Source organism: Osmerus eperlanus, chromosome 2, assembly GCF_963692335.1.
Source record: "Osmerus eperlanus chromosome 2, fOsmEpe2.1, whole genome shotgun sequence".
In the NCBI taxonomy this organism is placed as follows: domain Eukaryota; kingdom Metazoa; phylum Chordata; class Actinopteri; order Osmeriformes; family Osmeridae; genus Osmerus; species Osmerus eperlanus.
The window spans coordinates 16,698,111-16,842,289 of record NC_085019.1 but is presented as its reverse complement, the minus strand read 5'-3'; the positions used below and the strand labels follow the sequence as shown (position 1 = coordinate 16,842,289).

Genomic DNA, 144,179 nt, shown 5'->3' with positions numbered 1-144,179 from the left:
AAGGGGTAGATCAGGACAGTCCAATTGTCTTTCAAATCTACAGTAGAACTCGTTCAGGTCGTTGGCCAGGCGGGAGTCGTTAGTGGAGTGGGGGGCTCTGGGCTTGTAGTTGGTAATCTGCCTGAGCCCTCTCCAGACAGAAGCAGAGTCGTTAGCAGAGAACTGGCGCTTCAGTCTCTCTGAGTACAGTCGTTTAGCCTCTCTCACCTCCTTGCTAAACCTGTTCTTCAACTCCTTGAATCTGTCTCTATCCCCACTCCTAAATGCTTCCTCCTTCTCTGAACTCAACCTTCTGAGCTCTGCTGAGAACCAGGGCTTGTCGTTGTTGAAGTTCACCCTGGTGCGTGTTGGAATACAGCAGTCCTCACAGAAGCTGATGTATGATGTCACAGCCTCTGAGCTCATCCAGACTATTGGTAGCAGTCGTGAACATATCCCAGTCAGTACAGTCCAAGCACGCCTGCAGATCCTCCATAGCCTCACTGGTCCACTGTTTTGATGTCCTCACAACAGGTTTACAGAGCTTTAATATCTGCCTGTATGCAGGAATCGGATGGACCATATGGCATGGTCAGAGTGACCCAGTGCTGCACGAGGGACGGCGTGGTAGGCTCTACTGACTGTAGTGTAGCAGTGATCCAGAGTGTTCTCTTCTCTGGTTGGGCATTTGATGAATTGTCTGTATTTAGGGAGTTCGTGGCTGAGATTACCTTTTGTTAAAGTCACAGAGTACGATAACAAGGGAATCCGGGTTTGCTCGCTCCACACTCAGAATCTGGTCGGCGAGCATGCGTTGGGCCTCTTTAACCTGTGGACCCGGCGCCATGTAGACTCTGACCAAAATGAGTGACGCAAATTCTCTTGGCGAGTAAAAAGGTTTACAGTTTATAAAAAATGATTCCAGATCCGGAGAACAATGTTGCAGAATCACTGTCACATCTACACACCAGCCACAATTGATGTAGAAACAAATACCACCCCCTTTGGTTTTGCCGGAGAGTGCAGTGTCCCGGTCAGCTCTCACGAGTTGAAAGCCTGCCAGATGTAATGCGGTGTCCGGGATCAAATCGCACAGCCATGTCTCCGTGAAGCACAAAACCGAAGATGAAAGTCTCTGTTTTTCACCATCAGTAGCTGAAGTTCGTCCATTTTATTGCACAGTGAACGTACGTTGGAGAGGAAAAAACTTGGAAGCACTGTTCGGATACCACGTCTGCGTAGCCGAATTAGCGCTCCCGCTCGCTTTCCCCTTCTTCGGCGTTTCACTGCATGGGCAAAGCCTAGTGCTGCACTGGCTAGAATTCCCACTAAATCTGCCGCTGGAAGCAGAAAAGTGGGAAATAAATCCACAGGAGTTGTAGTCCTGATGTTTAGAAGTACTTCTCTTGTTAGGGAACCACGGAAATCTTGGCAGAACACTGAATTAACAGACAAAACAAGACAGTACAGAGCGCACCTAGCAACCGAGGCAGCCATCATCGGCGCCATCTTGGGACTCATACCTGCAAATTAAAAAGATAACTGATATTAGTTCAGAAGTTTCTGCATGCTGCATCCTGCACAATCTTTGTTTAGAGCCCAATGACCAAGTAGATATGCCGCATGAAGGTTTGGATGGTGAACCACAGCCCCCGCAACTCCACAACGCTGATGCATGTCTCTATAGAGACATGATTTGTCACAGCATGTTATCTAGCCAAAATGTGAAGACATTTGAACAATGGCCATTAGCCCATTTTTGACCCTTAGTTAATTAAAAATGTCCTTATTTGAATCAAGACCTGTATGAAACTTCACTGGCTGAACACAGTTAAGCACAGGGACAGAGAATTTCAGATGGATTTAGTCAACACAGCATTAGGATATATTCATTTATAAAGGGAAATGGTGAGAGAACTTAAATATGAATTAAATGGTAAAATGATGTGTTCTAAACATGGAAATAGTTCTATGGTGTAAATGTGGCATATTTACATTTAGCAACTTCCAAAAGAGAGCTTTACAAAAGTGCATAGGTCACTGATCATAACAAGATAGCCCCAAACATTGCGGATAGCCAAAAAATGAAGCATACATTGTGAAAACTAAATAAGTCCCAAAGGGAAGAACAATGAGCGCATGTAGTTAAACAAGTTACAATTAAACATGAACCTCAAAAGTGCAAGGGTGTACCTGTGGAAAAAAGCAAGCAACAAAAATATATTACACAGCAAGCACATCCAAATGTATTTATCGGAAATGTTCACAACTCTACTGTATCAACCTGGACTGTCAGTTTTCCCATTTCATCTTACATTTGCTTTGAAATGTAAGACTGAATGTTGCATTATTCCATCCTTGTAATTTAGAATGGCTATAATATAAGTCCCATTTATGCTAAACTACCAGTTAAAGTGAAGGTTTAAGATGACAGGCTATATCTGCTTGCATTGTTGAGAGCAAAGTTAAAAGGCCACCAGAATGTTTAACAGTTTCACATCTTAACATGAGAACGTCCACCTTGTAATTGATGAGTCGGTGTTGACATTTTTTGGTTATCAATAATTAGCAACACAAAGATCTGAAATATGAAAGCTTTATTGAGATCTGTTTTCAGTAGCTCGATTATCTGCCCTTGTTGTCGACCTATTTCTTGGAGTTGCTCCCCTATATTTCCGAGGCTGGCCAAGAGCTTCCTTTCAAAGGTATGCCTGCGCCTCTCCTTTAGACGCCGCCATCCAGGTCCGGCCTGACCAGGGACTCCAGCACAGCAGTCCTCCTCTCCGCATGTGCCTCATAAGTGTCGACGAAGGACTGTCCGGGTCTTTGCCTGCTGGTGCTGGTGCTAGGGTGCTCCACTCCTCTGGGTCTGGAAGACACACCCTCATCTGCTGGGTTCGCTTGTGGTGGCTGTGAGATTGTGGGTGTATTTTCCAGACCCAGAGGAGTGGAAAAAACAGTGCCTGGTGGTGCAGTACCGATCCCAGAGGTCCCAAATAAGTCATCTATTTGCTGGAGGGGAAAAAACATGTCAATGTACCTTGCAAATAAATCATTAATATTTTGTCAGACATGAAAATTGCATTTCAGATATGCAGGCATATACTTAGCTACAGTATAATCAGGGGCGGTTTTAGGCACGGGCGGACCGGGTAGCCGCCCGGGGCGGCATTTTTTCATGTCACGTGGGGGGCGCACGAGCATAAAATAAATAAATAAAAATCTCTGCGCCGCGAAGCGGTTTTCTCTTTTCTATCATTTCACTGTGTGGGGAATTGGCAAATTGGCGCCCCCTTCAGGCAGCTGCAGGCACCCCTGCTTGCTGAGAAGGTGCCGTGCACAGAAGCTGTGTGAAAAAAGGGGAGAGGGACAGACAGCTCATCTGACTGGGTCTCCCAAATGGAACGGACAATTCATAATATTATAAATATAGGCCTAAAGTTCCTGCACATTTTAGTTTTTTTTTTATTGTGTGAAATGGCTAATTTGCCTTTTTGCTATGATGCTTGCTATGCAACAACAATATTTCGGTTTTAACTCAACAAACACGAGATAACATTTCACCATAATAGTGTGCTTTGCAACAAAACTGTAACAAGTTCAGTTATTATTTATTTTCATTATTTAGGTTAGGCCCTGTAATTAGCCAACGGAATTTTCAAATCTGTAGGTAGTTTCAAAGACGAACATTTGCTATTTGCTACAACTATATTTCGTGACAAAGTATAGTTTAACGTCATAACTAAAAGTGTTCCTCCCTAAAAGTTATATTAATATAGCATGTAATAACAGACATTTAGCGTGTAAGGGCATGTTTATGTAACCCTCCTATTATGTTTGGTATCAATTTGGGGGGGGGGGGGGGGGGGCGCGAAGGGCGTCTCGCCCTGGGTGTAATTCAATGTAGAACCGCCACTGTGTATAATACTCCCAGGTTTGTGTCCCCTCCCCAGTTACACGGCGTCTGTCCTTTATTCTTTTGTAGGTGGTGAGCATGTTGGCCAGTTTTTTCCGGATTTTGTCTGTTGACCAGTTGTAACCAGTTTTTTGAGAAAGCTTGTTTGAATGGTTTTATAGAAAATAATTTTGTTTCGGAAATAGAGTGGCTGATGGGTTCTTGTCAGGTCCAAAAGTAGCAGGGTGATTTGATGTGTTATTCCTGCCTGACTGCAGCAATGCCCACATTGTTGCAGTCTCCCAGTCATGTAGATTCACCCTCTACAACATCCGGAAGATCAGGAGATACCTGTCTGAGCACTCCACCCAGCTGCTAGTCCAAGCGCACTTGTCCTCTCCAGGTTGGACTATTGCAACTCGCTGCTCGCTGGTCTCCCAGCATGTGCAACCCGCCCTCTTCAGAGGATTCAGAACGCAGCGGCCCGCCTGGTCTACAATCTACCCAGACGCTCCCATGTTACCCCGCTCCTCATCTCTCTCCACTGGCTACCTATCATGGCCCGTATCAGATTCAAGACCCTGGTACTGACCTTCCGAGCAGTGAACGGGACTGCACCCGTCTACATCAAGTCTCTCCTGCAGCCTTACACCCCCACCCGTCACCTACGGTCTTCTTCAGACAACCGCCTGGTGGTCCCACCGCTCAAGACCGCCCGGTCCCAACACAAGCTCTTCTCCTGTCTGGCCCCCCAGTGGTGGAATCAACTCCCCACCTCCATCAGAGACACTGACTGTCACTCCACCTTCAAGAAAAGGCTCAGGACGCACTTGTTCCGGGAGTACAACGGTACTTAGGAATGGTTCGCTTGACCCGATGTTAGTTTCCTCAAGGATCACAATGACTCTTGCTTAGAGACTTGTTGCTCTTGTGGTTAGTGGTAACTGATTTAAACATTTTGTACTCGCTGTGATATATTGTTTTTATTATTGTTGCTTGTTTTTTCCACAGGTACACTTGCACTTATAGCGGTTCATGTTGTTTAATTGTAACTTGTTTAACTACATGCTCTTATGGTTCTTCCCTTTGGCACTTACTTTGGTTGTTCACAATGTGTGCTTCATGTTTTGGCTACTCGCAATGTTTTTGTGGCTATCTTGTTGTTATGATCAGTGACCTATGCACTTTGTAAAGCTCTCTCTTGGAAGTCGCTTTGGATAAAAGCGTCTGCTAAATGAATAAATGTAAATGTAAATTCCTGTGGATGAGGGGGGAAATCATATACATCACATTTACCACAGACATTTCTCTTCCTTCAACTTTTAGATGCAATACCTTGTTGTGACTCGTGACTGCCCGACTAGATGGAGGGAGACAAAGGTTGGAGGTTCTCTGGCTGATCTAGAACTGCAGAAGGTTGAATGGAGGTGGAGGTGGAGGATGGAGGTGGTGGGAGTTTAGCAACACTGAGATTTAGGGGTGCAGGGGACCCAGGGTTCAAAATTGGTGACTGGTTGGTGGCTGTTGAGGGATAAGATTGCAGAAGTGGTAAGTATAAAATATTAACACCATGTGCCTGTTAATTAGGTGGACAGTGTGTACCTGGCTTTGTCTACATTGTTTATTTGTTCCAGGATTCTGGAGAGGAACTTTTGATCTGGAAAAATAAATAAAATAATTCAAAAATCTTTGGTCATTTGTAATCATTTCATAGTTTTGATTTTTACTTACCATTCTTCATCCTTTCTGCAACATCTTTGGAAGCTTTAAGAATGACAGTGGTGCCTCTGCTGTCCTTTACGTGGACTGTAACATGGTCCATTTTGCTTGGTTATGCACAGGGGGCTGAAGGTGCTTTTTATATCCAAAAGAATCATGGGGAATAGCTACCACCTGTCCCATTCATTATTACTAGTATTTACTAAGTGCATCCAATGTCCTTTTCAGTTACCTTTAAATTACCAATGATTGAAATGGTGTTTTAATGATGGAATGATAAATTATTTAACCAACCCATGTGTAGTCTATAGCTTTGGGTATTGTGTGGAAAAACTTTCTGTGCTTTATTATTATCACTCAATTATGATATTCACATGTTCTGTCTTAATCATTCATATATACGTGTTCAAATTGTTAGCCAATGTGTTCTAAAGACATTTGCAGGTTTAGGATGAAGTATGAGCCTACCTAAAAAAAAGAACACTTATTGGCTGTATGTTTTTTTTTATATTTCTTTATTCAGTTTAAACACTGTCCTCTGATCTTCATGCCTCAAAGAGACTTTGCTAGTACCACTGTGTATGAATTGATCATTTTATGTCTTGGGCCAAGTTTAAACTCACTCTCCAATTTGCAGGTCAACTATAATTTCTCTACACGACTTTCTTCAACAATTACTGCAGTCAGTCAATTAGGGCAAATATGTAATTCAATTGTAGGGCTTACTCTTTGGTTCGGATTTGAGCGTTGGCGAAACTAAAGGTGTCAGAATAATTACAAAACACGCGTCAAAGTTGTAGTGTGTGAGTCTCGCCAATCATGAAATAGCTGTGTCGTCATTTGAACCCGTGCAGTTGCTCTTGAGAAAATGCGCTCGGCTACACAGCCGGCAGTTCTCGAATCGATTTCACGGTACTTTGATGGCTACGTCACAGTGACCTAGCCTCGGCGCCGTCTCAAGTCGGACAAAAAGTCAAACCAGAATTCACTGTTTCAAGTCAGCTGCCTGCAGCCAGCTGCAGCGCTGCATGAAGTCAGGTCATGTCGAACGCACCTAAAGACTTGGAATTGCTGACCGGGTCTACGGCGTACCCGTGTGGCCACTCTTTGGGTCTCGAAATGTCAGTTGAAACCAGTCTCATACTTCTGCGTATCTATGACACAGGTTTACACTTGTATTTCGTGTGCCATACATACGCCAAAGTCATATTTTGCGTGCAGTTTATACGCGAAATCCTCACATTAATTTCTATCAACAGAAAATGCGTAGATATTACACGTCAACCCAGTCTCATACTTCTGCGTACTGGGTTGGTTGAAACAGTGTAAGGGCTTATGAAAAATGCAGGACCCACTGTCCTGCCAATTCAATAATTAAAACTAAGAAGTAGAGCTACACTTAATGGATCTCTGGGGGATATGCACGGTTAAAGTTTCAGAGGTAAAAAAAATGTTTTACCTCAGAATTCTGATTAAAGATAGATAGTGCAGTGCCCGTGATGTAGCTTTGATGACAGTTCTTCTCTGTGGTTTTTGGGGACAACCGGGGCAGTTGTCCAGGGGCCTCCGGCCACCAGGGGGCCCGGACGACAGTCATGTAATGTGCATTTATGCCACTGAAATAAAGTAAAATGAGCATTTTACGGCTTTTTTTTCTCTTTTTGTTGGACCCTAGGAAGATTAGCTGGTCCCATTTTTATGACAGCTAATGGGGATCCTTTTAACAATAAACAATAAGATGCCGGCTATCTGGTGGTTCCCAAAATTAATTACAAAAACTGCTTGAGGCAGGGCATTCTCAGATAGAGTACCTCATCTCTGGAACAAATTACCTGCCTCAATTAAGGAGGCTGATACCGTTTCGACATTCAAAGTAGGTTAAAAACATTTTTCGTTTCGTCAGTTCTCTGACTGCTAAAGTGTTTGTATGTCATTTTAATGTAAACCTGAAATGTGTGTTTGTATATGTCATATATAACTTTTAAATTACAACTAAAGTTTCCATATGTCCATGGCCTCCATGTATGGATTATACAAGTAAAGTAACCCTGTTACTCTGTATTGTGTCTGTTATTGTTTCTGTTACTAGTTGGAGACGACGAGGGACAGGGCATTCTTATTCGTATAAGAATAACGTATTTTAGAGTTTCTCTTCCCTGGAACAGATTTCATGTTCCAACCGAGGGGGGCTGGCGCTATCTTCGTGTCTAGGGCTGCATCAAATACCCTTTTTGCTCTGCTAAATTGCTGCACTAGTCCACACTTGACCGGTGGGGATCTTGTTCTTAATATTACTGTAAATGTTAGTTGCTCCTTGCATTCTCTAATCGCTGCTCTCCTCTCTCTGTCCCCCTTCCACACATCCCCTGTGGTGTGGGGGGTTTGAGCTGTCAGCACCTGCCTGGTCGTCGGTCTGCCAACGCTGGACATGGTCGCCAGTGGACATCGATCTGTGACGGTCTGCCAAAGCTAGATCTTGTCGCCAACTGGATACCAGTCTCCCTGATGGACAACAGCGAGTTCCCGGTCCCTTTCCTCATCCCCCTGCCTGTGATGCTGCGCTGATCACAGTCCCCAGCCCTGTGGCTACCTCTGCTTAAATTGACATTTACCAACTCTGACCCAAGTTTAACACTGGATTTTGATGTTTCAACACCCATTGACACTTCGCTGTTGTATGATTATGTTTAGCCTGTGTTCTGCAGCTCTCTTTCACTAACCGTCTCTGGAGGAGGGCATCCCTCACTGAATTGCTCCCCCCAAGGTTTCTTCAATTTTTTCTCCTCCAGTGAGTTTTTCTGGGAGTTTTTCCTTGTCTTCCTTGAGGGTTTAGGTTGGTTGAGGGGCAGTTCTATGGGCATATGTGAAGCCCTCTGTGACATTGCTTGTAAAAAGGGCTATACAAATACATTTTGATTTGATTTGAGCAGGGGATCAAATATTTTTTTCCCTCACTGTAAGTACATAATTTAATTATTTTTTAATTGTGTTCACCAATCCTGTCACCACCCCTTGCGGTCCAACAACCAGCCCGGAATCTCCCATTTTTGCCAATTAGCCACTCCGGGCTTGACCGAGTCAGTGGGATAGTCTATGTGTAGACAGTGGTTTCCCAGCCTTTGATCCATCATAGCACACCAGTAACTGGGGTAAATACCTGATATGTTCTGTGCATTCCAAGTATCGCGACAGAGCGCATACTGGACTTAACTTCTGCAACCGTTATTCAGGGAAAGAGCACTCTCAGCCCGCAGCTCTGTCATACGGCTGATGACTTCGGGCATGAACACTGGTTTAGGGCGCAACATGATCAGACAATCCGTGAGTGTGGACAAGGCACACATGTCACTCACTTGCTTAGCCATAGTCAGAGCAAAGAGTAAGCTTGCCTTGTGTTTTGATTGATGATAGGTCATATAGGCTAACATGTGGGGATGTCCAGTAGTAGGGAAGAAGGCCGAGGTCTGGGCTGCACTATCTGTCCAGCTGTATCGTGACTTGACTAGTCTCAGAGAAAGGCGTCATAAGTAAGAAACAACACATTCCTGAGTTATAGAATAGTGGGGACACTAGGGATATTAGTTCAGAATAAGTTCAGAAGGAAAAACCCATAGAACGGAAGCCACAAAAAGAAACTAGTCCTCTTTTTTTGAGTATCTGTGTAGACTGTGTAGCAGTGTCATTTTTTCAGTGTTCTCACTGAGTAGCAGTCTCTCAGAAGTAAAGAAGGGCAGAGGTTTACCAATCAACGAAAAAAATTGACATATTGTGGAACCCCTTCACAATAATGTTCCTCAACCTACATTTACATTTAGTCATTTAGCAGACGCTCCTATCCAGAGCGACTTACAGTAAGTACAGGGAGGCAAGTAGGGTGAAGTGCCTTGCCCAAGTGCATTGCCCAAGGACACAACGTCATTTGGAACAATGACGTCACAATTCCCTAACCGCTCATCCATCTATATATCTCTCTCTATATATAGAATATCTCATCATGTACAGTACACAATACAACCAAATAATTCTGAGAATCTGTAGAAATATATGTGTCAGGGACAAGGGGGGGAATAAATACTGCATGCCTGTAATCTTCAGGCACTCAGGCAGCACTGCATACAAAACTGGCATGATTCTGTAATGGAAATCATTGCAGGGGCTCAGAAACATGTCCAGAACTGATTGTCTGTGAACACAGTTTGCCGTGCCATCCACAAATGCAGGTTAAAGCTCTATCATGCAAAGAAGAAGCCGTATGTGAACATGATCCAGAAACACTGCCTTCTCCTCTGGGCTAAAGCTAATTTCAAATGGACTGAGGCAAAGTGGGAAAACTGTTCTGTGGTAAGACTAATTGACAAATTGGCATCGGATGTCACATGGTATGAAGCACCGCATGCAAGCCAGTAAACAAACATAAACACTTCCATCTCGTGGCTCCAACCATGCCTTTTCTTTCTCGGTAGGACCTGGGCCAGCTGTTGGATGGTGGCCCTGGCAAGCCTGAAGGCTGCTTTGGTGTCTTCATCCATGAAGACTATCTTGATGATGGGCACTTGGTCATTTACTTGAGCATAGTTCTGTGGAGTTCCATCCTATATACAAAAAAAATGAGAGATAAAAGGTTACAATTTTGTTGAATAAAAGATTTTAGACTATTATCCCACATTGTGTTGTTTATAAATGTTCATAACTGATAATACTACTGATAATATTAAACACCTGAACTCATTGTGAAGTGGTTGATTGTCATTGCTATTTCTGTGTAATATTTGGTCCAAGATAATTCAAACCTTTACAACTTCATGAATTTGCCTGTGGAATTGCCAATTGGGAACCAGTAAGGCATTTACTTAATTATATTGTTGGAGTTTCCATTAAGGTTTTTAACTTAAGTAAATGGTTTTGTTACTATTCGACCACTTACATTGAGAAAGATAAGTGATAGCATTTGACATAGCCTCACCAACCTCCTCCGTCTCATTCTGGCCCTCCTCCTCTGGATCAGGTTCTTCAGCTCAGCTGCCTCCTCCTCAGGTTTCAAGTAAAGTGACCCTATAGCCACTGCTACCAGTGCCCTTCTGTTTGTTTCCATAATTGTCTGACTCTCGTCATATATATATTTAGTTTGTCTGTACTATACCCGTCAAATCGTTTGTGTTGACTATCTTTTACCTCAGCCTTTTCCCGCTGGTAGCTCGTGAATGTCCTTGTGACATTCACAAGATTAGATAGATAAGCTAGATAGGAGGTACACAAACAGATTTATACTGTATATAGAGAGAGTGAGAGGTACAGACAAGGCATTTCACACAGGGGCATCATAACACTTTTAATGTTAATACAATTTTAGCATAATCCTATCAAATGAGTGAAATGACCAACACAAATTTTGAGTTTGTTTTGAACTTTATTAAAGATGCTGTGAAGCAAATTCCATGATTTGATGTCAGATCACAGCCGGTTTATATAACCTGCATTCTGTTACTCAGCTGGTACGATGCAAAGACAAAGTAATTAACTGCCTTCAGAGCACCTTTTGAGCGCCCTTTGAGCGCCTTTTCAGAAAAGCGCTGGGTGACGTCAAGCGCCTTTCTGATGAGAATTCTGTAACCTGAACGGGAATCATACATTCTAGCGATACATTATTATCCGTTATTTTCCGTTGGTTACTTATTGACAGCTAGCTACTATGGCAAATAAAATGCAATTACTTGCTTTAGCTTTGGCGTTTGAGGAGCCATATCCTGGTAACTAAGGTAGAAGGTTACTAGGGAAGGTACACTCGTACCTACTCTCCTCGTCCTGATTGGTCAGCTGTCAGAAAGGCGCTTGACGTCACCCAGCGCTATTCTAAAAAGTTGAGAAAATGTAACTCAAAAAGGCGTTGGGTGCTGCGCTGTTTTAGAAGTTCTTAAAAGGCGGCCGCTTTTTAAAAAGGCGTCCGCTTTTTTCCTTTTCCTATAGGGTTGCATGTAAAAAGGCGCTGAAGGCAGCGCTTTTTTCTGAAAAAATAAGTCAAGTGTGAACACGGTCTTAGAGTATAGACGTGATTTTGCAACTGTAGGGCCTACTCTACGTTATTGAAAATGAATGACTCCGGACCGGACTTCAGACGTTCTCAAAATCTGTCAGATACTTCAGTGGAGAAAATAAAAATAAAAGAGTTTGGCCCAGATCAACCTGACATCAAAATTACACAACAGGCGAGCGAAAAGGGTAGAGCTAAATCATACACAAGAGGTTTCTCCCACAACTGGTAAGCTACAACAGACAGGCCTGGCTAACTGGATGCAGTCATGTCAATGCCTTATTTTGCTTCCCGTGCTTGCTTTTTATAACATTCTGAACAGATACAGCATGGACTGTTACAGGGCCGGATCCAGGGGGGGGCTGGGGTGGGCTGCGCCCCCCCAGATTTCTGCTGTGCCCCCCCCAAGCTCCTTATGACTTTAGCCAAACTGGTTACATGTTGAAGCTATGAAAAAGTCTGTTAGTGCTTTCAGTAATATGCTTTTTTTTTCAACCAATCTTTTTAAAAGATTCCCCAGTGATTGTCTGGTTGATAATGGGCAACGTAGGTTAGAGCTCCGCATCCACGTTTACCGATAAAAGTGAAATCAACCTTGAATCTCTTGCCACTCACTCACTTGTTCTCGAAGTTATTGTATATCGGACTTTTGTGGAGGGCTTTTGACAAATACTAAAGTGTAGCATTGGTGTTTAATGTTAGACCCTGGAATTTCATACTTCTGTTTCAGTTGTAATTAGGGGCACCTATTGTTTTTGTTAGTTTTATTATTATTATTATTATTATTATTATGCATAGCGATTGGTGAAAAGTTTTGAAATTTGGCACACTGATTTGGAACGGTCTCCTGACTATTTATCACCAAGTTTCATGTCGATCCATGAAGCACTACAGCGACACCAAGGTGTCAAAGTTGGAGGTGCGTTTACGCCCATAACTTTTGAACCACAAATGAGGTTTTATCGGATTCCTTAGACGCAGACAATTCGACTGAACCCTATGGCGTCACTGTCGTCTCGAAGGTTTTTCCGTGATTTGCATTTTAAGAAATGCTAACTTTTTCAAACTCCTCCTAGGCCGTTGCTCCGATTTTCATGAAAATTGCAGAGAGAATAGCTCACTGGGATAAGACGTGCTCCTTTGAAACGCAAGGTCGTAGGATAGAATCCAGCCACAGTCATCAAGCATGTCGTAATACAGGATTATCTGTTTAGCGAAGCCAGGTACGCCACAGTAGCTGTCTGGCAGTATAATCACAATGGTAACGAGAAAGTTTAATCATCTTCCTACCACAATCACCTTGATATGTCAAAAGATGACGGAATTACAGCTGTTTATACTTGGGTCAAATCTGACAAAGCTCGCCACGGGAGAAACGGCTTTCTTTTCTTTATAAAGTAACCGAACACAATGTTTCCCAGCAGCGAGAATAACTCACTGGGATAAGACGGGCTCCTTTGAAACGCAAGGTAGTAGGATCGAATCCAGCCACAGTCATCAAGCAAGTCTTGATACCGGATCATCTGTTTAGCGAAGCCAGGTACACCACACAGTAGCTGTCTAGCAGTATAATCACAATGGTAACGATAACGTTTCATTGTCAGGGGATTTATAGTCAAGAAGAAGCGGATTCATTGTGCTTTGTAGATATAACGCTGCTACATCTAGCCAGCGCATTTTGTCTCAAAATGACATATTTACCAAATGCTTATCGTTACAAAACTCGGTGTACATCTTTTGTGCAACACCGTGAAGGTAATCGAAAGTTTCGGGGTAGCGCCACTGCGTTGCCGAAAAGTATAATGCGATTTAAAAAAAGCGAATGTTTTTTATTAAAAGTTTTGCTTTGCTTCTTTAGCTACTGAATTTCCATATTGAATGCTGCTTGGCCCCTTCATTGCTGCTTGCAGCTATATTCTTTATTTGTTTTCATAGAAGATACACGGGTTCAAGACGTTAACAGTAGTCTTTTAGCTTCGTTAGCCATCGATTGTTCTTTGCGTGCGTGTTTGTAACTTCAAAGAAAAACCTTTTATCATGCATCGATTTCTGATCCCCAAACCATCTACTACTGCCCCTGCGACAAGGGATATTAAAGATACTGTAAAGTGGAATTAAAAACGAGTTTCAAGTTCACCACACCACAGAATAATATGTTATTAACTACCCATCCAAATTAAAATGAAAAAAAACACTGACAAGTATGTTAAATTAGGCTTTGAAATCGTAAGAAAATCAGCAGTCTTCTCTGTTCGAGACTGGGGGGGCGTGTCGCCTGAAGGAGCTGAAGCTCGGCCCCCTCGCTGGAAGGCGCCGCCTCTCTCAAGTAAGCTACCTACGACCCAGATAATGGACGCTACGTCAAGCCGAACAAAACAGTATAGAATTAGAGTGTATTTGTTCAATAAGTGAAACATACAGATGCATTGAAATATTCCCCTGAGCTGTAACACAGGAGTTGTAACATTTACAGCAGAGACAGCAGACAGTGAGCTCTCCAACTACTTCTATCACATTAGCTACCATTTCACCAAAATACCATCATTCTACACCGAGTAGCCTAATATCAAGTTAACGTTTTGCATTTTAGTAATTATAGCAGAGATACCTCTGGAAATGTTATCTAGTATAATTATAACAAGCACACAGAACTGAGTGATGAACTGCTGGCGGTGGTGGATGGTCCAGGTGCGACTGGAGGATGAACGGCCCGGGCGGCGATGCACGGTACAGCTCTGCGCTGCAAGAGAAGCCGTATGTTGGTGGACCCCGTCTGTCTCTTGTCCATGTTAAAACTGTCCGCCGTGAAATGGTCAGTGGCGCAGAGGCGGCTGTTGGAGTTTATCCGAAGCTTTCCATGAGCGTGGCTCTTCACAAAATCTATCCACCTATTTTTCCTTTTATTAGGCCTATCAACAGGGAACTTAAATGGCGTTGCAGCGCAGCTGGAGTTCTTGCATCCAGGGAAGATGCAGTTGCGGGTGGTGGGAGACATCCTGAAGCTAGCTAGCTAGCTGATGTAAGCTACAATAACAGTACAGCAGGAGGAGCCATTCAGTGATCAGACGTAGATGGGGTGAAATGACGTAGATAGGGCATTTTTTGGCTCCGCCCATTAAAACCTGATCTGAAAACGGAAGAGAAACTGTTCTTCGGTTTAACTCCACATTTCAGTGCGACAAAGTTTCAGCGCTTTGCACATGCTTTCAGGAACTCATTTCACACGTATATAATGTACTTAGAAGCAAAACATGGAATTTACTTTACAGGATCTTTAAACTCATGCTCCAGAGCAGGCAGAGCGTGCTGGTCCTAGTGGAAGCACTTCCCTGTCTCTCGGTACCAACATTACCGCTGCTGCCTGTGGGTGAAGGCGAGCATGGTTTGAATGACAGCAATCCAATGCAGCCTGTTCTGCAAACGTACCCCATGCACATTTTCAGCCAAGGTCCTAGGGCATCGCTCTCAAACTTGGTTAGAGAACTCAGCCAAGCTACATGCATGTTTCTGCTTCCCCTGTCGTCAATTTGGAGCCAGAAATGATAAAGACATCACCTTCACTAGACAAGGTTTTTACCAATTGGAAAACGGCGGCGGTTTATTTTACATAGAGCTCAAAAAAACTATTCTGCGCTCAAATGAATGCCCAAAAATTTCGCTGCGTGCGCGAGCACTGTGGAAGATCCTATCCAGCAGCACATCAAACCCAGGATATGTCATGAGTTTGGGGTAAGCCCCGAATGTGTATAATGTCTGGCTCCGTGCCTGATTAACACTCGGATCGTTAAGCAGACTCAAAAATTATAACATAATAGTTATATAAAAAATTATACGACCCCCTTCCGTAATCATGATGCCCCCCCAGAAATGTTCACTGCCCCCCCAGTCAAAGCAGGCTGCATCCAGCCCTGGACTGTTACAGGAGTTAAGGACATTAAACATTTATCTGAGAAAACAAAACAAGTGCACAAAGGAACACATGGAGAATACAATCAAGCTAGCCAATGCTAGGCAGAGACAATATTGCTATGCAACTGGACGAAGGTCACCGGATTGGGGTGAGGACACACAATGAAGAAGTGGATAAGAACAGGCACGTTCTATCAAAGATAATTGATTGTGTTAATTTCATCCATAAATCCTTAATATTTAGTTTTACAGTAATAGTTGTGTTGTGTTTCCTCATAATACCAGGGAGAGTGGCTCAAGTGTCCAGATGTCCGTGGTTTTCAATATTTCTGAACTGAGTGTAATGATATTTATAGTCCACAAATGGACGTTTGCCTATAGCTGTGTGCATTAATTAAATAATTACTATTTCACAGAGAACTTGTATCATGCAGTTTGTGTTCAATTGTATTTGGATGGTTACTGAATTGACTTATTATTTCACAGCCCCACCTAGAATAATTTTCACTAGCCGCCACTGGGTGCAACCCTTTTTAATTGGCAAGATCAAAACTTTACTCATCAGTTGATGTGTGGCTTAATCGACAGAGTGTGCTGATGGCAACCACATGGTTGTTGGTTTGATCCCCGTTCAGGCTGTGTTTCTTGGGTTGCAAAATGTGATTTATTTTCTCTCTCTCGTTGTCTAAGTTGATTGTGAAGATTGAATATCTATCAAATATTTAGCATTTCTTTGTTCTCGCGTTTTACATTGATCTCTGCTGCACTCCAGATCAGTGACACAAACTTTTGGAATGCATATGTAACAATGTGAATATGTTGTTAAATTGCTGCATAATATTGGAAGTTCACACCATCTCCTGGCCTTTCATTGTAATTACCTGAGTAATGCAGCCGGCAGCAAAACTGTGGAAGATTTCTCCCGACAGGGTACACCACTGTCGGGAGATGATTCTGTTCCTGTGAAAATGATCAACCCCACTGACAAAACTATTACCTTAAGGAGAAACACAAAAATTGCAAATGTGTCTCCCTGCATAGCAATAGAGGACTTACCGGAGGCTGACACTATTCGGTCTAATGTGCAGTATGGGCAGAGAAGGTTCAGAGTATCAACAATGTACAGATCTGATGTAGTCAGACCAAATTACACCGTGTAAGAAGAAGATTTGTTAATTCTTGGGAATGGTCCTGTATTATGGGCACTTCATAGAGAACTGTTCAGTTAAAACCAAGCCGCTGTTCAAGCTCACAGCCGGGCTAACCAAGCAACGCGTGGCAAAGAGAGGACGCAGATCAAGAAAAAAAGGCAGTATGTGTCACACTGACCCCTTCTGATTGGAAAAGGGAATGTCAGGAAGCATTTGAAATGCTAAAACACGATCTAGTGACAAGTGTGACCCTGGCCCACCCTGATTTTAGTGAGCCATTTATCCTTGCTGTTGATGCTTCATTCGATGGAATCGGGGCTGTGCTTTCACAGATCTCAAAAGGCGAGAAGACGGCCAGGCCTGTTGCATTTGCTAGTAAAACGCTCTCCCATTCCCAGATGAATTATACAGCACACAGATTGGAATTACTTGCGTTGAAGTTGGCAGTATGCGACAAGTTTAGCCATTGGCTAAGGGGACGACACTTTTTTTAATTGTATATTTTATTTAACTCTAATTCCACTTAGTACTGCTAGTTTATGTACCCTTAGTATGGATAGTCCACATATTTTAATTTTAGGTCCCTATATGTTTATTGTATGCACCTTCCTGCCAAAGCAAATTCCTTGTCTGTGCAAACTTTCATGGCGAATAAATCCCATTCTGATTCTGACTCTTCTGATTCACAGCCTGGGCGGACAATAACCCACTGACCTACATACTGACGAAGCCCAGACTTGATGCGTGTGAACAGCGCTGGGTGGCCAGGCTTGCTTCGGACAGTTTTGACCTCAAATATGTTCCCAGCAGTAGAAATGTGGTAGCCGATGCTTTGAACAGAGAGCCCTACCTATCTCTCCTGGATCGAGTAAACAGAGTGACAACTCTGTACAATCCTGTACAATACAACTGTACAGGATGCTTTCAGAGCCAGCAACAATAACATGCAGTGGCGAGCTCGCCTGGTGGGAGTTCATCTGGAGAGGTTATTCTCACTGCCTCTTCGCCTAGGGCAGGTGGTTCCATTTCTTCTGATGAAGTTTCTGCTGTTTTGGATGCACACTGCTCAGGTGGTTTGAGTGAAGTATTGGGTATAGGCGCATCTGTGCTTAGGCTTCCACAAGAAGACCAACCCACTGCCCTTCCCCAGAGTGAGCTTCTGAGCCCTCAAGAGCGAGATAATACTCTGTGCAGAGTTTTATACTACGTCCGGAAATGTCATAGGCCTACTAGATGTGAACGTGCTTCAGAACCTCGCGGCGTGATCAGATTGCTGAAGCACCTGAACAAGCTCACCATCCGTGATGGGATATTGTACAAAGAGCGGAGGGCGCAGAATATGAACAAGAAGCTCTTCCAGTATGTTGTACCTGACTCTCTGAAACTGCAAGTACTTGTCGGTCTCCATGATTCAGCAGGCCACCAAGGGCGTTCTCGAACATTATCGCTAGCAAGACAGCAATTCTTTTGGACAGGGAAGGAGCGGGACATCGTTAACCATGTGAAGAACTGCCATCGATGCATTGTGGGGAAGACCCCTGAATCGCATGCTCGTGCTCCACTTGCCAACATCCATACTTCAGAGCCGATGGAACTAGTTTGCATCGACTTTTGGACAGCAGAACAGGACGACAACAAGTCTATTGATGTCCTAGTCATGACCGATCTTTTCTCAAAAATGGCCCATGCGTTCCCTTACAAGAACCAGTCTGCAAAGCAAGTTGCCCGTCGCCTTCTGCATTTATGGGTTCCCGAAGCGCATTCACTCTGACCAAGCGGCTTATTTTGAGAGTAGATTGATTAAAGAACTTTTGGAAATGGCTGGAGTGAAGAAGTCACACACTATGCCATACGATCCGATGGGGAACGGGATCGCGGAGCGCTTCAATAGAACGCTTGGTGGTATGATAAGGTCTCTGCCGTCGAAGTCCAAAGCCAAATGGCTGCAGATGCTTTAAACGTTAACCTTCTGCTACAATTGCACTGAACATGAGACGACTGGCTTTGCGCCATTTAATCTCATATTTGGGAGAGTCCCATGTCTTCCAGTCAATGTCATGTTTCAGAATGTTCTTGCAGACACCAGTGTAGTGGACCGGTTGAGCTTTGTGTCCCAGTTGAAAAAATACCTGAGTGAGGCAGCCCGGATTTCTCGAAAACACAGCCTCAGAGAACAGACCCGTCATGCCAATCTCTACAACAGCAAGGTTAGAGGATCACCGTTAGCAGTAGGGGACACGGTTTTACTGGCCAACAGAGGTGAACGAGGAAAGAGGAAGGTTGCAGATAAATGGGACTCAACCATCTACGAAATGATATCAGTGACACCGGACATCAACGTGTACAGGATCAAGGACCTGGAAAACGCCAGGGAGAATATTGTTCACAGGAATCTCCTACTTGCCATAAATATCCTCCCTATAGACGGTGAGCCTGACCAAAACACGAGGCAAGGTGAATCAGAATGTGAAGATACTCCTGAGGTCCCTGAGGAAGAAACCACAATGCACGGACGTTGGACTGGCACAGACAAGTAGCTGAGTCTGATGGGAACTGTTCTGTAGACTTACCTGATGCAGTTGACAATTGCTCACAAGATGACCTAGCTAGTGACCTGAGTAACATAATGATCTACCAGGATAGCGGACAGGATAGCGTACTGTCTCCAGTGACGACAGTACCCACTGTTCAATAGGCAGTGTACTTGACTCCCCTGTTTGTGAAGCTGACCCAGTAGGCACTGACAGGACAGGTTCCGCAGTTTGCACTCAGCCACGTAGCACTATGATTGAGTTCACCAGAACGAGAGTTGGTAGATTTACTAGACCTCCAAAGAGGCTTATTTGTGAAGTGAATGACCAAATTGTAACTGATTCAGTACCATCGGTGGCATCCTTGTTTTCTTTTGTCAGGAGTATTTTTGCAGTGTACATCGGTTACAGATTTATTAGAGGGATAAGCAGAAGCTGTTGCACAGCAAGTGTTTACAGGTTAGAATGTATGGGCCGCGTAATAGTATGAGAGGTGTATACGGCATTTCTTTCTTCTATGTTTAGTTAGTGTCCTCACACACTCCCTAGGGGAGTTTTCATTGACTGACATGTACGTTAGTGATCTACGTGGTTCAAATTGTTTATCTGATTGTTCTGTATGTTTTTATATATATATTTATTTTTCTGTCTCTTTTCTTTATTCGTTTTTTTGGTGCTGCCCAAGTTTTGCAGAATTTAAGGGGGGTGTATGTAACGATGTGAATATGTTGTTAAATTGCTGCATAATATTGGGAGTTCACGCCATCTCCTGGCCTTCTATTGTAATTACATGAGTAATGCAGCCGGCAGCAAAACTGTGGGATTCTGGGACAGTTACCACTAGGGGTGGGTGATACTGCAAAATTTGGTATTGATCCGATACAGGTACAAGTAAATACAGGGCCAGTATTGCCAATACCAATACCAATACTTTTTACTTAGAAAAGCAGCTTATCTACTTTCCTGTATGGGAAAGCAATGCCTCATAATTTATGAAGTGAATGCATCATCAATATGCAAATGTAAATTTTCATGATCATTTAATGATTTTGTGATTTTTCCTTAATAAGTTGATCATAAATATTAGCATAATAAAACACAGGACAAAGAGTTTTGTCAAAAATACTGTTTGTAATGGATACCTGTCGGAAAGATCCTACCAGGTCTCCTGTGGAGGCAAAGTGTCAGCCCTCCGCCAGCTCTCCACTGGTTTCCCACAGGGCTCTGTCCTTGGACCCCTCCTCTTCTCCCTGTACATCACCTCACTTGGACCAATCATCACCTCCCATGGCTTCTCCTACCACTGCTACGCTGACGACACACAGCTGTACCTGTCGTTCCCCCCGACTGATCCGGGGACCTCAGCCAGAATCAAGGCCTGCCTTACAGACATCTCCACCTGGATGAACAAGCACCACTTCCAGCTGAACCTCGCCAAAACAGAACTTCTCATCATCCCAGCCAAACCCTCCATCTCCTACGATCTCTCAATCACCTCTCAATTGGGATCTGCGACGGTGATCCCTTCATCCTCTGTCAGGAACCTCGGGGTTACCATGGATGACAAGCTCTCCCTCACATTGCTGCAGTCTCCCGGTCAGGTAGATTCACCATCTACAACATCTGGAAGATCAGGAGATACCTGTCTGAGCATTACACCCAGCTGCTAGCCCAAGCACTTGTCCTCTTGATCTTTTGGGTTTCTACCTTTTCTTATTGGGTGTGCTTGCCCTTGGCAAGGCTCAACATACATTCTCTCTCCTATGTCTTTATATTTATTATTTATTTTCTCACCCCTAAAATGTTTTGCACTACATAGACAATGTTGGTGTCAAAATGTTCATCTTGGTCACGATTGCGTTGCTTCTATCAGCTGGAATGTATCAGCTTGTATCAGCTTTGTTTTCCCTGTATTTGTGCTGTTGAGCTAGTATTATGGTGGGACTGATAGATTATGAAAGCAATTAACCTATCAAGAGGGCTATCAAATGATGATCATAAGTCCTGTAGAGCAATCGATGTCATTCAATATCCGAACGATTGGAGTGGAGAAGTGCGAGGCGATTTTCCCTACTTACAGTGCGGATAGCCTGTCACATGACCCCCTAGTCTTCATACAGGGACGTTGTTACTGACACATAATTATCACTTCTAGTAAACTTGTTATATTAGCCAGTTTTCCAGAAATACATTTCAAGCTTATTTATGTTTTCAGTTTGCAGATGGTACTTGTTTGAATCGGAATTCCAGCTAAGATACCAAGCCCGTAGCCATGGAGTTAACATTGGGGGGGATGAAATCTGCTGGGGAGATTTCCTTTCCTTCCTTTTTTTACGTTTAGCCAAGTAATTACATTTTTTATGATAATTTGGGGGGACATTTTGACCAGATTTGAATGTTGGGGGGGATGTTTCCCCCCCAATATATATTATGATTACGGCCCTGTAAGATACTACCAGTGACAACTTTGTTAGAATCGTCTTGTTTCAAAGGGGTTCTTTGTTAATGAAATGCAATATGAATAAATGCTTAAAAATATCACGATAAGGAAAAAACTTTAGGAGAAGTTTAAGTCATAGTATAGGTTCGGACCATTTTTACACAGGATCGCCCAATTTCTTCGTTTTGATGCAACTGTTTCAACTATGTGAGGCTGCCACATAGCCTATCACCCTTTCCTCTTGCAAAAAGGGGAAATGAGAAGAGAACCCTGTTTCATTCTACACTTCACTATTAGTATTTTGAAGTGTAAATGAGCAGCAACAAATGTATGCCTTTTAATTTATGCAATCTTCAAAAATACTAAGTATGTGTACTTATTTAAAATATACAGAAATATCAGTTGTAAAATGTAAGTTAAAAAAATGACCCATCTGCAGCCGACACAAGCACACCTTACAATTTCCCCAGAAATTGTACCCAATCTAGTTTGGGTAGTTATCCCTAACACAAGTTATCCCTTAGCCTACTTCTCAGCATGAGAAATGGTGGAAATGCGTCAGACATATAAGGTGTTGCGTGAGAGCATGACAAATGGTTGAAATGCATGAACCCAACAGTGGTGGGCCGTCAGGGCCAGCAAGGCCTTCTTTGCTGGCCTAAACATACTCCGAAAAGTCAAAACATTTTATGTATTTATTTTTTCGTAAATATGTAAATACAATTATTATTCATAATTTCCCTCCATCTTAATGTAATTCAATACATACACTGACATAAATAATAAAATAAATATCCAGTCTGTTCTCCATGTCATATTATATCCACTTGGTTTAGCTGCTGACAGTGTTGTATATTATGGTAGAGTTTTTATCCAATCATATTTCAGCTAGCTTGTGTTGTCAGGTTCTATGAAATCTGCCTGATGCCTTCAGAATCAACAGAGCAGGCTACCGTGCGCTGTAAGTGAACGGAGACAGTCAGTTGCGATAGCCAATCAGATCTCGAGTCTGTGACACCAAGGCCAGCTACGACTGCTTTTGACTAATTCAAGATGGCAGCACCTAGTGCGGATTCAGGGAAAGAAATATTGCATGCTACAGTGGTCGAAATGTAGCTGAAGAGAAGGAGACAACTGCCAATTCACATTTTTTACATAATTGTTTTTACATATTGAGAGCTTCGCTGAAATTATAGCAATGATATCGGCCCTGACTGACACAGACGTCAATGAAAATGTGTTCACGATCCTCAGCGACATGGTAGCCTGACAGCCATATAGGGGTGGGCGAATCGATCTCAAGTAGGCTATCGATAGTATCGATACCAACGTTGGTATCAGTAGCCTATTGATTGATACTGGCGTGATAACATCGATACTTAAGTTTCAATTTCTGTTCTCTACATTCAGTACACAACTCCCTTTACATCATAGTGGTTGTGCTAACACCGCTCCTCTAACTTCGCTCAAGCTCACTTTTCCCGTCCCCTGCTAGGCTGTGAGTCATGGAACGCCGAGTTAGTCAAAATTAAATAAATAATTAGGTAAATAAATAGATAAATACATACATAAATAAGGCTATGAAATAAATTCTGAAATTAAAAAAAGATGGCAATAAATATATAAATATAGCATTATATAATTATATAGCTGAATCCATTTACCAACATCAATAAATAAATACATTTATTTATTTCAAAATGACGTTTTTGTAAAGACAACATTTATTTATTTCAAAATGACGTTTTTGTAAAGACAACATTTATTTATTTTTCATGGGAGTTTTATTTCCTAATGCCACATTTATTTATTTTTTGAGACTTTTACACGCCACATTTATTTCCACATATATTTCCACACCACATTTATTTCTGTGCTGTATTTCCGATCTCACATGCAAACGAGAGGGGCGTGGTTATCTTCAGACCAACCCAGCTGCACACAAGATCTAAGGCAGATAGGGACACCTAGATTCGGTAGATGATGGAAGACATTAGTCGTGTCAGAGATCGCATGCTGGCCTTATACAGGGTTTTTCCTGGGTCAAAATGGGTCTTCGGTGCTCCAAAAAAAGAAAAAGGGTATATATATATTCTTTTTTTTCTTCTTCTTTCTAATCAATGTATTTATTCCCAGGTGTTTCGCATCCCCCCCCCCCCCCGCCGAAACTACACCTATATTTCGGAACAGGTTAATGTAATAGTCTAATGTAATATTGCACATATTTTCGTTTGCACCTATTTCCCCTAAAGCAATACAGTTTGGCTACTTAAAGACACCTTACACTCATGAAGTATGTTCTAAATGGCATAAATGCTGCCAATTAATATTTGACGTAACAACTTATTGTAAATGGTCAGTAGCCTAGCGATTAAGGTAGGCCACTCTGAAGCATGTACACTGCCTGCTTCATTTGATCTTGATAGGCTAAGTATTCTGTAGCAAATAATAACAATAAACCCACTTTTTATTAATTAAAACTACTTCAGCATAATAATGCACCTAAAATATAAACCTGAGCAAGGGCATCAATCGCTATCGAATCAACAGACAATTTAGCTAGCAGGGGAAGAATACAAACAACGAAAATCACCAGTTAACTTGATTTACATTTGCAAGAACTATAGACTTATACAATAACAGGCTTAAATGAACTGACAACATAAGTTATACGACTTACAGTTCTCAAGGACGCACACACGCAATCTCAAATGCGGTGTGAAGCGCGTGTCCGTGCAATTCTCCGACATGCACTCTAACAATCACTGCTGATAGACGGCCTAAAATTTTGTACAGCCTGAATTCTGATACCGTGGCGGCAGAAAAGTAGCCATAGAGGAAACACTGCACTATATATTATCATTCCAGGTTAAGAATACCAATGGAGGCTGCGTTGTAAATCGTAAATCAAACTTTTGTCAGCATTTTGAGTGGAAATTTCATTTGCATTTTTACAGGTGTATTCGTGCACGTCGGGCTGCCCTCGCAGCGGAACAACAGCTTACTGGCTGCTCTGTCGATTTGAGCACCTCACAGTTGCGTATTGATCAAACAAGAAGACACGCTTATCAACTCAATTACTATTTATCAAAACAGAACGAGGGTTTGGCTGTAGCCTACTTGAAACATACTATTGAGAACATTCGCTGACATGCATTGCACGCGTGATGAACACAGCTTTGTTTTTTCTTTTTCATCGCAGACTTTTTTTTGCCTTTAGTGCTCGGGATTTGTCATTGGCGCTCGGGAAAACGGTTTTGGCGCGCGCCAACATTTTCTCTATGCAGGAAAAACCCTGCTTATAGATCAAATTGATCAGCATAGCTTGTCAGGATGTATTATTTTGGCACACATTGTAGATTTTGTAGAGGTACTTGGGCGGATAAGTGCTCTACAAAACATATATATTTAAGTCTTAAATTGTTTGAGACTTATCGAGCACTGTTCGTGTGCAAAATGTACAGGTAGTGGGGGGTGATTAGTGGCAGGTAATGTTAGCTAACACAGCTAGGAACCGTCGCTACGCCTAACAAAGAAGACAATCACTGCCACCGCTACATCGCTCTGCTATTATGTGGATAGCTAGGTCGATAAGGCACCTAGCTATAACTATCTAGCCTCACCATTATGCCATGCCGGTATTTTAACCTTCAGATTAATTGTCCGATTCCCTAACCGCTGAGCCACCTGACTCCAGTAAATAAATACATGTAAATAAATGTGAACGTAAATCTATATATATACACACAAGTACCATTTATTTAAATGTAACATTTATATATTTAGTGTCTCATTTAATTTGTAATGTATATATTTTGTATGTCAATTAGGCATTCAATTATGTAATGAGTCATTTTTTTAAGCTTTGTGTTACATAATTATTTATTTATCCAAGTATTTAACCATTCAATTATTTATGTATTTTTTTTAGTTTTGGCCCCTATAATCCTCCATAGTTTTCCAGATAGCAAAAAAGGTGTGAGGCGGAATCACTGGGAGAGAGATATTTGGGTCGTGTGCTTTAAGTTTGAGGAATAGACGGATGTTACAATATGAAAGGCAGGGAATCGGGCGCAGATGACCAGCCACAACACCCCGGATCACATCAGAAAACAACTAGCAAGAGCTATCGAGCTATACTAGTAACAGTAGTATAATGTCATAGCGGGTATTCTGAGTTGGCTAATTATTTGTAGGATATATCATTTTCGTCGCATCTAGTCTCGTGAACTAAAACTGACAATGGAATTTACTTTGATTTGAACCCGAGAACATAGTCTCATCTCCGTGTTAGTTACGAGACCACTGCAAGGTTTTTTCGTGGCTAGGCAAGGATCACAACAAAGCCGCGGTAAGTTACGCTAACTAGCACCTACGTCAGCTAGCTACAAAGTTTATTTAACTATACGTACATTAACTAGATCCCTACCGACCATGTCTTCAATGTGGCCGCCGTGGCTATTCAGGAGCTAGGCTACCTTTAGCGAGACAATGTTGGACACAAGAGACATGAAGCTAGCTAGTGTGTAGCGGGCGTGCTGTTTTGGCGGCCTTGGCTACTGACTAGCTAGACTCAGCTAGCACATTACTAGGCCTTTTTCGTGTTGTAACCACTTATGATTTGATTTCATATTTTACAGCTAGCTAGCTCCAAGTTAGGTTTAGCAAATAACGCTAGTCCTTTCTTACTCAGTGGTTGTCAGTATACCGTAGACTCTGGAGTACTATATGTGCAAGTTAGCTAGCCTAGCACAAGCAGATTAGCGCACACATTTTTTGATTGTGGACAAACCAAAAATTTCCTATCAGTTTTTTTGTTTTCTTTCCAATCCGTATGTAACCTAACGCAATTTAAACTAATCCCTAGTCAGATTTCGGTTACCTCTATTAGTTTTCTCACAATTCCAGTTTTTGGGTGTGATTTTAGGTAACGTTTGAAACATTCCACCGCTTTAAGGTATTGAGACCATGGCACCAAAATTATTTTTGGAATGATATGCTAAGGCTATTGTTCTACGTTATAAACGCTTACCTACAGCATAGGTTTTACTTCAGTTTTCTAGTAATAACTAGCAAGAAATGTCAGTCGACTATAATGTCATCAAGTTGCTGATTTTTAGCCGTAGTAGGTTTGATGACAATGTTAGCTAACTACGTATACAGTCAGAAGTCCTGTAGCTAGCTACTAGTGATGGTCATCTAGCTCTTGAAACTCCGACCGATTACTTCCGTAAGCTGTGTTTGATAACCAATAATATCCCTTCATTTATATGACAGGTCAATTATATTAGGATAAATACCCACAATTTAAAAGTTTGTATTTTGAAGAAAAAAAAACTAACACCACAACTGGGAATGGTGTCTGTATTGATGTGTACCCTGTATTGCCATGGGTTGAGCAGAGATCAATTTGTTTGACGAGGTATCAGAAGCCCAATGGTTATGTACTTAAGCCCATTGGGCTTATGATATTTGGTATTTAAGCTCATGCAGTTGCGTTGCTTAGAACGCCCATTCACCCTAACAGTGCGTTCACACTGCAGCGGAGCGGGCGGCGCGTGGCGTCGGCTTCCAATTCATTTTCAATGAAACCAGGCGTTGACGCTCGCGTAGGGCATTGTGGGAAGGCGAGCGGAGCGGAGCGGAGCGTTGCAAGTTGGATTTTCTCAACTTTATGTAAATGAGGAGCGTGAAAACGCTAGCGTTGGCCAATCGGACTGGTTTCTTGTTTCTTGTAACTTAGCAACTGTTCGTCATGGTAAACATTTCTAGGTTTGACAATTTCAAGATGGAGGAGCAACTCATCGTATGTGTGTCTGCATACCCAGTATTGTATGATACGTCTGTTTGATTACAGAGACGTTAACAAAAAAAATGATGCCTGGCGCAGGGTTGCCGAGGTTGTCGGCGTCCCTGGTGTGTATTTTGTACTTTTGTAATTCAGTTTCGTCACATTACGTAACTTTCGTCTGTGCTAGCTGCATAGTCTAGCTAGCTCACGGCACACGATTGACATCCAACGTTGAAATGCTGGCTGGCAGCCACTCGCTAGCCATAAATGTGTAGTGGCAAGTCATGATCTAGCAATTGATTTGCAGAGATTTCAAGTAATATAATAAAAGGTTAGTAAACATGTCAACGTGTATGTCTGATACATCTTTCTTTCTAGTCGATGTATGCAAAAAGAAATGGAAGACTTTGAGGGACGGATACAAAAAAGAAAAAAATAGGGAGAAAGAGCGGTGCAGGAGTGGAGCAGGTCTAGGGAGTGGTAGACCGTGGAGGTACGCTGCGGTCATGAGCTTCCTAGCTCCATTCCTGGAGTTCAGGGAGACAAGTGGCAACTTCCCCAGCGAGCCAGAGCCCCCAGCCAGCCAGCCAGAGCCCCCAGCCAGCCAGCCAGAGCCCCCAGCCAGCCAGCCAGAGCCCCCAGCCAGCCAGCCAGAGCCCCCAGCCAGCCAGCCAGAGCCCCCAGCCACCCAAGATGGGCAAGACACCCAGGCCAGCGATCAGCCTGCCAGCGAGGCTGGAATTTCCCCTGTAATTTGGGGCCAGCCTCCAGCATCCTCTCACAGTCAGGCTAGGAAGAGGGTGCGGAAGGAGAGGTTCACAAGTTTTGAGGAGAGGGTGCTTGATGCTCTTCAAGCACCCTCTCCTCAACCTCAACCACCACCACTACAGGAAGACGAAGATGAGCTTTTTTTTAAAAGCCTCCTCCCTTCATTAAAAAGAATGCCACCAGCCAAGCGTTCAGAGCTTAAATTTAATGTACATCGATTGTTTTTTGAGGCAGAGGCTGAGATGAGGGCCACAGAGTGACAGGCCTACTAAATAAAAGAAATTGTCACTGACAGAACCTTGTGTCCATATTATGTAATTGGTACTATGAATGGTTGGTATAATTGTAGTTTAAACATACACAAAGGATCTGTAATGATTGGACTTGAGGGTGTTCAGTATTGTTGTTCAGTATTTCACTATTTAGGAGCACATGTTTGCTACTGCTTTTGTAACTGACTTTAGAAGTGTTTTAGAAGTGCAAATTAGATAAGAAACTACACAACCATACACTGATTTTATGAAAATAACATGTAGGAACTGATTGCTTTTTTGGTGATTAGTATGTGTGGCTCTTAAAAGAACCTTTGGTTTTCAATGCCACAGGCTATATGACATGTTGCTGCCAGGACACTGCACCCTCTGCATTGAAGTATGCAGTGAATGCGTCCCTCACACGAATGGCTGCACGTGCAGCATTGTTGCTGCCGATTCGTGGAGCCTCCTGGAGACCTGCCGACTCCTCCTGGTCAGGACTGGCTGCTGGAGATCCCCTGGCACTTCTCCTGGACCTCCGGATGTAGTTGTGGAGGATGCAGGTGGCCTTCACACAAACCTCCGCCTTTGCTGGGTTGATACCAATGACACGCCGATACATTCTCCACTGGCTGGAGAGAATTCCAAACGCACACTCGACTATCAACCTGGCACGGCTGAGGCGGTAGTTGAACATCCTCTTCTCCCTGGAGAGGTTCGTCCCAGGGAAGGGGCGCATGAGGTCGCTCCGCAGAGGAAAGGCCTCATCACCCACAAAGACGTGCGGCAGTGGTCCACGTGGCTCTGCTCCAGGGAGGATGCAGTTCTCTGGGAGGTCCAGGGTTCCATCCTTCAGGGCCAAACCAAACGCAGAGTTGCCCAGGGTCCCACCGTCACTGTTGCGACCGTAACCCCCCACATCAATGACCCGGAACATGTAGTCGGCGTCCACAACCGCAAGGAGAACGATGGAGAATGTTCCCTTATAGTTGTGGTACAGTGACCCTGAGTTGTGAGGGGCCTGGATGACAACATGCTTGCCATCGATGGAACCCAGGCAGTTTGGGAAGTTCCACTTCTGAAGGAAGCCTTCAGCAATGGTCCTCCAGTCCTGCTTGGTTGGCACAGGCATGAACTCCTCCACCAGGCAGTCCCAAATGGCCTGAGACACAGCCCCAACAATACCTGCCACAGTGCTTGAGCCCACACGATAGCTGAAACTGATCGTCATGAACGAATCCCCCGTGGCAAGGTATCTACAAAGAAATACCATACATTTAAAATAATGCATAGAAAATAACTGCACTATATTTTAGTCTGAGAATACTGAAATATAACAGTTTACTGTAAAGGCTATTAAAGCTTACCGTAGACAAATAGCGAGGCGTTCAGCTGGGCTGATCGCCTCGCGGAAAGAGGTGTTTAGCCTCGCTATCCGGGGTCCCACTCTGGTCAGCAGGTCATCGAACTCGGCCCGGTTCAGCCCGTAAGTACCGCTGGAACAAGTCGTCGTCCGGTCGCAGCTCCTGAACCAGCCGGTGATGAGCTCCGGTGTCTACCCGCAAACGGCAAATGGGATGAACCCAAAAGCGGCGGCGGCGTCTTCTCCGGCAGAGCAGGGCGATGACAGCAATCCTCTGACGGTTATTCATGATGAATGATAGGATATTGATGGAGAGCATCTATATTTATACCAATGTATTCCCTCCAAAAATATATAAATAGCGGGAGGGAATTTAATTTGTTGGTTCTGAATACAGGGTGTGGTTATCAAAATCCAGCTATGCATACAACTATGTTCAATGTTACTGGAAAAAGTGCTAGCTAGCTTGCAGAAATTGTAACTATTACAATACATTAATAATAAAAATGAGCGTAAACACTATAAATACAAATACAACATGGACCATAGACAACTCTGTATTACAGCCGGCACAAGACCGGTTACATAGAGTGCGGGTGGCATTTAATCTTTCACTCAGTGTGGAAAGAGATGACCTATTGCGTGCAGTAGATAAGATCATGTCAAATCTAGAAAGCGTATAGGATTTTTGCTTAATGTGTGCAAAAGTTGTATTTTGTCTGCACACTTTGCCATGACATTATACGAACTACAACAGCGACTTAAGAGAACTACAGCTCTGCATTCATCTGTCTGACACGCCCCCGAGCGTGGTGTACTGTGGGAAGGCAAGCGGTGCTGAGCTTTAAAAAACGCTGCAGTGTGAACGCACTGTAACAGTGCGTTCACACTGCAGCGGAGCGGGCGGCGCGTGGCGTCGGCTTCCAATTCATTTTCAATGAAACCAGGCGTTGACGCTCGCGTAGGGCATTGTGGGAAGGCGAGCGGAGCGTTGCAAGTTGGATTTTCTCAACTTTATGTAAATGAGGAGCGTGAAAACGCTAGCCTTGGCCAATCGGATTGTTTTCTTGTTTCTTGTAACGTAGCAACCTTTGGTCATGATAAACATTTCTAGGTTTCACAATTTCAAGATGGAGGAGAAACTTTTCGTATGTGTCTGCACACCCAGTTCTGTTCAGAACAAAGTTACTAATGTGACGAGCCTGAATTTAAAGATTACATTAAACTAATAATGCATGGTGCATGGTTGCCGATGTCGTCATTGTTCCTAGTGTGTATTTATAGCCTACTTTTAAATTCAGTCTCGTCACATTACGTGACTGTTCTGTGCCACTGCTAGCCCAGCCTACAAACGACTGGTTGAGTGACCGGTGGCGTAACATGTATTCTACTGTAATCTTGCACTAGTAAAATCATGCACTTACATAAATGTTGTGTAAAAGTGGTATTTTGATTGATATTGTGAGTACATGAACCCAAATCTGCACGCTTGGCCATGACTACAACAGTGACCTTAGGGAACTACAACTCTGTATTAACTTGTCTAACACGCCCCCGAGCGTGTTAGACAAGTTAACTCTGCGTTCACACTGCAGCGTTTTTTAACGCTGCAGTCTCTGACGTTTATTACTCAGTCTCTGCTAATCTGTTGATACGATAGGGAGTTCCAGCCGGGCTAGCTAGCTAGCTACAGTAGTTACCACAGAACGAAGTTACGTAATGTGACTGGACTGAATTTGAAAGTACAAGCACCAACAACTTCGGCAACCTTGTGCCATGCATCGTTTAAAAAAAATTAACATCTCTGTACGAATACAGCTATGTATCGTACAGGACTGGGTAAGCAGCCACACAAACGATTAGTTTCTCCAAGCGTTAAAAAATGCTGTAGTGGACATGCACCGTTACGGTGCGTTCACACTGCAGCGTTTTTTAACGCTCTGCACCGCTTGCCTTCCCACAGTGCACCACGCTCGGGGGCGTGTTAGAAAAGTTAATACAGAGTTGTAGTTCTCTAAGGTCACTGTTGTAGTTTGTGTAAAACGGTGTCATGGACAAGTGTGCAGACTTGGGTTCATGTACTTACAATATCGATTATTATTGATATAAATATAGGTGCTCTAGTCTCGATCAAAATACAGCTTTTACACGGCATGATGCAAGGAATCAGATACGCTGACTAGATGTTGCATGATCTTGTCAACTAGGCTATACAGCACTTCATACATTTTTCCAGTAACATTCGCCAGATTATGGCCACTACACATTTACTGTATGGCTAGCGAGAGACTGCCAACCAGCATTTCAACGTTGAATGTCAATTGTGTGCCGGGTGAACTAGACTAGCTAGACTCCATTACGTGTGTACAAGTCTGCTTTACATTAGTCACACCATTACACTATATGCATATGTATGGTGAGCTAGTAGTGAGACATCAAAAGTATGGTTTGGAGTCTGTTAGCATGAACAGGTTGACTTATATTTAAAAAATAAAAGTTTATAGCCTGTTCTCCTATTCTAAAATGGCCGTGGGGCAGTTCCACGACAGTAAACAAAAGCTGCAAGACACCCAATGCAACTGCCACGCGACACTTGCGTACCACTATCAACAGAACAGTAACTGTCGTGTGCAAGTGGAGGCTCTGGCACGTTAGCCTGGTCCTAACCAGACTTTCGTACATTTCATTTGTACAGAGAGTCTGGCCTCGCCTGCCATAACCAATCGCCAGCGTTTGCCTTAGCCAATTCCTTCACCACTACTGTAACAGAGATAGCTGCCGTAGCTGGATAATCAAACTTTTCCCGAACCCCGTGGGGAGGAGGGCCACAACATCATGGCCACCAGAAAAACTTGTTCTTGCTCCGGCTTTAGTTTATAGATATTCGGCAGCGTTGCCACAACGGACCGAATGGCTTCACTCGCATCTTTCTCCGCCGCCATTACGGAACTACAACAAAAACTAGCGTACGACATCGTCATCGTTCTCAGCCACTCCCCTCTGTTCGCTGATTGGCCGGTTAAAAATCAACCTGAAGAAATCTGACTTACGTACCGAATGGCCAGACCTAGTACAGAAGCAAAATCAAAATTGAGCGGAAGTACGTAGGAGGGCAGAGCCAGGCTACTGGCACGTACCACTAACCACTGTCACTGTCACCACTCGCTACAGTACAGTTTTGGTTCTAACCGCTACTGATAAAAAAACAAAAACATTTCACTGATGACGTCTGGTCACCTAACCTAGCTTTTCAGGAAGTGTCCATGTAGTGCCGACATGCTGAAAAAAGTTACAAGGGAAAAAACAACTTTTTTTCTCAATAGAATGTTCAGATTCCAATGCATTCCTATGGGATTTTCATAAACATGACTTCAACTAGATTTTTCTCAAAATGTTTTAAAATGGACTAAACATACCTTATTTTGAAGAAAACAACCTTTGTTTAAGATATGTCTCCCGGTATTGCCGACCTTCTATGAAAGGTAGCCAAAGCAACAAAAACTATAAACAGTATTTTCATACACTTTCTCAATGTTTATTGCAACCAACATTTGATAACATGTAGACACTTACACCTTAATGCTAACTGGCATATTTGTTTTTAATTTGTTGCTAGTAGTCGCTCGTTATTGAGCTAAGAAAAGGACGTGGACCTGAAAATTCCGGTGCCATATTTTCAGGCGACGTTCTTAGCTACATTCAGGCTAATTCATGCTTTCTGAACGTTCGATTCAGTGCGTTTGCTACCTGCGTTCCAGAATAATTTGACAGTTGGTTAGCCTTGGCCAAAAATTAAGCATTCTTGAGCTCCAGTGAGCTTCTCTTGAACCAAAGTGCCATTGTGTTGACATACTGCTTGTAAGTGGATAGGGAGTTGTCATCAGTGAGGTTGGCCACCAAGGCCATGTCATCTGCATACTTAAATAGGTTGAGTCCATTTCTGCTGCAGGTGATCTCATTTGTATAGATGGAGACTAGGACAGGTAACAACACACAGCACTGAGGCACTCCGGTGTTTAAAATAGTGTTGGTGGACTTAAAACCCATTTACCCTCACATGCTGTGGTCTGTCCTTTAAAAACTCCATCTAGTGTCCGAGTTGGGTTAACTTGCTTGTTAAATAAGATCCTGACAAAGGAGTTGGGAGAGTCAAGGTGTCTTGTTACAGTGTCCAGAAGACTCAGGCTGGCATCCTCTACACATCGCTTTGATTTTTAAGCAAACTGTAGTGGGTCCAAGCTCTCTCTGACCATGGTGATGAGTTAATCTGCAACAACTCTCTCCATGCATTTGCAGAGGCTGGAACTAAGCGCCAAAGGTCTGAAGTCGTTCATCGCTTTGACATTGGGTCGTTTGGGAACAGGTATGATGGTAGTTTCCTTCCACGCCCTGGGTACAGAGCTGGCATCAAGGAACAGCTGGAAAAGTTGTCATCACACCAGCTAGCTGAAGTGCACACTCCTTTTAAGATGCGTCCCTTCAGTCCATCCGGGTCAGGAGCTTTGGTAGAATGGAGATGGGTAAACCTGGAGGCAACCCTCTTCTCCTCCACACAGATGGATTCAGAGCAGGGATGGAAATTAGCACCCACCACCAGCCAAATGCGGGTGATTTTGTGTTGTGGCGGGTAAACTCATTTCACCTACCGGCCACCGTGGAGGGTAAATAAAATTATTACACGGCTGTTATTAATGCTGTAGAATCCAACGTTCTGCAGTCAATTATTTTTCGATAACAGACCGTTGCTATGTATAACTGACTGCTGTCAAGAGAAGTGGCCTTTTTGCCTCGGATTCACGTCTTTCGTAGCACTCCGTAAGTAGTCCGGTAACTTTTCAACTCCAGCGTACTCCGTTGCTTAGTGACGTCAGCTGATTTGAAGCCTAAAGAATGTTCAACATCTATGAAGTTCAACGTCTTTGGCGAACTATTTCTCTGCTGATCAACACTACGAATGGTAACATATAAATTGTAATAAGACACACTGTGTTAAGTTTTTTTTTTGGCAAGTAGCCGTGTAATAAGCGGATAATGTATAGAACGCCGTTGTCATTATCGGGAAAATAAGCCCCTTCAGAGCGAAGCTACACCCCTCCGCTTCGCGTCGGGGTGCTGTTCGCCCTGTCGTGGAAGAAGAACGCTCAGGAAAGCACCTCTGAAACTTCAGAATCTGATTCTGATGAGCAGGAGTAAACTGTACTGGGATTGGGGAGGATGGGTGGAGGAATGTTAGTTTGTTGTTTAATCTGCCCTACTCATTTAATGAAATGTATATCAGTTCATGGTTTGTGTATGTATAAAAGAGAAAGTGTCAGTGTTTCATTGAGACTGAGATTAAATAAACTGCTTAAGTATTGTAGATCTTGTAGTATTAATTTTCACATGCAGTTACACATTGTTGGTTAAAAACAAGAAAGTGGCTGGTAAAAACATTGAGTGGCTGGTAGATTTTGAAATCCACCAGCCACAGTGGCCGGTGGACAAAAAATTTAATTTCCATCCCTGATTCAGAGCAAAGGCTTATGTTGTGTGGGATCCAACCCTCAGCAGGATCTGCATTGTTGAACCTGGAATATAAAGTATTCAGTTCCTCTGCAAAGGCAGCAGGATCTGGGCATTGGATCGTACCAGAATTCTGAGTCCTGCCCATCATGGTGTTAAGACACTTCCAGGCATCCCTCACATCTCCCCAGGTGAAGCTCTCCTCCATTTTGTTGTTGTAATTAAGCTTGGCAAGCTTGATCTTACGCTTTAGCTCTTTTCTGAGATCTTTGACACGTTGTTTGTCTCCTTGAACAAACGCTAATTTCTTCAAATTTAGACAGTGTTTGAGTTATTTTGTAATCCAAGGCTTGTTATTACCAAAGAGCTTGACTTGTTTAGATGGAATGACACTGTCTGCACAGAATGATACATAAGAGAAGATGGACTCTTAAGTGTGTTCAAGTCATCATTGCAGGCCTCAAAGAACATTTCCCAGTCTGTGAACTCAAAGCATCCCCTCAGCCTTTCTACAGATTCAGTATTCCAGACTTGGATGGTTTTTGTCTGAATCTTCTGTGTTTTGAATTTCTGTCTTTATTTAGGCAGTAGTAATATCAAATTATGATCTGACAGACCAAGGGCAGGATGGGGCTTGGATACATATGCACCTGGAATGTTTCCAAAACATAAATTCAGCGTCCTATCCAATCGCGTTGCTGATGTGGTGTCAGGTGGCTGAGCGGTGAGGGAATCGGGCTAGTAATCCGAAGGTTGCCAGTTCGATTCCCGGTCATGCCAACTGACGTTGTGTCCTTGGGCAAGGCACTTCACCCTACTTGCCTCGGGGGAATGTCCCTGTACTTACTGTAAGTCGCTCTGGATAAGAGCGTCTGCTAAATGACTAAATGTAAATGTAATGTGACATACTGCTCTAATTGGGGGAGTGATGGGGTGACGTCACAGATGTTGAAATCCCCAAGCGAAAACACGGGCTGATCAGATGTCCTGGAGACGGCATTGTTGTAGCACTCTGAAATGCACTCTGATGCAAGTTCGTTGTCAGGGCCAGGTACATAAACAAGTATCACAGTTATTTGTTGGAATTCACGGGGTAGATAGTGTGGACGAAACGACACCACCATAATGTCATAGTGGCGAGAGCAGTGCCTCTCACGAACAGTGTAGTTTGTTGCCCACCTGTCATTAACAGTAGTGCTGTCAAACGATTAAAATATTTAATCGCGATTAATCGCATCAATGGCATAGTTAACTCGCGATTAATCGCACATTTTTATCTCTTCTAAATGTCCCTTGATTTCTTTTTGTCCAATTATTTTTTTCTCATTTTAATGCTCTTATCAACATGGAAAAGTGGCTCGGATTGCTTGGTGCAAATGTTTTTTTAAATTGAAAACAACATAAATCGCCTGGCTTTGACGAGGGGGCGAAGAATTTGCTTCAGCTGTGTGCTTGGCCATCAAGTGGTATTTAAGACTGGACGTGCTGCGATGATAGCTCAGTTCACAACGACAAAACACACAGATCTTTGGTCTTGCCAATGGAACCATTTGGCAACTTTTGAAAAGTAAACTTTCCATTCAGAATCTTATTGGCATCCATTTCGGCGTCTCGCGCTCGCCATCCACTCAAAACGTAACGTTAGCCTACTACTCTTTAGCCTGCTCGCAAGCCCAAACAAGTGAGTGTGGCGTGCCTGTTGTTTTGTTTCCGGTCTAGCTAGATCCGGTGTGGTGTTGTAGTTTTTCTAACGTCAGTAGTTTTTGCAACAGCATGTGAAAAAAAACTACAACGTTTGCTAGGCCAAAAAGAACGTTAATCGCGCGTTAAAAAAATTGACGTCGTTAAAATGGGTTTGCTTTAACGCCGTTAATAACGCTTTAAACTGACAGCACTAACAGCCATGCAAAGACCGCCCCCGACTGATTTCTCTGTTCTCTCCATGTCCCGATCATAGCGAATTAATGTGAACTTTGTCTAATGCTGATGGCTAGCGGCTCTGAGAATGGCAAAGAGGAATGGTGACAGGGGGCAGCCCTGTCGGGTTCCCCTATAAATTTGGAGAGGTGGGGAAGCTGTTTGGTTGGTTATGACAGAGGCTGTGGGTTGAGCATATATTATCTTCACCCATTGCCTGAACGTAGACCCAAACCCAAATTGTTCTAGTGCCTCCTACATGTAAGGCCACTCAACCTGGTCAAATAAACGCTGTGCATCCAAGAAAATAATAACTGCCTCTGTAGAGTGTTTACTATACAAGATAATGAAAAGGCGGTGCAAATTAAAATGCAGTTGTCTCCCTGGCATAAATCCAGTCTGATCTGGGTGCACGACACTACATATATATTTCTTGTGATAACGAGAGCCAGAGACAGTTGAGAGTAAGCTGGAATCTAAAAGAAAACAATCTATCCTTGAATAAGATTTGTGTATTGATGAGAAAAAAAGATAAGTCATTTTTTGAGGGATTAAGGAATCGCCAGACATCTACAAGGTTGTAGCCCTGCATTAAGCTGTTGAGAATCAAGCTACTTTTGGATTTATATAACTGTGGTCGTTGCCTGTCTGTCAATGGGTCCATTACACAGTTAAAACCACCCATATAATCACCTTAGACCCAGAGAGATTGGGTATAACCCTAAAAAGGGCTAAGAAGAATCCAGGGTCATCAAAGTTAGGGCCATATGTTGCCTCATGTTGAAATGTAGCTTTTTTTATGTATAAGGATAGCAATAGACTGAAATATCTGTGATGCCCATCGTAGCCTTAGAACCTTTGCTGCACTTTTTTTATATGCGTTTGCTGGAGAAAGCATATATCTGCTTTAAGTGTTGTGTGCAAAAACCTTTTCCCTTTTAATGGGACTGTTCATTAGGGATGGAACCAGGGCATGACATTAGCACCCGCCCACCCGCCAAATGCGGGTAGAATTCGGCTGTGGCGGGTAAAGCAGTCACTCTTACTAGCCACTTTGGCAGGTGGAATTCTACATATCTCTCGCTATATGATTTTTTTATTGTAGTCTTCTCAAAACACATAATAAATACACTTCTCAAAATAATAAACTCATTGCAGGGTTCTCAAGCCTCACGCATTGACCGTGAGACACGCATTTCAACCAGCACGTATCGTTTCCCCCTTTGTTAAACAGTCTCGGTCACCATACGTTCGTTGCTAAGCAAAATAGACGCGTGAACACATGCGAAAGCTCGTCTCATGGGGCTTTTGATAAAACTTGAGGACCCTGCTCAGTGCAAGGCAAAGATGTGTCGGTAACATAACAGGTGTGTAGGAAAACCCGGAGGGCAGACAAAAAAGAGAAAAACTGGTGATGAAAGTGAAACCGAAAATAAAGAGACTAAAATAATTGTGTTGTTTATAAATATTTAACTGGACAAAAAAAAATCAGCTTAGTTCATATATTTTCAATACATCTTTACACCCTGTTACATACTCTTTTTGTCTTTGTCTTAATCGGTTGCATATTTTCATACAGAAGGAGCTTTACACACTTATAAGAGCTGAAGATTTGGTGACAGTGACACATACATTTTATGTGGTCTTGATTTTGGGTGTTTACAATGGTCATTTACATTTGAAAGGATTGTAAATCTAGTTCTTCAAGTAAATTGTAGCAAACCGTAGTCAACTTTAATCAAATAAAACTTAATTTCACAACAACAAAATTGTGGCTAGTGAAATTGCTGAGTGGCTAGTAACTTTGGAAAACCACTAGCCACAGTGGCTGGTGAGCAATAATGTTAATGTCAAGCACTGGATGGAACGGTACACTGAAGTCACAATTCGGTTCATACCGCGGTTCAGACATCAGTCATTTTGAGAAATGGTTCAAACCTAATAGGCTTTAATGTGACACCCCCCTGAAGTACTATGCACAGTTTCACCTTGATATGTTAAAATATGACTGAATTACAGCTGTTTGAGCTTGGACCAAATCTGACAGTGCTTGCCATAGGAGAAAAAGTGCTTTTTGGAGACTCCAAAATGACCCTTGGTAACCATGGCAAAATACTATATCCATACTACAGTGTCCTAGTATCGGTTAGATCAACCCAAAGCTATGTCCTAGTATCGGTTAGATATGAGAATAGATAAGGACTTGAAGTCCCTATCTAGTCCCTATCTAGTCCCTATCTAGTCCCTAGCAACTAGTCCCTAGCAACTAGTCCCTAGCAACTAGTCCCTAGCAACTAGTCCCTAGCAACTAGTCCCTAGCAACTAGTCCCTAGCAACTATCTAATACGAGCATGCGTCGTGCGTGAATCTTTTTTGGCATTAATTTGAGCGCAAGATAGTTTTTGGAGCTTTATGTTAGGTTGGACTCATTGTTATATTTGCTGAATGTATTTAGCTATGAATATTATTATATTTATCTTGGACATATTTGTGTAGAGAATTGATACTTTTTATTTTTTACTGTTTAACATGGCAAAAAAATATAATTGTAGATTTATGCGCAGCGCATTGATTCTCAGCCCCTTCTTGTCCCGCTCGCGTTCTCTCTCTCTCACTCACTCTCGCGCTCTGAATCAATGTGCGGGATGACCGGCTTTTTCCCTCCCAAAAGACGGACGGGAAACAATCCGGAGTATACGAACAGTTAGGCCCAATCCCAATGTCCACCCTCACAGACTTTGGGGCGCGTACTCGCTAAGTCTGTAAGGGCTTGGGACTGTCAAATCGTCAAGTGTGCGAGGGCTTTTTCGACATTTTGAGCCCTTTATGCACCCTTTTAATAAGTCTGCATTTTTGAGGACTTGAGGGCAGGGGTGGGGAACTTTTTTCTGCCAAGGGCCATTTGGATATTTATAAAATCATTCGGGGGCCGTACGGAATTATCAACTTAAAAATGTGCCTGCTATATTTGGTCAAACATTTAATTAACTCACCCCTAATGTGATGGCTGGAACTGCTTCTCCTTGTTGAGGTTTGTGATGTTAGCTGGCAGGGCCGGATGCAGCCTGCTTTGACTGGGGGTGCAGGGAAAATTTCTGGGGGGGTACATGATTACGGAAAGGGATCGTATTGTTTTTTATATTGCTACCATTTTTGAGACTGCTTATCGATCCGAGTGTTAATCAGGCGCGGAGCCAGACATTCGGGGCTTATCCCAAACCAACAACGTATTCTGGGTTCGATTTGCTAGAAAGGAATTCCACAGCTAATGCCAGCGCGCAGAGCAAATTTTTTTGGTACATTGGTACGCGATGCTGCGCGCCTCCACGGTCCTCTTCCACATATTAAAATAGTGCTGCTGCCAACAAATAATGCACCTAAAAAAATATGGTCCTTGCAGTGCCATGGCGGGCCGGACCAAATGATTTCCGGGCCGGATGTTCCCCACACCTGCTTTAGGGTCCATGAAAAATAAGGTTTCTAAAAAAGCATTTTTATAAAGTATTTTCCTAAATGGATTTAATGCATATTTTTACATTTGGAAAAGTGTGTTTAAGCAACTTCCGTTATTTAAATAACATTTCAAAGTGCTTAAATTACTTTTTTTACTGTATTTTTAACTTCACCACCAAAAATGTCAGGTGGCGCAACCAAATATTTGTCAATATTTATTTTAAGTAAAGCATCATAAAATGTATTCCTAGATTATTTTATTTTTTTAATTCATGGCAACTGGAATGCAATACTATGCCATAACTACATACAAATGTTTTTAAATTGTGATTTAACAACAATGGGCCTCATTCACCAAATGTTCTTAATAACTAATTTGTTCTTAAATCCCACTTACGCAGTTTTCACGAAGATTCTGGCATTCACCAATGTTTTCTTATTTGGGATTTGTTCTTGGGTAAGAACAGAATTTACGCACACCCAAGAGCACTCTTACACACAATTGAGAGCTGACATGTTTGCGCAAAATAAGTAGTTATATATCCGTTCTATTATTATATGTTTGTTTGTTTTAATAAGTACACTTACACTTTGGCTCATTTGTAAAGCACCTTGAATTGCCATTGTGTATGAATTGTGCTAGGCCTATATAAATAAACTAGCCTTGCTTTGCCTTCAATTCACATCAATTATGTTAACGGGAACCTTGCCATCGAATAATAAATGACTCATAACGGTATTTATATGCCCAAAGTAGGCTTATTCCGCACACTAGGACAACGTCACACAATGGCGTATTTATTGCTGCTGCAAAATGTTGCTGATCGTGCCCTGAGGAGGGAACGCATCTTCCGTGACCATACCGATTTATTTGCAGAGAGTGACGAATACCTGTTGGGACGCTTTAAGCTACCAAGAGCAGTCCTCATGGATATTTGTAACAGTCAACTGTCTTCTAGGCTATGTTTTGAAACATGTTTTTTTGCCTCAGAATTCAGATTAAAGTTAAAGATCCTGTAAAGTAAATTCCATGTTTTGCTTCTAAGTACATTATATACGTGTGAAATTAGTTCCTGAAAGCATGTGCAAAGCGCTAAAACTTTGTCGCACTGAAATGTGGAGTTAGACTGAAGAATAGTCTCTCCCGTTTTCAGATCAGGTTTTAATGGGCGGAGCCAAAAAATGCCCTATCTACGTAATTTCGCCCCATCTATGTCAGATCACTGAATGGTTCCTCCTGCTGTACTGTTATTGTAGCTTACATCAGCTAGCTAGCTAGCTTCAGGATGTCTCCCACCACCCGCAACTGCATCTTCCCTGGATGCAAGAACTCCAGCTGCGCTGCAACGCCATTTAAGTTCCCTGTTGATAATGAAAGGAAAAATAGGTTGATAGATTTTGTGAAGAGCCACGCTCATGGAAAGCTTCGGATAAACTCCAACAGCTGCCTCTGCGCCACTGACCATTTCACGGTGGACAGTTTTAACATGGACCAGAGACAGACGGGGTTCACCAACACACGGCTTCTCTTGCAGCGCGGAGCCGTACCGAGCATCGCCCCCCCGGCCGTTCATCCTCCGGTCGCACCTGGACCATCCACCGCCGCCAGCAGTTCATCACTCAGTTCTGTGTGCTTGTTATAATTATACTAGATAACTTTTCCAGAGGTATCTTTGCTATAATTAGTGCAAACCGCTAACTTGATATTAGGCTACTCGGTGTAGAATGATGGTATTTTGGTGAAATGGTAGCTAATGTGCTAGAAGTAGTTGGAGAGCTCACTGTCTGCTGTCTGCTGTAAATGTTTACTCCTGTGTTACAGCTCAGGGGAATATTTCATTTATATGCATCTGTATCAGGGATGGAAATTAATTTTTTTGTCCACCGGCCACTGTGGCTGGTGGATTTCAAAATCTACCAGCCACTCTGTTTTTACCAGCCACTTTCTTGTTTTTAACCGACAATGTGTAACTGCATGTGAAAATTAATACTACAAGATCTACAATACTTAAGCAGTTTATTTAATCTCAGTCTCAATGAAACACTGACACTTTCTCTTTTATACATGCACAAACCACGAACTGATACATTTCATTAAATGAGTAGGGCAGATTAAACAACAAACTAACATTCCTCCACCCATCCTCCCCAATCCCAGTACAGTTCACTCCTGCTCATCAGAATCAGATTCTGAAGTTTCAGAGGTGCTTTCCTGAGCGTTCTTCCACGACAGGGCGAACAGCACCCCGACGCAAAGCGGAGGGTTGTAGCTTCGCTCTGAAGGGGCTTATTTTCCCGATAATGACAACGGTGTTCTATACATTATCCCGCTTATTACACGGCTACTTGCCCAAAAAAAACTTAACACAGTGTGTCTTATTACAATTTATATGTTACCATTCGTAGTGTTGATCAGCAGAGAAATAGTTCGCCAAAGACGTTGAACTTCATAGACGTTGAACATTCTTTAGGCTTCAAATCAGCTGACGTCGCTAAGCAACGGAGTACGCTGGAGTTGAAAAGTTACCGGACTACTTGCGGAGTGCTACGAAAGACGTGAATCCGAGGCAAAAAGGCCACTTCTCTTGACAGCGGTCAGTTATACATAGCAACGGTCTGTTATCGAAAAATAATTGACTGCAGAACGTTGGGAAGCCCCATTCAAGTGAATGGGGCATTCTACAGCATTAAGAACAGCCGTGTAATAATTTTATTTACCCGCCACGGTGGCCGGTAGGTGAAACGAGTTTACCCGCCACAACACAAAATCACCCGCATTTGGCTGGTGGCGGGTGCTAATTTCCATCCCTGATCTGTATGTTTCAATCATTGAACAAATACATTCTAATTCTATACCGTTTTGTTCGGCTTGACGTAGCGTCCATTATCTGGGTCGTAGGTAGCTTACTTGAGGCGGCGCTTTTCAGCGAGGGGGGCCGAGCTTCAGCTCCTTCAGGCGACACGCCCCCCCAGTCTCCAACAGAGAAGACTGCTGATTTTCTTACGATTTCAAAGCCTAATTGAACATACTTGTCGGTGTTTTTTTTTCATTTGAATTTGGATGGGTAGTTAATAACACATTATTCTGTGGTGTGGGGAACTTGAAACTCGTTTTTAATTCCACTTTACAGGATCTTTAAACCATTTCTTTTTCACTTCTTCCGTTAAGTGCCCTTCTCCAGATACAGCGTTCACTGCATGAGTAATTGCATTCCATGCATCGGTTTTATTTACTGCTTTGTATCCACCGCTGACGCTATTAAATATGATGTGTTGTTTGTCGCTAACTTCTTGCAGCTGTACCTCCACTTCAGAATTACTAACGTTTTTCTGTCTTTTGTCGAGGCCTCCACCGTCTTTACCACGTCTTTTTGACATTTCTCTGAGTGTGCACATGGCCCTGCCATCTCATGCCCTTTTATGGGAATTAACGGGGCGTTTACCTATGCTAAATAGGAGCAACGAGGCACAAGCTTTCAACTTAACCCTCGTGCTGCCTTCGGGTCACATGACCCAAAGGTTCATAACGAACCATCGTTGTGTTTACCCAATTTTACCCAATACAAAAACAAATAAAAATAATTTTCTTTTAACCTTCGCAATGTGGGGGGTCTGAGACAGCCCAACGGTTAAAAGAAAATGCTTCACTTTGTTTTTGTATGCGGTAAAGTTGTCGCAATACGACGGTGGGTCACAATGACTGATGGGTCAGAACGACCCGAAGATAACACAAGGGTTAAGACATATTGGGATTCATCATTCTAAGACCACACCTGCGAACAATTCTGCTGTTAGGGAAAACATCATGAATCTCACACAGACTTTTCTTAGGAACTTTCTTAAGAACAAATGTAAGAAAACTTACGAGGCCCAATGAAGTCATGTTTGACTACTCATTTCTAAACATTTTGAACTATTTGTTAAACACTGGTAGAGGGCTAATATCCCTTTTCAGGTGTGCTTACAAAAGTCCCAGCCTGCATGAGTTAGTGTGACGTGCCTCATTAAGAGGCTCTGGCTCAGATATCACTTTGAGCAAAGTTGTGTAGTAAAAAAGTATGTCAGCAGGATGGGGCCAAGTGCAACTTATTAAAAAAACTTCCATCCCCAGACTGCTTTCATGCCCAGGCCTCTAGAGTGCGACCAAAATTTGTATTTGTACAATTTTTCCTAGGTCGCACCGGTGCACCTAACCTCCTCGCATCCGCTGCCTCTCCACGAAAGAAGCGTTTGTTCTCCTTTGACGGAACTCACACTCATGGTTGGATCATATCGTGGTCTAAACCAATCAGAGACAGAGATGGGGTGGGTCTTTGCCTCTGATTGGCTGTGGTCCAGATATTCCTGTAGGCCTACAATGCTCCGTGCTGTTTGATTGAAATTACGACCTGAGCGCCAGAGAATCAGTTACGGCAGACCTGGGCTTTGTACGGCCCGCGGGCCACAACCGGCCCACGGGCTGTCCCAATCCGGCCCACGTGAGGTAAATCTAAAATTAAAAATAAAGAAATGTGTTGAGTGGTAGTAAATATGTAGTCCTGAAAGACTACAGTGATCAGGCGATTTATATATGTGCGCTTGCGCAACCTCATCGACAGGAGAATTAGCTGTTGGTTAGCCCTCGAAAAGCTACCTCAAAATACCGTATTTCTTCAAATAAACGCTGCAGCGTTTATTTAATAACGTTCATTTTTGGTGTGGCGTTTAATTAGTAAGAGAGATTTTGTGAATTGTAGCTGCAGTGCAGCCATAGACAACTTCGTTGCTGGCATTGTGACAAGTGAATCATGCTGCTAAAAACGCAGGTTTCCTTTACTACCGCTGACCTCCTTGTTTATTCTTTGTTTGACTGAGTGCGGCAAGTCCCTTTCTCATTGGCTATCAATTTGGTGTGCGTTGGTAGTACAACTGTCTCATACAAGTGTTCTACATTGTGTAGAAATCTGAAGCAGCATGCCAAAACGTTCATACACGTTAGCTTTCAAACAGAAAGCTGTGCAGAAAGTTATGTACATTTGTAATAAATACTGGGGTTGAATTTAACCAATTAAATAACCGTTTTCAGATTTTTTTGGTGCGGCGTTTATTCGAGGGTGGCGTTTTGTACACAACGTTCATTTTTGGTGCGGCGTTTATTCGAGGGCGGCGTTTATTCGAGGGAGGCATTAATTTGAAGAAATACGGTATATACTTTACTGCTTTTTACAATTGGAGAAAATGATTAATTGCCCACCCCTGAGTTACGGAGCTGAGCCATGGAGCTAACCCATGGAGCTAGGATTTTGGTGCTAGGGAGAGGTGTGGCAAGCTGGTTTAGCCACAGGGCAAGAAGGCCAAATTAAAGTTGTTGGCCATCTGAAGGGCATGCGACAGCAAGGGGGGACCCGCTATAAGACTTTGAGCCATAAAATGTTAGGTCTCAGTTCAGGGAAGCACTTTTAAACAGTAGCACTTTCTATTTTTAAATGTTTTATTTTGCTTAAAGTGTTTTAGTTTGGCAGCTCAGTGAAGCACTTAAAATATTTTTTAAATATATATATATACAGTATAATTATGCTTCAAATAAAAAAATATTTACCTAAACCTTTGTTCTTGTTTAAGATCATTTACATAATATATATGAATGTATATGGAGCGTGATAAAAAGGTGACCTTGAAATTCTGGCGACGCAAGGAAAAATTGGGGTGCACCTAAATTTTGTGCTGGTGCACCTAAATAAAAAAGTTAGGCCCTGATGCTTAGTGCATTCATCCACCACTTCTTTGAGCGAATATTTTGTTTTGTGTTCCAAGGACATTGATTGTACCTGCTGTTGTAATTGTATCTTGAAATCATTTACATCAATAGAATCACACAAATCTTACCTTTCCAATGATATATGGCATGTGTACCAATATACAGTAAACAAAGCAAGTTCATGCACCACATAGTTTAGTACTTAACAATCTGCCTTTCAGTTTCGCCACCTGACGCTAGTTGTGCCACATGACTTTTGCAACTAATTTCTAATCAAACAGGCTTCTACCTAAATTCCTGTTTTAGCTTTTGCCATTGCTAGCAAATGAGTATTTTATTCAGATTTTTTAAAAACATTTTATAGTTGTCTTAGACTGCTTATTTGCACGGCACGTTGTGCCGCTTGACATTTTGGAGGTTTGAGACGCCAAAGCATAAAATTATATTTATTATTTGAATGTATTGAAAATGTATTAAAACTGATTAGGCTTTATAGAATAAATTGATACATGTCATGAATTGATTACATTAAAAAAAGGAAATAATGCACTTGGACAGAATATGCATGTCATGTCATTGACCCTTTAGTTAAGGGAATTGCCCACGATTCACAGCGTTGTGACGTGAAACACAAGGGGTACCAGGGGAAGCCCGGAAGCGGAAAAAAAATCACTGCAAACAAGCCTCTTAAAACAAGAATAAGAACCGTAAACAAGCATGCATGGAAGGAGCAACCAACCCTGACGTAAACATAGTTAGAAATAAAAGTTAACATGTAAGTTCTAAAAAATACAAAGCTCACGGATGGTTAATACAGCCAGAACTGTGTGTAGGTTGTGTTTTGATGATAAATTATAAATATGCTTTATCAGATTTGATCCAAATATATTACTATTTTGCCGATAATGCAGCAAAGTGCTGTCCCTTTCCAATTCATAACATTTTTAGCCCTCGCAGCCTCTTGCACTCAATCACTTACATCGGTAAGACTTGGCTAGCCTGGCCAACATGGGATATCTGTCATTGTTAGCTTTCCACCACAGTAATGGGTTTTCTTCCTTGGCAAGGCTCTTTTCGCCAAAGTATGTGAGGACTTTGTTCCTCACTTGGGTGTGGACATCCTGAGCTTCACCTGCTCTATCCTCTGTGTGGCTTGAGGTGTTGATTCAGTAGATGTAGTATCGGTGGAGGTAACACTGCAACTGCCATGCTGCCGCACATCCATCTTCCTTCTCTCTTCAAATGCTTTTGTTTGCACTTTAGTTTGAACATGTAGGACTTCATCAGGTGAAAGAAACTTCAGTTTCCTAAACCTTGGGTCAAGGACCATTGCAAGAATCACTGTTTGGTGCTGGGCTGACTAATAGCCAGCACTATGGGTGGACTTCAAAAGCCCCTTCACAAGTGGAGGTATTGCAGATATTGTTGCATATTTCTGTACACTCATGAACACAGTGACACATTCAAAAGGCTTTAAGACTGTTGAAAGATCTTCCAGCAGGCTCTACTGGTCTGGTTTCAGATCCAGGTACCTTTTGCCTATGTGTGACAGAGCTGTCGGACAGTGTTGCTGTTACAGGCCACCTTTGCTCAAGCAGTCGGCTTATCATATAGAATGTGCTATTCCACCTTGTGCTTATGTCTTGAACAAGCCTGTGCTCAGGTGAGGGCATTTGTTGTTGTTTCTCTCTGAGCTTACTGCTGGCTAGCTAGTTTTTCTTAAAAATGTTCTACCACACATCTTGCAGCCCCGACAGCTTTTTCAGTGCTTGGATGCTTCAACGCAGCATTGATCACAAGTTGCAAGGTATAGCCAGTGCAACAGACAGAGGACCACCCATGCTTCTCCTCCAGGATATTTGCTGCAGCCACAATATTGGCACCATTGTCATGGACGATGGCAATGATTTTGCAAGGAGGAATTTCAAATCTGACCACTACCTGCTCCAACCACTCTGCAGTGTAGATGCAGTATGTCTGTCCTGCAGTGGCGTGGTGGTGAGGCAGATTGACTGCATGTTCCAGTCATCTGTGATGTAGTGGCATGTAACGCCAAGGTAGGCTTCAGTTGCTACACTTGTCCATACATCAGTGGTGAGAGCAAGTTTGCTGTTGCTGGTGTTTATTGCAGTCTTCACTTCCTTGAATGTCTCTTCATATTTTCTCTCCATAAGCTTTGTGAAGTGGGTCCTGGACCTGAGGCCTCATATCAGTGACAAGCATGTTGAGGTTGAGCTTGCTGTGGTGTACATGATGCATTTCCCATCAAGAAGCCTCATGGTTTAGTTTTTTTCTGGAATCAAAAAGATAGTATGTGTAATGGCACAATTTACATCAACTCAATACATACTTATATACAAACTTGTTGTTTTAGTTAGGCTACTAGTTGTGTAAAGGTAAGTAACCCAAAGAGCATACAGACAACACACACACACCCAAGTTCACTTGAAGCTTATTCATTAAATTATGACCATCATTGTAGTAAGTGCAAGTTAAGTTCATTTATACTCCACAAGGGCTGAATGATTAATTGCATTTGTGATTAATATCGCAATGGGACAGAACGTGATTTTGTAATCGCAATGGCTGCGATTTTACTTTGGTCATGTGACACGCGAGAGTAACGCAGTTTGCAGGCGAAGGATCAACTTTGCACGCTACACTGTACCTTGACCTGTACGATCATGGCCTCAGGCTCGACAGAACCTGAGACAACAGTCACTTTGCCAATTTTGCCTTTTAAAAAAAAGATGCTGCGCAGTGTCAAGTACTGTGCGAAGCCTGGCTAACGTTGCTACCTAACGGGGCAACACCACCAACCTAATTCGGCCCCATAAAACACCACAAGCCATGTACGATGCATAGCTGAAATTCTGAACACCAGTGTGTCAAATAAGCCAAATAACACCCGACAGGATCACTGATCGAAATGTTTCAAAGCCTAACTCAATGTAGCCTACTACAAAATTACTCAAGCAGTAAGCGTTCATCACAAAATATATGATACCCCCCGGCTAACACAGTTACGTTGCCGCAACGTAACTCGATGACCAAACATACGTTGCCGCAACGTCTTGGGCGACGTTGCCGCAACGTCTTGGGCGACGTTGCGGGACCGTGCATCTGTGGGACGCCAGAAGGTAACCGCAACGTAATCTTGTGACGTTGCCAGTCTGTAACCGCGGCCTCCTAGCAACGTAATTTTGTGACGTTGCCAGTCCGTAACTGCAACGTTAATTAAGTAACCTATATTTCTCAATTCTACTGCTTATATTGGGGCGGTTCATATGCAAACCTCATTTGCCCCAAATGCTACTTGTTCTTGTATAATAGGCTACATGGTAGCCTACTTTAGGAGGACTATGTTTGTGTGATGTGTAGCCTAACTCAAGCTAATCATAAACGAGGCAGCATTACCATGTAACATTCAGTCATTTTATTTCAAACAAAGTGCCAAACAGTGAATTAAAATCTTCTGCCAGTCCCCGCTACAGGTCCTGTCTGTTGGCCCTGAAAATGAATCACAAAATAAGTTAGTGTCCTATCAACATAATTGCATGTGTGAAAGGGGCTATACAAGTCATAAAAAATCACATCTAAAATAATATACATCATCAAAAAAATATTATGGGATTCTAGTTTTTTGTCACATAGCCATGTGAAAGGTTGGATATGGAAGCTGCAATCATGATTCAGTCACCTTGCTTGTTTTGAATGGGCTGCCGGGGCGTGTTTGAGTGTCTCCGCTATGACGAGCTCCACAGCCTTCTCTCCCAGTCCCGTCTTCCACTTCATCACAGCGTCTGCAATTAGAAGTCATTAACTTATTGTCAGCACCAATTTGAAAGCTGCGTATACGCCATAGTTTATGGCATCTCCAAACACCTACCCCTCTCTTTTGGAACTCCAGCACCTTAAGGCGCTCCTCAAGTTCTTGGAGTTCAGCCTGTGTTTGGGCCACCTGTAGGTCCATCACTGGCACCTCTTCAGTGTGTCTGCCCTGTAGTCGCCTGAATAGGAGAGCCTCTCGCTGGTTCTCCTCCAATGTCTCCATCTTCCGGAGGATAACCTGTAATGTGTCTGTAATTACGGACAAGTAAAACGAGTTTACAAGAGTTTGCATGATTGGCATACACTGTGGTTCTTCTAGATTAGCTGTAACATTGATGTAAATAACAAATGTTACCTTGAATGGTCTTTGCCCAAGATGGTACATCTGAATGGGGTATACAAAGCATTAGTATGACAACATTTGTTGTTTTGACAAATATGTTTCCCCCACGATCAGAACAACTTAGGTACGCCTTACAATGAGTTGGCAATGGTTTGAGTATTTTTTTGAGTGTCTTATATTTGCACTTGCCTGGCTGCCAGCTGTTTTCCTGGACCCCCAATGGGTTCTCCTCCACCAGATCAGAGTTGACACCTAGGGGTATGGCATTTGGTGATGCAAAAGTTTTAAGTCATGCTTTTGCTTCAAAACATAGCCTTTAGGGTTGCCATGGCTCATACAATTATTGTAACTGTTATAAACGGTCATTCATCACTTTACCATAATTTCCCAGGGACACGGTGCTAGGCCGTGTGACGGTGGTAGGATAATCTGTACAGAAATGAAAGTGGAATGTATAAGGTCATATAAGGTCCTTACTAAGGAGTGACAACGCAGTTTTTTATAACGCCATATTGCTGTGCATGCCATGACCGACTGTGATCAAAACTTGATCAGCCATGCGCTAGCTCCACAGTCTTTGAAAATTCAGGGCCAAATAAACTAATTTGGAACAAGGTTTTCTAACAGTTTTGAATGTTTATTTTCACTGATTCTTTTGTGGGTGATTTGTGAGACATACACTACTGTTCAAAAGTTTGGGGTCACTTAGAAATTTCCTTATTTTTCAAAGAAAATCACTTTTTTTCAATGAAGGTAACATTAAATTAATCAGAAAAACACGATACATTGTTAATGTGGTAAATGACTATTCTAGGTGGAAACGTCTGTTTTTTTATGAAATATCTACATAGGTGTATAGAGGCCCATTTCAAGCAACTCTCACTACAGTGTTCAAATGGTACATTGTGTTTGCTAATTACCTTAGAAAACTAATGGATGATTAGAAGAATTAGAATGCCAAAGGTCTCCAATGCTGTAATTGCTACAAATGGAGCATTTTTTGACGAAAGCAAAGTTTGAAGAACAAAATTAATATTTCAAATAAAAATAATTATTTCTTACCTTGTAAATGTATTTTCTATTCATTTTGCAACTTATTTGATAAATAAAAGTGTGAGTTTTCATGGAAAACTGTCTGAATTGTCTGGGTGACCCCAAACTTTTGAACGGTAGTGTATATGCATTTTCACTATTTCAACATAACTTTTTGGATTCTCTATTAGCCTACCTCTAGCTAGCGAAATCCTAACGTAAACAACGTGAATCTGATAGCAGATAAACAGGCTAAATAGCCTACATTTCAAACCTATACGTAATAGCATGCCCCATTTCAATTTCTGCAAATACATTTATACATTTAAAACTATTGGAAATGAAACTCTTAAGAGTCGCTTACCTTTTGGTCTCATTTAACAACTTTGTATTACAAAATTATTGGAGCACAAATTTGCATTGTGTGTCATACAGCTTTGGTGTGCTATACAAAGAATGTTTGCTTAATCATGTTACACATCACAATTGTTTGCTTTTGTACATGTTTATAGTAAAGAATGAAAGACTAAATTATATCAGTGAAGTATTTTATTTATTAAAGCTATGTTTCTGCATATGAGAAAATTGATGACCAATGACATGCTGGGGCTGAGCTGCACATGAATTACATGCATTGTCTACATTTATACGTGCTGGGATGCAACATTTAATATTGTGTGTGATTGAAATTCATGTAGACTATGGCTACATTACAAAAGTGTCAGAACTGAGAGCAGTCCAGTGTGATCTCTCCATCTCTGGATAAACCACTTATAATGCACTCGAGATCCGTTGTCCTACGACCAAAGAGCGACGTAACAGCAATGTTACCCATGGTACCAAAATTAACGTATCCAGCCGACCAAGGTACGACGTTGCGGCAACGTTGTCTACGGGACCAAAAATAACGTAACCAGCCGACCAAGGTACAACGTTGCGGCAACGTTGTCCATGGGACTAAAAATAATGTAACCAGCCGACCAAGGTACGACGTTGCAGCAACGTTGTCCATGGGACCAACTTGGCAACATTCCCTTTATAACGTTGCTACGACGTTGCCACGATTGGCACGTTGCCAGAAGGTAACGTCGCGGGTTATCATCTGAGCACTTACTGGCAACGTTGCCGCAACGTCATGTGTTAGCTGGGTTACGTAGAAGCCGAGTGGGGAACGGTGCAACAGAGAAAGATTTTGTTGTCTCAGCCGGAGAAGATAATGTCATTCGATTTGGATGTGATTCTTATAATACGCATATTCATTTTTCAACCCAGCACGTTAGCATGAGCGAAGTAGGCCAACTCGCGGTTTTCAGGTGGTAGGCTACATCATATTTTGACTAATAACACCGACAAAGTAGGCAATGGCAGAGTTTGTAGTTTGTCAGCCAATTGTGCTTGTGCAAAAAAACAAAACAAAGCGCAGATTAACGAAAGGGAAAACAATAACACCTTTTCTTTTAAATTATATATTTTTTGAGTTGCTTTATTTGTCTTAAATAATATAATCTACAATTTCAGCAATGGTGACACAAGCGGGAATCAGATCTCACACTGCCATACGGCACCCCGACAAAAAAAATCTTAGTTGACCAAGAGCATATCGACCAGAAAATCGACAAGTCGACTGAATGAGGACAGCCCTACGACATTCGTCTGTCTTTCGACTCACATTTACTTGCGGCCATATTTTGATTTTTGTGTTCCGGCAACAAAGATGAACTTTGATGTACCACTTGATGTCTCACTTTTCGTGAGAAGAGTGGGTTATCTCGTTGACCCTTTGACACCCACAATGCATTGAGTACTGATCAAAACAAAAAACATGGCAGCCCACATGATCGGTTATAGCCAAGTTAGCTTGTCGACAGCTACACTACGATCCTATACCATATCCGATCACTGTGGATTCACATGTGAATATTTGAAATTGGGAACAGTAATGACAGTAATAAGTTACACCCCTAATTCGCAACAATCTATAAAAACATGTTTCATAATTTTTACCACAGTATCCTTGAATTCGTTTCAGGTACATGTCCAGGAAAGGGTACAAATCACTTCACTCTCACGTTACATATCAAGGAATATCATTAGCACAAATATTGAGCCATAAAACATAACACATCAAAATAATTTACAACTTTGATGCTGTGTAGGGGTAGGCAAGGCTTCCATCAATATTCCAGCAAAGATGTACAGCATGTTCGAGTTGTGTGATGTACTGGCCATATTTAAGACATGATCCTTTACACAGGATCCACTATGGACATCCAGGATCATGATGGGCTTGGGATATCTGTGTCTGTTGTCTTGACAAGTCAACTGGCATTTATTGTCATCATATACTTACATTACACAATGAAACGAAACAACATTCTTCCAGGACCAGACATAACCTAGACAACTACAACAACTAAGTAGAATTAGGTAAATAAAATTGGTCCAACAAGACGAGATGAAATTTGTGACACATGCCCCAAGACACAGAGGTTGGGATAGTTCAAGTCTTTATTGTCAGATGCACAGAACACCACAAGGTCAGACTGGGCACTGAAATTCTTGAGACAAGACAACGCAAGGCAACCTGGCATAACATAACATATAAGTACACAGAACATAGATTACATCCATGATAAGGTCAAATATAGGGAACCTCCTAAATATAAAGATAATACACAATACGTGAATGTAAGCATAATACCATATGTGGACATCAGTTTTTGAAGTAGCAGCCATATGCAAAAATATTGAGTGGAGTCTGATGATGTACAGGTGTGTGTGGGGTGCATGGGTTTGCCCACAATGCGTGTGGCTTTGCGGAGGCAGCGTTGGGTATAGATGTTTGTAAGGGAGGGAAGAGAGACCCCGATTATCTTCTCGGCTGTCCTCACTATCCTCTGCAGAGTTGCGTTTCGAAGCGGTGCAGTTCCCAAACCAGGCCGTGATGCAGCTCCTCGGGATGCTCTCTATAGTCCCTCTATGCAATGTGGTGAAGATGTGGTATGGGAGATGGGCTTTCAGCCAGTGCTGGTATCAGAGACACTGACTGTCTCCCCACCTTCAAGAAAAGGCTTAAGACGGCTTTGTTCCGGGACTACAACGGTACTTAGGAATGCTTGGCTGGACCTGATGCTAGTTTCCTCCAGGATCACAATGACTCTTATTGAGAGACTTGTTGCTCTTGTTGGTTAGTTGTAACAGATTTAAATTCTTGTACTCGCTGTGAAATATTTTACTGTTGATTGCTTTTCTACAGGTACACTCTTGCACTTTTTGAGGTTCATGTTGTTTAATTGTAACTTGTTTAACCTGTTTACGCTCCTGTTTCGCCCGCGAGACAAAAATGCTGCCTCCCCCTTCCTCAGTTACGACGCACTAAATTCTAAAAAATATATTTTTTAGACGCTACACATGTTATACATCGTTGGAAAGCTACGATTCTTGTGCTTCCATTGAAATAAACCAATTCAAGATCAAGTCGCAATAGCAAGCAAAGTCAACGTCTTTTTCCGGTGAACATTCCTTCAACAATGCCAAAGAAAAAAGTTGTACTCACCCTAAGTTGTTCAAATAGGTCCAGGTGTGCAAATCATGCCATCAAAACTTGATCTGCGTAAGTCCCAAGGGTTCAAAGTATCTAACCATGTAAAGTAATTCGTCCAAATACAATGTTTTACGTTCATGAATAGCCATTATCCTTTGTTTCATTATGCAAGTTAGCCGACGGAAGAAACAACTTGTTCACATAAAAGTGTTATTTTCTCCGATTTATCAACGGAGTATTTACAAAATGAAGGTCTCAAAATGTCCGTTGAACCCTCCCCTTTTGATTGACACCTTGTTCGACCCAATAGGAGCTTCCATGCCCCGTTGACAGCCCTCTAAAGCCAACTAGGTCTGTGCGTCCTGCCCCCCGCCCCCCCCCCCCCCCACACTGGTTCTAAACAAATTTCTCGAACTGGCTTCGACTGGCTCTGAAATTAGCTCGTTAGCCTTGTAGCTGACAGCTAGCTGAAAATGCCAATACCTCATTTGTATGCGTCTGTGGAGCCTTCAAAATAACAGTCGATTGCGCAATATGGTTGACAGAATCAGTGTTCTTTGTGCGCCAATCCTTGGAATCAGATAAAGCACTCCAATGTGTTCATGCTTCAGTTTTTGTGTTTCAGTATTACTAATTAGGGATTTAGCTATTATATATGATATTTCTAAGTACCAGAGATGGGCCAGAGATAACAATTATGAAAAATAATACCTTTTTATTTGACCTTGACCTTGGTTACAAAGGGTCATTTTGGAGTCTCCAAAAGACCCTTTTAGAAAATTCCTGGATGTACTCTTATAAAAACATGTGTCAAATATGAATATATTGTGGTATTATGTTTGACTTTTGATTTGAATTGGGTAAGGCTTCAACCTGTGGTCCAATTTAGTCTTCCAGATAATACCTACCACCTCTAGGCCTATTCAGGCCTCTGTTTTCAAAACAAAATCTAGGCGGAAATAGAAATTTTCACTTTCCTTGTGTTCAAGCTTCTATTACTCAACACTAGAAGGACTGACAGGGGTCCTGACAACAGGGGACATAACTTCAGAGTGTCAGCTTTCAAAAGAGATCATTTACATGCATGTACTCCAAATGGTTCAAGAACAGCTTCCAATTTACTTTGGGTATGCTGTTTAGGCGTTTTCAGGCAAATTTAACAGGAACATGAAAAGGTTAACTACATGCTCTTATGGTTCTTCCCTTTGGCACTTATTTGGGTTTTCACAATGTATGCTTCATGTTTTGGCTGCCCGCAATGTTTGGGGCTATCTCGTTGTTATGATCAGTGACCTATGCACTTTTGTAAAGCTTGCTTTGGATAAAAGCGTCTGCTAAATGAATAAATGTGAATGTACACCAAGGAATTAGGTGCTCGACGGTTTAGTTGATGTTCAGCAGGGATGAGTCGCTTTGTGCTAACCTTACTTGCTCTGCACACCTGAGAGAAGGCCATGTAGTACTATACATGGACAATTTGCAGTGCAACCCTCTTTCAACATTTTCTGTCTCTTGGAACGGGGCCTGTGCGGGCCAACATTCACATTCACCTGTAAAATTAGAAAGGGAGATGTTCAATATATAGAAAACAGTCAACAGCAGGCGGTCAAATGGTATGACAAGAGGTGTGTTCATTACCCTATGAAACATTAGTCTTACATTACCGTCTTGTCATTTCAATAGGTTGTTATATTGAATAAGCATAAAGTCTGGTTTATTCTACATGTCGTCCATCAAGTAGCCCTAGCCTAGATTTTCCAAACGAATTACACTTGCCTCATTTTTGCAATACTTGAACTGTGTCCTGACAATAAATGTTCCATCAACACGGAAATGAATGGCAGTAGGTGGTAGCAAGAGATCACAAAACATAGCCATCAATTTAGAATGGATGCCTGCATTATTGTTTGCTCTAATTACACTAAACATAGCAAGTTACTACGCACTAGCTAGCAAAAACACCACATCGTGGAAATCAACAATAGGTCATGCTTTCATCTCAATATCATGCCACAGGTATATGTGTATAACTTGTGTGTATAAATAATCTACTCACCAGAAAGGTTTTCCCAGAAGACTAAAAGCCAACCAAAAATGTTTGGAAGTTTCCAGGCAGTATGAGCCTGCTTGATCGCCTTTGGTCGAGAGTCATTTTCCAGTCTTGCCTATGGCTCAACTTGGTTGACAATCAACAGTTGTTGATGATTTACGAGGCTATGTTACGTTGTTTGTGTGGACAGATTAAAACGAGTACAAAATAATGCAGGTGCATCTAGTCAGACTAACTTGCTAGGATTGTAATGCATCGTTTTATTTTCCTTACTTATTTTGTGAACACGGGCTGTGTTGCCAACTCAGTAGGTTTACGAGATGGAAGCCTGATAGAGAAAACAAAACGATGCATAGCAATCAAGTTAGACTGACTGTATGTATCTGAATTGTGTATTCGTTAAAGTCCGACCACACAAACAACGTAACATAGCCTAACAAATTAGCAACAGCTAACTTGTTGATTAACACTTTACTACACTACGAGCTAGCTAGTTTGGCAAAAACCGAATGAGAAATACATCACAAGAAGGTGGGATAAACAAAATAACCAATGAATTGAGTAGTCGTCACTAATACACGGTGCAAACTAGGTCAATTTCAAATGCGAACCGAGAAGTGCTGAAATTGTCTGGAAATTCACACCAAAAGAACTCACGCTGTGGGGGAAGTCAGGAAATATAGAACTTGCGTTTCAAAGGGTTAAACTTCTCTGCAGTCAGGTCGAGACCCCAACCTGATAAGGACGACCCGATGAGGATGACGAGCATGCAGATGAGCTTCCCTGAGACGGTTTCTGACAGTTTGTGCAGAAATGGGGAGTCAGGTGGCTAAGCGGTGAGGGAGTCGGACTAGTAATCCGAAGGTTGCCAGTTCGATTCCCGGTCATGCCAACTGACGTTGTGTCCTTGGTCCTTGGGTTCCTCCTATCCACAAGGTGATACCACTTCTCCACTTGGATTTGACTGTGCAGCTCAAAATACTTTCTCAAGCGTGAAGCAAATACTGCTCCACACATCTCTGCTTTAACGACCCCCTTTGTGGTCCAACAGAGTTAACTTGTCAGACTTGTAGAGTCTAAAGCCAAGTGGGCCTTTGTTTGACTCCCACCTTAGGTACATCACTGCCCCATAGGTATCCTCACTTCCGTCAGAAAAGGTAACTACCAAGGGTTTAGTTGTCGAGCCAGAGGGGGTCAGTGCCCTTCTAAACTTGACTTTGCCCAGTTGTTCATACTCTTCGAAGAGCTTATTCCATCATACTCTTCGAAGAGCTTATTCCATCCTCCCTAAGTCCATCTGAGAGCGCTGTGTTCCACGTGTCTCTGGCCGGACAGCTTCCTACTTTTGATTCTTGGAAAGCTCTGCATACCAAAATCGCTCCCTTTTGCTTTACAGGAGCCACCAGGCCGATGGGATCATACAGCCCTGATACTTGGCTGAGAAGCTCTCTTCTTGTTAGGGGAATCGGCGTCTGGGTTCTGATTTGCCCCTGCAGAAGGTCTTGACCGAGCTGCATCTTTTTCCTCCTTTTGGAGAAATTGATTCCCACCATGACGTGGAGCTTGTCTTCTTCCACAATGTAGCCCAGACCAAGTGCCTTGTTATCATCATCACACATTTGGTTTGGTAGGATCAATGTCTTTCCCCTACTCTCCTCTACTTCACCACTGTCCTCCTTCCTCCCACTTTGGCCCGACCGGACCCAAGGCTTGAGCTCAAATCCACCAGCTTTCAGGATTCTTTCCATTCTTTGCGGTGATGATTTCCAGCTGGTCGAGGCTGTTGGGGGATGTGAGAATGTCATCCACATAGCTATCTTCCTGGAGTACCCGCCTCTCTTCCTTGAGGTGGGTAAAGGGAGGAAGATTACATTTACATTTAGTCATTTAGCAGACGCTCTTATCCAGAGCGACTTACAGTATGTACAGGGACATTCCCCCGAGGCAAGTAGGGTGAAGTGCCTTGCCCAAGGACACAACGTCAGTTGGCATGACCGGGAATCGAACTGGCAACCTTCGGATTACTAGCCCGATTCCCTCACCGCTCAGCCAACAGACTCCCACATAAGTAATACTAATTAATTAACTAACTAATACTAATACTAATAAGATTAGCAGTCTCACGCATTGCTACCTGTGCAATGCACCCAGCAGGCTTGTCACCGATATTCACTCTGGTAATAGCATTCTCTCCCAGCTCCTCATCCTCGGAGTCTCGCCAGAGGAATCTGTGTAAGTGCACTTCGCGGTCCTCCAGCCAGACTGAGTTATACATCTTTTTTATATCTCCCAGAGCAGCATAGACTCCCATCTCTGAATCTGAGGAGAACAAGTCCACACAAGTCTCACTGGGGTTGTGACAGAGTGGGGGTTTGGAGCAATAAGGTGACTCACATACCACGCTGGTCCCTTCCAGTTGAGAATGTCGTCTTCAGACAATTTCATTGCATCTTTCCGGTTTACCATGTCACGCACCTGAGCCGTATAGGCGCTTTTCCATTCAAGTTCTCTCGATAGCTGTCTCTCTGTCCTGAAAAACGCGGCTTCAACCGTCCTCCTGTTATTTGGTAGAGATGCGGGGTCTTCCAACCATGGATAGCTTGCATGCCAATGTGGGTCTTTGCTGTGGCTGTCTCCTGTGACATAGTAGGTCCTTCCCCCTCCGCCCACTTCAATGATTGTCTCCACTCCAGTTTGACTTGACACTAACCCTAACTGACTGGTTTTCGGACCCCCCCAATACAGTAAAACTGCACTTTTTAGAGTTGCCTTTTATTGTGGCCAGCCTAAGGCACACCTGTGCAATAATCATGCTGTCTAAAAAGCATCTTGATATGCCACAACTGTGAGGTGGAAGGATTTTCTCAGCAAAGGAGAAGTGCTCACTAACACAGATTTAGACAGATTTGTGAACAATATTTGAGAGAAATAGGCCTTTTGTGTACGTAGAAAAAGTCTTAGATCTTTGAGTTCAGCTCATGTATATGTATATTTAATTCTATTCTAATCCCACTTAGTACTGCTAGTTTATGTACCCTTAGTATAGATAGTCCACATATTAAAATTTTAGGTCCCTATATGTTTATTGTATGCACCTTCCTGCCAAAGCAAATTCCTTGTCTGTGCAAACTTTCATGGCGAATAAATCCCATTCTGATTCTGATGAAAAATGGGAGCAAAACAAAAGTGTCGCGTTTATAATTTTGTTCAGTGTATTTGTGGAAAACTGGCTCACATAAGTTTACTAGAAGTCAGTAACAACGTCTTTGAAGACTCGGGGATCATGTGACCGGCTATCCACGCTTTATGTAGGGAAAACCACCTTGCTTATACACTCTAATCGTTCGGATATTGAATTGCATTGATTGCTTTACAGGACTTATGATCATCATTTGATAGCCCTCTCATGGTTCATTGCTTTAATCCATCAGTCCCACCACAATACTAGTTCAACAGCAAAAATACAAGGAAAATATAGCTGCAAGCAGCAATGGCGGATTCCTCCTAAAATAAACACTCATTGCTATGTTTTACAACCAGAGGATTGACCAGAAGACTAAAAACTGTTCTATCAGAATAAGAAATTAAAACAAAAACATGCCTCTGACTGGTTTTGAACCTACAACCCTTTTCTTACCAGCACAACATCTCAGCCAATTGAGCCATTCCCAGACCTGGACTTTGCTATGTTCAGTAACTGCATAATAAAATAAGACGTTTCTCCAATGGCATTTCCAGATTTGGTCCAACCTCAAACAGCTGTAATTCAGTCATATTTTCACATATCAAGGTGAGACTTTGCACGGTACTTCAGGGGGGGTGTCACCTTAAAGCCTATTAGGTTTGAAAAACCATCATTCAAAATGACATTTGATTTAGTGACACAAACATATTGAGGCAATGTGGACATTTACATAAATACACCCCTTTCAGCCATGTTGTATTTGATTCATTTTTCCCAAGTAAAGTTTTTAAATTCTACACATCTGTACACAATTTCAAGTTAATTGGACCTTTGATTCAAGACAAGAATCATTTTGAAGGTTTCCACTGTACAGGAGGGGTGGGCGGGTATACCGGTATGAACACGAATACCGGTATGGCGTTGTGCCATGATATGGATTTAGCCCAGCTCTGCTGTACAGCAAAATCTATCATGGCGGACCTTATGGGTCACCACTGTATGGTTTCCCATGATAAATAAGCATGTTAATCAGGTTTTAGACATTTTAGACTGATGGGGTGGAAATACCATCACTTTGAAAATTGACAACTGGGGAGTGGCCTGTAGCGCCACCTATGGGCAGTGGTGGGCCATTTGTGGTGTGGTAGTTACTCATGGCTTATACTTTCAATGTTTCAGAATTTGGACAACTTTTTACCATTGTATACAAAATTGGAAATGCAATAACACTAATATCCACAAGGGCCTTCGGTAAAAATCAAGGTGAGGGTGGGGACAGGGTCAGCCCACCCTTTTCCGAAAAACTTGGATGTGTGTGCGTCTCCCCAAGCTCGCGTGTGTGTCAAGGGCCAGGATGTGTCAAGGGCCAGGATCAGAGCCATAGAAAAAGAGAGTTGCGACACGCTTTGATCTCGCTGACACGTGATCACGTGGTTCATGTAGCTCGCTGTAGTTCCAAAAAACCCACTGCTGTCAACCGGTTTGAATGGTTTTAAATGAAGCTGGCCAACGGAAGTCGCTTTCTCAGGCAAATGATGAATGAAACAGGCTTGGTTAAAGAAATCCGATATTCTAGCTATCTTCAGCAGACTCGTATCTACAAAAGGTAGTCCTCCCTGACGTGTTTGGTGTAGAATGGAGTGAAATACAACATTGTGAACACTCACTGCCAGTGAAACACAGGAAAAAAGCTAGAGCTTTTTTGTCACGTGGTTCCGGTAGCTCGCTGTAGTTAAACAAAACCCCCACTGCTCAACCTGTTTGAATGGTTTTCGGGGGGACAGACAGCAGCACCATCTCGATTCACGGACATTTTCGGTATATTAACACATAATGTCAATTGGTTACTGGTGTGTTGTATCATGTATGTCTGATACTTTATTAACATGTATGTATTACATGAACTTATACATAACGCAGTATTGTGAAGCAGAGCTAGAAATGGCTATGCTAGCTACCATACTGTAAACTGTACTGTACCGTACTGTACATACCAAACAGTAGCCTAATGAGGACTATATTGTTCCACTTAACGTTTAACCTTAGACGGTTGAAGTAAATGGGTCTTGTTAAACGTTTTTTTATTCATCAGCCCACTTACAATTTAGCCTACCACATTAACAACACTTATATTTGTAGTACTTGATGCAAGTTGAATCTAACCATTATCACCAGCAACTGCTCAATTTAAGACAAGAAAGGAGTTTGGTAAATAGAACAGAATAAACAAGGCAACCAACTGCATTCAATAAAACATTTTATTGTACAATATGTCCTGTGTTCTTCCACTCCTTGTGTTTGTAGTGATCCGGTGATCTTCTGGCTATGATACATGTACAGCTAGCTAGAGTAAAAGTGTTGCTTACGTAGACCTACAGTCTAGCTCCAACTGCATTTAGAATCTAACAAGCTTACGATAAACTTTAACTAAAGCTTGCTATATAAAATACTACTAATAACAATTGATATGTGGTTGTCGAAATATGAAAAAATGCAGGATTTTCGTGAATTTACCAGCTAACTTGCTTCGGACCCCTTAATCTGCAATTCATTGTTGCTAGCTCTACTAACTAGGCTAATAAGAGCTATATATAGAAGACTTACTTTGTATGCCAACAAACACCAATAATTAGAACTAATTTGACAGACTATAAGCCAACTGACTTCTGGTTATGATACACGTGCTCTCTAGCTAGCTTCAGTAAAAGTGTTGCTTATGTTAGATGCTAGACCTACAGTCTAGCTCTAACGCTAACTGCGTTTCGAATCAAACAAGCTATAATCTTACGATAAACTTTATCTAAAGCTAGCTATATGAAATAATACTAATAACAATTGATATGTGGTGGTAAAAATATGAAAAAATGAAGGATTTTCATCAATTTACCAGCTAACTTGCTTCGGAGACACTGAAAATGAATGGGGTTGAACGGTGGAAAATGCAATGTTTGGAACTACAGGTCGCATGTGACACGCTTTACTTCCGCATTCCTCGATAACAATGGGAGTCTATGGAAGTGTCGCAACTCTCTTTTTCTATGGCTCTAGCCAGGATGTGTCTGTGAGAATTTGGCGCGCGCGCTGTGGAGCAAGGGAGACAGTATTTTGGAGGAAGCCATAGCAATTAGCCATGCATGCACATTTCAAATATTCACAATAATCTACTTTTCATCTTACATTCAATTATTTTTCAGATTTGTGTACAAAACATTGTCAAGTGTCATGGAAGTTTTTGAGAGAATCAATCGTTTAAGCTGAAGTCAGGTGAAGTACAGAGTTAATGTTTATTTGACGTAGATTTAAACATAATAACGTTATCAACATAACATCATCGACACACAAACATAAGACAATAACACAAAGACAATTCCATACAGCTCCATCTAGCATTCTAGAATGGAACTGGGAGAATCCAGCCCACCAGCACTACCCAGCTGTGATGGCCCTGAACCCCCCAGAACATTCTTCAACAGACCATTTTATAGATACGACAGTTCTCAAAAGTCATTGGTCCATCCTACAGACATGCAGCTATACCAAATCTCTTCTGTCATTGGTTAAATCCTTAGAACAATACAGTTGAATCCACATTGTCTTCAGACCAACTGTCTCTTCCCCCCAGGTGACAAGAACTCTCTCAGGTCACCCAGACTTCCCGTCTCTTAGACTTCACGTCTCCTAGTTAGGTGTCATAAAACTGCAAATGGCATCTCTACCAAATGGAGTTGAATCAACATTCATTGTATCAAGCTTCTTAACCAACTGTAAACTTCTCCTAAAACACATTCATTGTACATAGGCCCCAAATTTCTTTCACACAAGAGTCTTCATATGAACTTTTGATTGAATCAGTATCAGTTTTTGACCGTTGGACGTGTAAAGCATTATTTTAGCGTTAGCGATAAATTATATTTCATTTAATTTAATCATTTTTTTTTTGATATTAAGTTGCCTTTGCACATGGTAACATGTTGTAGTGTCTTCCTCGTGTGTGGAACAGATCAAGTCCCTAGGTCAATGTGGCACTTATTTATGGACACATGAAATATGTGCCACAGGTGCAAATTCACCTTTATGTTAATAATTTGGCAATTTTGTAATATATTACTCATAGCTTATCACCCTATACAAAGACGTATGTCTTACACATCAGTTTCGTATTTCAAGTCAATCGGAGCTACGGTTCCTGATTCTTCTCTGGGAAGAATTTTGTCATTTTGGACAAATCTTTATTGTACAGAACAATGCCAAATTTCACAACTTTTTACATAACTGGTCTAGGGGCTGCCATTGACTTCCATGGAACAACCGGAGGAACCCTTATAATACCAACAATTCCAATAGGTTTCCTCCTGACGGAGGAATCCTAATGAATCTGACTTAAGTATTGGCTAACAAGTTGGTAGCTAGTAACAACCATCTTTGATACACAAACAAGACAATAACACAAATAATAGACAATAACATTTTCCCAAAGACAATTCAAGACATTCTATTCCAACATTAAAAATCAAATATCAATATTTCTAAGTTTTTTTCCCCTTCTCACTACATTCAGGGCATGTAATTGTCAGTGGTCAGGCCATGTATTAAGTGCTTTGTACTGCATGAAACAAGTAACTTGTGGGTGTTGTAACCACACTTGGCGTGGTCAGCTACTCATTTAAAGATGCTGTAAAGCAAATTCCATGATTTGCTACTAAGTACATTACATACGTGTGAAAGTTCCTGAAAGCATGTGCAAAACGTGAAAACTTTGCTCAGGTTTTGTACAGCCTGGGCATCGCAATGTGGGGGGTCTGAGACAGCCCAATGGTTAAAAGAAAATGCTTCACTTTGTTTTTGTATGCAGTGAAGTTGTCGCAATACGACGGTGGGTCACAATGACCCGAAGATAACACAAGGGTTAACATACTTGTCTTTTTTTTCATTCGAATTTGTATGGGAAGTTAACAACACATTCTTCTGTGGTGTGATGAACTTAAAACTCATTTTCAATTCCACTTTACAGCATCTTTAAACAAAATTGTCTCAGCCACTGCACGAATCGCTTTGTATTGCACACAGGATACTTTACTTTTGGGCCATACCAGTGAATTGACCTATCGCTAAGTCCCGCCCCTCTTAGTTGGGTGTGCTCAAGCCTTCGGCGAGAGCACAACCTTTGTTCTCTCACATATATATTATTATTATTATTTTTCTTTTCTTTTTTTTCTTTTTGCCCCCCTAAAACTCAGTCAATATTTGGCCTACATAGACAACGTAGGTGTCAAAAGTTTCGTCTTGGTAGCGATTGAGTTGCTTCTATTGGAATTTACGTTCCGTTGCATGGTTTAGGCTCAAGTTAAGTTTTTGTGGCGAAAAGTGAAGCTAACGGTGGCTAATTTGCTAGCCACAGTCACTGACGTTACTAACGTCACTACGTCACTAACGTCACGAAAACACGCGTGACTACCTTTGGCAGAACATTCGTTTCGCATCTGTTAACTTGGGGGATAGCTAGGCTAACTATAGCTTTACTGCAAGGCAGCTGCAGAAACGCCACAAGCAAAGAGGCCAGGGTGATAACTATTTACTCATTTTACTTTGTGTAATGTACAGTATAAGCTGATATTATTAAGGAAGTACATCTACTTTCGGAAACAGTAGTCTACTATTTCACTGAAGTATTAGCATCATGACATTAGCCTGTGTTGCCCGGGCAACACATACTACAGTGGTCTATGATGTAGCGTTATCTGTTTTCAATCGTTAAAATAAACATTCCTCACATATACATTTTCGTTGTAGGATTTATTCTGACATTAGTAAACAATTTGTTGGTGAAATTACCATTACCGGTGGTTTCAAACCAGTGTAGCTCACTGCAACGCTGTAGCTTACGCGAGACACACGACAAAAACATCTACTTACACAGCTGTTTAGGAAGTCAAACGGCGACAGAACATGTTCGGCACTCCCCTTACTTAAATCAAAAGTCTATCTAACTACTAACCTGAACTTCATTGCCACAGCCTAAACGTTGTCAATCTGTTCATGAAAATTAATTTCAGCCTAAACCGTACAACGTAACGTTACATCCAATTCAACCAACGCAATCGCTACAGTACCAAGACGAACACAGCAGTAGTCTAGTACTGTACCGTAGTAGAATTTACCGGGACAGCTTCTCCACACAGGGCTATATCGCATTTTGCGTTGTTACTGACAATGATCGCTACCAGTGAGCTTTTTATCAATGAGCGATTTTCCACTAAATAAATGTCAAGCTTATTTACGTTTTTGGGGGCATATTTTCAGTTAGCAGATGGTATTGTTTGAATCGCGATTCCATCTTCTACTGCCGGTAACGTCGTAGAATAATCTTCAAAGGGGGTTCTTTATTAATGAATGAATGCAATGAGTAGGCTAAATGCCTGAAAATATCACGAGAAGGGAAAACTTAAAAGGACGTTTAAATCATAGAGATTAGGTCAATTTTTACACCGCTCTGCCAAATGTATTCGTTTTGATTCAGCTATGAGGCTGCCTCTTGCAGGGGAAATGAGAAGACATCTATTTCATTCTACACTTCACTCGTACTGTATTTTGAGTTGTAAATGAGCAGCAACAAATATATGCTTTTAAATCTATGTAATCTTTATAAATAATAAGTATGCATTTTTATATAATATATACAGAAATACGGACCCCTGTGCAACCGATGCAAGCAAGCACACCCTACAATTTCCCCAGAAATTGTACCCTCTCTAGTTAATGTTGCTATGTCTGACAAGCATTCACGGACACTGTAATGGCAGAAATACAAATTTCTGAATTGCCACAGCAAGTAGTAGACCTGTTTTAAAGATAACAAATATATATCCTTAAGAAGCAGGCAGAAAGGTTTACAGTATGCCAAGGAGCATTATGTTCATGGTGTAAAATTATTTTAAAAAGGCCAATGTCTATCACTCGCAATGCAAAAATGAGGAACCCCACAAGCTCAGCATCAATGTTACTGATGACAATACCATCAAAGACCAGTGTTGTTCATGCACTGCAGGATAAATCATTATTCTGCTACATTATAACATTAAATCTCCCAAAACATTGATTCTAATTGATAAGATGTCCAAACGCCATCCTTGAACTAGCCGACTGAGTAGCTAACTAGCTGCTAGCTAGAATTGACTTGGTTGAACTAGGATAGGATCACATCCGATATGTCATATATATGAAGATAATCAATTGTAGCGATTTTAACGTAACAGCTACCTAACTAGTAGAAGTAGAGTAGAAAGTTGTTGTTTCAAACAGTAATGTTTGCCCTGTCTCATTGCTGCTGAAACTATAGAGCACCAGGTTACCATTCCCACAACATTGGGCTCATGACATGTAGCCTACAGTTTGGACATTTTGCGTGGCCAACTTGAAGATGTTTCCTATACAAGTCAGCCACAGCAGTGGCATAGACCTTGACCAAAGAGCCTTTTCCATTTTCATCCTTATATTGATATAGTTTAGTTTTCGGCTTTGGAAAAGGAACAAAAAGGACTCCTCCATCCAAATTTTCAGGGTATCTGGTGTCTGTATTACAGGTACCCCACGATAGGGCTGGGCAATATTTTTTTTAATCGATTTATCGAAGTAATGACTTCCCTCAATAAAGATATCGTAACATTAATTCATTTTCAATAATATCGACAGAGAATAATTAGGAACAGCAGTCCATTTAATGTCTGTGATGCAGCAGGAAGTTGCGGAGAAATGGAACCCTACGCTCACTAAAATATACTGAGCACCTCAAGTGGAGTAGCTAATGTTAACCGCGGAAAATTAGTCTTATTGCCGAAAACAGTGACAGCGATAGCCATGGCGAGGAAGCAACTTCCATGAAGAAATTATTGATAAAAAGGCTTTGTCTTCTTCAGTTATTTGGAAGTGGTTTGGCTTTTTGAAATCCGACAAAGAGTAAAGCAATGTTCGGTTCAAATTGTGTAGTAAACAAACAGGTGGCTACCAAGTCTGGTAATACGACAAACCTTTTTTACCACTTGAAGCAAAATCACTCGTTGGAACATGCAGAAAGTGTGAGTTTGAAGAGACTTATTTTGCTACTACTACAGATCTGTGATCTATCGTCTTAATTATCGTTATTGAATGGAAATATAAATATCTATATCGATATTTTTTTACCCATATCGCCCAGCCCTACCCCACGCACAGTGTTTCACCATCCTGTATTACTAATTGTTTTACTTTTATAAAGATTTGAACTTATCTCCTGCGCCTGACGATATGGCTTGTCCGAGGTCTCTGCTCTTAGTAATGGTTACGGTAGTTATGGTATGATTTGACCATTTATACATTAGGGAGTGCCTTAGCGATAGGTCAATTAAATTATGATGGTATTTCTTTTCTCCATTAAGTCCATGAAACCTTCTTCTCCTTCTGCCAGGCCCTGGCCATGCCAGCGAGTGCTCGGGGCAATGTCAAGGACCCGGAGGTGGCAGACCTGTTTTATCGAGATGACCCAGAAAAGCTGTTTGCAGACCTCCGTGAGATCGGCCATGGCAGTTTTGGGGCAGTGTACTTTGTAAGGACCGTTTCTGTGCATCCTTTTTGTGCCTGTTTAATATGATGGGTGAGAAGTGAGGTACACTTGAAGTAGCTATAATTCGGTGGATCTGACGGAGGGAAGTATGGAGAAGATAATTATCAACGGTAGAGGACCTGCCCGAAAGGACTTCTGGGCTTGTGCGGACGTAGTCCTACTGTTCATGTATATGTGTCACTGAACCTCTACATGGTGTCCAACAGGCCAGAGATGTGCGTAACAATGAGGTGGTCGCCATCAAAAAGATGTCCTACAATGGCAAGCAGTCCAATGAGGTAAGTGAATACATCCATACATGCACAGAGCCAAGAGAGACTTAACAAAAATCTCTGTCTGCTGCGGGGGGTGTTCTGGTCATTTCAGGTGAACACTACATTATGCCACACTACAAATGATTGTTGTTAACAAGCAGTTTAAGTATGTGTAACCAGTGTTTCCCCTAGGTTTCCAGTTTTTTTGGGGGGGCGCTATTATTTTATTTTGTCTGATAATAGTTAAGTAATAAAAGCTAGCTGATGCCATTGCTGCTTTGCCGTGCTGATCTGAAAGAAAATGGTTGCACAAATTAAAATGCTATCGTATTATGAAGTCCATGAGTTTGATCCCCACAGAAATGGCAGGACATCATCAAAGAAGTGAAGTTTCTCCAGAAGCTTCGCCACCCCAACACCATTGAGTACAGAGGATGCTACCTTAGAGAGCACACAGCATGGGTCAGTGTGATACATTACAAGTGTGATACATGTTTCTGCTGGAATGTTTACGCTTTATATTGGGGGCGAAGCTGCATAGGCAACCTACTGTGGTTCTCGTTTTTATTATTAGGGGCCAAGCAGCAAAGCTGCGAAGGCTCCTATTGTGTTTCTACCTTTTCTTATTATTGATGGCCAAACAGCGAAGCCACCTATTGTGTTTCTCACTTATATTATTATTATTTATTAGTAGTAGTACGCATCATATTCTCCCATTGCAGTCTATGGCAGCCCCTAGAACTGTATAGTAAAAAGTTGTGAAATGTGGAAATTGTGGAGGAAGAATAAATTAAATAATGTCATGAAAATAATTTCAGTGAAATGTTACCATAAATAATTAATTGTAGAACACAATTTTGTCCTTATTTAATTATTTATTCCTGTATTTAATTTTCAGTATATATTGATTAGATTTAGTATTTAAATATTTCAGTAATTAATTACTTATTTTAATATGTATTCATTTATATCAGTATATTTATTTCAGCCTTTAATTATTTGTCAAATCTATTCATTTAGTGTCACATTTTAATTATTTCATGACACATTTCATGACCAACCATGTTGGTTCTGTGCACTGTTAAATAATTGTCTGTGAACTTCCAGCCATCAATTGCAGTGGGTGGGATCTAATACCCTAATGGGTGGATTTTGTAAAACTCAATCAGTAATAGCCTCGATAGCCTTCTTGGTAGACAGGACAAACTTGTTTGAGTGATTTTTCTGATATACGCTTAATAGTTATTGCTGGGGAAATGAAGGAATAATAGATTAACTATAATACAACACGTATATGTTATAAAATCAACAATATTATAGATGCATTTTATTTTTATTTACACAGGCACGTACTGTGTAGTAGGCTAATTAATGAGCGTATTATAAGAAATTAAAACAGGTCGCACTGTAACGATTATTTGCACAAATACTCTCAAATATGTTTTTAGGTCGCACAGACACAATTTCGGGAGCATATGCAACCAAAATTGTCCTAATTTCAAACCATGTGAAATGATGGTAAGCGACAGCTACAGTATGCTACTGTAAGGCAAATGCAAGCATCTTATTGACAGTGTTCATGCATTAGCCAAGTACAAAAGAACACTAGGCTACTTAATTGTTGTGCTTTCCTATCAGTGTCTCGTTCTGATGGCCATACCAAAACTGTACTTGTTTTAAAAGTATCAAACCCTCCAGTCTGCTTTTTTGTTTGCCATAATTCAGTAAAAGCTGTATTCTAATTAATACAAAATGCTTGTCATCAAGTTCTGATGTAGAAAACCAACATCAAATCATTACACAACTGCCACTGAGGTTTCCAGTAAGTATCTCTATAGTGACCTGGGTCCTGTTCCATAAAGGCCGCTCAAAAAAAGCTGGGATTAAAGTCCCAAACCTGACTTGAATTAACAAAACAAGTCAGTTGGAGCTAAAAGGCTTCCATAAAGGCCAATTCTAGTTCACGCAATCTTGGCTAATTTGAGTCAAATTCAAGTACTCAAGATAATTGCAGGTGCACCATATTCGTAAGCAGCCTGAGAAGTAGAACATGGATCATATCAATCCACCATGGCAAAGCGCAATGTCCATGTGCCTTCTCCCCGAAAGATTGTTCTCTTAAGGCTGCGTACTATGACAGTTCCCTCATCCACCACCTCATCTAAATAAAATGACACACCATTGACATGAACGATACGTAGGTTGATGTCCTTTTTTATAGATCTTTACTTCATTTATTACAAAACCATAGGCCCACTAAACACATATACGTTGACATTTTTGACATTGTTTTAAATAAATAGCCTACAATTAACCAATAATAACTTTTTAACATGCATTTTGTATTGGCGAAGTGGAGGATAGAGGCATGGATTTTGGTTTGTTTTTGCAGTTGTACATGATTTATGTAATTATGATAATTCTGTTGGGGGTAATGTAGATCAATACATATTTTATGTAGTTTCAGCCTAAACGTTGATTTCACAACCTACCATATAAGTAAAACGTAGGCTATAGTTTGTATCATTCTGAAATCATTGTCCGTTAGTGTTTAATGCATTAGCCTACCGTATTATATAATAAAATTATATATATTTTGATACATAAGTATGACTAACCTGACTAAGTCGCAGGACCAGCCAAACTATAAAAAAAAGTGCAATTTATAGTCCGGAAAATACGGTAAATGTTTTATTTATTGAAGTTGATCTTCTATAAATGTAAATATTTGACTGATATTGGTAAAAAGTAAAATGTGGCATCACGCTAGGAAAGTCTGTGGTGGACCATCAAATTCCCGTTGGGTCATTGTTACAGGAACGTTTGTTTAAGCAATAACACGGGCTAAGCCTGACAGTTAGGCTGCCCCGGACCAGGTAATTTTCGCTGCATAAGTTGCCATAGTAACTTGAGTTTGAACTACATTATACTGGCTTTATGGAACAGAATCAACTGGAAATGAGTCAGACTGACATTAGCCTGGCTTATTTAGTAAACTCGCTTATTGGAGCAGATGCCTGATCAGTTATTTACTCTGGATTTGCTAAATCCCTATTGATTGCATGAGAAACATCCACTTTCATTGTTTTGAAGCCAATCCATAACTTTCAAAATACAACAAGAGCAGGCAAAAGCAATCCACATACATTGACTGACCCGGGGTTGTGCGATATGACAAATCTCATAGGTCCTTTCATATCCCAATAACAATACATTTACATTTAGAAGACGCTCCTTTCCAGAGCGACTTACAGTTAGTACAGGGAAATTCCCCCCTAGGCAAGTAGGGTGAAGTGCCTTGCCCAAGGACACAACGTTATTGAACCGGCAACCTTCTGATTAATAGCCCGATTCCCAAACCGCTCAGCCATCTGACCCCCCAGTACAATACATATCACAACATAGCACATTGTCTGTAAATTCAATGAATAAATAGTTTCTATAAAAGTACCGCACATAGGCTAATTTCTTATTACATTTTGACTTGTTTAGGATACTCAACAAATAGAAGGTCAAAATTAGTACATTTACTAATATTAGATTTTTCTCCCTTTATCAAGGCTTTATCAATTGCGACCAATCACATTTGACAAATGTATTCTATGCCATCTCAATATATTGTACTTGGCAGCATTAGTGTAAATAATTGTTGTCGTGTGACCTGTCTTCATTTCTCTACAAAATGCTCGCTAATCAATGCAGAGTATGTGCCTGCTTTGAGCTGATACAGTGACCGGTCCACCATTCTATCCAATGTTACATAACCTTAACTAAAACATAAACTTATTCTTTACATTCTCAGGGTTTTTCCTGGGTCAAAATTGGTCTTCGGTGCTCCATTAAAAAAAAAAAAAAATATATATATATATATATATATATATATATATACAGTTAGGTCCATAAATATTTGGACATTGACACAATTTTCATCATTTTGGCTCTGTATACCACCACAATGGATTTGAAATGAAACAATCAATATGTGCTTTAAGTGCAGACTTTCAGCTTTAATTTCAGGGTATTTACATCCAAATCAGGTGAACGGTGTAGGAATTACAACACATTTTATATGTGGCCCCCCCCTTTTTAAGGGACCAAAAATAATTGGACAAACTAACATAATCATAAATCTAATTGTCACTTTTAATACTTGGTTTCAAATCCTTTGCAGTCAATGACAGCCTGAAGTCTGGAACCCATAGACATCACCAGACGCTGGGTTTCGTCCCTGGTGATGCTCTGCCAGGCCTCTACTGCAACTGTCTTCAGTTCCTGCTTGTTCTTGGGGCATTTTCCCTTCAGTTTTGTCTTTAGCAAGTGAAATGCATGCTCAATTGGATTTAGGTCAGGTGATTGACTTGGCCATTGCAGAACATTTCACTTCTTTGCCTTAAAAAACTCTTTGGTTGCTTTCGCAGTATGCTTCGGGTCATTGTCCATCTGCACTGTGAAGCGCCGTCCTATGAGTTCTGAAGCATTTTGCTGAATCTGAGCAGATAATATTGCCAGAAACACTTCAGAATTCATCCTACTGCTTTTGTCAGCAGTCACATCATCGATAAATACAAGGGAACCAGTTCCATTGGCAGCCATACATGCCCACGCCATAACACTACCTCCACCATGCTTCACTGATGAGTTAGTATGCTTTGGATCATGAGCAGTTCCTTCCCTTCTCCATACTCTTCTCTTCCCATCATTCAGGTACAAGTTGATCTTGGTCTCATCTGTCCATAGGATGTTGTTCCAGAACTGTACAGGGTCTTTTAGATGTTTTTTGGCAAACTCTAATCTGGTCTTCCTGTTTTTGAGACTCACCAATGGTTTACATCTTGTGGTGAACCCTCTGTATTTACTCTGGTGAAGTCTTCTCTTAATTGTTGACTTTGACACAGATACGCCTACCTCCTGGAGAGTGTTCTTGATCTGGACAACTGTTGTGAAGGGGTTTTTCTTCACCAGGGAAAGAATTCTTCTGTCATCCACCACAGTTGTTTTCCGTGGTCTTCCGGGTCTTTTGGTGTTGCTGAGCTCACCAGTGCGTTCTTTCTTTTTAAGAATGTACCAAACAGTTGATTTGGCCACACCTAATGTTTTTGCTATCTCTCTGATAGGTTTGTTTTGATTTTTCAGCCTAACGATGGCTTGCTTCACTGATGGTGACAGCTCTTTGGACTTCATATTGAGAGTTGACAGCAACAGATTCCAAACACAAATACCATACTTGAAATGAACTCTAGACCTTTTATCTGCTCCTTGTCAATGAAATAACGAACTCCCATGAGGGAATAACATACACCTGGCCATGGAACAGCTGAGCAGCCAATTGTCCAATTACTTTTGGTTCCTTAAAAAGGGGGGGGCCACATATAAAATGTATTGTAATTCCTACACCGTTCACCTGATTTGGATGTAAATACCCTGAAATTAAAGCTGAAAGTCTGCACTTAAAGCACATCTTGATTGTTTCATTTCAAATCCATTGTGGTGGTATACAGAGCCAAAATGATGAAAATTGTGTCAATGTCCAAATATTTATGGACCTAACTGTATATATATATATTTTTTTTCTAATCAATGTATTTATTCCCAGGTGTTTTACATCCCCCCCCGCCGAAACTAAACCTATATTTTAGAACAAGTTAATGTAATAGTCTAATAGCTAATGTAATATTGCACATATTTTCATCCTATTTCCCCTAAAGCAATAAAGTTAAGCTACTTAAAGACACCTTACACTCAAAGTATGTTTTGAATGGCATAAATGCTGCCAATTAATAATTGACGTAACAACTTATTATAAATGGTCAGTAGCGTTCTGTAGCAAATAATAACAATAAACCCACTTTTTATTAATTAAAACTACTTCAGCATAATAATGCACCTAAAATACAAACCTGAGCAAGGGCAGCAATCGCTATCGAATCAACAGACGTGCAATTTAGCTAGCAGGGGAAGAATACAAACAACGAAAATCACCAGTTAACTTGATTTAAATTTGCAAGAACTATACACTTATACAATAACAGGCTTAAATGAACTGACAACATAAGTTATACGACTTACGGTTCTCAAGGACGCACACACGCAATCTCAACTGCGGTGTGAAGCGCGTGTCCGTGCAATTCTCTGACATGCACTCTAACAATCACTGCTGATAGACGGCCAAAAATTTTGTGCAGCCTGATTTCTGATACCGTGGCGGCAGAAATGTAGCCATAGAGGAAACACTGCACTATATATTATCATTCCAGGTTAAGAATACCAATGGAGGCTGCGTTGTAAATCGTAAATCAAACTTTTGTCAGCATTTTGAGTGGAAATTTCATTTGCATTTGTACAGGTGTATAAGTGCACGTCGGGCTGGCCCTTGCAGCGGAACGACAGTTTAGTGGCCACTCTGTCCATTCGCGCACCTCATAGTTGCGTATTGATCAGACAAGAAGACACGCCTATCAAATCGATTACTATTGATCAAAACAGAACGAGGGTTCGGCTGTAGCCTACTTGAAACATACTATTGAGAACATATTCGCTGACATGCATTGCACGCGTGATGAACACAGCTTTTTTTTTTTGGCAGACTTTTTTTGCCTTTGGCACTCAGGATTTGTCATTGCCGCTCGGGAAAACGGCTTGGCGCGCGCCAACATTTTCTCTATGCAGGAAAAACCCTGCATTCTTAACCTTAATGCAGATTTTACATGGGTTAATATTAGCTGTCAATTACTCCCTTCCTTTCACTGCGCTTCGTTGTCACGTGACATGGAGCTAACTAGTGCTCAAAATGTAAAGGGCTGAAGAGAGAAGATGAATATAACAGAGATTTATTTTGTAAGCTGTCTACATATAATTTAACTCTTGGAGTTGATGATGGCGATCACGTGGCAAACTTTCCCACCTGTGGGAAAAAAAGGCTTACACCAGGGTTTTTCCTGGCTCAAAATTAGGCCTTGGTGTTAACTGTGCTGAGCCGAAACATTTTGTGTTTTTCTCTCTTTGAGAAATCGACACCAAACTTGGTAACCCTTTTCTGAGGATGTCCAAAATATATAGTTTCATGTGGCCACTGGGGGGGACACCGCACAAAACAATAATGCGTTATAGCTAATAACTGTTAATGTGGTTGCCCTGATAAAGTAAATCCTTTGTGACGTGATATCTTTTAACTTTTCATGTCACCTGAATTGATGCGGCCGCCATACTGGATTTTATTGAAAGGCCTAAAAACTATATTTATTAATATTATTACTAGTGGTGGGCATAGATTAAAAAAAAATCTATATTAATCTTACTGTAATCTTGGCGTTAATCTAGATTAATCTAGATTAAAATGGCTCATTTGAATTCCGCCGAAGGTATTCAGAATATGTGTGCTACCCAAATAATGACTAAAAGTAAGTCTTTGAGAACAGGTTTCTCAAGCCAGGTGGCGCATTAGACCAGGAGCTCATCTCCTGTTTCCAAAATGCATCACAAACTGCTTGAGAAAGCTGTTCTACTATGATAATTGGTGATGAAAATAAATTATGTTCAATAAGATGTACTTGTGTTTATTAACTGTTTATTAGATTAGTTAGCTTGGCTGATAGAGCTGTGCTGACGGGCTTGCCTTGGTTGCACTCAAACATCGTAGTTTGACGACGACTCTTCCCCTGCGCAACATCAGACAAACAACCTTAGTCTTGTCGAGGTTTCCATTGGGAAGCTTCTTAAAAATACATTTTCCCTGAAGCAAACCAGGCGGCTTCATAGCTGCATCCATGTTAGCACGTCACGTTTGATGTGATAATTTCATACACAAGGCATACACACAGGTTCGAAGACTCGTTCTCGCCCCCTACAGTGCAATTCGGCTAGGTATACATCCGCGCAAAAATATCAAGGTGAAAGTCATCATAGCTTGCGTAGTATAGACCCAGCTCCCAACCCAACTTTGAGAATAGATTAACAGCGATATATTTTTTATTGACGATAAGAGTCGCAGCGCGTTAACGCACGTTAACGCCGATAACGGCCCACCACTAATTATTACACAGTTTCCCACAGGATTTTATGAGACTATGGTGGGGTGAAGGTTTCTTCCATTTTTTTCTCCTTTAGTGAGTTTTTCCTGGGAGTTTTTCCCTGTCTTCCTTGAGGGTTGAGGTTGGCTGAGGGGCAGTTCTATGGGCGTATGTGAAGCCATTTGTGACATTGCTTGTACAAAGGGCTATATAAATAAATTTAATTTGGTATGTGAACCTCGGCCCCTCTAGGGGGGTCCGGGGGCGCGCTTTTGGTGATTTAGTGCATTTTAAAGTTGAATCCAAAAATCTGGTGCACTTTGAGAGCAAAATTGAGAGGCTATCTATGAAGAATTTTGAGCACACTATTACTCTTCTTTTAGTTAGATTATGTTTGACATGTAAATGAAATGGGTTAAAGATTTGGCACACATCTCGGTGACCTCAGTCATAATGCTATTCAGGATTCCACCTTTAGTGCACTGCACCTAGATGGCATTAAAAAAATTATTATTTCCCACATACACCAAGTTCTGAAACTACTCTACGACCTTCTGTCAAACACACTTGCTGTCCTGTGCAAACTGCCTGCCATCAAACTATCCTAGCCAAACTAGCTAGCTACTTCTGTGGCCGTTTATTACTCAACTGGTGGCACTGCTGGATTTTATTCTCTTTAAAATAGCCTACGTAGTATGCTCATGATCTCAAAATCAAGGATGGAAGCATTAAGCGTGCTACGTAGCGTTAGCTACTTCAACTTCATTCATAGCCTATGGTTACATGAAGAGCCAACTTAATCCTAAAATGCTGAAAATGTACGCTGTCAGATCCGCTTGTAATTACGACGTTAACATTTATAATTAGCGAACACTAGTTAGCTAGATGTAAGTGAGGAGACTGACTAACCTTTGTTAGCAGTCATAAGATGTTTCAGCGAAAAAATGTATTGGACGCAGGCAGCCAGGAACGTTCCAGTGCTCCCGTGTAAGTGAAGAGTGTGCACACTTACAGCGGCGGACAGAGGGGGTGACTGAATGGGAGTGAGAAATGCTTTGATAAAGCAATGGTGCAAAACACAACGTTAGAGATATTTTATGTAATGAGAATTGTACTTTATGAAACTATGGCTGGACAATTTAGACCATGGAGGGCTGCTCCAGTCTAGCCAATGAATGGGAAACACTGATTATAATCATAATCTAGTTACCAGTTGAGACTCATTTTTATAATCTAAATGGTTTGATAATGATTTATCTGTGGCAAATTTAAAAAAGTAAGTTAGTGGTCCTCTGGTTGATTATAAACCATCACACCTATTTGTTTCTTTCTCAGCTGGTGATGGAGTACTGCCTAGGCTCAGCCTCCGATCTCCTAGAAGGTCTGGATAACATTTTAAAACTATGTTGAAATTTTGTCTCCCCCTCCCCTTATATCTTATTTGTAAAAAAAAAAAAAATCTTTCCTTTGAAGTTCACAAGAAGCCACTCCAGGAAGTAGAAATAGCTGCTATTACCCATGGTGCATTGTTGGGTTTGGCATATCTTCATTCCCACAATATGATCCACAGGTAAGCAACAACATCTTGAGTAGACACGTGTTTTGTTCTCACACGCACTTGACTTGAAGTACGTGCCATACTGTAGTCACCATTTTAACAAAACATGTGGCCAGGTTTGTTTTGTATGTATCTCTGAAAAGTGTCTTCTGTAGTTTTTTATTAATTTTTATGTATGAGGTAACTGCTTTTGTTTGGCCCCAGAAACATTAAGGAAGACATATGGAGACTGTAGAGGAGCTGTATCAAATCAATTGGCACATCAAGCCAAGCTCTCAGCCCTCTTGGAATAATTTTTTTCTTTACTTTTACTCACCACAACGTCTGTCTTTAAACAACCCTTTTTTGCCTTGCCTTGGTATTTTCTTCTGTTGAATTTTGACATGGGTGTACCTTTTTCTCTGTCAGGGATGTAAAAGCAGGGAACATCCTCTTGACAGAACCTGGTCAGGTGAAGCTGGGTGACTTTGGCTCTGCATCCATTGTTGCACCTGCCAACTCGTTTGTGGGGACCCCTTACTGGTTAGACACAAGTATTTAATTGAAAACCCCTTGCAAATAACCTTGACTTTAAGTGTTAATGTCTAAATATCCTATTTATCTTTATTCTGCTAGTATCCTTACCTGTTGTCGATGGCTGGGTAATCATTATTTGACAGCATACAGTATACCGTTCCCCTGGATTGACTAGGATAAGTAGCTCAAAATACATTTCTGTAATTAAAACTAGCTGGGGCCATATACTGACATTTTGATACTTGGGTGAGAATAGTTTCATATTGTCATCCACAAGCTTAATATCCTAACATAGCAGAACATATTTACTTTTATGGTGTTTAATTTTGATCAGATACATCCCAATCCCCTTTGACAGGATGGCCCCTGAAGTTATCCTGGCCATGGATGAAGGCCAGTATGACGGCAAGGTGGACGTCTGGTCTCTGGGCATTACATGCATAGAGCTAGGTAAGCCATTTCCAGCCATTTCAAAATCAGATGACCATCTTCTGCCCAGACCAGAAAAGTGAAGAATGTGTTTTGCCTCCAAGGGGTGATGGGGCTCCTAAAAGTGTTGGGCGACAGCCTTCTGCCTTGCTCCAATACTGCTCACACTGGAAACTCTTGGTTTGATCAAGGACTTTACATTCTGTTGTAAATGTGTGAGGATTGCTGACTTGGTTTTGGATTTTGTTGCGTGAGCAACTATACCAATTAATTGGAACGTGATTTTTATGCCATTTGGCTGTACGTACAAATGTACATACATTTACAAGAGCAAGTTAAACAGAATGGAGCAATAGTTTAACATTGTTAATTATCTAGTATTACTTCTACTTTAATACCCATCTTAATACCCTTTTACTTCCTCACTTTTCCCCCATATTTGTATTCCTTTCTATTATATTCCAAACTATATTTTTATTTTTTGTATTATCCACATCTCTCAACTTCTGTCATTCTAGCTGAAAGAAAGCCTCCTCTTTTCAACATGAATGCTATGAGTGCCTTATATCACATCGCCCAGAACGAGAGTCCCATCCTACAGTCCAATCACTGGTGAGAATAATTTCAGTCTTTCCTGATTTCGCTGCTCATTCTTATTGTTATTTCTATATATATGTTATTTTATATTTAAATTGTTGTATTCTTAGATTGTTTAGTTCTTAGAAATAGTTAAACTTTTGTACTTTTACTTAATTTAAGATTCGTATATGTTTAGTGTTTTGCACCAGTAGATTATTATACCAGTAGATTATTATACCACACAAATATATATATATTACACATGGTTTTCTAAGGGTACATCCATGCGTTTTCTAAAAGTGCTCTTTGGAGACTCCTAGAGGATCCTTGGTTGACCCATGGTCGATTACTTTTCATAATTGTTGGCTCTAATAAAAGACTGGTATGAGAGAGCTGTCGAAGGCTATGGACAGGACATGGAAGCTCCAATCTAAAGGTCAGAGTGCAGTGGCCATTTTGAGACTGAGATTATAGGAATCTTTACATCTGCAGTTAGAACAGAGTTTATGTGAATGACTGGAGCGCAATTGGCGATCACTTAAGATTGATGCAACCAGAGTCCATGGGTATTTATCAATGTAATACTGTGTTTTGGACTAAATATTTAACTTGATTGGATTATTTGGACCTTTGACAATGTACCCAGTCAATTTTTGTTGGGATGTTATGTATAAGTGGACAACTGTGAGGTTCAATAGATGAGTCGTCTCTGTTCAGTTTCGATTTGTTAACATGTTGGTGGTCAGACAAAGACGTTGATTGTAACTTCTGTTGCGACTCAATCTTGAAATGGTTTACATCAATAGAATCACAAGAATCATAGCTTTCCAAGATATATGGTATTTGTACATATATAAATCGAGTAAATTTGTGTGTAGCATAGTTTTAGTACTGAACAATCCTAGGGGCCGCCGGCAGGCCGTGGACCGCCAAGATGTTAATGAAACCTTATTCTCGATCTCTCCCACTGACATTCTTAACTCGCCACCTCTCCCATTATGAATGAACCCTTATTCTGATCTCTCCTACTATGAATGACTACGTTCTCTCCGTTCATTGCAGGTCAGACTTCTTTTGCAACTTTGTGGACTCCTGTCTACAGAAGATTCCCCAGGACAGACCTACTTCTGATGTGTTACTGAATGTGAGACTATACACACTTTTTCTCATCTGCTTAACTACTGTTTGCGTCCCTCCTCATGACAGAAATTTCACTTTGGGTTTAAATGAATAATTAGCTTAATTATACTTTTCCACAGAAATCTATTAATTTGTCCAGACACTGTAACTCCATGCAGGCATGCACACACACAATATCCACATGGTTTCAGCAGAGTAAAGGTCAGGGCAGACAAGGGAATGACTTTTGTTAAACTCTACTGCCTCCTCATCTTTCTCTCACTCCATCCCCCCTCGTCCCAGCATCGGTTTCTTTGCCATGAGCGGCCGCTCACAGTGGTGATGGACCTGATTGCGAGGACCAAGGACGCGGTGCGGGAACTTGACAACCTACAGTATAGAAAGATGAAGAAGATCCTCTTCCAGGAGACTCAGCACAATGGGCCCACACCTGAGGGAGAGGAGGAGGAGGTAATGAATGACAACACAGAGATGTGAGGAGGGAAAGAGTTTCTGACTAAAGATAAGGAGATAGACTGTTACAAGTAAAGCCACTAGTTGTGAATGAAACGAGGAAGATCTGTAACTGAATGGCCTACACTGAGGTCATTATGGAGTGTTCATGAGTTGTGGGTGAAGAGGTAAAAAATTATGAAATTACATATGTGCATATTAGGAGGTGGAGCAGTACCTTTTGCGGACAGGCACAGTAAACAGCATGGAAAGCTCCCAGTCTGTCCCGTCCATGTCCATCAGCGCTAGCTCCCAGAGCAGCTCTGTCAACAGCCTGGCTGACGGCTCAGATGACAGCAACGAGATTGCCATGATGCAGGAGGGGGAGCACACGGTCACCTCCAACTCCTCTATCTTGCATCGCCCATCTGTAAGTGTGTCTGTGCTTGTGTGAATGTATTTTCTTTTGTTTAGGGCAGTAATTCTATATGAATTTTACATTTAACTCATACATTTTAGTGATGTTTCATTGAACCCAAATAGCCCAGTCTCACTGCTGACATTTTACCACATGCACCATTTATTTTTCAGTGTAATGTCCAATATAGGTAGTCAAATTTTTCACATCCAATCCTATTAATGATTTGTCCGTTGTTGGAATTTCACTCGTTACTAAGCTTACATGCTGATATGTTTGCATTAAAAAAAATAAATAAAATCAAAACACTTGACACTCATCATAAAATTACAAAACTCAAATAAGCTGGTACTACACCATCTTACCATTACTATACCTTCTGATGATTGGAATGAGAATATGCTGTTTGTTTGTCATAGGGCCAGGACAACATCTATGATGACCCCTACCAGCCTGAGTTAGAACAGCAGCAGGCTTCATCTGCTGGACGCCGCCGGGCCTGCTACCGAAATCGAGACCACTTTGCTACTATCCGCACCGCATCTCTGGTGAGCAAAACTCTAACCTCAAACCACCTCCATCCAAACATATACCTGGTCCTTAATTGTCTATCAGAGCCCTGCGGTTTAGCTCCGAGCCTAAAGGCAAGGTTATTAGAGGGGGGGGGCGGGGCGGGGGGGTCAAAATAATTCCTTTGTTAATAATGTTACACAGAACTTTATTATATTGAATATTAATAAAAAATGATTCACACCTTCACAAAATCCCCACGCCCAACCCAAAATCCACACATTTAACACCCTATACAAATTTCACACCCCATTCAAGTCCTGTCTGCCAAAAACCAAAGAATAGAAATGAGTTCCCTTGTCCTGAGACCTGCTTTCTTACCTGCCTGTTTCTACATATGTTTGTCCATGCTGCAAGTCAATCTTTACGGAAATATAAAGCAAATCTATAAAAACAATAATATAACTAATAAAAGTAGTAAAACCCTTATGTTCGTTCAGGGACTCTAACCCTTTTTTACCGGAGAGGACTTTAACCGGTCCTTGACAGGACTCAAACCTCTCACTTCTTTTGAAACACAAAAAAATCGTTCAGGGACTCTAACCCTTCTGTACCAGAGAGGACTTTAACCTATCCTTCTTTTGAAACACAAAAACTTGTTCAGGGACTCTAACCCTTTTATACCGGAGAGGACTTTAACCTCTCCTTCTTTTGAAACACACACCAAAAATAATAATAATAAATATAGCTGCAAGCAGCGATGCGGGTTCCTCCGCAAAATGGAAAAATATTATAAACATGTACACTGTAGAAGATCGAGACTTGGACAACAAGAGAGCAAAACTACTTCATGTTTGGCCAACAATAATAGGCTGAACGGGGATTTGAACTCATGAGCATAAGGTTACAAGTCAATCTCTCTAGCCTCTCTGCTACACACCAACTGATGAGATTTTATGAATAGTAAGGGCTGAGTATTAACTTTTTATAGGATATTGAAACTCTTCTTGGGTTGATCTCTTTCCAGACTCTCAGTCAATGCACAACTAACAATAGTCGTGGGCAACAGTGCTAGGGCAGAGCTCATGTTCAGCTCCTTGCGAAAATAGCCTGTGACAGTACAGCAGCCGACTCTCTGGTCCCATTAAACTACACAACATGCACAATCAGGGTGACCAACAAGATTATATTAAGTAACAAACAATAACATTACAAACATCTAACTGAACGAACACAACAATTGAAATCCCTCGCACGGCTGTTGTAACCAAACTATTTTCCACGTTTTTTGACATGCCGCACTGCATGCTGGGTACCCAACCTTTGTCAGCTTTGGGACAAAGGTTAAGAAACGGTTGACATTTCAAGGTGAAATGAAATTGCGCATGGTATTTCAGAATGATGTCTGCCTGTTTAACTAAACAAGTAATAAAAATTATGACAGGCCAAAAGACTGTGCCTGGATTCGAACCTGTGACCTTGCACTTTGTAGGACACCGTTTCAACCCATTGAGCTACCCTCAAGGATGACAATACATGGTCAGTTACTGTACGAAAAAAGGCCGTTTCTCCTGTAGCATGGATTGTTCGATTCGGCCAAAGTTTAAACATCTGTAATTCAATGATCTTTTGACATATCAAGGTGAAATTGCGCATGGTACTTCAGAACGATGTCATCCTGTTTAACTAAACAGATATTCAAATTTAAGACAGGCTCAAACACTGGCTGGATTCGAACCTACAACCTTATACTTTACAGGTCACCATCCCAGCCCATTGAGCTATTCTCAGTGTTGAATATTGTCATGTTCAGTTACTGTATAAAAAAGTAAGTTGTTTCTCCTGTGGTAAGCGTTGTTAGATTCAGCCAAGATTGAAACACCTCTAATTCAATCATATTTTGACATACCAAGGTGAAATTGTTTATGGTACTTCAGAGTGATGTAATCTTGAACCCTATTAGGTTTGAAAAGCCATCAGTCAAAATTATATTTGATTTATTGACACAAAGAAATTGAGGCAATGTGTACAGCCATTTTGTATTTGATTCAATTGCCTTAAGTAACGTTTTTAAATACGTCAATGATACATATCTGTACAACATTTCAAGTCAATTGGAGCTTTGGTTCAAGAGAAGAGGAATTTTGAAGGTTTTCCCAAATTATCACTGTACAGGAAAATCCATTGTGGCGGACCTTATGGGTCCTTGAGGCTTTTTTGTTCCCCATGAGAAATAAGCCATGTATACCATAGGGGTGGAACAGTACACTGAAGTCACGGTTTGGTTCATACTGCGGTTCAGACATCACGGTTCGGTACGAGTTCGGTACAACGGAGGGAAAAGCAAAACAAACCAGGTTCCTCTACGAGTGAATACGGGTAAATTACAATTGCGTCAGTGGTTTTGGGGCCCTATTTGTATGTGTATCTAATGGTTGGTTAAGCACTGTAGGGAGGAGAAGTTTGACTTTTTTTTGTCTCGTTCCAGTGATTGGCACACCTGGGTGATGGCGTCGGATATTTTTAGTAATTTAGCACATGCCAGATGCGTTATATGCGTTAGCACGTTAGATGTATTTCCACTCACATACCACGTGCGGTGATGTCAGTAAGAGGCTAGGCACTGAGTTATGAACACTGAGTTATGAAAGCCAGATTACCTAATTTATTGTTAAAATAATGTCAAAACAGTAAACGCAGTAAACAGTACAAGCAGTAGCCTACAGCCGCTGACTGTTAGCACAGCCACATAGCCAATCTTTTCTTCATACCAGTCTGTTTGAAACGATCGAAAACATGTTGTCCCTTTTGCTGCAGTAGTCCATCTAGGTCTGGCGTAGACCTCCCTCTTGCTATTAAATCATTTTTTGAATAAAATAAAGTTTGGAGAAATTCCTCAACTCTGTGATATCGGCAGACACCACTGCTGTCATTTTGACTTGAATTTTGCGGGGATTATAGCTGCGCAAATGTCCAGTAATATCTCGATTTTAATTGGTCCATGTTTGATACATAACGTAGGTGATTAGTAGCATAACATTACGTGCGAAGGCACAGCAGAGTTGTGCTTTTCAACGTACATGTTGAAGAATACAGGATCGAAGTGTGCAAGTGAGTTTTACCAGAGCCTGTTTAAGGATATAGACATATTAGACACTCTGTTTTTTTGCTTGCCGTCCGCAGTGAACGGACAGTAAAAGCACTTCTTATTTAAAAAAATTGTATTTGATTATGCATAACTACTACATTTGTCATCGTAACGTCTAAACAATTGAAATAACACACATATTGCATATATAAAGCCACCTGGGAGTCAGGTGGCTGAGCAGTTAGGGAATCGGGCTAGTAATCAGAAGGTTGCCGGTTCGATTCCCCGCCAAGAAAATTACTTTGTGTCCTTGGGCAAGACACTTCACCCTACTTGCCTCGGGGGAATGTCCCTGTTTACTGTAAGTCGCTCTGGATAAGAGCGTCTGCTAAATGACTAAAATGTAAATATAAATCACAAGAATAAACAGTAAAAATACAAATACAAGTTTATTAATTAAAGTTGTTTACTAAACATTTTTACGTTTAAATTTTGGCAGGGAAGGCAGTGCCTACCTTGCCTACCCAGACTGCAAGTCACTGCCCACAACTGCTGAACAACGCCGACACACAGTGCTTGTCTTATACACCACTCTCTCGCCTGTACTACTGTAACCGAATGGGAAACCGAAGTTTTCCCAAACTTGCAATCTTAAAGAGGCCGGCGGGTCCTCTATCTCTCGTGGGTTGCCACCACTCGCCCATACTCGTCCTTAGTGCTGCTAGCTATGTCTGACTCACGGCGGCGCCAATCAGAGCTACTGATTACATGTCCCTAAAGAACACGAGTATCTAACAGTAGTTCCGCATTACATTAATTAATTTGCACGCAAGTCTATTTATTTTTATACCGTGTATTCTCTATTTAATTTCATGCACCGAACCGTGACGCCTGTACCGTACGGTTCAATACGAATACATGTACCGCTCCACCCCTAGTATACCAATTTTCAGGCATTTTGGAGTAATGGGGCGCTGGGGAAATTACAACCGGAGGAACCTTAAATATAGCTGCAGCCAGCAATGGTGTGTTCCTCCTCAACAGTGCTATTAACTATTAAAAAAAATGGACATGACACAGACAAGTATTTCATACATGTACACAACATTTCAAGACAATTGGAGCAATGGCTGATTTTAAGTTATTTTTTGAAATTCTTCACAAGTTGTCACTGTAGAGAAAAATCCATGCTGTCGACATTATGGGTTCTTGAGACTTTTTTGTTCCCCATAAATTATAAGGCATGCATACCAACTTTCAGACATCTTGGCCTGATGGGGTCAAAATGAGGGACTGACCGATATGCGTTTTTCAGGACTGATGCCGATTATTACAGATCAAGTAGACCGATAACCGATATTTTGAACCGATATACAGTGGGGAGAACAAGTATTTGATACACTGACGATTTTGCAGGTTTTCACACTTACAAAGCATGTATAAGCCTGTAATTTTTTATCATAGGTACTCTTCAACTGTGAGTGACGGAATCTAAAACAAAAATCCAGAAAATCACATTGTATGATTTTTAAGTAATTCATTTGCATTTTATTGCATGACATAAGTATTTGATACATCAGAAAAGCAGACCTTAATATTTGGTACAGAAACCTTTGTTTGCAATTACAGAGATCATACGTTTCCTGTAGTTCTTGACCAGGTTTGCACACACTGCAGCAGGGATTTTGGCCCACTTTTCCATACAGACCTTCTCCAGATCCTTCAGGTTTCGGGGCTGTCGCTGGCAAATATGGACTTTCAGCTCCCTCCAAAGATTTTCTATTGGGTTCAGGTCTGAAGACTGGCTAGGCCACTCCAGGACCTTGAGATGGTTTTACGGAGCCAGTCCTTAGTTGCCCTGGCTGTGTGTTTCGGGTCGTTGTCATGCTGGAAGACCCAGCCACGACCCATCTTAAATGCTCTTACTGAGGGAAGGAGGTTGTTGGCCAAGATCTCGCGATACATGGCCCCATCCATCCTCCCCTCAATACGGTGCGGTCTTCCTGTCCCCTTTGCAGAAAAGCCCAAAGAATGATGTTTCCACCTCCATGCTTCACGGTTGGGATGGTTTTCTTGGGGTTGTACTCATCCTTCTTCTTCCTCCAAACACGGCGAGTGGAGTTTAGACCAAAAAGCACATGACCTTCTCCCATTCCTCCTCTGGATCATCCAGTTGGTCATTGGCAAACTTCAGACGGGACATGCGCGTCACATTACGTGTGATTGCTTTCTTTGCTGCTGCCGTAAATATTCTCAACAGGTATTTATCATTTCTAGGAAGTTCTTCTGGCATATCGCCCAAATAAAGTGATAGACACGATCCTGGAATTGGTAAATCAAAAATATGTTGTATAGTTTCCCAAACCCTCTCCCAGAACTTATCAATCTTCGGGCAGGCCCAAAAAATGTGGTAGTGATTTGCATCCACTTCCCCGCAACCCCTCCAACATGTATGTGTCAGTGATGTTTGATGTGATTTTAGTTTAGGTGTGATAAAAAAACGGACAAGGTTTTTCCAACAAAATTCACGGCAATAAGATGAGCAGGTAGTTGAAGACATATTTTCACATATATTTTCCCATTGTTGGGGGGATATTCTTTCCTTTATTTCTTTTTCCCATTTCTCTCTGATGTAATTTGTGGAACTGCCTCTTCCCTTAACTATTCCCTGGTAGTCTTGAAATCACTGACTTAGAGCCAATGGTGTAAGTCTGTGTGATCAACTGTATTATGTCATTCGGCATAGTATTTGCTTCTTTTTTACCCATTTCTTTAAAAAAGTATTGGCGTAGCTGTAAATATCTGAAAAAATCTTGTTTTTCTAAATTGTATTTTTCTCTTATTGTCTGAAAACTGTGTAGTCTATTGTCCTGTATCAACCTGCAAAAAGCTGTGATTCAGCTGTGTAACGGATTCAAGTCCTCCTGATGAGTTGTTTTCCTAATTTTCGGTCACCAATCATTGCTTGTATTGGGATAGCTCCACACTTCCTCTCCATCTCCTTCCATCCTGCGCTGCAGGATTTTAATCCATGACGGCGTAGTGTGTTACTAATGGTTTTCTTTGAGACTGTGGTGCCAGCTCTCTTCAGGTCATTGACCAGGTCCTGCCATGTAGTTCTGGGCTGATCCCTCACCGTCCTCATGATCATTGCTGCCCCACGAGGTGAGATCTTGCGTGGAGCCCCATACCGAGGGAGATTGACCGTCATCTTGAACTTCTTCCATTTTCTGATTATTGCACCAACTGTTGTTGCCTTCTCACCAAGCTGCTTGCCTATTGTCCTGTAGCCCATCCCAGCCTTATGCAGGTCTACAATTTTATCCCTGATGTCCTTACACAGCTCTCTGGTCTTGGTCATTGTGGAGAGGTTGGAGTCTGTTTGATTGTGTGTGTGGACAGGTGTATTTTATACAGGTAACGGGTTCAAACAGGTGCAGTTAATACGAGTGGAGAACAGGAGGGCTTCTTATAGAGAAACTAACAGGTCTGTGAGAGCCGGAATTCTTACTGGTTGGTTGGTGATCAAATACTTATGTCATGCAATAAAATGCAAATGAATTACTTAAAAATCATACAATATGATTTTCTGGATTTTTGTTTTAGATTCCGTCACCCACAGTTGAAGAGCACCTATGATAAAAAAATTACAGACTTATACATGCTTTGTAAGTGGGAAAACATGCAAAATCTCCCCACATTATATGTCTAGTGTAAAAATTTAAGAATAAAAAGGCCTCTGACAAAGACTCTTTAAATTATTTTAAACATATCTTTAATTCTGAGAACTGTTAATAATAACAATATTAATAATAATAACAACAACATAAAAAGTGCAGGGAGCATCCAGTAGCATTCAGTAAACATTTTGTAAAACTTAAAGAAGTCAATTTAAACCGCAACAAATGAACAAATAATGGAAAATAAATGTAACAGTTCGCTGAAGTTTTATAAGATGATAAAATGGGTAACAATTAGTAGTCCCAATCCAGCAGCACCAGGTTGTGGTGCAGGAAGCAGAGCTGCTTGGCATGCTCTCCAGTGAGCTTGCTTCTTATCTTGTCATAAATTGCAGACACTTCACTGAAGACACACTCGGGACTAGGGACTGATGAGGGTGGTGAGCAAAGAAATGTTCTTGCTTCTTTGGCAAGTAGCTTATTATTAGCTAATTATTGTAGCTCACCTCTAGTGTCACTTCCTCAATGGGAATGAGTGTTCAACCAAATTGGACACAATGTCCCACTGGTGAGCAGCTGGATATGTAAAACCGCCGTGTTCCCCAGAGTGTTCCAATGCCCTTTGCAGAATGTGGAGTGTTGAATTCCACCTTGTTGGGACTGCCTGGATTAAGTTGTGCTCTGGTAGGCCAAGGTCCCTCTGGATGTTTCTCAGGCACTGCTTGGCCAAGATGGGATGTTGGGAGTGAGTGACACATTTCTTTAGCATGGCAATCACATCTATCACAGCACTTTGGCTGGCAAAACCATCATTCACCACCAGCTGCAACGTATGTGCTGTGCAGCTAAGGTCTTGAATATCTGTGAGCCTCAAACACTTCACCATGTTTCCGCCATTGTCCCCCAGGACCAGAACTACACGGTCTTTGGTAATTTCCCATTACTCCAACATGTGCAGGAATGTTTTTGATGTATTCCCCAGTATGGCATCCATGCATTACTCTTGTATTTAAAACAACCTGCCTTCTATTGGGAGTTAGATGGCTGAGGGGTTAGGGAATCGGGCTAATACTCAGAAGGTTGCCGGTTCGATATATATATACCCTACCGTTCAAAAGTTTGGGGTCACCCAGACAATTTCATGTTTTCCATGAAAACTCACACTTTTATTTATCAAATAATTTTCAAAATGAATAGAAAATATAGTCAAGACATTTACAAGGTTAATTATTATTATTAGAAATAATAATTTTTATTTGAAATATAAATTTTGTTCTTCAAACTTTGCTTTCGTCAAATAATGCTCCATTTGCAGCAATTACAATATTGCAGACCTTTGGCATTCTAATTCTAATCCTTCTAATCATCCATTAGTCTTCTAAGGCAATTAGCAAACACAATGTACCATTCGAACACATACTGTAATAGTTGCTGGAAATGGGCCTCTATACACCTATGTAGATATTTAATTAAAAACCAGACATTTTCACCTAGAATAGTCATTTACCACATTAACAATGTATAGTGTATTTCTGATTAATTTAACGTTATCTTCATTGAAAAAAACAGTGCTTTTCTTTGAAAAATAAGGACATTTTTAAGTGACCCCAAACTTTTGAACGGTAGTGTATATATGAGTATTTTACAACTTTTTAGATCTGGCTGCAATGAATGCCCATATTCTCTAGGAGTGCATGAAAGTAACAATAAACTAAATGAAATGTATTCTTGATCTGTAAGGATCAGAATGCAATTCTTGGAATATTGGGTAACTTGACTTGAGTAGACTATGTTGAAAGGAATTGTTGAGACAAAATCTCCGCAAACGATCATTTGAAGGGGGGATGGGATATTGCACCTTTTCCAATAGACAAAAACGACACGACAAACGCTTTAGTATGGCTACAGAATGTACTAATTAGAAGGATAGCAAGTAACAATAGTATGGTTTTAGCGTTGCTATATAATGCTAGTGTATAGTGTAATGCTAGGTAACTTAGCCCGGCAGCTAACTAAGTTAGCTAGTTACCGTTTCGGAAATATAACTAACGCTGTGGGGACCGTTGGAAATATCTGGAACTCGCTCAGCTATGGGTTAATCAGTATATTATCCACTGCCTAGTATACACTGCCTGTCTTGTCATTCCGAAAGGTTGTAAAATGTAACAGGCTAAGCATGTCGCCCATCAAGTAAGCCTGTAGCTTATCACTCCCAAACTATTTACACTTGGCTCTCATTTTTGCGAAACTTGGACCGTGTGCTGACAATAAATGAATAACAATACATGTTCGTTTGTCATCTACCATCGAATGTTTGTTGTCCCTGTGTGTTTATGCTTTTGACTGGGGACAACGACAGTCAGCCAACCATAGAATGTTAATAATGTCAGGCTATGCATTTATAGACCAACTGCAGTCTAACATCTTGTGACATCCTATAGGCTGTAATACATTACATTTTGCTGAATGATTGTAGGGCTACACAACAAACGTTCTAATGAAGTAATCACCGACTAATGCCACGGAAATTAATGACAAATTGACGAAGGCAAGCTTTCCGACCTTGCCTTGGCTCTTTGCAAGAAACACCAACAACGTCCCTGTCTGAAGACTTGTGGGGTCATTTGACCCTTTGTGCTCTAAATAAGGAAAACTGGCTTGGTAGTAGTAGTAGTTTTTTATTTGTCGTTCAACCATATAAAGTTAGTACAGTACACAGCAACTAGACAACATTCCTCCAGGACCATGGTGCTACTTAAAAGCAACGTAGGACTAACACAGACCAACCAAGAACTACACATTCCTACATTCCTATATAAACTGCATACATTCCTATATAAAGTACATTTCTACAGAAGACAGGACAATATTGAGGTAGCAGTCGGGTATAAAGTGACAAGGAATTGAGTGCAATTTAATCCAACTCTGACGGTGGATGGTGTACAGGTCTGTGTGTATCAGCTTCTAGTGTTAAAAGGAAACTACCACAACTGGAGGATTAATAGGTGTTTTTTTTTTATCTGGTGCAGACAGCCATGTGCCTAAAAACGCCTAAACAGCATACCCAAAGTAAATTGGAAGCTGTTCTTGAACCATTTGGAGTACATGCATGTAAATGATCTCTTTTGAAAGCTGACACTCTGAAGTTATGTCCCCTGTTGTCAGGACCCCTGTCAGTCCTTCTAGTGTTGAGTAATAGAAGCTTGAACAAGGAAAGTGAAAATTTCTATTTCCGCCTAGATTTTGTTTTGAAAACAGAGGCCTGAAAAAGTCAAACATAATACCACAATATATTCATATTTGACACATGTTTTTATAAGAGTACATCCAGGAATTTTCTAAAAGGGTCTTTTGGAGACTCCAAAATGACCCTTTGTAACCAAGGTCAAGGTCAAATAAAAAGGTATTATTTTTCATAATTGTTATCTCTAATGAAAGGTGGTACTTAGAACTATCATATATAATAGCTAAATCCCTAATTAGTATTACTGAAACACAAAAACTGAAGCATGAACACATTGGAGTGCTTTATCTGATTCCAAGGATTGGCGCACAAAGAACACTGATTCTGTCAACCATATTGCGCAATCGACTGTTATTTTGAAGGCTCCACAGACGCATACAAATGAGGTATTGGCATTTTCAGCTAGCTGTCAGCTACAAGGCTAACAAGCTAATTTCAGAGCCAGTCGAAGCCAGTTCGAGAAATTTGTTTAGAACGAGTGGGGGGGGGGGGGGGCGGGGGGGGGGCGCAGGACGCACAGACCTAGTTGGCTTTAGAGGGCTGTCAACGGGGCATGGAAGCCCCTATTGGGTCAAACAAGGTGTCAATCAAAAGGGGAGGGTTCAACGGACATTTTTTTATTTTATTTTTTGACAAATATTTTTATTGGTTTCACAGGTTACAAAAAAAGGACAAATTACATCAAGGCTTATTTTCTATTTTCCTTCAAAAGCACACCCTTTCAACCCCCCCCCCCCCCCCCCCTCCCTCCCTCCCCAGTCAGCCATACTACACTGTCTACGCTGTACAGAGAATGGAAAAAACACAAAATATAAATAAATAAATAATAATAATAATACAATATAATGTACAATGCAACATACATTAGATATGACAAAAGCCATTGGGGAAAGACAAACAAAGGGGGGGGGGGGGGGGGGGTTCAGTAAAACAAATCAGAAAGGGAATAAGGCAACAAGGTCAGATTGTAACCAAAGTATCCTGAATATGATGATAGTGCTCATTTATCTTCAAGGGTTTTTAACTCTTTTATGTATTCCAGTGTTGGGTTCCAATTTAATTCAAATTTCTCCGGAGATCCTCTTAAATTGTACTTAATTTTTTTCTAATTTGAGAAACATCATAAGATCTTCTAGCCATTTGGACGCCGAGGGGTCAAGTGGTGACTTCCATCCTAGAAGTATTCTCCTCCTCGCTAGTAAGGACGCGAAAGCAATAGTGTCTTTTGCCCACTTCGTGAAGTTCTCATGATTTGGTATTACCCCAAAGATACCGACTTCTATACTTGGTGACAATGTAACACTTAGAAATTTGGACAAATGACTAAAAATATCTGTCCAGTAATCACAAAGGCGAGGACAAGACCAAAACATATGTGTCATGTTTGCTGGGGATAAATTACATCTGTTACAAGTGTCTGTGACATTATGATATATTTTGGAAAGTTTAGAGTTAGTATAATAAGTGCGATGGATCACCTTAAACTGTATTAAACTCAGCCTTGCACAAGATGTACTCCCATTCACTCTGCTGAGTGCCTCCTTCCAGTCATTGTCAGTTATAGGGCAACCCAGCTCCTCTTCCCAGTCTTTTCTTTTCTGATCTAGTGGGGTAACTGTGAGTTGGGAAATTGAAGAATATATTCTGGAAATTAGGCCTTTTTGACTGGTAGGAATGTCCAAAATTGAGTCGACTGCTGAATCAGGTGGGGTGGTTGGAAAAACTGAATTATTCAGCTTGGCAAAGTTACGGATCTGGAAATAACGAAAAAGATGTGACTGTGGAAGGTTAAACTTCACTGAGTTTGGCAAAGCTATCAAAGGAATTATCAGTGTAAAGGCCTCTTAAATTTGTAAGGCCCGACCTTTGCCAAAACAAAAAGGCTGCATCAATACTGGGGGGAAGAAAAGGATGGTTGTTGCAAATGGGAGTATGGTTAGATACCCCCTTGAGGCCAAAAGTTAGTCTAAATTGAGACCAGATCCTTAACGTAGTGATAACAATAGGGTTGCCTGTGTATTGAGTTGAATGAATGGGTAGTTTAGATGTGAGCAAAGCCAAAAGTGAAGTGGAAGGACATGAACTAGCCTCAATCTCACACCAATTTAGCGTCGGCATCTGAACCCATAGAATCATTTTTTGTATGTTGGCTGCCCAATAGTAATTTCTTAAGTTTGGGAGCCCTAGTCCACCAACTGACCTGTCTCTTTGTAAAAACCCACGCTTGATCCTGGGGATCCCATTTTTCCATATAAAGGAGGAGATCAGTTTGTCAAAAGAGCTAAAGTATGATTTTGGCAAAAAGACTGGCAGACACTGAAAAAGATATAGAAATCGTGGACGTACATTCATTTTTATGCAATTTATCCTACCTGCAATTGTTAAATGCAGAGCCTTCCACCTTTCCAAATCTAGTTTGATCTGTTCCATTAAAGGTAGAAAATTGTTTTGGTAAATAGTTGACAAATGTCGACAGATATTCACCCCTAAGTATTTAAAGCTGTCTCCAGACATCTTAAAGGGAAGATCTCCGTCGATAATTTGTGGAGCTGGGTTATTAACTAAAAAGCATTCACTTTTTGAGTAGTTCAGTTTATAGCCTGAAAAGATACCAAATCTGTCTAATAGTTCAATTATGCGAGGGATAGTGGTCAGTGGATCAGACACAAACAACAATAAATCATCTGCATAAAGTGAAAGTATATGCCTGGTGTCACCTCTAGAAATCCCCTGATTATAGTTGGTTGATTTAAGTGCTATAGATAATGGTTCGATCGCCACAGCAAATAATAGGGGACTCAGGGGACAACCCTGACGTGTAGACCTGGAGAGAGTAAAGTATTGAGAACTCATTCCATTTGTATTCACTGAAGCTTTGGGTGAAGTATATAGTAACTTTATCCATGAAATGTATTTAGAACCCATACCGAATCTGTTAAGGACATCAAACAGATACCCCCACTCCACCCTGTCAAATGCTTTCTCAGCATCTAGTGAGACCACTACCTCTGAAGTTTCAACAGGAGCCGGGGACAGAAGGATATTAAGAAGTCTGCGAATGTTTGAGAAGGAATGGCGATTTTTCATAAATCCTGTCTGGTCAGACGATATAATGTCCTGTAAAACAGATTCCAATCTCAGTGCAAGTATTTTAGCCAGAATTTTATAGTCGTTATTCAAGAGTGAGATCGGCCTGTAGGAACCGCACTCATTACTGTCTTTGTTTGGTTTCAACAATAAAGTTATGGAGGCCTCTGTGAGGGTTTGAGGTAAGGTTCCCTGATTCAAGGAGTCATTAAACATGTTAAGAAGAAGAGGGCTTAGTTTATCAATGTGTTTTTTAAAAAGATTTATAGGGTAACCATCTGGGCCAGCCGCTTTGTTGCTTTGCATCAGTTTAATTTCATCAGTAATTTCACTAATTTTCAGAGGTTGATCCATAATATTAGCTTTGTCAGGAGTGATGGATGGAAATTCCAAATTATCAAGAAATTCCGTCCTGTATGTGTCAGTGTTAGAGGCTTCAGAAGTGTATAGATTAGAGTAGTAATTTTTAAAGGTATCATTAATGACAGATGGGACTATTGTAAGTTCTCCTGAGGAAGTTCTTATTTGTTTAATTTGTTGAGATGCTGTTTGACTCTTGAGCTGGTGAGCTAACAGTCGTCCTGCCTTCTCACCATGTTCATACAAAAAACCTCGTGAGCGCAATAGTAATTTTTCTGTCTCATGTGTTGTAAATAGATTATAATCCATTTGCAAATTTTGTCTCTCTTTTACCAGCTCTGGGGATGGTGACACTGATAGTTTGTTATCCAGATGACTAATACTTTCCATTAGCTTCTCTTGTTTTTGTCTTCTTATTTTATTTAAACTTGCAGAGTACGATATAATCTCTCCCCGAATAACCACTTTTAATGTTTCCCAAAGCAAAGATGGAGATATGGAATCTGAGTTGTTGTTAATAAGGAAATTATCAATTGCTGCAGAAATCATGCAATTAAAGGCATTATCATTAAGCAGTGTGCAATTCAACCTCCAGGGGGGGCGTGTTTTTTGTAAGAATCTGAAGGAGAGGTCAAGAAGCAATGGCGCATGATCGGATATGACTATGGTTGAGTATTCTGTGTGACTGACAGTTGGAAGGAGATCGTTACTAATGAAAAAGTAATCTATTCGTGAGAAACTTTTATGAACCTGAGAGTAAAATGAAAATTGTTTCTTATCAGGGTAGCGGAAACGCCAAGGGTCCACACTTCCTATTTGGTTCATGAAAGATGAGAAGGCTTTGGCCATTTTAGATGGTGGGTGTTGTCTGGAGGGGGATCTGTCCAGTAAAGGATCCATTGCACAGTTAAGGTCACCCCCCAAAATTAGTTTATGATAGCTCAAATCTGGAAGAGATGATATCAGCTTTGTAACAAATGCCTCATCATCCCAGTTGGGCGCATACAAGTTTACAAGAGTGACTGCTTCATTGTTAAGACAGCCTGTAACTATAATGAATCGGCCTTGATTATCAGCGAATGTATTAGATGGGGTAAACTGATTTTTTTTATGGAATAAAATAGCTACACCCCGCACTTTGCTGCTAAAGTTGGATTGAAAACATTGGCCAGTCCACGATGCCCTCAATCTGTGTTGATCTTTAGAGATCAGATGTGTCTCCTGCAGGAAAGCCACATATGTTTTCAAATGTTTTAGATGAGATAAAATTCTGCCCCTCTTGACTGGGCTATTAAGCCCTTTAACATTCCAGGATACAAACCTCAGGTTTGCTCCTTCACCTTTTATTATGTTGGCCATATGTAATAGTAAGAGGAGTGTAAAATAGTGACACTGCCTTGGTATGAGAAGATGAGAGCAGGGGAAGGGGAGGAAACGGAAGGGGAGAGAGAGGGAAAAAAAACTAAAAACAAACATACAAAATAGGGGACATATATACCAACAATTGTAGCGAGGCCATACCCACCCACCACCCCCCTCCAAATCGTACACATCCACCCACCCACCCATTCCCTTCCCAGAAAAAAAACCCACATTAAACTCTCAGAACGGAGAGTATACAATACTAATGCAAAATCTAACGTTCCTAAGCATGTTTTCAGAACTAGAACTAGCAGCAGGATATTACAAAACGAGTTACTTCTAGGCGGCATGCAACACGATCCCTAGTACATGAGCTAGGGGGCTCCTATTTAAAACAATGAATCCTGTGATTCAGAAACTAAGATCAGTGAGAGGTATAATATAGGCCTATAAGCTAGGTTAATGTACCCCTTCATATTGTTAACGGTTACTGTGTAAAGCTTATTGTATTTTTAAAGAAGTAAGAAAAGAAAAGAAAATAGGCCTATAACAAAATAAGATTTAGAGAGTCATCTTCGAAAGAGTACTTACAATAGTGTCTAATCAGTCAAAATCAACAGAAAATGTTAGCTTGGTGGCTGTAACAGACAACTCGGGATGAGGCCGGTCTCTTCTCCTTTGCAGCATACTAGACAGGGGTGTTGATGTGCTGGTCATAAAAGTCCTGGGCTTTTTGTGGCGAATCAAAGTAGTAGTCTTGATCTTGGAAAGAGACGTGAAGACGGGCTGGGTGTAGCAGGCGAAACTTTATTCCTTTCAGATACAGGGAGTTTTTTATCGGGTTAAATGACGCTCGTTGTTTGGTCAGTTCAGCACTGATATCAGGGTAAACTCTCAGTTCAGAATCACGATACGTCATCTGATGTTTCCTGGCCCATCTCAGGACTTTCTCTTTCTCTTGAAAACGAAGGAATTTGACGATAAAGGCTCTAGGCTTCTCTGTATTATTGTATCCCGGTCTGCGGAGGGAGCGATGAGCTCTCTATCTCAGGTGGGCTATTGAAGACCTCGGAGCCGGTCACCGTCATCAGCAAGTCAGACACAAACTTCGTTAGGACCTGGCCTTTCTCACTCCCCTCGGGTATGTTGATTATTCTCAAATTCGAACGCCTGGATCTATTTTCAAGATCGTCGACTTTATCCAGAAGTTTACCGCATTGGGATTGAAGCGTTTTAGCTGTGGTCTCCATCTCGGTGAGTTTTCCAAAGTTTTCCCCAGCCAAAACTTCTGTATAGTGAGACGGCTATTAAACGATGACACCTGCTGTCTCAGAGAATCCACCGATGATTTGAGGGATTCTGTTGACTCGCGGATCAGAACTGCCACATCGGTCTTAAAGCTTTCACGTTGATCATTGAGTAGAGCTTCGAGGTCGCTTTTGGTAACCGGGCTGTCTTCTTCATGTTTGCTAGCCCATTCAGCATCTCTGGCTGCCATGTTAGCTAACTTAGCAGAAACGTTAGCTCGAGTACCTTGCTGTTTCGGTTTGTTCATTAGGCCTATCTCTTGACACTCCCGTGTAAAAAGTATGTGTAAATGTTCAGATTTAGGTCAACAAAGATAGAGGAAAATAAGTTTAAAGGTCGTTCAGGTTAATGATATGAAAAGTTTAGCCGGAGCCCCCTTTCGCACGTCTGCTCACCACCTCGTCATGCCGGAAGTCCTCCAACTGACATTTTGATACCTTCATATTGTAAATACTCCGTTGCTAACCGGAAAAAAGAACAATTTTATGTGAACAAGTTGTTTCTTCAGTCGGCTAACTTGCATAATGAAACAAAGGATAATGGCTATTCATGAACGTAAAACATTGTATTTGGACGAATTACTTTACATGGTTAGATACTTTGAACCCTTGGGACTTACGCAGATCAAGTTTTGATGGCATGATTTGCACACCTGGACCTATTTAAACACTTATATTTATTATATTATATTTAATTATAGGTCTACATATTAGACTAATAACACATTGTTCCACACGGTAGGTCTACTACAAATTTTATTAGCTTGTAGATAAATTACATTTTAACAACGAACTCGCTCGGTATTCGTTCGTGCAATTGGCTGTCAGCGGTCGATGCTAGAGATGCTCCGATCAGGTTTTTTGGTGCCGATCACGATCACTGAAATCAGTATTGGACGATCCGATAATACCGATCACCGATCACGGTGTCGATTTAAGCATTCTATTTATTGTGTAGCATTATTTATGAAATTAATTATTCTTAACAACATTGGTATTGTATTTTAAGTATTTAAATTACGAAACGAGAGAGTATCATGAATTGACAACCATCCGTTCTATTGCAGGGAACGTGCAACATTCCAGTGTAGAAGCTCTCTCGCTTACTATAAAATGTGTAAATAATAATAAATATTAAAATAATAATAAAGATATACATCTTTAAATAAATAAAGCTGCAAGCAGCAATGGGGTGGCCAAGCAGGTCAGATGACCCAGAAGAAACTTTCGACATCCTCAGAAGAGTGTTCCAAGTATATGCAGCAAGTTTGGCGTGAATCCATCAAAGATTTGCTGAGATACGACACAACTTTCTGTTTGGCGGCTCTGCTGCCGATTTCGATTGGCTGTACCGGACAAACGGTTTCGAAAATCTAAAATCATTTTGATAGTTTGTGTGAGGATTGCATTGACTATAGCTTGTAGCTTGACTACAGGTAACTAGCGACTGCGGTGTACCTGGCTTCCTTTGCAGTGGCTTACAGTCTCGCTAAACAGAGAATCAGAGACATGACAAGCTCGTCGGCTTTGGCTGGATTCGAACCTCTGATGTTGCCGTTGCCAGGACACCAACTTATCCTAGTGAGCGATTCTTAGTGCTGCAAATCACGGTTCAGTTACTGGGTAAAAATATAAGCAGTTTCTCCTGTGGGAAGCGTTGTCAGATTTGACCCAAGTATAAAAAGATGTAATTCAGTCCTATTTTGACATGTCAAGGTGATTGTGGTCTGAAGATAATCTGTGCCAAATCTGGTGAATATTGGATACATTGTGTAGGAGTAGGGAAAAAAGTTTAATTCATTCAAAATGGCGGCCTCATCAATTCGTCTGGTATCATGCGTTAACATGCGTCAGACACGGGATCTCCTAAGATATCACGAGACATAGGAATCACTTAAATACGACAAACAAATCAACAGTTATTGGTCAAAACACAGTTTTGCCTATTGTAGCGCCCCCTAGACCTCAAATGACTCTACCTTTTTCGGACCTCTTAATAACAGGGTCATAAATCCATACACCAAGTTTGGAGTCAATGCATCAAAGATTCACTAAGATATGACCTCATTTCCCTTTTTCTGGATCAGTTGCTGAATTTGATTGGCTGTAACTAACAAACGGTTGTGAAAATCAAAGCTCCAGGGGATAACTTTTGTGAGGCTTGGTCTGAAGATCATCTGTGGCAATTTTGAAGAAGATTCGTCAAGAATTGTAGGAGGAGTAGCAAAAAAACTTTTCTCCTTAACATTCAAAATGGCGGAGAATCTATATGACTGGGTATGACGTCATAGAGTGCGTTGAACTTGTCTTGATCCAGGGAATCCAATGATACCTCATTTTGGAAAATGCGGCATATGGTTCAAAGGTAACGTGTGTAAACACACCTTCAACTTTGACCCATTGGTGGCGCTAGAGTATATCTATCTGTATAGTGTCTCACTCTCTCACTTCACTCATTTCACGCACGCACTCACTCACTCGGAGAGGGGGCATACTAGAGTATTCAAACCTTACTTCTGATCAAGCAGCATCACTGGAAGATTTGCCTTGATAAATATAAACATATCAGCATTTTTAGGGGTCAACCTGTTCCTCTTCTCATCTAAAATATGTCCTGCTGTGCTGAAAAGTCGCTCGCTATCTACACTTGTACAAGGTGCGGAGAGGAAGACTCGTGCTGCTTGTGCGAGAGCAGGAAAGCGGTCTTTATTGGCCTTCCAAAAAGCAGTGGCTGTTCGTGACTGTTTTCGTTCGAATGCGGGTCTCACAGAGTAACGTCGCACATGTGCGACTCTGAAAATTCCAACTTCCATCAACCACATAATCGGCCTTAGACAGATATTCAGAATAGAACTCCGCAAGCGCTCTAACTTTCCGAGCAGCATCCAGGGTTTTTCCTGCATAGAGAAAATGTTGGCGTGCGCCAAAGCCATTTTCCCGAGCGCCAAAGGCAAAAAAAAGTCTGCGATAAAAAAAACGCATGCAATGCATGTCAGCGAATATGTTCTCAATAGTATGTTTTAAGTAGGCTACAGCCGAACCCTCGTTCTGTTTTGATCCCCTCGTTCTGTTGATTCGATAGCGATTGCTGCCCTTGCTCAGGTTTGTACTTTAGGTGCATTATTATGCTGAAGTACTTTTAATGAATAAAAAGGTTTATTGTTATTATTTTCTACAGAATGCTTAGCCTATCAAGATCAAATGAAGCAGGCAGTGTACATGCTTCAGAGTGGCCTACCTTAATCGATAGGCTAGGCTACTGACCATTTACAATAAGTACAGGGAGTCAGATGGCTGAGCGGTGAGGGAGTCGGGCTAGTAATCTTAAGGTTGCCAGTTCGATTCCCAGCCGTGCCAAATGACGTGTCCTTGGGCAAGGCACTTCACCCTACTTGCTTCGGGGGGAATGTCCCTGTACTTACTGTAAGTCGCTCTGGATAAGAGCATCTGCTAAATGAGTAAATGTAAATGTAAGTTGTTACGTCAATTATTAATTGGCAGCATTTGTGCCATACTTTGAGTGTAAGGTGTCTTTAAGTAGCCTAACTTTATTGCTTTAGGGGAAATAGGATGAAAATATGTGCAATATTACATAAGCTATTAGACTATTACATTAACCTGTTCCGAGAATATACATATACATTTTTTTATTTTTTTTGGAGCACCGAAGACCCATTTTGACCCAGGAAAAACCCTGGCATCAGGGTGACAAAAATGTTTCGGGTTCATCACAGCAAATTTCTCAGCCATTCTCCTGAAATCAGCAAAGCGATGCTCAAACTGCGAAAGTTTACTCAACGTCTATCCTACTGTAGGCTACGTCTACTACGTCTCTACGTCATGTAAACAAATTGAAAATGTATATATATTTAGTAAAATTGTCTTTTAGTTAATCCCCATGCTTTATGGAGTAACAGTGCCCAAGACTTATGCACAGTACTGTATATCAGTTGTTTTGGATTAGTGAACAAGTAGTCAGTGGTGTCTTTTACATGGTTGATTAATTGATTAAAGGACCAACAAGACTACTGTAATAGTGCTTTGACATGTTCTTACACGGTCTGTTCAAATACTATACATAATCTGTTCAGGTGACACGCCAGATCCAGGAGCATGAGCAGGGGTCAGCGCTACGTGAGCAGATGTCTGGCTATAAGCGCATGAGGAGGCAACACCAGAAGCAGCTGATGGGCCTTGAGAACAAGCTGAAGGCAGAAATGGACGAGCATCAGCTGAGACTGGACAAGGAGCTAGAGAACCAGAGGAACAGCTTCACTGGTGAAGGGGACAAGCTGGGCAAGAAACACCAAGCCATCCTGGAGAAGGAGGTGAGGAGGGAGGGACAAGCTGACTAACGCCGCACCAGGTGTCAGGAATATTAATCTATCAAGCATTGCACAGTCAGTCGGTGAACAAGTTTAAGAAAGCTTTATTGCTTGCGGCCGGCCCACAAGGAGACAAAAACATCACACGCCATTGTGCTACAAAGTTTGTCTGCTAGCATGTTGCGCTAGCTACCTGTTTAAGCAGCCCCACTCTTTACAGTCATTGGTTAAGACAAAGGCATGCAAATGTCCCATGGCTCTTCTTCATTGGCTCCCTTGCATAGACGTGGCGCGCGTGTGTGCGTGCGTGTTTACACGTGTGCGTGTTTATGACATCAACCCTGATTGAAACACAACAACAGGATCTCCGGTCCTGGGGTCGTAAACTCCTTCACATAGGTGTCAACAAATGGTCACCAGACCTTGCGTCTCCACCTATAGTCCTTGTCACAAAGTATCTCCTTAAAACAACCACACCAACCCCCTTCTTCTAAGTCCTCAGCCCTGTATGTTTACCCAGAGTTCAGATTTGGGTTTAGGCCTCTCTTTGCACCCAAGGAATACTGAACATAGAATCATTCTTATACAGGATAAATGTGTTACATCTTCAATTTTTCCAACACCAGGCCATAATAGGGAAAGAGCTACGGATAGGGGTGGCAAAGTAGCATGGGGGACTTTGGTAAGATGTAAAAATGGTTGGATAGTTTCATTCTAAAAGGAACATTGTCAGGAGTCAGGTGGCTAAGCGGTTAGGGAGTCAGGCAATCAGAATCAGAAGGTTTCCGGTTCGATTCCTGGTCGAGCCAAAATGACATTGTGTCCTTGGGCAAGGCACTTCACCCTACTTGCTTCGGGGGGAATGTCCCTATACTTACTGTAAGTCGCTGTGGATAAGAGTGTCTGCTAAATGACTAAATGTAAACATTCTTCTTAGTGGTAATTTATTTAGGATGCTATATAAAAAAACGTTTTTACATTATTTCACAAGTTGTCTTTATTCTTGCATCTGTCTAGACAAAAGCAGCATTAGCAGAGGAGAAGAAATTCCAGCAGCACATCCTTGGTCAGCAGAAGAAAGAGCTCACCAGCCTGTTGGAGTCCCAGAAACGCCAGTATCGACAGCGTAAGGAGCAGCTCAAAGAGGTAGGATTCTTACTAGTTGTCCATTCATGTTGAAATTTTTACCAGGCAAAAAAAAGCCCCCAAAATAAATATACTACAATTGAAAGTAAAGGAAGTACCCTATGCTTCCAACTTTGCTATAGTTTATTAATCTGAATTCCAGTTGAGCTGATGGCGTATAAGCAAAATTGTTAAAACCGTTGGTGTATTTGAGAAAAATAAATCTTATGTACAGGATGCCATCTGACAAACTTGTGGCACCCCATTTATATGTCGATAGTAAAGGTCATAATGTTGCAAATTATTGGGAAAGAATTGCTTTTGCATTATTTAGTAGTACAATAGAATAAATGCAATTGCATAGCAACATTTTAGGCGTGCTAACTAGGACTGGGCGATTAATTGAATTTTATTCCAACTAGTTTTGGCTTTCAACAATTATGAAAACGAGCGACTCTAATGCCGCATTCCGTTTCTCTATAATGTTCTTGTTTTGTCTTGTGTTATTCATCCAGCACACCCCTTTCCTTGACAGTGGTATGCTTTCGCCCCTCCCTAAAAGGGGGGTCAGGTGGCTGAGCGGTTAGGGAATCGGGCTATTAATTAGAAGGTTGCTGGTTCGATTCCCAGCCGTGCAAAATGTTGTGTCCTTGGGCAAGGCTCTTCACCCTACTTGCCTCGGGGGGTATGTCCCTGTACTTACTGTAAGTCGCTCTGGATAAGAGCATCTGCTAAATGACTAAATGCAAATGCCCAAACTTACTCTCAGCCAGACTGAGAGTAATGTGGCATGTTGCACGCTACACCCCCTTTACTTCATTAGAATTTTAAGTTTCAAGAAAATCCACTGTTAAAAATGTATTTAGTGAAGAAAAAAAAGCATGTTTACAAAGTTAATGAGTAATCACGTCTAATAATCATTACTTCGATATTGACCAAAATAATTTACATGATTTTTGCAATAATAGACTGAGGGTCGCTGCTGCACCATGTTGACATGCAATCATTGTGTTCCATGCATAGGATCATTCTCAAATTGACTGTTTCAGCATGGTCATTTTATAAACCAGTGGTATACCATCTACTCACAATGTGGTAATTTTACACTATGTAGTGAAGGATTCATATATCTATGTGTCTATTCCAATATGTAATGATAGTATTCAATGACACAAATCTGTGTTCTAGAAAGAGTGGTCTGGAGTCGCAGAGGTCCCATAATATCAGCTTTATTGCCGCAGTTGGAAATCAACAAGTACAGAGCTCTGGGGTTGTCTACGTTTCCCTACCCGCAACAGAGTTTGGGCTGGTTCACGAAGTCCAACTGGCTATCTGTCCCTCCCCAGCATATATTTATAGAGTGCAATTGAAACACAAGTATTAAAAAAAGGGTTGAGCTTGTTCTCTCGTGCATCAGGGAGTTGTTCTTGCCTACGCGTCCCACCTGCTCGGGTGCCGTCTCCACCCGGTTTCAAGGTTGTTTCTGAAAATGAAGAGATAGAGACACAAAGAACAGCCTGCTTCCCACACCCAGTGTGAGACCCAATGTTTAAGCCTGAGCACACTTCTAAGTTCATAACTTTAATAAGCACAATGCATAACTTTAATAAGCACAATATATTCTTTAGTAGGCATGAATGATTGTACTGAACTCTACTAGTGTACAGTGAGGGAATGAAAAAGGTTATCCCCGGGGGCCAGTTGTTCAGAAGTGATCTGATTGGATTTCTGCTTTTTTTTGGATTGGATCAAATCTGGAAAATGGGTTGTTCAGAATAAATAAATAAACTGGATTCTGAATTTGGATTAGATCACATAATCCAGTCTTGGTTTTGATCTGGATTAAACCTTCAATATGTGTTGTTTAAAACTTTTTAGTAGGATTGGGATACCTTTGATCTAAAAAATCAAGATCATTCTGATCCCATCAGAAGGGTGGATTCCAGGAACAAAATGTAATAACTTGAAATTGGTCATATAAAACTATATCATGTAATTCATTATGTAAGAGCTGAAGCACCGATTTATCTGGCAGAGGAACAAATCACTCTTTCTCAAATTCAGCAAACCAAAGCCGGACTTACATTTACATTTAGGGGTGCAAAACCGAACCGCAAAAAAAAAAAGAATTGTTCAACACCACAAGTTCAAACCACAGTTCGGTTTTTACATGTAAACCGTGTTTTTTCAGATCTACGAGAATACACAACCTAACACCCTTTGTCCTTCCCCTTTCCCGTAACCTTTCCCGGAGAGTACCTGTCCAATGAACTGTCAGTATATCAATGACGATTCAGGTGCTGGAAGGAACTAGAGCTGTGTTGCTAACTTAGCAACGTTCTCGCTATATCTGGCGACTTTCCAAACCCTCCTGGCGACTTTTATTGTCAAAAGTGACTACCGACAAATCTACCAACTTTTTCCGGTGTTGTTGGAAACTTGCTGATGTTTTAGAGACTCTGACGTGAAAGCACGGATCGTTTAGCAGTACTGTCCTCAACGAGCAGCGGACGCTGCCGTCCCATAGCACTCACAGGCGGTCGGTCTCACTATAGCCTCGCGCAGCACTGCTACTTTCCTTACTGAGGAGTTGGCAACACTGGAGAGGCAAATCATACGAAGCTAGGCACGTGTAAATTATGCAAACGGTAATACATCTAACACAGTGGTTCTCAAACTTTTTACACCTCGTACCACCTTAGAAAATCTTTAACTCCAAGTTACCACCATTATGACCAACGTTAAAATACAGAAGCCTACCCTATTGAGCTACACACAGTTCACGCAGGATGTTTGCATGCGCCACTACCCAGGAACAGTCAGGTAGTATCTCGTGCCAACATTTTTTTTTTTTTTCGAAACAACAATATTATAGGAAAGGCAAAACCTTTTAAAAATCACATTTTAATGATATCATGGTTAAGGTATTTAAATATTTCTGAGATTCCTCCGCGTACCACTTGAAGGGTAAAGCCATAGTTTGACAACCACTGATATAACATGATGGGGCATCTATGCCGGATATACAGAGAATACACAGAGAGAACACTGAAATGGTAATGTTTTTCTCTTCCCCCTAATGTGCTAAACAAACCGAATCGAAACCGTGACCCATAAAACCAAACCGAGTCGTGGGCTTGTTGAATTGTTGCACCCCTACTGTCATTTAGCAGACACTCTTATCCAGAGCGACTTGCAGTAAGTACAGGGACATTCCCCCCGAGTCAAGTAGGGTCAGGGCTTGACAATAACGATGGCCCGGAGCCGGTTAAAAGTTACGTCGGGACAGTTAAACTAGCAACTCACTGGCCCAATCGGGCCACTGCAAATTATTGATTGAAAAAAAATGTGCATTGTAAAAGTTAACATCCTTCATATGTTTTGCTATCTGCTAAATGCATACATAACTTTGCAGCTTGTGGGGCGCACAGTTGGCAAATCAAGAGTTGAGTAGTGAGTAAAGAGTGGTTGTCAAATTGTAATTCTCTAATCTCGATAAAAAAAAATTATGACTGGCACGAGACAATAAAGTGAAGATGGCAGCAAAGTAGAGCTACGAGCTCAAACGGAAGCAACTTTTTTAATGGAACGAAGATGCACTGTGTCGTCTGTCGTATGTTCCTGTCTAAAGCAGACAAAAGTGGATCTTTTTACACAGGCACCGACAATTTTCGAAAACAACCAGAACCCTGACCAGCCATGCAACAGACAGCCCCTGGTTTGCGTGACAGCTAAGCGGATGGTTGACAATCCATCTTCCAGGCCGTTGACCATGCTGGTCAGGAATTTAAATGCAAATGCCCATCGTGTTATTGCATGACTTATAACAACGGCATATCACGTAATTAAGACGGGCCAGCCGTTCACCTCGTTCCCCCGGGCTATTGAACTGCAGCAGAAGAATGGTGTCGACTTGGGTACTTAGTATCATACTGATGAAATGCTATGGAAGCTTTTATATATTAGCATTGAGGGACCAGAGGTTTCAGTTTCAGCCAGACAGAGTTGTGCAGAGATGGCTGTCAGCAGGGAAGAGAGCACCTCATGTTTGAGGTTAAAAGTCAATTGTTTTGCTGACTATTACCGTTTTATTTTTAATCACTAGAAATGTGATTTCATGTTTCTTCTTTTTATATCCAGGATGTGTTTAATAAATTGTTAAACATGTTAACAGAATAACACAACTTATAAGTGTTTGGTTTTGTTGTAACAATGATAAATTACAACTTTTGGAGGGGGGCCAGTAAAAATTGTCTTGGGGCCAGTAAGTTTCAAACCCACTGGCCCGTTGGGGCCAGTGCCAAAAATGTTTAATGTTGAGCCCTGAGGGTGAAGGGCCTTGCCCAATAACAGTAATTTGCACGGCCGAGAATCAAACCGGCAACCTTCTGATTAATAGCCTGATTCCCTAACCGCTTAGCCATCTGACCCCTTGACTTGAGATCCGCCTTCTAAAAGAGTTTCAAAAAGCTGGTCTCTCCACAACCGAAGTCTGACTTTGAAAGTTCTTTAATTTTGTTAACTATTGGACGTTTAGCCTTTTTCTGATTTTGAAACACATGTTCAAAATATTCACATTGTATTTGTAAAGAATGTATATTTATTTGTTTTCAATTGTTTGTGGGTCAGATGATGGCTCTGACTGTTTGGATTGTTTATTTGGACTTTTTCTGTGTCTTCAAATCAAAACATTTAAAAGTGACCCCATGCTGGCTATTGAACCTGTTCTTTACTTGGCTAGCCTACTACATTGGCCTACATTGTTATACGTAGTCCCATTTACAACACTGGCAATCCTAATTTGGTAATCTTGAAAAGTTTGTATCTGGTTCAGGGTGATTCAATCCAATGTTGCTTTGAAAAACCAGTACAAATGCAAAATGAGTTACCTGATCCTGGATAGCAAAACATGGGATTTCAAAATCCAGATAATTCTGATCCAGATTAAACTTTTTGAACAACTGGCCCCTTGCTGATTTTGTAAGTTTGCCCACTGACAAAGAAATGATCAGTCTATAATTGTAATGGTAGGTTTATTTAGAGACAAAATCCAGAAAAAAAGTGTGTCAAAATTGTTATAAATTGATTATCATTTTAATGAGTGAAATAAGTATTTGACCCCTCTGCAAAACATGACTTAGTACTTGGTAGCACAACCCTTGTTGGCAATCCCAGAGGTCAGACGTTTCTTGTAGTTGGCCACCAGGTTTGCACACATCTCATGAGGGATTTTGTCCCATTCCTCTTTGCATATCTTCTTCAAGTCATTAAGGTTTTGAGGCTGACGGCAACTCGAGCCTTCAGCTCCCTCCACAAATTTTCTATGGGATAGGCTAGGCCACTCCCGGACCTTAATGTGCTTCTTCTTGAGCCACTCCTTTGTTGCCTTGGACGTGTTTTTTGAGTCATTGTCATGCTGGAATACCCATCCACGACCCATTTTCAATGCCCTGGCTGAGGGAAGGAGGTTCTCACCCAATAGTTGACGGTACATGGCCCCGTCCATCGTCCCTTTGATGCGGTGAAGTTGTCCTGTCCCCTTAGCAGAAAAACACCCTCAAAGTATAATGTTTCCACCGTGTTTGACGGTCGAAACGGTGTTCTTAGGGTAATAGGCAGCATTCCTCCTTCTCCAAACACGGCGAGTTGAGTTGATGCCAAAGAGCTCGATTTTGGTCTCATTTGACCACAACACTTTCACCTAGTTCTCCTCTGAATCATTCAGATGTTCAATGGCAAACTTCAGACGGGCCTGTACATGTTTGTTTATTGTTTGTTTATTTAGAAGGATCCCCATTAGCTCTACCCTAAGACAGAGCTACTTTTAGTGGGGTCCACATATAAAGCTTACATACAGATATCAAACATTTAAAACATACATTACATTACAAGTATCAAAGGTTAAAATACATAACTAGAGAGGGTACAATTTCAGGGGAAATTGTAGGGTGTGCTTGCTTGCGTCGGTTGCAGGTGGGTCCGTCCTGTAAGTTTTTCCCTTCTAGTGATATTTTCAAGCATTTAGCCTACTCATTTTGCATATTTCATTAAGAACACCCTTTGAAACAGCTGCGAACCCCCTTTGAAACAAGCTACTGTAACAACGTTGTCACTGGCAGTATATTTCAGATGGATTCGCGATTCAAACAGTACCGTCTGCTAACTGAAAATATGCCCCCCAAAACGTAAATAAGTTTGACCTTAATGTAGGGGGAAATGGCTAATTCAAAATAAGTTTGCTAGAGGCAAGCTAGCTGCTGTTGCTCCACATTTCACTGATTGTTTGAAAGCGCCGGAAATGAGAATGTTTCTTTTGACATAAAGTTTAGCTGCGGCATTGAAGACAGTACTACACACTGCCAGTGGGCGAGCCGAGTCTGACTGAGGCTAACGTCAAAACAAGCCGCAGTGTCACTAAAATTCCAAGTTTTACAAAAATCACAAAAATATGCTGACCCGCTGGTTGTCTTCGCAATCGCCATATCTTTAAAACACTGCCCTCCTTGACCCTGGTACGAAATTAAGAAAATACTCATCAGAGATCGACAACAGCTGATGCAATCGTCAACGGAGGCTGATGGGGCTCTCACGTAGCAAACCAATCAAAGTTTTTACAGCAACCTACATTAAAATCTTACCATCTGACTGTCTTCACAAGTCATATCGTCATAACATCGCCCTCCTTCTGTTTTTTGGTGTAGAATTGACCGAACTATAAAATTACGAAAATACTAGACTACTATGACACTTGCATGGCTGCCGCCTAGGCAGTCTCACGGGCGACCCGCACTCCCTCAAATTACAAAGACTTTCACGACCTAAATCAAAAATCCGAGATGGCAGTTCCACTCGAAATTGCTTTCTCAACAAAGCCCAATGGTTGGTAATTTTGGGGGTTGGCATTTTTCACTCATAATCCCAGGGCTCTCAAGTTTTGAAGACAGGCAAGAGTGATATTCTCCCCCCCCCCCCGTGAGGGGTTAAAAATGAATTAATTAATTGCTTTTTACCTGACATCTTTGAAAGGCAGCAATGATTAATGCATCCATGGCCAGGATATAATTATGAAATATGACATTATTTTAAAAGTGACCTATAACATCGACTATGCAAAGCACTTAAATGTATTTAGTGCTAATAAAATGATTACGCCTATTTGGAAAGAGATGTTTATAATGTGACATTATGTCAGTCATCGTGTGATAACAAAAATATGACTAGGCCAATTTTATGTAACAGACGTGGTATTGCAAACTCCGTCACAGGTATCGGACCTATGTTCGTCCCGCACTGGGTACGAACTTGCCACCTCTGACATCCCAAGTGCCCCCACTACCAACTACGCCAACGAAAAGCTAGTAATCCGTCGACGCGGGTGGCCTGTTACATACCTGAGAAGTGAGTTTCACCGATACACACCAGCTACATCTATGAACTACTTGTTCTGAGCAGGTGTTGTCAGTGAACAGGCTGTAAAACTGTTGGTTAAGTTACAGACACTCATGAAAAACTGATGCTAATTATCTGGGAAACATTTTCTAACAGCCGTCAAGTTGTCATTGTTTGTGTCAAACAAGTTGTGAATTTTCTTGTAACATTAAAACAAGAGATCATGACTTAGCCTGGTCTGCTCGAGCTCCAGTGGTTTGCTCTGTAGGTGAACGAAACTTTCGGAAGACGTAGCAGAATCACGTGAAAAATTACAGGATATGCTTTTTTTCCATTGGTTGTTTCATTAAATCTTACCCAGATACAATGGTGCTATTTTCCGATTGGCTATTGTGTAGACCCTTTCTTTTTTTTGATTGGCTGATAAGTGGCAGGCTTGAATAAGAACTCCAGGAGAGACGCTTGATTCCTGCCGGTTCCATAGTGAGAGTGGCGCGGCCAGAGGAATTTTGGTTGGGTGCTGCGGCATATTAAATATATTACAAATATTTTTTTTCTGCGTGAGAAATACAATGTGTGGCGGGAGGGCGTGACAAAAGACCGAAATGAGTGACTGTCACGCTCAATGCGTGACACTTGAGAGCCCTGTAATCCAAGCTCCAACTTGCGTGCTAGAACGTCTCTATCACGTTGTATCCATGCGTCGTTGCTAACGTGTGCTGACGTAGTGACGTAGGCTAGCACTGAGTACCCTTCGTTGACAGAAGACACTTTTTGCTACCAAAACGTTGTAACCTAAACTGTGCAACGGAGTGTAAATAAAAATACAAGCAACTCAATCGCTAACAAGATTAAACTTTTGACACCGAGGTTGTCTATGTAGTCCAAATATTGACAGGCTTAAGGGGGCAAAAACAAATAAAAACTAGAGAGGGTACAATTTCTGGGGAAATTGTAGGGTGTGCTTGCTTGCGTCGGTTGCACAGGGGTCCGTTTTTGAATGACATTTTTACAACTGATATTTCTGTATATTTTATATAAAAATGCATACTTATTATTTATAAAGATGACATAGATTTAAAAGCATTTCTTTTGTGCTGCTCATTTACAACTGAAAATACGAGTGAAGTGTAGAATTAAATATGATGTCTTCTCATTTCCCCTGCAAGAGGCAGCCTCATAGCTGAATCAAAACGAAAAAATTTGGCAGACCGGTGTAAAAAAGGACCTAATATCTATGACTTAAACGTCCATGTAAGTTTTCCCTTCTCGTGATATTTTCAGGCATTTAGCCTACTCATATTGCATTCATTCATTAATAAAGAACCCCCTTTGAAGATTATTCTACAACGTTACCGGCAGTAGAAGATGGAATCGCGATTCAAACAGTACCATCTGCTAACTGAAAATATGCCCCCAAAAACGTAAATAAGCTTGACATTTATTTAGTGGAAAATCACTCATTCATAAAAAGCTCACTGGTAGCGATCATTGTCAGTAACAACGCAAAATGCGATATAGCCCTGTGTGGAGAAGCTGCCCCGGTAAATTCTACTACTACAGTACAGTACAGTAGACTACTGCTGTGTTCGTCTTGGTAGCGATTGCGTTGGTTGAATTGGATTTAACGTTCCGTTGTACGGTTTAGGCTGAAATTAATTATTTTCATGAACAAATTGACAAAGTTTAGGCTGTGGCAATGAAGTTCAGGTTAGTAGTCAGATAGTTTCACCTATTGAAAGACTTGATTTAAGTAAGGGGAGTGCCGAACATGTTCTGTCGCCGTTTGACTTCCTAAACAGCTGTGTAGATGTTTTTGTAGTGTGTCTCGCGTAGGCTACAGCGTTGCAGTGAGCAACACTGGTTTGAAACCACAGGGAATTATAATTTCACCAACAAAACGTTTACTTGTAATGTAATGTCATAATAAATCCTACAACGAAAATGTATTTGTGAGGAATGTTTATTTTAACGATTGAAAACAGATGCATCATAGACCACTGTAGTATGTGTTGCCCGGGCAACAGAGGCTAATGTCATGCTAATGCTTCAGTGAAATAGTAGACTACCGTTTCCGAAAGTAGATGTGGGCCTACTTCCTTAATAATATCAGCTAATATTGTACATTACATTTCACAATTGTGTTTCACATCACAAAGTAAAATGAGTAAATAGTCACCCTGGCCTCTTTGCTTGTGGCGTTTCTGCAGCTGCCTTGCAGTAAAGCTATAGTTAGCCTAGCTATCCCCCAAGTTAACAGATGCGAAACGAATGTTCTGCTACAGGTAGTCACGCGTGTTTTCATGACGTTAGTGACGTAGTGACGTTAGTAACGTCAGTGACTGTGGCTAGCAAATTAGCCACCGTTAGCTTCACTTTTCGCCACAAAAACTTAACTTGAGCCTAAACCATGCATAGAAAATTATAAGCTGAATCTTCAAAGCCCCCGAAAGGTATTTTTGAAAGGGGGTGGAGCTGGACGAAGGCATAAAACTACAGAAAAGAGAAGAAAAATGCAAAAAGAGAAATAATTCAGAAGAATTTGAAAATTTTGTAGAAAATCATTTGCTCAGGTTTCAAAAGGCCTGAAATGTATGTTAGAAAGAACCTGCAGCGAGATGAAGGCAGAAAAGTACAGAAAAGAGAAGTAAAATGCTAAACAAAAAGGGGAAAAATTCAGAAAGATGAGCTGCAGGACAATGTGAAAATTTACCAGAAAACCAGTTGCTGAAGTCTGGGTTGAACGAATTTGAAGGTAAAAGGACAACACTGGAATGACTTGAACTTGCTGGAAAAAAAGGCAGAATTGATTAAATGGCCTAGCAGAAACAGTTGAAGGTTTAAAGAAGGAGATGGGAGATGAATTCTGTTCATATTTTGAATTATTTTTCAATCCTTATAAAATGAAGTCACCTAAAGATGCTAAATAAGTAGAGAAAAGGGGAAAATTAGCAGAAATGTAGTTGTTGGAACTCTTTTCAGAGCTGGAAAGTACTTGTGGAAGGACAGTAGAACAGTGAAGAGCGTTGGCCAATCGGATTGGTTCCTTGTTTCTTGTAACGTAGCAACCATTGGTTATTGGCAACATTTCTAACCTAGAATCTAGGTTTTAGGTTCAAGGTGGAGGAGAAACTAATCATGTGTGCCTGCACAGCACACCCAGTCCTGTTCAGACACTGAATTTAAAGAAGACATAAAAATAATAATCCATGGTGCAAGGTTGCCGATGTTGCCGTTTTCCCTGGTGAGTTTGTTATACTTTTAAATTCAATCTCGTCACATTACGTGACTTTGTTGTGCAACTGCAAACGCTACTCGAACTCAGATATGCTGCTGCAAAAAAAGCTGAACTACAGTATTGTGGGTATTAAATAAGATCATGCTACATCTAACCAGCGGATTAATTATTGCAAGTGTGTCAAAGTGGTATTTGTACAGACTGTATTAACACCGTAGGCGTGAATAATGCATGCATCGTCATCGTCGTCCATCTGACTTTAGTCGAAGCGAAGCTAGAGAGAGGATGCAATGGGAGATTTCCTACAGTAAGCTAGATACTGCTTCAAATTGAAAACGGAGACGATCTTTTGAGAGTTCCTTAACCTCTGTTGTCAATATCGCCAATAAAAAGTAAATACTCTTCAGTTACGAAGCATTTGTTTTTAGGTAACGAACGATAGTTATTGCAGGAAGAACGTAGCTAGCTACTGTACAGTATGACCTGGTTTCGCCGTTCTGTGGCATTTATGATGACAGTCGTAGTGTCACTAGAATAGCCATAACTTTAAAACAAAAGATAATATTTCAAATCTGTCTGCTGTTCTACATTGCCCGCACAATTTTATATATATATATATATATATCAACTCTAACATGGCCTGTATCTTGTATTGAAAGTGCTTGAAAATTAGCTTGTCTAATGTATGGTGGACTGAGAAAACATATTTGTTAGTCAAAGCGAAGCGAGCGGATTCCTACTGTGTTAGATTTACTGCTTCAAATTGAAAACGGAGAAGATATTTAGAGTAAAGACAAGTTACTTAACATCTGTGTTCAATATCGTCAATTAAAAGTAAAAACTTTCCAGTTACGAAGCGTTTGTTCGTAGGATTAACGCCAGCTGCAGCAAACACAACATTACGCGACCCCGGTTTGGCTGTTCGTGACGGTCAGCTATGACAATCTTGAGCCTTGATTTTTGCAGATTTCTGTGAAACTTGCAAAAATAAAAACGATCTAGCTAGATTATGTACACTTTAAGCTCAATGTACATACCTTGTTTGGCCAATTTGGTCGATTTGTGGAAAAAATGTCGAACCGTTTTTAGTTATGGAGAGCCATCGCGCTAGCTCGATTATAAGAGAGAATAACAGAAATTTAGCTAGAATCCACACCTCAAACAAGTTAACTTAGACGCAAAACTGTACGTCCAATCCAAAAAAAAGGATATTTTCCGAGACCCAAGACTCTGCCGAAACCAGAGATATCCTTTATATGTCTGTGCGGTCAGAAATACGACTCTACCGGCAGTTTCAAAAACGTGTACCCAATTCTGCTTTCATGGTGCGTGTCTGTTTGGTTGCCACGGTGATGGCGCAGCTGTGATCGCTAACTAGCTGGGCAGAGAGAATAACAGAAATGTACCTAGCATCCACACCTCAAACAAGTTAACCTAGACGCAAAACTATACGTCCAATCCAAAAAATAAGGATATTTTCCGAGACCCAAGACTCTACCGAAACCAGAGATGTCCTTTATGTCTGTGTGGTCAGAAATACGACTCTATCGGCAGTTTCAAAATCTTGTTCCTTCGGCTTTCTCTGACAAATTTTACCCACCTCTCCATTGAAGTTAGTGAGAGAATTTGAAAGGCTGCTCTCGCTTCAAGGCTCATAGCTGGAAGTCTGTAAATGTGAGCTCTTTAGTAGTTACATCGGCTGAAAGAGGAAAATTTTTCCTACATTTTAAGGTATAACTTGTTTCTGTAAGTTAAACTATATGAAAGTTAGAGGAATTTGTTTGACAATTTAGTTGAATATAAGAAAAAGAGCAGGCAGCAGACTGTGCCACTATGCTTGCTCCTCTGTGCAAAATGACATTGTGTCCTTGGGCAAGGCACTTCACCCTACTTGCCTCGGGGGAATGTCCCTGTACTTACTGTAAGTCGCTCTGGAAAAGAGTGTCTGCTAAATGCTAAATGACTAAATGTACCCAAGTGTTTCATTATTTGCTTTTTGAACATACATTTACGTGTCACGTTTATAATTTCTGTTGGTAGTAGGTTCCATGACTTCATGGCTCTGTATCCCACAGTGCATTTAAGAAAATTGGTATTAGCTCTGGGCTTTCTTGAGCAGGGGGACCTTGCGGGCACTGCAGGATTTCAGTCCTTCACAGCGTAGTGTGTTACCAATTGTTTTCTTGGTCCCAGCTGCCTTGAGATCATTGACAAGATCCTCCTGTGTAGTTCTGGGCTGACTCCTCACCGTTCTCATGATCATTGCAACTCAACGAGGTGAGATCTTGCATAGAGCCCCAGACCGAGGGAGATTGACAGTGTTTCTTCCATTTGCGAATAATCGCACCAACTGTTGTCACCTTCTCACCAAGCTGCTTGGTGATGGTCTTGTAGCCCATTCCAGCCTTGTGTAGGTCTACAATTTTGTCCCTGACATCCTTGGACAGCTCTTTGGTCTTGGCCATGGTGGAGGAATCTGATTGATTGCTTCTGTGGACAGGTCTTTTATACAGGTAACAAACTGAGATTAGGAGCACACTGAGTGTTCCTAATATCAGTTTGTTACCTGCATAAAAGACACCTGGGAGCCAGACATTTTTCTTATTGAGAGTGGGTCAAAAACTTATTTCACTCATTAAAATTCAAATCAATTTATAACAATTTTGACATGCGTTTTTCTGGATTTTGTTGTTGTTGTTCTGTCTCTCACTGTTCAAATAAACCTACCATTACAATTATAGACTGATCATTTCTTTGTCTGTGGGAAAACATACAAAATCAGCAGGGGATCAAATCATGGGTAAATATTTTCACTTTACAGAATTACATCATGGCAAACTTTACAGCCTCTTGAGACTTGAGCTCCTCATGAGAAATTAGATATGTATAAAGTTTCTGATGTCAGTTGTTGTTTCATTGTCATTTGGTGTAAATGATAGAATTTTGAAATGAGAATTTGGGGGTATGCATTATAGCATCCTTTCATGGTCATTGATCACACTGTACCGGAGTACAAACTTTCAAGGCATTGACATGTCAAATAACCTTTTTTAACATTTGAAAATGTTAGATTTTCATTTTTTTAAAATTAAGTCATCCATGCTATCTAGCAGTATTGGCTATCTTGGAAATACAAACTGTTCCTTGACTCTGACCACCAAAAGTTGTTGGAATTGGGCACTTCCGATTCCTGATCTTCTGCTTTACTTTGTATATGCACTATTTGTACTTTGCTTTGGATAAAAGAGCGCTAAATGATTGACTTATGACCAGTGGTGTAGTGGTAAAAAATAGTGGGTAAACTATGAATTTATTTATTTACAGGGTCGTCAAGTTTAAAATTACACCAAATTTATTTCGTATTATTCCAACGGCAGAATACGAGGCGCAGGGAACTTAGATGTGCGTAAACGCGCATAAATGCTATTTAGAGGTGGATAAACGCAATTTCTGCAATTTAGAGGTGGATAAACGCTATTTACGAATTTCGGGAGGTGCGTAAACGGCGTTTACGTGTGTTTAGCCCCCACTACATCCCTGCTTATGACCATTTACATTTAAATCTTGCTAGCTTGTAAAAATAACATGCAGGGTTTTTTGTAAACTGCATGAACAGACAGGCAGTTTTTTTATGCTGAAATCTTATTCCTAATGGCACTGTAAGTGATTGTTTTACTGTAAAAAAAATTACATTATGGTACCACGTTTTTGTGAAGGCCTCATGTTCGCAAAACTGGAGTATTAAAAGACTACTTAAGCAGTTTACATGCTCTTTTTTTAGGAGCTGAATGAGAACCAGTCCACCCCTAAAAGGGAGAAGCAGGAGTGGCTGGTCCGTCAGAAGGAATGTCTGCAGCAGGTTCAGGCGGAGGAGGAGGCGGGGCTACTGCGGAGGCAAAGACAATACTACGAGCTGCAGTGTCGCCAGTACAAGAGAAAGATGCTGTTGGCTCGACACAACCTGGAGCAGGATCTTCTAAGAGAGGTAACTATAATTTCGATGCCACTGAAATTGTATTACATGTAATGGGTTTTATGTTCCTTCAGCTTTTGATGTGGTTCTTCACTAGTTAAACATCAATTTCCACTGCACATATTTCACATACGCATTCTTCCCGGTTTCTAATAGGACCTGAACAAGAAGCAGACCCAGAAGGATCTGGAATGCGCCATGCTCCTCCGGCACCACGAGTCCACCCAGGAGGTGGAGTTCAGACAACTGGGCTCGGTGCAGCGTACAAGGGCCGATCTGATCCGCATGCAGCACCAGACGGAGCTCACCAACCAGATGGAGTACAACAAGCGCAGGGAGCAGGAGTTGCGTCAGAAGCATGCAGTGGAGGTCAGACAACAGCCCAAGAGTCTCAAGGTAAGGATAATGTGATGGTTAGGTAAGGATACTGAAAAGGGTCAGGTTGCATATTGTGAGGGCTAGATAAGGATGAGGGTTAAATAAGGATACTATGAGGGTTATGGAAGGAGACCGTGTAAGGAGTAACAGAAAGGGACAATTTGAGGATGCATAGATCAGGTCAGATTGCAAACAGTGAAATGGTCATCTAAAAGAGGTTAAATAGGATCTTCCCACTCCCTGTCCTGTCTTATCCTCCTCCCTCCATTTATAGTCCAAAGAACTTCAAATAAAGCGCCAATTCCAGGATACGTGTAAAATACAAACCCGGCAGTACAAGGCCCTAAGAAACCACTTACTGGAAAGCACTCCTAAATCTGACCACAAGACTGTGCTGAAGAGGCTGAAAGAGGAGCAAACTCGTAAACTGGCTATTCTTGCCGAGCAATATGACCACTCCATCAACGACATGCTGTCCACACAGGCTGTGAGTAAGGCAAGGAACCTACCGTGCACCTGCTACATCCAACTACTAAGCCAACACTGTCATCTTCACTTATGCATGGCCTACTGCTATTTATATTAAATGCTGTAAAGGCAGTTTGTCGAGATGTAAGGGATTAAAACTTATATACATACACATACACAAACGCTTCCATCTTTTTACATGTTAAGACTATAAACCTATCAGATGAATCAAACCCCCCCAAGATTGCACCCCAGAGCTGCCTGTTCTCATCGCTCAGTGATGTGAATTATGTCTAATAATTATTGTTAGGATGAGATTTGGAAAGCTTAATTCATAGTACGCTCTGCTAACTTCAAGCCTTTGGTTTTTCGTGCAGCTTCGACTGGATGAGACCCAGGAGGCAGAGTACCAAGTGTTGCGGATGCAACTACAGCAGGAGCTGGAGCTGCTAAACGCCTACCAGAGCAAGATCAAGATCCACACAGACTCCCAGCATGAGAGGGAGGCTAAGGACCTGGAGCAGAGGGTGTCCATCCGCCGAGCTCTTCTAGAGCAGAGGGTATGTTTGTGTTGTATAAAAGCACTGAAAGTCTGACATAAAAAGTGGTAAAATAAGGCAAAAGTGTTACTATAATTTGGTTGAGTGTTCAACTGCAAAGCGAAAATGCTTTATTTGGAGGCTCAATCCATCAACCTGTCCCTACCCCCAAAATACCAGAGCTTTGCAGAATACCAGTAGCATCGTTTACTGGTAACTAGTAGTTAGCTTGTTGTTGTATTAAATCACTGAAGAAAGCAAATAAAGCCAAAAGAAAACCATTCAGTAGTTTTACTGTATTATAAATTGATGTAGACTGATTTAGCACTGCTGTCCCAGTCTCTCTAACTGCAGGGACACACTGGCTGCAAAGCGCTGCAACGTGCAGCCCTTTTCCTTTTGGGGGCCCATGTTATCAAATTGGACCGGCCACACAGGCGCTCTACAGCGATTGTTTCGGCAGCTGATCAATTTTTCCGCAAGCCACTTGCGAATTCGGCTACAAGATTAAGAAATACACCATATTATTTTAGATATTAGGATTAGCAAACATGTTATTAAAATGTTACTACATTAATTGTAGGCTATATAATTTAAGGTACAGGTCTAACTTCACTATTCTGTACAAAAAACACAATTGGAATGCCGTTGTGATGGATTTTAAACATGGCTTAGGCTACTTGCTGCTTTATGTACTGTCAGCTTTAAATGTGATGAAAAAGGTTCAGAGAAGCTGAAACGCTTGGTGACCAACGCAGAGAAATGTGCCTTATCTGAGAAGGACATAAAATGTGCAATTTGTAGTGTTGGTTCAGCTGAAATTTCAAGAGGGGGTACAGTGCCAATTTAAAAAGTCTAATAGCAATTTCAATTATACAAGAAATTCAATTTTTATTTATAAGTATATATTTAAGTCTTTCTGGCCAAGTACATCCTGAAATTTAAAATCAAGCAAAAGTATATATTTAGTATTATTGCTGTCAGATGAAAATCTTGTATCTCCAAAAAGGAAATTTTACAGGAAGAGGAAAATATTATTCAGATTTTATAATAGATGAACAAAACGAATCCTCCCTGAGTCACCACCTTACCGCGGTGGAGGGGTTTGCGTGTCCTAATGATCCTGGACGCTATGTTGTCGGGGGCTTTATGCCCCTGGTAGGGTCACCCAGGGCAAACAGGTTCCAGGTGAAAGACCAGACAAAGCGTGGCTCAAAAAACCTACCATGAAGAAACACAACAATGGTTCCCAGTTGCCCTTGCCCGGACGCGGGGGTGGGGCCCGATGGCGAGCGCCTGGTGGCCAGGTCTTTTCCCATGGGGCCCGGCCGGGCTCAGCCCGAAGAAGCAACGTGGGACCCCCTTCCAGTGGGCTCACCACCTACAGGAGGGGTCATGGGGGTCGGGTGCAGTGTGAGTCCGATCCTCGGCTGCAGAAGCTAGCTCTAGGGACGTGGAACGTCACCTCGCTGGTGGGAAAGGAGCCTGAGCTGGTGCGCGAGGTACAGAGGTTCCGGCTAGATATAGTCGGCCTCGACGCATAGCATCGGCACTGGAACCAATCTCCTTGAGAGGGGCTGGACTCTCTTCCACTCTGGAGTTGCCCATAGTGAGAGGCGTCGAGCTTGGGTGGGAATACTTGTTTCCCCTCGGTTCGGCGCCTGTACGTTGGGGTTCACCCCGGTGGACGAGAGGGTAGCCTCCCTCCGCCTTCGGGTGGGGGGACGGGTCCTCACTGTTGTTTGTGCTTACGCACCAAACGGCAGCTCAGAGTACCCACCCTTTTTGGAGTCTCTGGGGGGGGTGCTGGAAAGCGCTCCTCCCGGAGATGCCCTCGTCCTCCTGGGGGACTTCAATGCTCATGTGGGCAATGACAGTGAGACCTGGAGGGGCGTGATTGGGAGGAACGGCCCCCCCGATCTGAACCCGAGCGATGTTTTGTTGTTGGACTTCTGTGCTAGACAAGGCTTGTCCATAACTAACACCATGTTCAAGCATAAGGGTGTCCATATGTGCACTTGGCACCAGGACACCCGAGGTCTCAGTTCGATGATCGACTTTGTAGTTGTGTCGTCGGACCTGAGGCCGAATGTCTTGGACACTCGGGTGAGGAGAGGGGCGAGCTGTCAACTGATCACCACCTGGTGGTGAGTTGGCTACGATGGTGGGGGAGGACGCCGGTTAGGTCTGGCAGGCCCAAACGTAATGTGAGGGTCTGCTGGGAACGGCTGGCAGAATCCCCTGTCAGAAGGAGCTTCAACTCCCACCTCTGGGAGAGCTTTGACCATGTCTCGGGGGGCCGGGGACATTGAGTCCGAATGGGCCATGTTCCGGACCTCCATTGTTGAGGCGGCTGACCGGAGTTGCGGCCACAAGGCGGTCGGTGCATGTCGCGGCGGTAACCCTCGAACCCGGTGGTGGACGCCGGAGGTGAGGGATGCCGTCAAGCTGAAGAAGGAGGCCTATCAGGCATGGGATGAGTTTGGCGAGGCCATGGAGAATGACTTCCGAACAGCTTCGAAAAGGTTCTGGACCACCATCCGGCGACTCAGGAGGGGGAAGCAGTGCACTGTCAATGCTGTATATGGTGGGGATGGTGTGCTGCTGACCTCGACGGGGGACGGACGGGGGCCCTCCTATCTCTGGGGCTGAGGTCGCAGAGGTGGTTAAAAAACTCCGCTGTGGCAGGGCCCCTGGGGTGGATGAGGTCCGCCCGGAGTTCCTTAAGGCTCTGGATGTTGTAGGGCTGATTTGGATGACACAAGTCTGCAACATTGCGTGGACATATGGTTAAACATGTTAACAGAGTAACATAACTTATAAGTCTTTGGTTTTGTTGTAACAATGATAAATTACAACTTTTGGAGGGGGAGCAAGTAAAAATTGTCATGGGGCCGTGGCAACATTTTTTAATGTTGAGTCCTGATTGGAAAGCACAGTATTCCTGTTTTGATAACCACAGCCATCACTCCACAGAATGTACTCCTGGTACTCCTTGTGCTTGGTGAAGTAGTCAGTGAGGCAGGATGCAAATTCACTGGCAGACAAACCTCCCTGTCCTTCATGCCACACAACATGTAGCATCATGACTGGCCATGTTATACAGTCAGGTCCATAAATATTTGGACATTGACACCATTTTCATCATTTTGGCTCTGTATACCACCACAATGGATTTGAAATGAAACAATCAAGATGTGCTTTAAGTGCAGACTTTCAGCTTTAATTTCAGGGTATTTACATCCAAATCAGGTGAACGGTGTAGGAATTACAACACATTTTATATGTGACAAACTAACAATCATAAATCTAATTGTCACTTTTAATACTTGGTTGCAAATCCTTTGCAGTCAATGACAGCCTGAAGTCTGGAACCCATAGACATCACCAGACGCTGGGTTTCGTCCCTGGTGATGCTCTGCCAGGCCTCTACTGCAACTGTCTTCAGTTCCTGCTTGTTCTTGGGGCATTTTCCCTTCAGTTTTGTCTTTAGCAAGTGAAATGCATGCTCAATTGGATTTAGGTCAGGTGATTGACTTGGCCATTGCAGAACATTCCACTTCTTTGCCTTAAAAAACTCTTTGGTTGCTTTCGCAGTATGCTTCGGGTCATTGTCCATCTGCACTGTGAAGCGCCGTCCTATGAGTTCTGAAGCATTTGGCTGAATCTGAGCAGATAATATTGCCCGAAACACTTCAGAATTCATCCTACTGCTTTTGTCAGCAGTCACATCATCGATAAATACAAGGGAACCAGTTCCATTGGCAGCCATGCATGCCCACGCCATAACACTACCTCCACCATGCTTCACTGATGAGGTGGTATGCTTTGGATCATGAGCAGTTCCTTCCCTTCTCCATACTCTTCTCTTCCCATCATTCTGGTACAAGTTGATCTTGGTCTCATCTGTCCATAGGATGTTGTTCCAGAACTGTACAGGCTCTTTTAGATGTGTTTTGGCAAACTCTAATCTGGTCTTCCTGTTTTTGAGACTCACCAATGGTTTACATCTTGTGGTGAACCCTCTGTATTTACTCTGGTGAAGTCTTCTCTTAATTGTTGACTTTGACACAGATACGCCTACCTCCTGGAGAGTGTTCTTGATCTGGCCAACTGTTGTGAAGGGGTTTTTCTTCACAAGGGAAATAATTCTTCTGTCATCCACCACAGTTGTTTTCCGTGGTCTTCCAGGTCTTTTGGTGTTGCTGAGCTCACCAGTGCGTTCTTTCTTTTTAAGAATGTACCAAACAGTTGATTTGGCCACACCTAATGTTTTTGCTATCTCTCTGATAGGTTTGTTTTGATTTTTCAGCCTAACGATGGCTTGCTTCACTGATGGTGACAGCTCTTTGGACTTCATATTGAGAGTTGACAGCAACAGATTCCAAACACAAATACCATACTTGAAATGAACTCTATTCCTTTTATCTGCTCCTTGTCAGTGAAATAACGAACTCCCTTTATGAGGGAATAACATACACCTGGCCATGGAACAGCTGAGCAGCCAATTGTCCAATTACTTTTGGTCCCTTAAAAAAGGGGGGGCCACATTTCAAATGTGTTGTAATTCCTACACCGTTCACCTGATTTGGATGTAAATACCCTGAAATTAAAGCTGAAAGTCTGCACTTAAAGCACATCTTGATTGTTTCATTTCAAATCCATTGTGGTGGTATACAGAGCCAAAATGATGAAAATTGTGTCAATGTCCAAATATTTATGGACCTGACTGTAGATGGTATAGTTGTGGACTGCAAGTTTGGTTTTGTAGTTCAGTGCTGAACCTTTTAGTTTTGGTCAAAGGTGATGTGCTTGTAGACCCATGCATAATACCAAACGTTTGTTGTTCTTACTGGCAGTTACCTTGTCGTCTGCCTTTGCCTGTTGTACCCCTACTTTTTTTAGGTGGTGGTCTTGTAGATGGTATATTCCCAGATTCTGGTGTTTGAATTCTATTGTAAACACCTGTCTGGATGAAAGCCGTCATATTCTATACATGGCGACTAAAGTATTTTTTGTGTAGGTCACTCATGGACTGAAACACAGGCTCCAGGTACATCTTTGACTTTCAGTAGTGGGAAGGCAGTTTAGGTAAATCAGAAAGTTCCTTAGAAATTAATCATTAAAGCTCATTAATTAATGAGTTTCACTTCGAACAATGCTCTTCTTTCTTTCTGCTGAGGTGCCACATTTCTGCCTTCTACCCAGTGCAGCACAAACCACTCCCTGAACCCTAAGGTAGAGAGAAACATTTTCTCACACACCGGTTTCCTCTTCTTGTCCACTTTGAGGTAGTAAGAGAGTGTTGAAGATCTTCTGGAGCTTTTAGCACTACCCCTTCTCCTCTTCACTGGAGTGACATCCAGTAAACCAGACACGTACATCTTCCTTTCCCCCCACCCCATATTTTCCCATAGATGTTTAACCATCTTCTCCCTGTCTGCTTCATGGACCTGGCTGCAGTGATGCTTGGTAGACTTCAGACATGCTGTGTTCAGACTCGCTGGTCCCATAATCCTTGGTGCTTTTGTGCTATCTTCTGTATGTATGTATGTAGGTATGTATGTCCCAACATTCTTCTCTTCTGTACATTTTTTTCCAGTCTCCCTCTTTCTTAATGGCCCAGCCACTTCATTTGCAGTGCAGTTTAAATCAGCTTCAGTGAAAAGGAGAAAGATATGAGGATTTAAGTAAATTATAAATATTTGCCATTTAAACTCATTATAGCATGAACATGTTTGTGAAATTATGCTCATCTGCCAATAAATATAAAGACTGAGATGATTGTCTCAACCTCTCAAAATATAAACTATTGGCTGTCTTTTAAAAGGTTTTTGTGTCAATTGCATTTTATTACATATTGCATCTTACCATCTGTATCTGTTTCCTCTTCAACATTACCAAGATGACTTGATCCCTGAACAGATAAGTACAAACACATTTGTACTTATGTGTTTGAATGAAGGATGCAGAATTACAATTCAGAGCATAATGTAAAACAAAAACGTAACAAGGTGTTCAACACAATTTGATACAAGAAATAGAAAAAACAGTTGACTTGCTTTGCCAGACCTAGACTTAATATAAGCACTTATACTCAATCTAGCTAGCTACCTGCTTCCACAACAGCCTCAACATTAAATTCAATGCACTCTAGCATGACAGTCTCCTCATCTCCTAAGTTGGCATCACTCTTCGATGGCTGGCTGAAACTCCCTTGCCTCATCAAATGGGACATTCCCCAAGGCACATATTTCCTCCAATGAAAATGTCATAGCGAACCTGAAACTAGTAGCAAACGATTTACTTAATTTAATACAGCTAGCTAGCTACCTACTTTAACTTAACTTAGCTAGGCTAGCTAACAATAATAAAATTGTAAGGCAAGTTTCTGAAACGCATATAAATCACAGAAGCATTCAGTAAACGCTTAATATATTTAAAGAGCTTAACGAGTATTTTGTCAAAGTTCTGCATATAAAAGTAGCAAAAAATTTGCATATAAACATAGCTAAAGTTAACAACTTACCTCAAGCTGGCATCTCTCACTGCTTGAGCCGGTTGCTTCAGTGGAAATGCGTGTTTTGGAAGTAATGGAATTGGTCCTACAGTCGTAAGGTAACTCCCAGTATGTCAAGTTGAATTCCCGCTTTCCATTTACGTAGAAAAATTTGAATCAAATCTAAATACAAGGTTTTCATCCAACAGCAACGATATGTAAGAATCAGTATTCTGATTCTGATGCATTCTAAGAGTACAGTAGATTAATATCATGCCATTGTCACGAGTAAGAAATATAGTGCTAGTCGTATTTATGGTTGTCAGTGTGTTGGTCTGTTGCCCAAAGCAGGCTCACTGTGGAGTCTGGAGGTCCTAGGCTGCCGTTGGGGTCTGTGGAGCTCAATTGAAAGGTTATTTAGTTAAAGTATTCCTCTCAATTTGGTGAGTTGTGTGTTACCTCAGTCTGGTTGCAATTAGAATTGCGTTTTCGGGCTAGTTCCATAAAAATATACCTAGTCTTAGACTTAAATCTAACTTTAAGTCCGACTTTCCATAGACACTTCAATTTACCTGTTGCATAAAGCTTCACTATGAGTGACTAACGTAAGACTGACTTTGATAGCCTGGTGCGCTTTGCGTTATGGATAAAATAAGACACTTTGCGGAGAAATTTAAGATGGCGGACAAAACAGCGACACTTAACGGCCAAAGATTGATACGTTTAAACTTGATGAAAACCTATATCTGTTGGAGGAATACAATATTGACAAAGTTGTCTTATTAACCCTCGTGCTGCCTTCGGGTCACATGACCCAAAGGTTCATAACGAACCATCGTTGTGTTTACCCAATTTTACCCAATACAAAAACAAATTAAAATAATTTTCTTTTAACCTTTGCAATGTGGGGGGTCTGAGACAGCCTAGCTGTTAAAAGAAAATGCTTCACTTTGTCTTTGTATGCGGTAAATTTGTCGCAATACGACGGTGGGTCACAATGACTGATGGGTCAGAATGACCCGAAGATAACACAAGGGTTAACAAATAGTGTATGCGTTTTTAAGCTTTACACTTTTAAGATAAACTCCTAAAGTGAGTTATGTTGTCATCTACTCACTCGTTTTATAAAATGACATTTTAGCGGAAAAGCAGACCCCAGGTAATATTTTCTGCAGTTAAAATGAACAAACGTAATTCCTTTTGTAATAAACAAGGTTCCCGCGGGGTCTTAAAAAGTCTAAAATTCGGAACTTTAAATTTAAGGCCTTAAAACGGACAGATTTTCATCCGAGGTCTTACATTTCATTTAGTCAGGTCTAAAAAAGGTTTTACCCTCGTTCATTTCCAGAAACGCTGGCCGCAGACAGTTATTACAAAGTAGCAAAAAAGTATTGAGTCGTAGCCTACAAAGCGAGTCTTTGGTACAAACGAAACCAGCAGAATGCTGCCCTCGGAACGTTGGTTCGGTGTGTTGTAGTTCTTTCTGGGGGATATTGGTGTTGGTTTGTACGCGGTGATAAAACTACAAATCCTGTGATAAATGCAATACCTGCCTGCAAAATACGTCTGCACTTCCTCAGAGTTTGTTAAAGTTTGGCTACGTGTGAAAAGTGGGAAAGTGTACTTTCAGCGAGAAATGGCTAGATCACAGCAATTTCCGCTGTTGGTTACAAGCGGTACCCAGCTCCAGGTACGAGGCTCGCTGCAAACTTTACCCAAAAAATATTCAATTTGGTTACTAATGTGATTGCTTTATCTGTAAATTAAATGTATGCTTTTTCAATGACTGAATTCCTTGAAATAAAATGGTTTTTTTCAGTTTTTTTTTTTTTTTTTGAATATTTTTTGGGGTAATGCGTCGTGTAGGTCTTAAATTTCAATCTTTATGTTCTTAAAATGTCTTTAAAAAGTATTAAATTTGACTTGATGAAACCTGCAAGAACCCTCAATAAATTATGCTAAGATAATGACGTACTAACAGATCATTGGCATAGCAACTAAGCCCTTACCGCAAGGCTTAGCCTTGGGAAGAGGTGGCTAACTTTTCTACCTCAAATTAAGTCAGTCTTACTATTTATACAACAAACAGGCTTAATTAGATTAGTCTAACCTGACAATTTAAGACAGCCTAAGGCTAAGACTAGTCTTAAACTAAGTTTATGCAACTGGCCCCTGGTGCATCTTTGGTATATTTGGTCAGGCAATCACTAACCGGGTTAGGCCAAATCCCAATTTTCTGTCTTACCCTTACCCCTTAGTTTACCCATAGCCCTTGTCCCTCGAAACTGAGGGGTAAGGGCTACATAACCCTATGAAATGAGACACCACTTGGTTACGTATATCGAAAGTCTCAAAAGCAAGTAGTGTTATTCACTGATATCAAACGAAATTCGCTGCTAATGGAGTTAAATTAAAACTGTAGACATGCATGGAGTCGATTCAAGGCTAATCAGAGAAATGCGGGACTGTTGTTCAAATCAGCAATGTAACATTAGCGTAGCAAACTAGCGATTTTTTAAAAACTTTTCAATTAAGAACATGGTTGCAAATACATATGTACATGACTGTATAGAGGAAAAAACAAGACTGTCGTAATTTTATCAATTATTTAAGCCGAAAATATTACATTTATTAAGGGGTGTATACCCCTTCGTCTTAGCCCTACCCCTCGATCAAAAAAGAGTATTGGGACACCACTTACTCTCACGTGAACGCGCAAAACTAAGGGGTAGGGGTAAAACAGAGTATTGGGATTCGGGCTTAATCCTCAGGAGCAGCATTCATGGGCTTTGTTGTTGATTTGAGTTAATTGGTCAATTATACAGGTTGGGCTTTGTCCAAACTGAACAAATAATCCATAATTTGGTGGAAATAATCCATAAATTATCTGCATTAATTTATCGACCACATTTTCTTATTAGACCGATAACAATAACACAAATTAAAATTTATCGCCCGATACCGATATGGCTGCGGATATATGTTGCATCCTTAATCCCATTGTCTTTGTTCCCCATCATCAGAGGAGACAGAGGCTGATTAAGAGAGTTACTACAAAAATTCACTTGGCAGATCATTTACATTTAGTCATTTAGCAGACGCTCTTATCCAGAGCGACTTACAGTAAGTACAGGGACATTCCCCCCGAGGCAAGTAGGGTGTGTTGTGGTACAATTCTAGTGGCACTGTGTAGATTTGAATAGTCAAGAGATGGCGGTTTCAATATAATTTATTTAGCTTGTACAAATTAAGAATTAACAAAGTACTTTGTGATCCGTCATAACGAAGGAGGTGCTAGCCACAGATCGTTCACAAGAGTGATGAAGAACAACCCTAAAACCCTGCCTTATATAAACTTTAGATCAAATGGTTCTTCTGATGGTCAATCCATCAATGTAGCAAACTCTGTGATTGGCTAACTCAACTCAGTGACAGTTTGAAACAATACATCTCCATACCATTTGTCCCACAGTTCTTTGATGTGGCATCTCTCCCCAAACCACTAGATACTAAAGCCACAGGAGTTCACCAGTCAAATGGTCAACTGTCCTTTGTGTGGACATCTTCAAACAAGCATTTAATTAACACCACCCATGCAACAGGAAGGGTCAGAGCAGCTTAATCAGTTCATCTACACTTCTCCCTTTAGGCCACGGGAACTCAAGAATCCCCCAACCTCCACACCCAACTAAGACCCTCTTGTTCTTAGTTAGGTATTATAAAACAACACCATAAATACCTTAAACCAACCGCTACATCCATTCTACAGAGTAAACCACACCACAGAGCCTCAGTTTCTTACATTCGACTGTCTATAACAAAGGAACTAACTTTTTACCGCTTAAAGAAACATAGATATTGTAACTATGTCAAAAACTGCCATTACAGGTGAAGTGCCTTGCCCAAGGACACAACTTCATTTTTGCACGGCCAAGAATCGAACTGGCAACCTTAAGATTACTAGCCCGATTCCCTAACCGCTCAGCCATCTGACTCCCTGAGTCCCATTTTAGAATGTTTTGTTCCCTTTATCTACAGACAAAAATTGAAAATATCGGGCATTGCATTGTGCACAGAATTTCTCTTTTTTTGAGCTGGTAAGACTGTGAATGCATCTTTCAGGATGTTTGAAGGGTGCGATATTCCATCCCCCCCTTCTAATGATCAATCGCGTAGTGAATCAATGGATTTGGTCTCAACAGTTTCTTTCAACGTAGTCTACTCGATCCAGTTACCCTATATTCCAAGCATTCTATTCTGATCAATTCAGCTCAAGAATCCATTTCATTTAGTTTATTGTTACGTTCATGCACTCTTTGTACAGAATATAGGCATTCATTGCAGCCAGATGTAAGAGGTTGTAAAATGATAATGTATTCATTTATACCTCTCCATTTTTCAGAGCTATTTTTGGTGGCATTTTATTATGTTAGGCAGGGTAAAGACAAGGCAGACTTGGATTGTGAAATGGCTTGCTCTCTTTGCTCTCAACTCAGCCATCTTGAGTTGACTCTCACAAGCCAAAATTATATGGATAGAGTGAGTCTAAAACAGGCATAATGAAATACTGGCTAGCTAACTAAGGAAAAGACTATTTAAAATGGATGGTTTATTTCAGTAGGTAGAGGTTATTGGCTACAATTGTTGCTGTGTAGACTAATGGCTCTGGACTACACAAAGTCACAACGGTTTAGCATAGAAAGACAATCGGGATTTGATTTTCATAGTTGTAGGCATCGTCACTTTCTGGATAAACTTGATTGTGAATTGGCAATTCACAAATCGGAAAATATTCAGTTAGAATGTTCGAAATTGCATATGTGCGACGTAGGGTTGCCACCTTCAATACAGAAAAATTAGGGACGCCTGCCGCGGGGGGGGGGGGGGGGGGTTAGTGGTGGTAAACCAACAATGGCAGCGAGTATTACCCAATCAGGGGCAGAATAGGACGAGTCTTCACAGAATTCGGGTGGGATGATTTGCATGGGATGATTTGCATGGGATGCTGCATTGAAGACAACTCAGAAAATATGGGACAAAACCCGTCCCGTATTGATTCAAAACGGGACACGCTATTTTATTCTCAAATTCCGTATCCGTATTTTAAGGGACGGGTGGCAACCCTAGTGCGACGTTACGCTGTGAGACCCACATTCAAACGATCACATATGTGCGACGCTACTCCTTAACTGGTTAAATGCTGGTTTGGTGGAGCATCTCTGGTTTGGTGGAGCATTTGTCTGGGCTAGAAGGGGTAGTAGGGTGTAAACCCCCCCCCCCCCCCCCTTCCTTTCAGAGAAGACAAAAGGTTATTTACTGTCGATTTACATCTTATGAGCCCATGGAGGTGTGAACAAGATGTCGGCTCTGTGTCTGGTGTCACGTTTTCTGCCACATAACCGGTTTTCAACCCTAACCTTAACTAACTTAATATCTGCCTTCAATTTTACAGATAGAGGAAGAGATGCTGTCGATACAGAATGAGCGCTCAGAGCGCATTCGTACTCTACTGGAGCGTCAGGCACATGAAATCGAAGCCTTTGACTCTGAAAGCATGCGTCTTGGCTTTAGCAATATGGCTCTGACTGGCATTCCTGCTGAGGCTTTCAACCAGGGCTATCCTAACCCTTCCTCAGGCCCTGGGGGTTGGCCATCAAGGCCCGTTCCCCGATCGGGCAGCCACTGGAGCCATGGTGTGCAGAACTCTGTGGCGCCATCCTGGCGCAGCCAGAACAGCTGCAGTGGGGGAAGCACCAGCAGTGAATTCAGCAGGGCAGAGTCAATAACATCATCTCACAGACTGGGAAGAGATAGCGAGATGAATATAAGTGGCAGGGGCCACACATCAGCCTCTTCTTCATCGGTCTCCTCTTCACATCCCTACCACCAGCAGCAGCAAAAATATCTTCCCCAGAACTATCACCACCAGAGCACACCCCACCTGTACCGTGAGAACCACGAGAGGGAGCGGGACAGGGGCAGAGAGTGGGGTGGAGGAGGGGGTGGGGGGCACTATGCCCACCATTCCCAAGGCCACCACCTGTCCTCGCATGCCTCTGCACAGTCTCTGGCCCTCCTGCCTCCACCTCCTCCACCCCCCCCCATTGCCCTCTCCTCCTCATCTCCGCTTTCCTCCTCCTCTTTCTCCCAGGGGGGCTATGGAGGTGTGGGCCTGGTGGTAAGGGGCCCCAGCCTGATGGCCCTGAGAAACAGCCCCCAGCCATTGAGGAGAACAGCCTCTGGGGGGCCAGGTGGCGCAGGAGGAAGCGATGGAGGCCTCAGTCGGAGCGCCTCAGTCACCTCACACATCTCTAATGGCTCCCATCTCTCCTACTCTTAAAAGCTAAGTGGGGAGAGGAGCCCCACGTCTCATGTTCTCTTACACCTCAAAGTGATGGGGAAGGGGGGAAGCCATCTGTCTGTACTACTTCCAGAGTGGGAGCTTTAATGGATCCACCCATTGAAGGGAGGTGCTTGGTTTATAGGCCTTTTTGACGAGATAGAACCGTCTTTTCAATACTCAAGCTAAGGAGCTGTCAATTAGCACACTTGACCCACGATGCCAGACCTGCCAAGTAGACAGTTCTTCCAGGTAAACCCTTGGCCGTCGTAAGGTTTACATACTGCTACAAAAAGGCTGCTGAGTACATCAAACCATGTTCTCCTTTTTTGTTGGAATGAAATTATCTCTTCCACTCATTGGGGCTAGGTATTAGATGAAGAACTACAATCTCTAAATATATGGCAGACATGGTAAGATTAGGACAACCTAGCTGCTTAGAAGAGAATAGAGACCACTGAGTATTATGATTTTTTTAGTTGACACTCAAAACCTACCCTTTGTACAATTCAATTCTGCATGGCTTGGTAGGAGATCTGATGACACCTGTTACAGCCTTCCACGAGTACATAGGCCAAATGGGGTGGATGTGGAGGTGTTTTTTAATGTATTTTATTTTATTGTTATGTGTCCATATAATGTAAAAATGTGTTTACATTTTTAACACCTAAACGGCAAGGAGCATTGCTCACTCAAAGTGAATTTGACTTATGTTGAGCGACTAGAGTGTGCTTTAAGAAACAATGTAATTATGTAAATAGCTCTTACAATATAAAATAATTGTTCAAATGAAATTGTCAATAGAGGTGTAAGGGTAAAATTTTCTTTTATAGACTCTGAAATACAACAAATGCAACACTGCCATTTAGTGTCCTAACTGACTCAACTTCACCACTGCCCTTTAAAAGGGATGCTGCCATGGGAGTTGTTTTGAGTGAGGCAAGGACTAATTCCACACAAACAATCTGAAAGTGTGCACAATGCTGAATGCTTGCTTAGTTTTTTCACCTTTGACACATTCCTGGCCAGCTCTTTCTGAGTATAGACATGATGTACATATGCATACAGCAGATATTACAATTCAATGCATGGGAATAATGTACATTCAGCGTTTTTATATACATTATAAAACCTTTGTTTAACCCATTTGTAGAAATTACACATATATAAAATACTTGTTTGATTTTTGACCCGTAGAAAATGTTCACTGTCCAATACTTGACCTACATTGTACTTAATAAATGTGCATAGAAGCACTAGCTCTTAAACTGTAAAGTAATAAAAATGCATTTGCCCCATGTTCTAGAAATTGGAAATGGATGTGGAAAACTATGCTATTATTATTACTACTACTACTACTACTGCAATTGTAATATCCATGTTGCGCAACAACTTTGTCTCTGTAATTTAAGTTAAGAGCAAAGATATGTCAACAGTATACAACTCAAAATCATGTTATTATAGAACCTCTTGCATTCATCAAACTTTTTTTATTATTATGGTATTTAAATCCAGGCTATGTGCACACAAAATGTAGCAGCCTTGCTTATCACTCAAGCCTTTCACAACTCTTATTTAATTCAACCATTTTCCTCAATGTCCCAGACAATGGATTTTTGAGAGCTACAATATTATTTCTAATTTGCTTACTCTGTAGGTGCCAGGTACATTTAAGATGGAGGATTAAGCTCTGGTCATAAAAGGTATTCAGTGAAAAAAGAATGAGGTGTATGCCATGATTGCTGTCATTAAATTTATGAAATAATCAAGAAAGTACTGCCTTTCCCAGCATTCCTTTTTACGTCTCAGCCCTCCCTAATTTAGATGTTTAGATATAATTTTAGACTACCAAACAATGTCTCCAAACACACCTTCTGCAGTCCAGATAAATGTGTGAAGTCATTGTACCATTAGATTGTGTTTAGGAGTTGTCCTCTTTTCCTAGAAAGCAGCATTACAACAACTTCTTGGGTTGACCACCAGGGGTTCCATGTTTGTTTCGACCGGCACTCACCAAAACAAGTGGAGATATATGTATATATATGTCTGTATCAGGCATTTTGAGTCCAGTTATTTTACTGTTGTTTAAATAAGAATGAGGGAATCCAGACCAGTTTGATGCTCCAACTATAGTGAGAGTGGAAGAGAGAGTATTGTGTTACTGTCCAGGCCAGCTAAATCTGTTTTTGGCTGCTGAGTATTTATTTACCCGTTTTATGCATTGGGTAGTAAATGTATTATCTAAACGCAAATTTACTACAGAATATTCTGTATCAGTTTATAGCTGTGATCCCTGAAGACGGGAGAGTGGGAAAGAAAATATCTCTGCCTACATGCTGTTTTAGGATTTCATCTCAGTGGTGTCAATTCGATTAAATCCTGCTTATTTCATCCCCTTACAATTCTGAACTCTTGAAAGGAAAAAGTGTTAGGGCAACAGTAAAGATGAATGGTCTAACAAATGGGTGTATATAAGTATGTTTGTTGATGGAACAGCAGAGGGATGGGTGTATGGTCTGGTACAGAGTTGTTGTTCAGGTTCAATGCAAATAGAGCATTTGTAGTACATTAAGAAAAATAATAAACAATAAAAAAAACAAAACTTAATTTGCCCTGATTTGGTTGTCCTGTCAAATGTTTTCTAATTGTTTAAGACCTTAAAGATTGCTTATCCCTTAGCCAAAGCAAAGAGTATATAAGACAAAAGGTGAAGCTCTGGTGTGTTTTTGACAACCCCCACTAGATGGCACAAAGGTAGAGATGCCACCATTTTGGACTAAGTTACAAAGATTATAGAAGCACATTCTTATAGAAACACTGCTTCTATAAGAATGCAATATGTTTAAGATGATGATTATGATGATTAAGAACGTAAGATCAACATATCGGATGCTCAGATAGCATTCTTTCAGAAGACATTTCCTCATAAATGTATTTGTGCAATTGTTATCAGTAAAAAGCACTTGGTTTATCCTAGGCTCATAGGATTTGCCACTGTGTATTTAACTTGTTCTGTTATTTGTCAAATAATTTGTTAAGGGATATTTTTAATTATTGTGTGTTAAATCTTTTAAGGGCTGTTTATTAAAAATTTGCAACAAAAGTTTTTATAATCTAAGATGTTACCCCCATGTCCATAATATTCAAAATTGACCATATTATTTTATCCCACCAGTCATCTATAAATAAAGATTTTCTATTTGATAATATACATCTATTGTTCCAAATTGACAATGGGGGCTAAAATGACTTGTTCGTGGATAGTCGAAAGTTTTAAAGGCAGCTTAGAAGTTAGAACAAAGTCACATTGTAAAATAAATTTAATAGGCCTACTCCCAATTTTTTTTAAATACCGACTAAGAAATGTTATACCAAAGTGATTATTCATTTAATTAAGTTTTGCAACCATTTTTATTTTAGCACACCATTTATAATGTCAAAATAATTTGTGTTCAGTTCACCATCTTCATATTGTTTTTCATTTCACCTTACATAATATACATTTTTCCAAATATAATCCAAGTTAATTGTATTAATTTCAGCCAAGATTGCCAGCGAATAGCTTGTGTCACGAACCCGGCTCAGTGGTTGCGACAAAACAAAGGGGAACACATGCGAGAGGACTATCTGCTGTGGTAATTTATTAAAGAATACTAATTTAACATAATCAAAGGTGAGGTATGTAAGTCAGTGGTGTACATGTGTGGGAGTGTCTCATGAGAGTGAGCGGTGTTGAAGGGTGTATTAACAAAAGTCAAAAGGTTGCTACAACGCAAAACAGAAACATGCTGTGGAGAAAAGGAAGGATCCTCTCTCTGCTTCCGACGTCCTTTTAAAGGGGAAGAGACACACCAGCCCAGGTGTATCCACTTAACGGCTGAGAAGGAGGAGGCCGTCACACTTGGGTAAATAACTCTTGAGAGGCTTTCCACTTTAGAAAGTATAATTCTTCCAAATATTGTACGTCTCTTTGGAGCCAGTTATTCATAATTAGATTACATTTATTTATCATAAGTTGAGAAGTTCTCCAAATTTAAAGAAATCTTCAAAATGGCAATAAATGTATATAACTGGGTATGACGTCATAGTGCGTTGAACTTGTCTTGATCCAGGGAATCCAACGATACCTCAATTTTGAAATTCGTCCATACGCTTCAAAAGTCACGTGTAAAAGCATCTTTAACTTTGACCCGTTGGTGGCGCTAGACTGCTCCAATGGGAGACATGAAACTTGGTGAAAATGATGATTTTCACCATACGGTTCTAGGGGCTGCCATAGACACCAATGCGCGGAAGCTTAGACATGATAATAATTATAGCAGCAACCAGCAATAGTGGATTCCTCCTGAGGTTCGCAAAATATCTGTACCAAGTTTCAAGTCAATTAGAGCTATTGTTCATGAGAATAAGATATTTGTAGGTTTTCTCAAATGTTCACTGTACATGGCGGACTGTATAGGTCACCAATGGCCAGTGTTGGGGGTAACGCGTTATGTAATATAGCGCGTTACATAATATTATTACTTAAGTGAGTAACAAAGTAATAACGTGTTAGTTTTTGACATTGAGTAATATTATTACAGTTATAACTGTAATAATATTACTTGGCCTATATATATAATATAGAACTTGGACAATTAACGCAAGTTACTTAAAGAAGTACTTCTTTAAGTAACTTGCGTTAATTGTCCAAGTTACTGCAAGTAAAATAGCCTTATAAATACAGATTGTATTTATTAGACAGCAATCATGGCCGCAGAACGTGTTACGTTTTCGGGGTCTAAATATTCACACTATTTCGCTTTCATTGAAGATAAAAAGTAATATAATAAGTAATAATATTACTTTGTACAGAAAATAATAATGTAACTTAATCACACTACTCTTACTGAATAATAAGTAATAACTAATATAGTACTTTTTTGAGTAACTTCCCCTAACACTGCCAATGGCTCTTTCTTTCTCATGAGAAATAAAGCTTGTATACCAATTTTCAGACTCATCGGCCATAAGGGGCGGAGAGAAAATCACGAAGACTTTGGGCTTGGCCTATAGTGCCACCTATTGGCCATTTGTGGTGTGTAAGTTACTCATGGCCTGTTGTATAAATGTGCCAAATTAGAAACAAAATTACGGTTGGGATCTTGAGTTATTGGGCAGTTTAGTAGATAAGGAGAATAAGAATAATAACAAATATAGCTGCAAGCAGCAATGGTGGATTCCTCCTTCAAAATGGCAACATTTTGTAAAATTGACATAATAGATAGTTACACTGGGATTAACCAGAAGACTTGAAATTGTCATTTCTGTCATAAAATTCAAAAAAAAAAAAAAATACCTATGACTGGATTAGAACCCACCACCCTTCGCACATCAGCACTGCGTCTCATCTTACTAAGCCATGCACAGACTAATTGTTCAGTTTTTGTATCAGAAAATACGACATTTCTCCAATGGCACGCATTGTCAGATTTGGTTAAAGTTCAAACACCTGTAATTTAGTCCTATTTATATATGGGACATAAAAACGGGACAACGGGATGACTGGGTTGCTGCTGTAAAGAATATCTTACTCGTAGTGCTTTAAAAAGGTTGTTTGGGGTGCCATAACTTGACTTTCAAATCATGCCTAGCATCAGTGGCGATGTGTCCTGGATTAGGTAACTGAAATGAATTTGTGCAACAGGCAAGGGATCCACCTGAACAATCAATATACTTCATTAAAGCTAACTCGGTTGTAAATCTGACACTACCATGCGTAGACTACAAGTAGCTAGCTACTGTGGTGAACCTGGCTTGTTTTGCAGTGGTTTACACACTCGCTAAACAGATGATCGGAAAGTTGTAATGGGCTCAAATAAATACTCATTGCTATGCTTTACAACCGGAGGATTGACCGGAAGACCAGAAACCGTTCTGTCAAAAAAATTATGTAAAAAATGGCTTTGATTGGTTTTGAACCTACAGCCCTTCGTTTACCAGCACAACATCTCATACAATTAAGCCATTCCCAGATCTAGACTTTGCCATGTACAGTAACTGGTTAATAAAATAAGACGTTTCTCCAATGGCAAGCATTGTCAGATTTGGTCCAAGCTCAAACATATTTGTCATATTTTCACATATCAAGGTGAAACTTTGCAGGGTACTTCAGGGGGGTGTCACCTTAAAGCCTATTAGGTTTGAAAAACCATCATTCAAAATGACATTTGATTTGGTGACACAAACATATTGAGACAATGTGGACATAAATACACCACTTTCAACCTTTTTGTATTTGATTCAACTGTCTTAAGTAGCGTTTTTAAATACGTCAATGATGCATATCTGTACAAAATTAAGTCAATTTGATCTTTTTGACCGATTTTGAAGGTTTTCCCAAATTATCACTGCACAGGAAAATCCATCATGGCGGACCTTATGGGTCCTTGAGGCTTTTTTGTTCCTCATGAAAAATTAGGCATGCACACCAAGTTTCAGAAGAATTGGAGCAATGGGGTGGAAATGCCATCACTCTGAAAAGTGGACATTTGGGCGTGGCCTGTGGCGCCCCCTATGGGCTGATGTGGGCCAGTCTGTGTTTGGGCGGTAGGTGTGGCATGTTGGATCAATATGCCAAATTTCAAAACTTTTTACCAATGAGTTCATGAGATAAATTACAATAATAATAATAAATATATAGTAATAAATATAGCTGCAAGCAGCGATGCGGGTTCCTCCGCAAAATGGCAAAATATTATAAACATGTACACTGTAGAAGATCCAGACTTGGACAACAAGAGAGCAAAACTACTTCATGTTTGGCCAACAACAATAGGCTGAATGAGGATTTGAACTCATGAGCATAAGGTTACAAGTCAGTCTCTCTAGCCTCTCTGCTAAACACCAACTGCTTGTAATGTCACAAGTTGCAGCATTAACTTTGTCACGCCCCAAAATTTACATTTACCTGCCCTCTGGTTTTCTGGTCCAGGAAAATAAACGGAGGTTGCGTAGATCTCCGACACTTTTTTAGCTAGCTGCGCGCTGCTCTGTACTTATACAGGAATTACAAATAAGAAAGTTAATACGTTTTCGGCAGGGTCCTGGAGGGTGCATGGGAGTTCGCCCAACCAGTCTACACATGTTTTGTGGATTTGGAAAAGGTATTCGACCGTGTCCCTCGGGGGCTCATGTGGGGGGTGCTCTGGGAGTACGGGTACCGGATTCCCTGATCGGGGCTGTCCGGTCCCTATACGACCGGTGCCAGGGTTTGGTCCGCATTGCCGGCAGTAAGTCGAACCTGTTCCCGGTGAGGGTTGGACTCCGCCAGGGCTGCCCTTTGTCACCGATTCTGTTCATAACTTATATGGACAGAATTTCTAGGCGCAGCCAGGGCGTTGAGGGGGTCCGGTGACCTCAGGATCGGGTCATTGCTTTTTGCGGATGATGTGGTCCTGATGGCTTCATCGTGCCGTGACCTTCAGCTCTCACTGGAGAGGTTCGCAACCGAATGCGAAGCGGCTGGGATGGGAATCAGCACCTCCAAATCTGAGGCCATGGTTATCGACCGGAAAAGGGTGGAGTGCAATCTCCGGGTCGGGGAGGAGATCTTGACCCAAGCAGAGGAGTTCAAGTATCTCGGGGTCTTGTTCACGAGTGAGGGAAGAATGGAGCGTGAGATCGACAGGCGGATCGGTGCGGCGTCCACAGTGATGCGGGTTCTGCATCGGTCCGTCGTGGTGAAGAAGGAGCTGAGTCGAAAGGCGAAGCTCTCTATTTACCAGTCGATCTATGTTCCTACCCTCACCTATGGTCACGAACTGTGAGTAGTGACCGAAAGAACGAGATCGCGAATACAAGCGGCCGAAATGAATTTTCTCCGCAGGGTGTCTGGGCTCTCCCTTAGAGATAGGGTGAGAAGCTCGGTCATCCGGGAGGGGCTCAGAGTAGAACCGCTGCTCCTCAGCGTCGAGAGGGGCCAGTTGAGGTGGCTCGGGCATCTGATAAGGATGCCTCCTGGACGCCTCCCTGGTGAGGTGTTCTGGGAACGTCCCACTGGGAAGAAGCCCTGGGGAAGACCCAGGACACGCTGGAGGGACTCTGTCTCTCGGCTGGCCTGGGAACGCCTCGGGGTCCCCCAGGAAGAGTTGGTGGAAGTGGCCGGGGAGAGGGGAGGCCCAGACTTCCCTCTCCCCTGCTTAGGTTGCTGCCCCCGCGACCCGACCCCCGGAAAAGCGGTAGATGATAGTACTCAAACACTGCGGCTGGAGTCGAACCTATGACTTTATACTTTGCATGTTACCGTCCCACCCCATTGAGCTATTCTCAGTGTTGAATATTGTCATGTTCAGTTACTGTATGAAAATGTAAGGTGTTTCTCCTGTGGTAAGCGTTGTTAGATAGAGCCAAAGTTGAAACAGCTGTAATTCAATCATATTTTGACATACCAAGGTGAAATTGTTTATGGTACTTCAGAGTGATGTCATCTTGAACCCTATTAGGTTTGAAAAACCATCAGTCAAAATTATATTTGATTTATTGACACAAAGATATTGTGGCAATGTGGATATTTACATAAATACACCCCTTTCAGCCATTTTGAATTGCATTTCTTATTCCGTGTCACCCTATTTAAAGACATCTATTCTACACATCTGTACAATATTTCAAGTCAATTGGAGCTTTGGTTTAAGAGGAGATGCATTTTAAAGATTTGTCCAAGTTTTCACTGTACAGAAAAATCCATCATGGCGGACCTTATGGGTCCTTGAGGCTTTTTGGTTCCCCATGAGAAAGGAGGCATGTACACCAAGTTTCAGAAGAATTGGAGCAATGGGGTGGAAATGCCATCACTTTGAAAATCGGACTTTAGGGCGTGTCCTGTGGTGCCCCCTACAGTCGAAGGTGTCCCATATTTGGTGTGGGGGTACCCACTCGGATGTAGAATCAATGTGCCAAATTAGAAAATTTGTTACCAATAACATGTTGAGTTATTGTGGCGCAAGGAGAAGAAGATTAATAATAAGAGAAACGTATCCATTCGTTTTCTTGCTTTATCACCCAAACAGCGCCGCAAGTTATCACTGTTAAGGCATGAAAAACTTTTTTTATGTGTGAAAGAGATATATATTACGCTCCAACTTGAATTATGTAGCTCGTATGTAGAAGGAGACTTTACTGCCCGTGACTACGTGTGCGCTGGTGTAAAAGCTGATGTGTGCAGAGGTGTAGGTGCATCATCAAACTACCACGAACAATACAAGACCACGACACCAAGTAGCAAAATAACCCTTACTGGGACGTTTTACTAAATACATATACCACCAACAGCACATAACCAGGTATCACATCCAACAGGGAACAATAGGAGAAGGGCTGGGCGAACGGGGTCCAAACAAAGAAACAAATCAGAAAGGCCCTATGCTTCCCTACACCTCTGTCCCTGCCTACACACTCTAATTCATAACAAGCTGACTGTCTACTACAGAACAAAAGTGACCCCCGCTTGTATCCAACCTAGTGTGTCATCGACGGACAAAAATGCATACCCCAGGGTATCTTACCTGTCCTTTCTCCCAGACAACGGTGATGGGATGTAACATGAACAAAAAGTCCAAGCACTAAACAGAAAAGGTTTTACACAAACACTATCAAACACTTGAAATATAACCGAACAGGTTTTGCACTTGGGTTTCTCTTCTTCTCCCTCTTCCCTTAACTCCCACACAACACACATACAGGTATATATACAACAACGGCTTGATTGGGAGCAGACAAGAAAACGGAAGAGAAGAATATACAACAAAAAAACGACTATGTATTCAGTTGGTGCTATCCAGTCTCTAAACTCGAGACAATGCATCCAGCAACACGTTCTCGGTTCCTTTCTTGTGCTGAATAACTAATCATATTCCTGCACCAACGCCCAGCGCATTAAGCGCTGGTTGTGGTTGTATATCCTGCTTTAAAAAAAATAGGGATTGTGATCAGTGAACACCACTATGGGCAAAACACTAGACCCAACATAAACTTCAAAATACTGTAGCATGAGTAACAGAGCTAGAGCATGCTGCTCAATGGTAGAGTAACACAACTGGCAGCTTGTAAATTTACGTGACATTCAATCTTGAATGGTTTTGCGAAATCTGGGGCAGACATACAGGGGAACTACAAAGTAATGCTTTTATAGCATCAAAAGCAGTCTGACATTCTGTTGACCAAACAAACAACACAGACGGACTGAGCAAATTAGTTAGAGGAGCCACCACAATAGAGAAGTGTTGGCAAAACCCTCTGTAGTAACCAGCCATTCCTATATACTAAAGATAAATAAAGGGAAAGAGAGAAACATTTTGCACATAAAATGTAGGCTTATGGGTGAAAAAACTGTGGAACCATAAAAACTGACCACATTGAAAATGAACTGGAGCTGGCAGTCCATTCGTTCCTTCATGTATGATCTCCACACTGTAAAATCCAAGAGATCCCTGTTGTATTGTGAACACAATGTTCTCACGTTTCTCTTCTTGCATCTGCAGTTTGTAGAACCTGTTGTAGAAGCTCCTGTGTCAAGGTCCCCTGCACTAACCCCATCCTCTTCAACTTCTCCCCAATCAGACGCAGCAAAGCACGGCCTGGTGGGAGCAAAGACATCTTGGAAACTCTACATACATTTGCTTTAATAAACGTGTTTTTGTAAAAATGTTTAAGCAGTACCTGTGATAACATGGTGGAAGAAGGCATTGATGTAGGTGAGGTAGTTGTGAGGACAATGTTTCTTCCGCCATTGGCAAACATTTGTACTACAACCACAGTACTGCAGGCCCGATCAGGCTGGGCTGGGTGGGGCTAGTGTGGTGTATCCCATAGGAGTCACTTGACCGATACTGTCATACACACAGACTTGGTGTGGTTGCTGAAAAGTATAACATTAACA

General features: G+C 41.4%; 2 protein-coding genes across 4 annotated transcripts; one reads left to right on the top strand and one right to left on the bottom strand.

Annotated features, from left to right (window-relative positions):
* The first annotated feature begins 25,655 nt into the window (after nt 1–25,655).
* taok2a (TAO kinase 2a) lies at nt 25,656–135,878 on the top strand. 3 transcript variants are annotated; one of them, XM_062453399.1, is made up of 20 exons: nt 25,656–26,003; nt 68,862–68,999; nt 69,224–69,295; nt 69,632–69,733; nt 78,613–78,658; nt 78,751–78,847; nt 79,244–79,357; nt 79,710–79,801; nt 80,299–80,392; nt 81,422–81,503; nt 81,782–81,949; nt 82,155–82,361; nt 82,769–82,897; nt 103,079–103,315; nt 104,330–104,458; nt 118,846–119,049; nt 119,194–119,433; nt 119,690–119,902; nt 120,261–120,443; nt 132,374–135,878. In XM_062453399.1, the coding sequence occupies exons 2-20, from the start codon at nt 68,871–68,873 to the stop codon at nt 133,259–133,261; spliced, it is 3,426 nt and encodes a 1,141-aa protein (XP_062309383.1). In that variant the 5' UTR covers nt 25,656–26,003; nt 68,862–68,870; the 3' UTR covers nt 133,262–135,878. The 3 variants fall into 3 exon arrangements, with proteins under 3 accessions (XP_062309383.1, XP_062309374.1, XP_062309391.1); XM_062453390.1 differs by having other exon boundaries at nt 119,690–119,911; XM_062453407.1 differs by lacking the exon at nt 68,862–68,999 and having other exon boundaries at nt 119,690–119,911.
* On the bottom strand, nt 28,818–35,538 carry LOC134033908 (uncharacterized). Its single transcript, XM_062478195.1, has 4 exons — nt 35,457–35,538; nt 33,666–33,802; nt 29,833–30,020; nt 28,818–29,721 (listed from the first exon to the last, which is right to left on the bottom strand). The coding sequence occupies exons 1-4, from the start codon at nt 35,536–35,538 to the stop codon at nt 28,818–28,820; spliced, it is 1,311 nt and encodes a 436-aa protein (XP_062334179.1).
* Nucleotides 135,879–144,179: the final 8,301 nt, after the last annotated feature.

Bases quoted from the DNA above. Each gene is read 5' to 3' on its own strand.
- LOC134033908 (XM_062478195.1), bottom strand. From the start codon at position 35,538: ATGGAGGAGAGCTTCACCTGGGGAGATGTGAGGGATGCCTGGAAGTGT. The intron at 33,803-35,456 runs GTACGATCCAAT...TACCTGTCCTAG, and splicing joins GGGCAGGACTCAGAATTCTG to TCTCCATCTATACAAATGAG. The intron at 29,722-29,832 runs GTAAGCTTTAAT...ATTTCTTTGTAG, and splicing joins CGCCTCGCTATTTGTCTACG to ATACCTTGCCACGGGGGATT.
- taok2a (XM_062453390.1), top strand. From the start codon at position 68,871: ATGCCAGCGAGTGCTCGGGGCAATGTCAAGGACCCGGAGGTGGCAGAC. The intron at 78,659-78,750 runs GTCTGGATAACA...TTTCCTTTGAAG, and splicing joins AGCCTCCGATCTCCTAGAAG to TTCACAAGAAGCCACTCCAG. The intron at 80,393-81,421 runs GTGAGAATAATT...CGTTCATTGCAG, and splicing joins ATCCTACAGTCCAATCACTG to GTCAGACTTCTTTTGCAACT.